This window comes from Callithrix jacchus, chromosome 7, assembly GCF_049354715.1.
Source record: "Callithrix jacchus isolate 240 chromosome 7, calJac240_pri, whole genome shotgun sequence".
NCBI classification, from domain to species: Eukaryota; Metazoa; Chordata; class Mammalia; order Primates; family Cebidae; genus Callithrix; species Callithrix jacchus.
Genome location: NC_133508.1, coordinates 137,806,624 through 137,934,182, shown reverse-complemented (window position 1 = coordinate 137,934,182; position 127,559 = coordinate 137,806,624). Strand labels below are relative to the sequence as shown.

General features: G+C 41.9%; 5 protein-coding genes and 2 pseudogenes across 17 annotated transcripts; 4 read left to right on the top strand and 3 right to left on the bottom strand.

The window, feature by feature from the left end:
* The first annotated feature begins 37,111 nt into the window (after window positions 1-37,111).
* Window positions 37,112-37,887, top strand: LOC100413321 (proteasome subunit beta type-5 pseudogene; annotated as a pseudogene).
* A 2,858-nt stretch (window positions 37,888-40,745) lies between these two features.
* Window positions 40,746-42,638, top strand: LOC100413685 (unconventional prefoldin RPB5 interactor 1 pseudogene; annotated as a pseudogene).
* Window positions 42,639-42,864: 226 nt separating this feature from the next.
* Window positions 42,865-43,488, top strand: LOC108590166 (peptidyl-prolyl cis-trans isomerase FKBP1C-like). Its single transcript, XM_054236596.2, has one exon. It carries the CDS (start codon window positions 42,865-42,867, stop codon window positions 43,102-43,104), a length of 240 nt encoding a protein of 79 aa, XP_054092571.1. The 3' UTR covers window positions 43,105-43,488.
* A 3,914-nt stretch (window positions 43,489-47,402) lies between these two features.
* On the top strand, window positions 47,403-54,070 carry LOC118143049 (NBPF family member NBPF6-like). 6 transcript variants are annotated; one of them, XM_078332617.1, is made up of 8 exons: window positions 47,403-47,513; window positions 47,817-48,728; window positions 49,616-49,717; window positions 50,540-50,750; window positions 50,860-51,105; window positions 52,084-52,458; window positions 52,718-52,898; window positions 53,401-54,070. In XM_078332617.1, the coding sequence occupies exons 6-8, from the start codon at window positions 52,453-52,455 to the stop codon at window positions 53,535-53,537; spliced, it is 324 nt and encodes a 107-aa protein (XP_078188743.1). In that variant the 5' UTR covers window positions 47,403-47,513; window positions 47,817-48,728; window positions 49,616-49,717; window positions 50,540-50,750; window positions 50,860-51,105; window positions 52,084-52,452; the 3' UTR covers window positions 53,538-54,070. The 6 variants fall into 6 exon arrangements, 5 of the variants coding, with proteins under 5 accessions (XP_078188743.1, XP_078188740.1, XP_078188741.1 ...); XM_078332614.1 differs by having other exon boundaries at window positions 49,431-49,717; XM_078332615.1 differs by having other exon boundaries at window positions 47,817-49,717; window positions 52,084-52,152; window positions 52,359-52,458.
* Window positions 54,071-60,129: 6,059 nt separating this feature from the next.
* On the bottom strand, window positions 60,130-75,992 carry LOC144577061 (uncharacterized). The gene is made up of 3 exons (XM_078332609.1): window positions 75,480-75,992; window positions 67,909-68,035; window positions 60,130-62,277 (listed from the first exon to the last, which is right to left on the bottom strand). Exons 1-3 carry the CDS (start codon window positions 75,851-75,853, stop codon window positions 62,104-62,106), a joined length of 675 nt encoding a protein of 224 aa, XP_078188735.1. The 5' UTR covers window positions 75,854-75,992; the 3' UTR covers window positions 60,130-62,103.
* A 976-nt stretch (window positions 75,993-76,968) lies between these two features.
* On the bottom strand, window positions 76,969-90,407 carry LOC144577062 (uncharacterized). Of its 3 annotated transcripts, XM_078332612.1 has the most exons (5): window positions 89,061-90,407; window positions 88,120-88,320; window positions 87,639-87,826; window positions 85,498-85,606; window positions 76,969-80,659 (listed from the first exon to the last, which is right to left on the bottom strand). In XM_078332612.1, the coding sequence occupies exons 1-2, from the start codon at window positions 89,489-89,491 to the stop codon at window positions 88,266-88,268; spliced, it is 486 nt and encodes a 161-aa protein (XP_078188738.1). In that variant the 5' UTR covers window positions 89,492-90,407; the 3' UTR covers window positions 76,969-80,659; window positions 85,498-85,606; window positions 87,639-87,826; window positions 88,120-88,265. The 3 variants fall into 3 exon arrangements, with proteins under 3 accessions (XP_078188738.1, XP_078188737.1, XP_078188736.1); XM_078332611.1 differs by having other exon boundaries at window positions 76,969-85,606; XM_078332610.1 differs by lacking the exon at window positions 88,120-88,320.
* Window positions 90,408-94,133: 3,726 nt separating this feature from the next.
* LOC108592765 (uncharacterized) lies at window positions 94,134-125,474 on the bottom strand. Of its 6 annotated transcripts, XM_078332607.1 has the most exons (10): window positions 119,412-125,474; window positions 117,467-117,647; window positions 116,805-116,871; window positions 116,530-116,599; window positions 110,484-110,681; window positions 108,008-108,110; window positions 106,512-106,726; window positions 104,689-105,494; window positions 99,976-100,098; window positions 96,846-96,981 (listed from the first exon to the last, which is right to left on the bottom strand). In XM_078332607.1, exons 3-7 carry the CDS (start codon window positions 116,847-116,849, stop codon window positions 106,663-106,665), a joined length of 480 nt encoding a protein of 159 aa, XP_078188733.1. In that variant the 5' UTR covers window positions 116,850-116,871; window positions 117,467-117,647; window positions 119,412-125,474; the 3' UTR covers window positions 96,846-96,981; window positions 99,976-100,098; window positions 104,689-105,494; window positions 106,512-106,662. The 6 variants fall into 6 exon arrangements, with proteins under 6 accessions (XP_078188729.1, XP_078188730.1, XP_078188733.1 ...); XM_078332606.1 differs by having other exon boundaries at window positions 116,805-117,647; XM_078332608.1 differs by lacking the exon at window positions 116,805-116,871.
* Window positions 125,475-127,559: the final 2,085 nt, after the last annotated feature.

Here is a 127,559-nt window from a genome sequence, read left to right as displayed (position 1 = left end):
GATATGACACCTAAGTCTATTTTGTGTGTAACTCTACACCGTGGAAGTTTCTCTTACATTTGCTACTGTAAGTTTTCTGGATTTGCAGTTCACTTTAGTTCTATAATCAATTTTGAGTTACTTTTGGTGCAAGTACTGATGTTTAAGTGAATTTTTCCTTTTTTTGTTTATTGCTTTTTACTTCAACTTTGACTTAAGCTCATGAGTCCATGTGCAGGACATGTAGATTTGCTACACAGGTAGATGTGTGCCATGGCGGTTTGCTGCACAGATTATCTGGATCATCTGCTGTACAGAGAATCTGGATCATCGCACTGCCTAGGGATTAAGCCCAGCATCCATTAGCTTCTCTTCCTGAGGCTCTCCCTTTCCCAACTCCCCACCCCCTGACAGGGCCAAGTGTGCATTGTCCCCACCCCCACCCTATCTGTCCATGTGTTCTCATCATCTGGCTCCCACTTATAAGTGAGAATATGCAGTGTTCTGTTTTCTGTTCCTGTGTTAGTTTGCTGAGGATAATGGCTTTCGACTCCAACCATGTTACTTCAAATGACATGATCTCATTTCTTTATATGGCTGCATAGTATTCCATGGTGTATATCTGCCACCTTTTCTCTAGCTAGTCTATTATCATGTTTTCTTGGTGTCTCCATCAAGGATCAACGGATCATAGATGGTGGGTTTATTTCTCGGCTGGGTCAGCTTCCAAAGGCTTACTCATCTCCTCACACAGGCATCTTTCCAGGCCTCAGAATCTCTGATGGTTTCCCAGGTGTTGTGTTCATTATCTTGAATGCTGGATGCCTTTGTGTTCCTGTGTATCTTTAGCTTTCTTCGGGGATGCAGTTAAATCACTTGGAAACAGTCTAATTGTTTCAGTCTGGTTTTTATGATTTGTGAGGTGGTCCAGAGCAGGGCTCATGGCCTGCTACTGAGCAAAAAGCTTTTTGAAACTCCTATCCTTTGTCCTGTGGATGATGAGTTAATTTTAGTTTTAATTATTATTCAGGCACCATTCCAAGCCTTGTGTGTGGACCTGGCACCAGACTCTCCAATCTTTTCAAATGATTTTCCTTTGACTTTGGAATAGTTTCATCAAATGTAGGCTCTGATCCACACTTTTTTTATCAGCCCTGTGCTGATGCCGTAGGGACACCCTCTGTGGTTCTCTGTAATTTACTTTCTGCAGCTCTCTCCTGGCTGGGTCCTATTTATAGGTTTTATGCTACTTTGGGTCTACACTACCCTGGACACTCTGCTTAATGTCCTTAACTCAAAGGTGTGCACTGGGGTCCTTTTGATTTTCTCCTCCCTATACTTGGCTTGGAAGCTCTCGCGTGGCAGTCAGTGGAAGCAATTGAGGGGCTCCGCTCTCTGGGTTACATCTCTCAAGGATGGCTATCCTTTTTTGCTTAATGTTCAGTATCTTGAAGCCCATCTTTTTGTGTAGTTTATGTTCATGGAGACTGTTCTCTCTCACTGCAAGGAGTGGAAAAACATACCTTTGTCTTTCACATACATTCTTTATTTTAATAGCTTTTAGAAAACAAAAAAAGTGGTTTTGATTATGTGAACAAATTGTGTAGGGGTGAAGTCTGAGATTTCAGTGCTCCATTGCCCTAGTAATGTACAGTGTACCCCATATGCAGTAAAAAACCACCTTTAAGTGTGAGGTGTGTTCCTCATGGATTGGGCTTAAAGGCAATGACACCAGCATTCCAGGAATCAGTAACTGTAAAACCCAACCTTAGGAAGAAAGCTTAATATTATTCATGTGAGAACTAGGCTCTGGATCTTCAGAACTTGTTTCATTCTCTTGAACTCCAAACATTCATGTTTCTAAACATATTAAGTATTAAATGTTAATTCTTAACATATAATTATTAAGAAACATATTAAGAATATATTTTAGAAATCAGACAAAACTTTCAAAAGTATTAAAGAGAAGAAAGATCAACTCAAAGGGCACGACTGGGGAACCCAGATATGATAAAAAGAATTTCCAGGAAAAAAAATAAAAAGCTGTTTTAACAGTTGGAGAATTCCAGCTTGTCAGGCGGAAGGAGTTGGTTGGGAGCAGTGTCCAGCAGTTTCCTGAGAAGACGATGAGAGGGAAGGGCTGTGCACCCTCTAGGGGAAGGACAGAGCCTGCCATGTCCTTGATGATTTTGGCCTTTGGTGATATGTGACAAACACCGGGAAGACCGGTGTTTTGCTAAGAGATCTAGAAAAATGGGTTGTAAAACATCACTTGTATCCTCACACCTCTAATCCCAGCACTTTTGGAGGCCGAGGCAGGTGGATCACGAGATCTAGAGATCATCTAGACCATCCTGGTCAACATGGTGAAACCCCACAATAATTAGCTGGACATGGTGGCACGAGCCTGTAGTCTCAGCTACTAGGGAGGCGGAGGCAGCGGAACTGCTTGAACCCAGGAGGCGGAGGTTGTGCTGATCCGAGATCGCGCCATTGCACTCCAAAACTTGGGTAACAAGAGCAAAATGCCATCTCAAAACAAAAAAACAAAACGCGTTTCAGCTGGATGAAATAAAGGCGTCACTTTTATTTTGAGTCTTTTCTTAGATGTGGGCAAAGGAGAGTCCTGTAACTTTGTTGCTAATGGATTCTCTGATTGTTTTGCAGACGCCTAATAGTAGCTGCAGACGGGCTGAATGTTTCCTGGAGCTGGTGCAGTTGCACGAGGCAGAGGAGCCCAGGGTGCTGCAATGTGAAGGCTGGAGAGAATGTGTGTTTCTGCTGCGTGACCTTGAGTTCTTCTGTCTGCTAACTAAAAGGTCGGAGGTCACGCCCAGTTAGGCACTGAGTTTTACATGATCTCAGTTCATTTAAGATAAGCTTCTGATAGGTTTTCTCTTAGCTAGCCTCTCTCCTAACCTTATTGTGGATCCCTCTGGTTAAATCAGATGTGGTAAAATCCTGCTTGAACCCTGGAGGCACAGGTTGAGGTGTGCTGAGATCGCACCATTGCACTCCAGCCTGGGTAACAAGAGCGAAACTCCACCTCAAAAAAAACCCAAAAAACAAAAAACTCATTTCAGTTGGATGAAATAAGGGCGTCACTTTTATTTTGAGTCGTTTCTTCTGCATGTGGGCAAAGGAGAGTCTTGCAACTTTGTTGCCAATAGATTCTCTGATTGGTTTATGGACGCCTAATGGCGTCTACAAAATTCCTAATGGGGTACAAGCAAGATTTTACCACATCTGATTTAACTAGAGGGACTGACAATAAGGTTAGGAGAGAGGCTAGCTAAGAGAAAACCTATCAGAAGCTTATCTTAAATGAACTGAGATCATGTAAAACTCAGTGCCTAACTGGGCGTGACCTCTGACCTTTTAGTTAGCAGACAGAAGAACTCAAGGTCACGCAGCAGAAACACACATTCTCTCCAGCCTTCACGTTGCAGCACCCTGGGCTCCTCTGCCTCGTGCAACTGCACCAGCTCCAGGAAACATTCAGCCCGTCTGCAGCTACCATTAGGCGTCTGCAAAACAATCAGAGAATCCATTAGCAACAAAGTTGCAAGACTCTCCTTTGCCCACATCCAAGAAAAGACTCAAAATAAAAGTGACGCCTTTATTTCATGCAGCGGAAACAGTTGTTTTTTTTTTTTTTTTTGAGATGGAGTTTCGTTCTTGTTACCCACGCTGGAGTGCAATGGTGCTTTTCATAGAAAGACTTTAAATTAGACAAAATTACTTTCTTTAGTAAAAACTTTTTCAGAAGATTATTTTCCTATAAGTTTTTAAAAATTGGAAATGGCCCAGATAGTCACTATTATTTAATTTCATATAACTTTGGATTCTCAATTATATGATGTTTGTTGTAAACATTTATTTCCTTACATGTACTTAATTAATTGTAATAGTTTGCTTAGATTACTTAAGAAAACTATTATATTAATTATTTATTTTCTCATTAAGAATTATTATAGCCTGCAAATTTCAGGTGTTTGCCTGAGTAGGAATCTTAAGGTTAAATAAATGTTTTGGATTTTTTTGTGTATGTGCCAATAACTCAGGATTTAATGTTTTCAGTAAACCAACATCAAAAACATATTTATCAAAAAAATTACAATAAGATCATTCTGTTTTGGGCTGGGTTTATGCCAGAGTTTGATACCTTATAAATAACTTGAAGAAATGTTAATTATAAAATCATTTGTTCAATACATCTAAACAATAAAGCATGCTGACAAATATGAAAACATCTCTAATTTTATTTTACTAGAGATATTAAAGCAAGCTTACTTTTTAAGGATTTATTGAAGCCACATGAACTTGAAAAGCACCTGGGCTTATTTATTTTGATCAATGCTCCTTTAGTTTTAAGCCAGTTTGTTTCTTTGTGACCACCACGCACAACAAAACACACATACACACAAGTAAACACATCTAAGCATGCATACACACCTATGCAAAGAAAGATCCTATAGCTTTTATTTTAGAACTTTAGCTGTGAGATATCAAAACTCACTACTTTACAAAAAAGGGTTGGATGCAAACAGTGGGTTTTGTTTCAGCACAAGTAGAAAAGTCCTCTAAACTTGAAAAAATATATTTTTCTTAGGCAAAAACCATATCTTCGTTTTTTTAATAAAATTCATCCAAAACACATCTTACTCTCCTGCTATTCAAATTCTTAGTAACCCTAGTTCTCAGTTGAAAGCCTAGAATTGTTTGATTTAATTCAACATAACATAGCTTTAAGATTTAAAATTACTGGAGAGAATTTTGAGACTAAATTTATCAAATCAATCTTAGCAAAGATTACTAAAGTCCTGTGAACTAAAACGCCTCTAAGCTAGTTTCTATTAGTTTGATAAATGCTTACTTTTCTTTGATCAAATTAATTACAGTTTTTTCATATAATTTGGCAGCAAAATATCACCTCCACATGACATATATTATCATATAGGCATTACACAGACAGAGGCAGAATTTTTAGATTTATGATTTCTTTACTTACCTGTTTTCAAAATTTTTTTCTTCCCTACTTTATTAATCTCTTGATTATATGTTCCATGTCCTAAGCAACTGTTAACTAGGCAACTGTTGCTTTGCATCTCCAAAGGCATGACTTAGGTGAGACAAGGTAGAAAATGCACATCTCAAACACACAGACAGGCAGATGTGAACAAAGTCAAGGTCTGTCATGTAATCTTCAAATCGTCTTTCCCCTAAAGTTGCTAGTGGTTTGGGGAAGAGACAGAGATGCCCTTTCAAAATGAGATTTCCTTTAAAGATGTAAATGTCCTTTACAAAGTAGTTAAAATGATTTATTTTCATAGGTGATTAAAAAAAATAAACTTGGCTTAATTAGATTACTGGCTTTAGGGTGGAGCATTTTAAGAAATAGAGCCAAGAAAACATGCAGTTTCTAGGGACTGGACTGTAATTTTCTTATTCAAATGTGCAAATAAACAAATAGGCCCCTGTAGTAGTGACCATTTCCAGCAAACTCTTTGCAGTCACCCCCTAACATTGTAGCTCCCATTCACCATTCTGCACACCAAGGTCAGATGGTCTCACAGTACAAAGTATTCTCTGGTACCACCGAAACCCAAATAAATCAGGTAATTTGATATTGATATGACTCTTGAAATTCCACAAAGAAAGTAGAACATCTCCAAGAGAGATGAGTGGTATCTTTATTCTGAGTTCTTTAAGGAGTCTGAATCATTAGAAGTCTTCTCTAGGATTTTTTGTTTCGTTATTCTCCCTCAGTACTGAAGATGGCAAAAGGAGAGGAGAAATAGGGTGGTTGGAAGAAATATGAAAGAACAATTTTTAAGAAAGAAAGTGAACAGAGAAATCAAGTGAATTGTTTTTTCTTACTTTTTGCAGCTGTGGGGGATTTTATTTAGTTCTGAGGCCTTGCTCACCATCACTTTGAATTCTCATTTGGATTTGACAAAGCCGGGTAGAGTGGATCAAATCTGATGGTAGAAAAGCCCAAGAAACAACAATAAAATACAAATAATACAGTTACTAAGCACTCTAATGGTAAAGAGAAATTAAGATAATCTGGTCATTAATCTTAACTTTTAGTTTCTAAGGAAATTTGTAAAACAAAACCCCAGCTTATCTACTTACATAGGAATGGGGCCCAGACTCAAGACTGTTCTCTACCACCTCAGAAGCCAGAGAAAACTCAAAATTTCCTTCCCTGTTGGAAGCCAGCTGAAACTCTGGAATGAAATTGTCTGCCCTCCATCATCACCGGAAAAAACCTGCCTTCCGTGGTGGAAGTCGGGACAACTGCAGAAAGAGTGTTGTACAGCAAAATAAACCTTAGATCTCAACCAAAGTTTAGGAGATTAGGGATTCCCTTGAAGGGAAAGCTCCTAAGCCTCAGCAAATTGTCCTGTTGGTTTGGGCCTTAAAGATAGCCCAGGATGGCACTAAGCTTCCATAGGAGATGTGTCAAAGTCAGGCCATCTCTACTCAGTTTCTTCCATTGGTCACTAGTTTGAAAACCAAAAAGTCTCTGCAAAAGTCTCAATAAATTTAGAAGTTTATTTTGTCAGGGTTAAGCCCTGGCCCAGAAGAAAAAATGTCATGAAGTCACAGAAAGTCTGTGATGTGTGCCTTTCTCCGAAATTGATTTTGAGGGCTTCAATATTTAAAGGGAAAAGGCTGGGTGGAGAGGAAAGGGGGAAAGTATCGTAATCCACATGTTACAAGGGAAACAGAGCAGGAGGGTGGGGATAGTCAAATATGTATTAATGTTGTGCTTAGTAAATCTGCACTTTGTATAAGATAAGGTGAACATAGAGTAGCTACCTGTAGAGATAATTTACCTTCTAACTGTAGCTATCTGCTTAGGAAGACAAAAAGAAAGGTAGTTTCTATGACTCAGCTTTCATTATAACTTTTTATTTTTTCGGCATAGTGAATTGAGGTCCCCAGTTTTTATTTTCCTTTCTCATGAGAAAAAGTCAACCTGAGAAAAATTATTGTATTTCTGTAAGTTAGAAGCAGATACATCTTTACCTTCACAAAATGCAACTCTATTTTCTCTCCAGTATGTGTGTAAAAGTATCTGTTTCTAAATGTAGCTACAAAACAGATATGCATATTTAACTGTAATTAAATTTAATTTATATATAGCATGGAATGTTACTGTGCATGAGCCAAGTATTATTTCATTCAACACTGAAGGCCAGGCACAGTGGCTCATGCCTATAATCCCAACAGTTTGGGAGGCTAAGGCAGGCAGATCACTTGAGATCAGGCACTGGAGGCCAGCCTGGACAATATAGTGAAACTAAAAATACAAAAATTAGCCAGGCGTGATGGTGTACATTTGTAATCCCAGATACTCGGGAGGTTGAGACAGAAGAATCGCTGAAACCCGAGAGGTGGCAGTTGCAGTGAGACAAGATCGCACTACTGCTCTCCGCTGCAGTGTTTGCCTGGGTGACAATGTGAGACTCTGTCTAAAAAACAGAAAAAAACTTAAAAAAAATAGAAAAGAAGCCTTCATTGACTAGCTCTTTTTTTTTCTTCTATTTTTAAAGAAAATAGTTTTACATACTCATAGATCAGAATGGCTGATTCTTGTGGTAGATTTATCTTGTGTGAGTAAAAAATATTAAAAATTTGTGTTCTGATAAATATACCTATAAATAAATAGTAATTTTTACTGTGTCCTAAAATAGATTCTATAGACCAACCCAAAGGAAAATGCAGTAAATAATTTTGAACTATGAGTTTCTGATTAAATGTCATGGCTAACCAACGGAGTTGTACTTGGGGTAGTAGTTAAGGTCTGATTCTGAGAACACTTTTAGTGTACGTTCTTCCGCAATAACAATAACAAGGTCTGAAGTTGAGGCAGCAATTAAGAGCCTACCACTCAAAAAAAGCCCAGGTCTAGATGGTTCGCAGCCGAATTCTACCAGACACACAAAGAGGAGCTGGTACCATTCCTTCTGACATTATTTCAAACAATCCAAAAAGAGGGAATCCTTCCCAAATCATTTTGTGAGACCAACATCATCCTGATACCAAAACCCAACAGAGACTCAGCAAGAAAAGGAAACTTCAGGCCAATGCCCATGATGAACATAGATGCAACAATCTTCAATAAAATACTGTCCAACTGATTGCAACAGCACATCAAAAAGCTTATCCACCATGATCAAGCAGGATTTATCCTGGGGATGCAAGACTGGTTCAACATACGCAAGTGTATAAACATAATTCACCACATAAACAGAAGCAAAGACAAGAACCACATGATTATGTCAGTAGATGCAGAGAAGGCCTTTGACAAAATTCAACAGCCCTTTATGCTAAAAATCCTCAATAAACTAGGTTTTGACAGAACGTATCTCAAAATACTAAAAGCTATTTACGACAAACCAACAGCCAATATCATACTGAATGGGCAAAAAATGGAAACATTGCCTTTGAAATCTGGCACTAGACAAGGATGCCCTCTCTCACCACTCCTATTCAATATAGTACTGGAAGTTCTAGCCAGAACAATCAGTCAAGAAAAAGAAATAAAGGGTATTCAAATAGGAAAGGAGAGGGTCAAATTGTCTCTATTTACAGATGACATGACTGTATATCTAGAAGACCCCATCGTCTTAGTCCAAAATCTCCTGAAACTGATAAGCAACTTCAGCAAAGTTGCAGGATACAAAATCAAAGTGCAAAAATCACAAGCGTTCCTATACACCAGCAGCAGACTGAAAGAGAGCCAAATCAAGAACGAACTGCCATTCACAATGGCTACAAAGAGAATAAAATACCTAGGAATGCAACTAACAAGGAATGTAAAGATTCTCTTCAAGGACATCACCAAACCACTGCTCAGCAAAATAAGAGAAGACACAAACAGATGGAAAAACATTTCATGTTCATGGTGTAGGAAGAATCAATATCATGAAAATGGCCATATTGCCCAAAGTAACTTATAGATTCAATGCTAACCCCATCAAGCTACCAATGACCTTCTTCACAGAACTGGAAAAAACCACCTTAAACTTCATATGGAACCAAAAGAGAGCCCTCATAGCCAAGACAATTCTAAGCAAAAAGAACACAGTGGGAGGCATCACACTACCGGACTTCTAACTATACTATAAGGCTACGGTAATCAAAACAGCATGGTACTGGTACCAAAACAGAGATATAGACCAATGGAACAGAACAGAGGCCTTGGAGGCAACACAACATATCAACAACCATCCGATCTTTGACAAACCTGACAAAAACAAGCAATGGGGAAAGAATTCCTGTTTCATAAATGGTGTTGGGAAAACTGGCTAGCTATGTGCAGAAAGCAGAAACCGGAACCCTTCCTGACATCTTACACTAAAATTAACTACAGATGGATTAAAGACTTAAACATAACACCTAACACCATAAAAACCCTCGAAGAAGGCCGGGTGTGGTGGTTCAAGCCTGTAATACCAGCACTTTGGGAGGCCGAGATGGGTGGATCACGAGGTCAAGAGATCGAGACCATCCTGGTCAAAATGGAGAAACCCCGTCTCTACTAAAGATACAAAAAATTAGCTGGGCATGGTGGTGCGTGCCTGTAATCCCAGCTACTTGGGAGGCTGAGGCAGGAGAATTGCCTGAACCCAGGAGACAGAGGTTGCAGTGAGCCAAGATCACGCCATTGCACTCCAACCTGGGTAACAAGAGCAAAACTCCGTCTCAAAAAAAAAAAAACCCTCGAAGAAAATCTAGGCAAAACCATTCAGGACATAGCCGTAGGCAAGGACTTTATGACCAAAACACCAAAAGCATTGGCAACAAAAGCCAAAATAGACAAATGGGACCTAATCAAATTCCACAGCTTCTGCACGGCAAAAGAAACAGTCACTAGAGTGAATCGGCAACCAACAGAATGGGAAAAAATTTTTGCAGTCTACCCATCTGACAAAGGGCTGATATCCAGAATCTAAAGAACTAAAACAGATTTACAGGGAAAAAACAAACAAGCCTATTCAAAAGTGGGCACAGGATATGAACAGACACTTTACAAAAGAAGATATATATGAGGCCAACAAACATAGGAAAAAATGCTCATCATTATTGGTCATTAGATAATTGGAAATCAAAAGTACATTGAGATACTATCTCACACCAGTTAGAATGGTGATCATTAAAAAATCTGGAGACAACAGATGCTGTAGAGGATGTGGAGAAATAAGAACACTTTTACACTGTTGGTGGGAGTGGAAATTAGTTCAACCATTGTGGAAGACAGTGTGGAGATTCCTCAAGGACCTAGAAATAGAAAGTCCATTTGACCCAGCAATCCCATTACTGGGTATGTATCCAGAGGACTCTAAATCGTTCTACTATAAGGACACATGCATACGAATGTTCATTGCAGCACAGTTTACAATAGCAAAGACCTAGAAACAACCCAAATGCCCACTGATGAGAGCCTGGACAGGGAAAATGTGGCATATATACATCGTGGAATTTTATGGAGCCATCAAAAACGATGAGTTCGTGTCCTTTGTAGGGACATGGATGAACCTGGAGAACATCATTCTAAGCAAACTGACACAAGAACAGAAAATCAAACACTGTATGTTCTCACTCACAGGCAGGTGTTGAACAACGAGAACACATGGACACAGGGAGGGGAGCATCACACACTGGGGTCTGTAGGGGGTTAATAGGGGAGGGACAATGAGGGGTGGGTAGTTTGGGAGAGATAGCATGGGAAAAATGCCAGATATAGGTGATGGGGAGAAGGCAGCAAATCACACTGCCATGTGTGTACCTATGCAACAATCTTGCATGTTCTTCACATGTACCCCAAAACCTAAAATGCAATTTAAAAAACCATATTTTACCACTTTTGATGAAGTGATCCCTTTGATAAGGAAGCAGACAATTGTGAAAATGGCCATAATACCCAAAGTAATTTGTAGATTCAACACTATCTCCATCAAGCTACCTATGACCCTCTTCACAGAATTAGAAGAAAACACCTTAAACTTCATATGGAACCAAAAGAGAGCCCGCATAGCCAAGACATTTCTAAGCAAAAAGAACAAAGCTGGAGGCATCATGCTACTGGACTTCAAACTATACTACAAGGCTACAGTAATCAAAACAGCACGGTACTGGTACCAAAACAGAGATATAGACCAATGGAACAGAACAGAGGCCTTGGAGGCAACGCCACACATCTACAACCACCTGATGTTTGAAAAACCTGACAAAAACAAGCAATCGGGAAAAGATTCCCTGTTTCACAAATGGTGTTGGGAAAACTTACTAGCCATATGCAGAACGCAGAAACTGGACCCCTTCCTGACACCCTACACTAAATTTAACTCCAGATGGATTAAAGACTTAAACATGAGACCTAACACCATAAAAACCCTAGAAGAAAACCTAGGCAAAACCATTCAAGACATAGGCATAGGCAAGGACTCGATGAGTAAAATACCAAAAGCACTGGCAACAAAAGCCAAAATAGACAAATGGGACCTAATTCAACTCCACAGCTTCTGCACAGCAAAAGAAAGAATCATTAGTGTGAACTGGCAACCAATAGAATGGGAAAAATTTTTTGCAGTATTCCCATCTGACAAAGGGCTGATATTCAGAATCTACAAAGAACTAAAACAGATTTACAAGGAAAAAACAAACCCATTCTAAAGTGGGCAAAGGATATGAACAGACACGTTATTTACAAAAGAAGACATACATGAGGCCAACAAGCATATGAAAAAATGCTCATTATCACTGGTCATTAGAGAAATGTAAATCAAAACTGCAATGAGATACCATCTCATGACAGTTAGAATGGCGATCATTGGGTTGGGCACGGTGGCTCACGCCTGTAATCCCAGCATTTTGGGAGGCCGAGGAGGTAGATCATGAGGTCAAGAGATCGAGACCATCCTGGTCAACATGGTGAAACTTCGACTCTATTAAAAATACAAAAATTAGCTGGGCATGGTGGCGCATGCCTGTAATCCCAGCTACTCAGGAGGCTGAGGCAGGAGAATTGCCTGAACCCAGGAGGCGGAAGTTGTGGTGAGCCAAGATAGCGCCATTGTACTCCAGCCTGGGTAATAAGAGTGAAACTCCATCTCAAAAAAAGAGAATGGTGATCATTAAAAAATCTGGACACAACAGATGCTGGAGAGGATGTGGAGAAATAGGAACACTTTTACACTGTTGGTGGGAGTGTAAATTAGTTCAGCCATTGTGGAGGACAGTGTGGTGATTCCTCAGGTATCTTGAAATAGAATTCCATTTGACCCAACAATCCTATTACTGGGTATATATCAAAAGGATTATAAGTCATTCTATTATAAAGACACATGCACATGTATGTTCACTGTGGCACTGTTTACAATAGCAAAGTCCTGAAATCAACCTAAATGCCCATCGATGATAGACTGGACAAGGAAAATTTGGCACATATACACCATGGAATACTATGCAGCCATAAAAAAAATGAGTGCATGTCCTTTGTAGGGACATGGATGAATCTGGAAACCATCATTCTCAGCAAATTGACACAAGAACAGAAACCCCAACACCGCATGTTCTCACTCATAGGCGGGTGTTGAAGAATGAGACACATGGACACAGGGAGGGGAGTATCACACACTGGGGTCTGTTTAGGGGGAATAGGGGAGGGACGGTGTGGGGTAGGGAGGTTGGAGAGGGATAACATAGGAAGAAATGCCAGATATAGGTGACAGGGGGATGGAGGCAGCAAACCACATTGCCATGTATGTACCTATGCAACAATCCCGCATGTTCTGCACATGTACCCAGAACCTAAAGTGCAGTAAAATATATATATATATTTAAAAAAAGAAAGCAGATATTATGAGCTGTTATTTAAAAATGCTGTATGTTATAAATTAAAGAAAAATAACTGATACTTCTCAGTAAAGCACAAATTATTTTCATAGTTATGAATATTTGTCTGTAGATTAAAATATATCCCAAAGAAAATAGTTTCTTCTGTTTGTTTCTATTACATGACTGTGGAATGACCATCATTCTAATAGAAATGTTAGATTTAGGCAGGGTGTCATGATCTGAATGTTGGTATCCCCTGGAACCTAATACCCAATGTGACAGTGTTTAGAGGTGGGGCCTTTGTTAAGAGATTAAGTCATGATGCCTCCACCCTCATGAATGGGATTAGTGCCTTGACGAAAGAGGCTCCAGTAATTTCTCTTGACCCCTTCTGCCATTTGAGAAAAGGTGCCATTTTTGCAGTAGAGAGTGGGACCTTACTAGGCATTAAATTTGCCAGTGCCTTCATCATGGACTTCCCAGCCTCAAGAACTGTGAGCAATAAATTTTTGTTGCTTATACATTAGTACCCTAAGTTGTTTTTTGTTTTTCTTTTTTGAGACGGAGTCCTGCTCTGTCGCCAGGCTGGAGTGCAGTGGTGTGATCTTGGCTCACTGCAACCTCTGCCTCCTGGGTTTCAGCGATTCCCTGCCTCAGCCTCCTGAGTAGCAGTGACTACAGGCACATGGCACCATGCCCAGCTAATTTTTGTATTTTTAGTAAAGACAGGGTTTCACCATGTTGGCCAGGAGGGTCTCCATCTCTTGACCTCGTGATCCGCCTGCCTCAGTGGGATCACCGGCGTGAGCCACCACAGGCAGTCAGGCTTTTTTTTATATTAACAGCAGACTAAATGGATTAATACACAGAGTATGAAATGTAAAAGGCACCAAGAAATAAGCATGACATATTTCATCACAAAAGAGAATACTTGCTCATTTACTATAGAATATTTATATTAAATACAACTTGAGGAAACACTGAAATAAATATTTTACATTTGCAAGCAGTTTCAATGTTTAAATTTCCTACCTCGGCACACTGCCTCACTCTTTTATCATGAAAACCCTAACTTCTCACTCTCCTTTTATCTTCTTTCCTGAAGTCCAGGTAGACGGTGGTACTTCTTTTCCAACTGTTCCAAAATGATCTGCATAAGCCTTCATTTAAACCATTATCTTGCTGACCTATAGCTATTTATACACACATGTCTCTACACAGATGTTAGCTCTGCATCATTTTAACCTTATTTTTTCATAGTCTCACCCAACATATTTGCTCAATAAATACTTGTCAAAGGAGGAAAAAAGATGGATTATTCAGGCCAGGCACAGTGGCTCACGCCTATAATCCCAACACTTTGGGAGGCTGAGGCAGGTCAACCGTTTCTGAGCTCAGGAGTTTGAGACCAGCCTGGGCAACATGGAGAAAACCCATCCCTACACACATACACACACACACACACACACACACACACACACTAAGCAGATGTTGTGACATGCGCCTGTGGTCTCAGGAGGCTGAGACAGGAGGATTACTTGAGCTGGGTGGCGGAGGTTGCAGTGATCTAAGATCATGCTACTGCACTTCAGCCTGGGTGACAGACGGAGATCGTGTCTCACATAATTAAATAAATTAAATAAATAAGATGAATTATTTAATAAATGCTACTAGATAATTGGCTACTTGAAAAAAAAAATTAAGAGTTTACCTCCCTGCATAAGACATATATTTGACAAAGACGTAATAATAAAAAAAAAACTCTTAATAATAAAAAGACAACCCAGCTGACAAACAGGAAAAGGATCTGAATAGGTATTTCTCCAAAGAAGATATACAGATGGCCAATATGCCCATGAAAACATGTTCAACATCATTAGCCATCAGAAAGATATATAGCAGAATCATTATGAGATGCATGCACATGTTCATGGCAACATTAGTCACAATAGCCAAGAGATGGAAGCAAGCCAAATGTCCACTGACAGACACATGAATGAATAAAATATGGCAAACACGCACAATGGAATATTATTCAGCCTTAAAAAGGAAAGAAATCTTGTCACATACTACAATATGGATGAACCCTGAAGACATTATGTTAGGAGAAATAAGCAGTCATTCATTGCATAATTTCATTTAATGAGCTATCTAAAGTAGTCAAATTCACACAGACAAAGTAGAATGGTGCTAGGAAGGAAGGGAAACAAGAAAGCTGTTTAACGGGTATAGAGTTTCAGTTTTGCAAGAAGAAAAAGTTCTGGAAATGTGTTTCATAACAATGCAAATGTACATAACTCTACAAAACCATACCTTAAAAATGGTTAAGATGGCCAATTTTATGTGACAGGCATTTACCACAATTAAAAAAAATGGTTAAGATGGTAAAAAAAACAAACAAAATAAGTTAACATTTTATATGTACTAAGATGGTTATAACACTCCAAGAATAACAAGTAATGCTGAAGATGTAAACAAATTAGAATTCTCATACATTTCTGATGGGAGTGTGGAATGGTGCAGCTGCTTTGGAAAACAATCTGGCATTCCCTTAAAAGGCTGAACATAAAGTTCTCCTTTGACCCAGCAATTCATTTCCAGCTCTATTCCAAAGACAACAAAAACAAAAACAAAAAATCCAAACAGAAACTTGTACATCAGTGTTCACAGCAGTATTATTCATAATAGCCCAAAGGTGGGATCCATCCAGATGTCCATCCAATCATGACTGGATGAACAAAATTTGGACTATACATGCAACAGAATATTATTTGGCAATTAAAAGGAATAAAGTACTGATGCATATTACAACATGGATGAATCCTGAAAACATTTTGCTCAGTGAAAGAAGCCAGTCACACATGACCACCTATTATATGACCCCATTTATATGAAATGTCCAGAATAGGCAAATCGATGAATACATAAAATAGATTAGTGGTTGCCTGGAATGGGTGATAACGGACGACTAAGAGTGACAGACAGTGAGTACTGAGTTTCTTTTTGTGATGATAGCTATATTCTTAAATGACTGCAGTGAGGGATGCAAAACTCTTGAGAATATGCTAAAGTCATTAAATTGTATACTTCAAATGGGTCATGATATGGTATGTAATTACATCTTAATAAAGCTGTTACAAAATCAGAAAGATACGATAACATTTTACAAGACTAGTGACAAAGGGGGTGAACTTTTTGTAATATAACAGTACAAAGAGATACTACTGCTAATTTAAAAAGAACTTCTAGATAACAGAAGATAATCTAAGAGAAAACAAAGGATTTCAAGAAGCAATATCTGGAAGAGAAAATGGAAATAATCAAAAAACACCGAGAAGGGCACTCAGCCACACTAGTTAGGAAAAAAAACAATTTTATTCTTAAGACATAGGTGAAAAATAAAAGCATGATAAAATTGTAAGAAAAACAATAAATATATTATCACAAAGAATTCTTTAATATATACTACAGTATATTTATAAATCAATTAGAAAATAAGAAAGGACAAGGACTATTGATAGAAATAAAGATACAAATGGCTCTTGAATATATGAAAAGATGCTCAACTTCATTCATTATAAGAAAAATATGAAATAAAAATATTTTTCACCTAACTGACAAAGATAAAAAAGTTTAACAACCCCTTGGGTAGGTGAAGGTGTTAGGAAAAGACCGTTTTCAATATATATACTCTAGGTAGAAGTAGAAAATTATACAATTCCTGTGAAGGGACATCCGTTAAAAAATACAATATAAAGTTGAAAACAAGAGAGAATTAATCTGTGGTATTGGAAATTACAATAGTAGTTGCCTTTAGGTGACCTGGGTTAGTAAGTAATAAAAGGGCTGGAGGGAACATTTTAGATGTTGGTAATATTTGTTTCTTGATCTGAGTGTAATTGCATGTGTATGATTACTCTGCTAAAATTTATCGATCTGTGCACTTATGTATACTTCTCTAAATATTTCAATAAAATGTTTATTTAAAAATATATATGTATTCTTTAACAATTCCATTTTTGATAATTTATCATATAGGATTTTCATTATAGACCATTCATAATAAGAGACTGAAAACCACATGGTATATGTGACTAAGAAACTCATTAAATTATGTTGTAACCATACTATATACTATTTGGTAAAGAAGCAATTCTAGATTACACACATATATATTTATATATGCATAAAATATCTTAGAAAGATATGAAGAAGTTGTCTCTGGGAAGAGAACTGAAGCACGGGGAGATGAGTAAAATACTTTCATCATATATGCTTGTAATTTTTAATAGACCATCTGTATGCATTACTTATTTTAAAAACAAATTCATTAGTAAAATAAAAATTTAGAACTCTCAGATGAGTATGTGGTAAACTGGATAGTGTCATATGCTGGCGAAAATATAAATCCCTACAACTTTTAGGGAAGATAATTTGTTATTATTGATTAACGTTAAAAACACAGTCTCTTCAACTCATGTCTATGAAATACTGGAGACCAGATAAATATCCACTAAGAGATAAAAGAGGAAATAAATTCTGGAACATATATAACATTACGGAATGATACGGAGGTAACAGAAAAATGAGGGAGGCCTGTAAGTGCTGACTTGAAAGGGGGCTTATACTTTGTTAAGGTGAAAAAAACAAGATGCAGGCAAACATGTTTAATAAAGTTCTATTTAAAAGTGTGTGTTGGGCTGGGCACGGTGGCTCACACCTGTAATCCCAGCACTTTGGGAGGCCGAGGCAGGCAGATTAGTTCAAAACCAGCCTGGCTAACATGGTGAAACGCCGTTTCCACTAAAAATACAAAAATTAGCCATAGTGGTGGCAGGAGCCTGTAATCCCAGCTACTTGGGAGGCCGAGGCAGGAGAATCACTTGAATCCGGGAGGCAGAGGTTGCAGTGAGCTGAGATCACACCACTGCACTCCAGCCTGGGCGAAAGAGGGAGACTCCATCTCTAAATAGATAAATAAATAAATGAAAGTGTGTGTTGGATGAATCTCAGTGTTGAGCAAACGAAGCCACGTGCCAAGAGCATATCCTGTATGATTTCATTTACATCATGTTCAAAAACAGGAACTTATTCATACCGAGCACCATGCATCTCTTCCATCTGGATGTTTGCCTGTATCCTTTGAGATACGTTTTATAATAAGCAGGCAATTTAAGTAAAGTGTTTCCTTGAGTTCCATGAGCTGCTCTAGCAAATCAAACCAAGGAGGGAGTCATGGAAACCCTGATTCATAGCCAGTTAGTCAGAAGTACAGGTCCCAATGTGAGACGTGTGATTGGCACCTGCAATGCAGGGCAATCTTGTGGGGCTGAGCCGTCAACCTGTGGGATCTGACAGACTGATAGTGTCAGAATTGATTGAGTGGTTGGTGTATGGAGGTGGGAGGCAGAATCCCTACATATTCTGGTGACCAGAGATAAAGTATTCTGTGTTGTAGTGACTTTGTGAGTACAGAACAAAGTCTGGTTTTATCCTGTCTCTTATGTGATGCATAATTATGCATAATTGCATGGTATTCCATTGTGTGTGTGTGTGTGTGTGTGTGTGTGTGTGTGTGTGTGTGTCTGTATTTACCCCTTTTTATGTTATGAACTGAATGAGTACCCCCTCCCTCAAATTCATATGTCGAAGCCCAAACCCCCTGTGTGGCTGTTCTTGGGGCCTCTAAGGAAGTAATTAAAGTTAAACGAAGTCACAGGGAGAGGATCAGTGTCTCCTAATAAAAGACCTTGCTGTTTTTCTCTACCTGCACATGACAAGAACATGTGAGCTCACACTGAGATGGCAGCCACCTAGAAGCCAGGAAGCGAGGCTGCTTAGAGAGAATCTACCTTCCCAGTACTCAGTTTGTGGTATTTTGTTATGGAAGCCTGAGCAGACTAATACACACACATACTTCGTTTTTAAAAAGTTTTTAGGCCAGGTGTGGTGGCTCCTGCCTGTAATCTCAGCACTTTGGGAGGCCAAGGCGGGTGGATCACATAAAGTCAGGACTTTGAGACCAGCCTGGCCAATGTGGTGAAATCCCATCTCTACCAAAAATACAAAAAAATTAGCCAGACTTAGTGGTGCATGCCTGTAATCCCAGCTAGTAGGGAGGCTGAGGCAAGAGAATTGCTTGAACCTGGAAGATGGAGGTTGCAGTGAGCTGAGATTGTGCCATTGCACTCCAGCCGGGGCATAAGAGCAAAATTCCATCTGGAAAAAAAATTATGTAAATAAAATCATACTACATATTATTGTGTAATCCATCCCCCCTCACCTATTACATCAACCACATAATTGCACGGTATTCAATTTGTGTGTGTGTGTGGGTGTGTGTATTTATCCCTTCTTTTTATTAGGATGTTTAAGTTCTTCCCCTCATACCCCAACTTTTTTTCCTCCTAAAAACACCATTGGCAAGATCAGCTTTATGGACCTAGTATATTTATACATAGATCTTTGGCACATCTCTGACAATTTCCTTGGGATAAATTAATAAAACAGAATTTCTGGGTTCAATCTTAAAGCTTTGGATGTACACAATGAAACTACTCTCCAGAAAAGACTATCAAACATCTAAAAAGATCATTTATTGATCTTCTGGTAAGTGCCAAGCTGTGAATTTGCTTTTACAAATGCTCTTCCTTAATCCTCTTATCAAGACTGTGAAATAATTCTAATTGTCACCGCCTCCTCATCTTTTTTTTTAAGAAGAGGAAACTGAAGAACTGAAGTTTGGGCCCATACTCAAGGTCACAGGGTGAATGGAACTCTTTTTGCAAGACTACGTGACCACTGCTTTCAACAAGCAGCAAGAAACTAACTCATGTAAAGAACACATCCTACTATGATAGGAGATGAGAAATGGATGAACCATTGGGTTATTTTCTGTACAAGATAAAATGTCTGTGTCTTGGTTAGCATAGTCAAGAGTATTTACTAACACAACACATAATTACATTAGTATTAATCACCTAATACTAATCCTAATTCAAAAATCATGTAATAGTTTATTTCATTTTGTATATAGTAAGCTAAAAACTTGGTTCCTGCATCTGTTTTTGTTTCTTCACAAGACCTCCTGTCAGTTTTTGAAGTTTCACATTATAACATTAGGATCTCATGATAAGTCTTAAATGTAACCCTAACTTTGCCACGTCTTTTCTCCACTAAGAAATTTTATAAAATAAAGTCAAACTAGGTATTACACATGAAAAAAATATGATACATATTTGCCAGAGATAAGTGTTCTAAAAAGGGATATCTACATAATACAAATTAGAATATGCATTTCCTTGGTTTTTGCAATCACAGATTCAAGGAAAAACAATACTAACCCTTAATTAATTATCATGCTGGTTAATAATATTGTTTAATTAGGAATTCTGAACTCTCAACATAGTATTACAAAGGTTAATCTGCATCCACTCAGAAATTATTATTTTACCTACAGAACAACTTGGTATTTTTCCAGTGACATCTATATGGCTATGCAGCAGGTGAGGCAGCCTCAGTCTGCATGGCTTCTGGGCTCTACTAGCTATGAATGCTTAATGTAAGGTGGGAAAATATATATGTCTTTAGCTATATTCAGTAATGATACTGCTTTTGTTAAGGAGTGCTACAGAAGGAAGGAAAAAATTTGACTTTTACCTTTACCATTCAAATCCTCTGTGACCCAGTCTGTAGTTCTTTTTTCTTTTTTCTTTTTTTGAGATGGAGTCTCACTCTGTCACCCAGGCTGAAGTGCAGTGGCACAATCTCAGCTCACTGCACTTTCTACCTCCCAAGTTCAGGTGATTTTTGTGCCTCAGTCTCCCCAGAAGCTGAGATTACAGGTGCCTGCCACCACACCTGGCTAATTTTTATATTTTCAGTAGAGATGGGGTTTGGCCATGTTGAACAGGCTGGTCTTAAACTTGGGGCCTCAAGTGATTCAACTACCTCGACCTCTGAAAGTGCTGGGATTCCAGGGGTGAGCCACTGTGCCTGGATGAATTTTCTTGTAACAAAAAAAGAAGATATTCACTCTCATACTTATTATCTTCTTCCCCTGTTGAGTTAATGAAATTTGAAAAAAAAGTCTGAAAAACATTAGGTTTCTTGAAATTTACAGACCATATAAAGAAAATTTTTATTCTCATTTTTCTCCTCTTATTGCTCAGATTATCAAAGGGACAGACTCATCAGGAATATGATTTCAATGACAGTTTATTAAAATTAGATATAAATTCTTCATAAAAGGCAGAACTGAATTAAATACTGCTGGAAAACACAAGAGTGTAAATTTTATATGTGTATTAGTAGTTCATCTTCTGTTAATAATTTGCTACTAACAGAAACTAAGTCTCCAGGTTATGAGTGTTGATAAGGGTACACCTCAAAGCGACTGACACCAATGCTAGCTCAAAGCCATAAGTGCCACTCCTTTCTATTCATTCAGCACAGAAAATCTCATTAAGTAGGACCATGTCTTGCTGTGTTAGCTAATGAAAGATGTGATCACGGGCAAAAGACTTCACCTCTCTCTCTTTTATGGTTTTAAAAAAACATTTAAAGTAAGAGAGTTGGATGAAATAATTTATAAGGTTTATAAAAACCTGCAAACTGGAGTTTTTAGAAACCTTATAAATTATTTCATAATTCTTTCATTCCAATACAGATCATTTCATTGATCTATGTTGGGGGTTTCAGGTGCTTAACACTCACGCTAGCTCGGAGGGAAGCAGCCTGGGTTGAAAGGGCTCTTTGTTTGAGTTTGCTCGCGTGATAAAATTATCTAGAACACTGAGAGCCTTGAATAGTCAGGGTCTGAAGGAATGAGACTGGATCATGAATGATGCAACCTCTCAAAGTCAGAAATGCAGAACAGAACCAGAAATGGAACTTGCTATTATGTAAGCTAATTTTCTGTGTTCTCTTTGTCCTTACAGCATATGTAACATTATGCTATCAAGAAAACATACATATTTTCATCTAAAACTTATATATAGGATAGGATTGTATGAAGCAATCATGTAAAGCAGAAGGCACATGATAAACACAAATTGATAGCTATTACTGTTTTGTTTTTAAAACAAATTACAGATTCTATCATTCTGGATTTCAGGCATCAGCTTTCATTGCTGCAGCTTCATTTGGTGTGCCTGAAACTTCAGGAACCAACAGAAGCAGGCAGAGAATGCTCAGTGCCCACGGTGGTTATATATACTAAGTGACAAAGAGCACAGCTTTTCTAAAATACTTTTACAGACTTTCCAAATGTTTTACAATAGGCTCACTTACTTTTGTAATCAGAAAACAAAACTAAATAAATACTAAACCAAAACCTTACCAATAAATAAAAGAAATAATGTTTTAAAGTTCTCTTGCATAATCAAAAAAGTGAAAGGACAGACTGGTGGTGTTTCTACAAATGTCACCCTGAAATTAAAATTTAAAAACTCCATAATGTCAAGCTTAGGAACAAGTAAAAAGCATTTAAATTAGTCTATTAAATGAATGCAAGAATGTAATTTCCCCAGTGATATCTGAATCAAAATTTCATCATCTGTGCTTCAGTTAGGTTAAAAAAAAAACAAAAACACTAGTAAATGTTCCAAGGCTGAATTTACTGATTACAGCAAAAGCCCACTTTTTAAAAGTGGGACCATTATATTATTGATATAAAAATACAGGCTTATGGGTGATGTAAAACTTACTTTTTTAAGTATAATAACCGGGAAAGTATGCTAAAATACATACAGGGTACATTACAAAAAAGGGAAATTTAACAGGACAGATACCTGTATGCAATTCCAGCCTTCTACTATTTGTCTTGTTTGCCTCTGTGAGCTTCTTGAAGGCAAAAACTGGTTTTGTTTGATTTTTAAGTGTCTCTCTGTGTTGCTTAGTTCAAGTGTTACCGAATTTTTTTTTTTTTTTTTTTTTGAGACGGAGTTTCGCTCTCGTTCCCCAGGCTGGAGTGCAATGGCGCGATCTCGGCTCACCGCAACCTCCGCCTCCTGGGTTCAGGCAATTCTCCTGCCTCAGTCTCCTGAGTAGCTGGGATTACAGGCATGCGCCACCATGCCCAGCTAATTTTTTGTATTTTTAGTAGAGACGGGGTTTCACTATGTTGACCAGGATGGTCTCGATCTCTTGACTGCGTGATACACCCGCCTCGGCCTCCCAAAGTGCTGGGATTACAGGCTTGAGCCACCGCGCCCAGCCTGCCGAATGTTTTTTAACTAGCTAATTTTGGCTAATGGTCTACTCTAGAAGTTTAAGAATTTTTAACAATTTCATAAGCTTTTGTAATTACATATTATTTGTAATCATATTACCGGCTTGGTGCAGTGGCTCATGCCTGTAATCCCAGCACTTTGGGAGGCCAAAGTGGGCAGATCACTTGAGGTGAGGAGTTTGAGACCATCCTAGCCAGCACAGTGAAATTCTGTCTCTACTAAAAATACAAAAATTAGCTGAGCATGGTGATGTATTCCTGTAGTCCCAGCTACTGTGGAGGCTGAGGCAGGAGAATTGCTTGAACCCAGGAGGTGGAGGTTGCAGTGAGTCAAGATCATGCCACTGTAATCCAGCCTGAGAGACAAAGTAAAACTATCTCAAAAGAGAAAAAAATTACAAACATCTACACAGGATTCTTAAAACATTGTGTAATAGCCTTTTAAATGAACTGCTCCAAAAAGTAATTTTTAATACTCCTAGGGATATTTAAAACCAAATTTGTTTTTAAAGATTAAAAAATATGGAAATAGCCTATTCACAATTAAACAAAAAGCAAGAATCAAAATACTTGATGAGCTATTTGAAATACTGATTATCAGGAGATTTAATTTGTAGTTTAAAATATGGACAATGGGATGTGCAATTTATTAGTTTCTTTTAACATGACAATGCTTAGGATTTTATCATTTCGTGTTAAACCATATTGTATGTTATGGCCCATGTATTCTTAAAGATAGTTAAAATATAAAAATTTGGCTTCTAGCTTGGATTCAGTTTATATTCGCTTTTCACACAAATGTCAAAACCAAAACCCAAATATGGCAATAATCATGCATAAATACTATAACCCTAAAGCAGCGTGCAGGCTGGGAGGATGAGTTAAACAGAGTCAAAGCTGTAAAGGTCAATACTGTACAATGGTTTCAGTTGTGTTTTAAGTAAAAAGTTCTTGCCTAGATTGTGAGTGACTATTCACATTCCTTCTCTGAAAATGTCTTTAAACTTTTGTTTCTTTAAGATACAGGAACACAAAAACACTATCACCTCTCTAAAAATTACTCAAGCTTTGAGGACATGTGTAAAATTAAGTACCTGCCCCCAGACATTCTTGTCATTTAGATGACATTATTTTAGATATTCTATGAAAGATTTTTTTGGTCTGTTACTGATTACCTATCTTTCATTCATTATTTTACTAAATAGTAAAGTGATATGCTGTCTGTAAAAAAAAATTCAGAAACCTACAAGATGATCTTTGAAGTAATTTTAATCTTGTTCTTTATGTGTACATATTAATATCAAATGTGGGAGTTAGATACTTTATACCTATACAAATATATATACACATATAAACATATAACATAGAAATTTGTTAAAATTTTTGCTATACTCAGGAGCAGTTTGACCTTTAAGAACATATCAAATTAAAAAATGATAAAAATGTGACATGATGGATATGTTAATTGGCCTGATTTAATAATTTCACAAGGTATACATATATTAAAATAACATATTGTACCCCTTATATTAAAAACTGTGAAAAAAGTAGTTAAAAAACAGAAAACATATTGGTTCCAGGTAAGATTGTTTGAAATAACTTTTAGTAGACAATTTCAAAAACAAAACATATATTTACTTCCTTAATTCCCTGTCATTGCAATGTTCAAAAATAATAAAGGGTAGATATCTTGAGAAATTCTTAAAAGGATACTGAATAGATGAATAAGATTGAGAAAGAGCTGATTTAGTGCTGAGCAGGTCAGAGAGCTATTGGGACAATGGGGTGGACCCCCCAGCAGCCCACTGGGAAACCTTTCAGCTCAGGGTTTCGGCTGAGAAGGGAAACATGCCAGGGCTGAGGACAGAGAGGAAACAGAAGGTCTCTGAAAAGCAGGTCTGAGGCTGGTGACAGGAAAAGCTGCATTTGTTACATAGTAGTTCTTGTTACTTGGTAGTTTTTGCTAGCTAAGTAAAAGTGGGGGATTTGCTGGTGCTTCTAGTCAGTGCCCTAAATAACTTCATAGTGTTGCCAAAAACACAAACTTTTTAGCATACAGGATGAAACAACACAAAAAGGTTCAGTAGGCTGTGTGTGGTGGCTCACGCCTGTAATCCCAGAAGTTTGGGAAGCCGAGGTGGGTAGATCACAAGCTCAGGCGTTCAAGACCAGCCTGGCCAAGATCCCATCTCTACTAAACATACAGAAATAAGCCAGGTGTGGTGGTGGGCGCCTTTAGTCCCAGCTACTCAGGATGCTGAGGCAGAGAATTGCTTGAACCTGGGAGGCAGAGGTTGCAGTGAGCTGAGATTGCGCCACTGCACTCCAGCCTGGGCAACCGAGCAAGACTCTGTCACCTAAAAAAAAAAAAATGCTCAGCAAAGCAGAATGCCTCACTGTAACATCCTTTCATTATTTCCCAGTGGAAAGCACAAATGAGGCCACAGGAGTAAGTCAGGGCTCTTGCGTCCCTCGCTAGTGACTTTCATGGAGAAGGCAGGCCATTGGTGTTCAATTGTAAGGCATCACACTGGCTCTGCTGTCTGACAGCCCCCAGGCCACCACTTTGCTCAAATGTAGCTTTTACCCATGGTGGGCTCCCAGCTAGTGAGTCCCAAAGGGGAAAGGAGAAAGGAAGCAGTGGCAATTGTCTGCTGGGTAGTAACCCACTCTGCTTATACTACCCACCAACCCTGATTCTTTTAAGAAATGTAAGCAGAGAAAAATCCTTATGCACAAGAAAAGCAACAGCTTAAGAGCAGGAAGACTAACATGAGCAATCATATAAATGGCCCCCACCTAAACAGAACATGCACAGGAACAGGAGGGTATTTCGAAGACTGGCATATTATGGTAGCCCCCACTTATCCAAGGGGACATGTTCCAAGATCACCAGTGGGGGCCTGACACCATGCAGAGCACTGAATACTAAATATGCTGTTTTTTCCTGTATGTATATACCTATGATAAAGTTTAATTTATAAACTGGGCATAGTAAGCGGCTAACAATAACAATAAAATAGAACAATTATAACAATATACTATAATAAAAGTTATATGAATGTGGTTTTTCACTCTCTCTCAAAATATTTTCTTATAATGTACTCACATCTTTTCAAAATACAGTTGACTGTGGGTAACTGAAACAACAGACACTGAAACTGTGGATAAGGGGGGACTACTCTATATGCAAGAAGAAAGTAGAGCAATGTTTATAAAATTCCATTAGCAAACTTAGTCTTAACAGTAAGGGCAAGAGAAAGATATTTTAAGACATAGCAGTACTCAGAAAATATATTTACCTAAGTACAATTTATTCTGAAACTCACTTTAGAAAATACTTCATTAAAAGAAATGGAGTGGGAATAAAGAAAGGGGAAAATGCTGTATATAAGAAAAAAGGTGGCAAAAAAAGCTGGTAAAATTTAAGTTTAATTACTAATAATATGGTTGGGAATTATTAAGAAAGGATTTATAAAATAGAAGGCAGAAAAAGTAAAGCAAATTAAGCATCCAGAAATCAAACTTTCATATTATTTCAACAAAAACTGGAGGCAGGCAAGGGGAATAAAAGCTTTCCCATCAACTATCTGCTTTTCATGAAAAAAACAAAACAACAACAACAACAAAAAAAAAAACCAACACCGTTCCCAAAGGAAAGGTCTCATCTTGTTTGGTAAGTAAAGGTAAAGATACTGCTACAATTTTAAAAGTGCCAGGGTAAACAGGGTTCATCCAGGTTTGTTAGAAATGAGGTAACTTAGCAAAAAGAACAAAGCTGGAGGCATCACACTACCGGACTTCAAACTATACTACAAGGCTACAGTAATCAAAACAGCATGGTACTGGTACCAAAACAGAGATATAGACCAATGTAACAGAACAGAGGCCTCGGAGGCAATACCACACATATGCAACAAACTGATCTTTGACAAACCTGACAAAAACAAGCAAAGGGGAAAGAATTCCCTGTTTCATAAATGGTGTTGGGAAAACTGACTAGCCATGTGCAGAAAGCAGAAACTGGACTCCTTCCTGACACCTTACACTAAAATTAACTCCAGATGGATTGAAGACTTAAACATAAGACCTAACACCATGAAAACCCTAAAAGAAAATCTAGGCAGAACCATTCAGGACATAGACATAGGCAAGGACTTCAAGACCAAAACACCAAAAGCATTGGCAACAACAGCCAAAATAGACAAATGGGACCTAATCAAACTCCACAGCTTCTGCATGGCAAAAGAAACAGTCATTAGAGTGAGTCGGCAACCAACAGAATGGGAAAAAATTTTTGCAGTCTACCCATCTGACAAAGGGCTGATATCCAGAATCTACAAAGAATTAAAATAGATTCACAAGAAAAAAACAAACAAGCCCATTCAAAAGTGGGCAAAGTATATGAACAGACACTTTACAAAAGAAGACATATATGAGGCCAACAAACATATGGAAAAATGCTCATCATCACTGGTCATCAGAGAAATGCAAATCAAAACTACATTGAGATACCATCTCATGCCAGTTAGAATTATGATCATTAAAAGATCTGGAGACAGCAGATGCTGGAGAGGATCTGGAGAAATAGGAGCACTTTTACACTGCTGGTGGGAGGATAAATTAGTTCAACCATTGTGGAAGACAGTGTGGAGATTCCTCAAGGACCTAGAAATAGAAATTCCATTGACCCAGCAATCCCATTACTGGGTATATATCCAAAGGATTATAAATTGTTCCACTATAAGGACACATGAACACGAATGTTCATTGCAGCACTCTTCACAATAGCAAAGACCTGGAACCAACCCAAATGCCCATTGATGATAGACTAGACAGGGAAAATGTGGCACATATACACCATGGAATATTATGCAGCCATCAAAAACGATGAGTTCGTGTCCTTTGTAGGGACATGGATGAACCTGGAAACCATCATTCTCAGCAAACTGACACAAGAACAGAAAATCAAACACTGCATGTTCTTACACATAGAGGGGTGTTGAACAATGAGAACACATGAACACAGGGAGGGAAGCGTCACACACTGGGGTCTGTCGGGGGTTAATAGGGGAGGGACAGCAGGGGTGGGGAGTTGGGGAGAGATAGCATAGGGAGAAATGCCAGATATAGGTGATGGGGAGGAAGGCAGCAAATCACACTGTCATGTGTGTGCCTATACAACAATCTTACATGTTCTTCACATGTACCCCAAAACCTAAAGTGCAATTAAAAAAAGAAAAAGAAAAAGGTAACTTCTAGACTAGAATTAAGATTCGAACCTTCAGGTGTATCTGACAGGAAAATTAATAAAAGATGAGAGCCAGTAACTAGTCTTAATTCAGGGGATAGGGACCCCACAATTCTGTAATACACAAGGTCCCTGTCTTCATGTAACTGCTGTGGATCTGCCGTGTTGTGTGTAAGAAATGCAAAAGGGCAGTCTGTATTGCCGTGGCCGCAAATAAAAGCTTAAGTATCCCCAATTTCCATAACTGAAAAACAGCGGCATTTAGTATAGGCTGATTTGAGCATTAGAGTAACAGAATAATTTAAGGGCAAAATCAGCTGTGAACATTGCCAATGGCTACAAAGGGTATTACATAATAGTAACTGACTTAAGGCAAACAACTAATAATCAAAGGAAAGAGTGGAAGGGCATCTCAAAACAACTAGAAGGTATTTTTCTTCCAAATGATTGCTTAAATTGGAATCTCAATTCCCATAACCTTTTTGTAAATTACCTTATTAATATTTATGTTAATATCTTTAATGCAAAGTTATCCTGTTTTCTAAAACTAAAACCTCCTGTATCAAATTGGCTATCTCTGGGTCTCAGCTTGAAGATGTGTGGAGAATCCTCTCCTATGTTACCAAGACTGCAGGGCGACGCGCCCTGATTTAAGCTGGGGAGTCGAAGACCAGGGATTCTTAAATTCTCCCGGCTAGAGCTTCTCAAGACTCTCTTAGGTTTTTTTGTTTTAACTTTTTATCGTGGAACATTTCAAACAAAAGTCCAAACATATATAAAACTGAAAAGAATAGTAGAATAAACCTCACACACATTTCTCACAATTTCAAAAAGTATCAACAGCATATGGCCAACTTTGTTTCATCTGTACCCCAGATTCCACATCCCTGGATTACTTTAAAGAAGGGCCGCAGACATGCCATTTTGCTGTCTCACTACTTAGTCATGTAAAGAAGGCTACGTTTTCCTGAGCAGGACCATGTGTTCTGAGTATTTTGTTACTAGGATTCTAAGTTAGGGCAGCATCATGATGTGTTCTGAGTATTTTGTTACTGTGATTATAAGTTAGGGCAGTGGTCCCCAACGTTTCTGGCACCAGGGATGGGTTTTGTGGAAGAAAGACAATTTTTTCATGGATGGGGGTCAGGTGGGAGATGGTTTCAGGATTGTTCTACCTCAGATCACAAGGTATGAAGGTATGTTAGATTCTCAAAAGGAGCATACAACCTAGATCCCTCACATGTGCAGTTTGCAACAGGGGTCGCCCTCCTAAGAGCATCTAATGCTGCTGCTGATCTAACAGGAGACAGAGCTCAGGCGAGCGATGGGGAGCAGCTGTAAATACAAAGGTGAAGCTTTGCTCACTCTCTGGCCATTCACCTCCTGTTGCGTGGCCTGGTTCCTAATAGCCTCAGAATGGTATTGGTCTGAGGCCTGGGGCTTGGGGACTCCTACCTTAGGGTCTGCTTTAACAATAAAAAATATAGCAATTTTATTGAAAAAATTCAACAGACACTAATTAAGGGCCTACTCTATGCCAGACATGAGTATCAATGGACAGAAGTAACTAAATATGCACATTTTGACTTAAGTTTTCTAACAACTAAACTGATTCATAGAAGTCGATGTTGTGTTATGAGGAGGTGAGGTCTCCTTTGGTACAAAGCATTCAAGCAGAAGCTGACTAAGATGTTGCATTAGGTTAGACTTGGGCAAGATGCCTTTTGAGATTTTTTTTTCCTCCCATATCTAAGATCTTGTTTTTATAATTTAAAAAAATGTAAATGAATAAATGCCAAGGAGGAACTTGGGACCCTAAATTATATGTGCACATTTTTCCATGTGGATAATTTCTAAATGATCAGTACAAAAAAAATTCAGACCTTCTTTTGCTTCACCCTTAGAAATGCCTTCTCTCTTTAGAATATTATTATTATTATTACAACTGGGAATTGGACTATCTTATCAATGTTACAAAAACCCTATGCTCTAATTCCCATCCATTCTACCCGGCTGGAAACCTGTGTGAGGAAAGGGCCTGCAGACTTGAGCATGGAAAGCAGTGAAGTCACAGGCCCTCATGCTAGTCAGCAAAACTGCCACAAGTATAAATAGTTCAATCACATTCTATTTTAAGAGTATAAAACAGAACTTTTAGTATAAAAGTGGCTTCAAGGCTTGAACAAAATAACTTGATGAGCAGGGGGAGAACTTGATTTGTTCTAACAATATACAGATGAGTATCTCTTGCACTTGAAATTTTCCTTGGTACTTAATGCCTAACATCTGTTCAAGAAAGAATTAATCTTTAATCTGTCCAAGTAGGCACATGCACATACCACATTCAGATGAACTAAGTAATGAATCTATGTTTTGTTTTGTTTTTTAAGATTCAGACTTGAGAAAATAGTTCCTTTAAGGTACACTGGCTCCAGCCTGGCCAACATGGCGAAACCTTGTTTCTACTAAAAATACAAAAAATTAGCCAGGTATGGCGGCACGTGCCTGTTATCCCAGCCACTTGGGAAGCTGAGGCATGAAAACCACTTGAACCTGGGAGGCAGAGGCTGCAGTGAGCCAAGATCGCTCCACTGCACTACAACCTGGGCAACACAGTGAGACTCTATCTCAAAAAAGTTTACTGAAGTATACTGGCAAAATTCAAATGAAAGAAGGAAAAAGCCTACAGTTATCTCATTAAACAGAAAGAAAATATTTTGAAAGAATTATTAATTCCAATTTATTGTATATTTTTAAAGCAAATCACACATTCTAGGTTGAAGCAAAATGGTGAGTTTTATAGGATCCCATTAAAATAACGAGAGGAAAAACGTACTGTTACTCATCACGTGTTAATCTTTCTGTGAATTTTTGGTGTAAGCCTAAAAAATTATGTAAATTAGAGTTTTCAGTCACAGAGAATCTGCAAAAGATGGGTAGACTTGAGAAGCTAAGCTAGGAAAGGGCATTTCAATCTTTTCAAGAAATGAACAATTGACTAGTTGTGTCCCTAATATCAGCAAACAAGTCAAGATAGAAATCTGACTTTGAATTGGCATTTCACCTATTTTGGTAGAATGCTTCTTAGAGACACAGAAGGGTCAGAGGCATCAACTGTTGCTTAGGTACTAGAGAAGAGGGGAATGTTGTTAATCAAGATAGCCAATCCAGGCCTCAGAAGATAGCTGGCCATTTATTTGAAATAAATTCCTGAACGCCTCCTATGTACCAGGCCCTGTGTTAGGCACATGACAGTCAAAGAGAAATAAGACAGATGCTACTCTTAAATTGCTTGGATCATTATAGTATACTAGGAGTAAGAGAGATGCCAATGCCAAGGACACAAGTAAATAAGCCTAGATTTCAGAGTGCTTGCCAAGTATTCTGAAATGGATGGAGGAAGGAGAGATTAAATTTGATATTTAAACAAATGAAGACTAAAAGTGTGCTGTTCTTCACCAAGAAGGATGATGCTCATGACCAAAGGTAAAATAACAGATTTGATTTTCATTCTTTTTTTTTCTTTCTGTTTTTTCTTTTTTTTTTTTTTTTTGAGACAGAGCCTTGCTCTGTAGTTCAGGCTGGAGTGCAGTGGCATGATCTTGGCTTACTGCAACCTCTGCCTCCTAGGCTCCAGCCTCAGCCTCCAGATTTGCTCCAGATCCACCTGCCTCAGCCTCCCAAAGTCCCGGGAGGACTGATTTATTTTAGTTATTTTTATCCTGTAAATATACGACTTCTGTTTAGTTCACCTGGGAACCAAAATCTGTAGCCGTCAAATGACTGTACTGGATTTAGTAGTTTATCCCTAAGGAATCAAATCCCAAACTCTTATTCCAACATCTCTTTGTTCCAATTAACTGAACTTGGTTATTCTAATTACATACACAATTAGGGTTAGCAAAACTTTTAAGAATTCTCGCTTTCTTATCTAGAGTGTCCAGTTGAAGAAGAACAGAGATAAGAAAATGTATTTCAAACTACAAAATTAATAGCATACCAAATAAACCATATATTTAAATTTTTTTAGCTTAAACATAGCCAAATAGTACTTTCTTGAAAATGGCAAAGGACAGGAAATGGATAATAAAAAGTACAGAAATGATTAGATTCATGTATCAGTATTTTGTGGCTGCAGTAATAAGGAAGACGGTTCAATTAAGACTGAATTTGCCGTTTAGAAAGGAAGAATGCATGTTTTATCAGTTTTATCTCTCAAAACAAATCTCAACACTCATCTGTTATTCTGTTGCTTTTCTGTGTTCAGCTATTTATGCTTATTTCAAAACCATAATAAATATTTCTACAAAGTACATGTATCATTTTGTTGACAAACAAATCAATATGGCTCTCTTGGTGTTGCCTATTACAATAGTAATGCAAAAACAGTCACTTCTCAAACACCAGTTCATGATAGAATCCTCAGCAAACTAGGAATAGGGAGAACCTCTTTAGTATATACAGAGCATCTACCAAAAAACTCTACATAACATTTAAGTATGAAAGATAAAATGTTATCCCCTTAAGACTGGAAACGAGACAAGTATGTCCACGCTCACCACTTATTCAACACAGTAAATGAAAATTCTAGCCAGCACAAGAAAAAAAAAAGGCATATGGATTAGCAAGAAAATTATCTCTCTTTGCAGATGACAAAGTTGTCTGTGTAGAAAATCCCAAGGAATCTACAAAAAAATCCTAGAATCAGCAAGGTCACTGTATACACAAGATTGACACACAAAAATAAATTTCATTTCTATATACTAAAATATGTGGAAGCAAAACTTAAAAACACAATATCCTCTATAGCCATCTTAAAGAAAATAAAATACTTAAGCATGCACTCAACAAAATATGTACAGGGTCTTTATGACAAACACAGGTGTCAAGTGGAGGACACTACTGGCATTGGTTGCAGTGAACAAATAGGTACACGAGAAAAACAGAAGTCACATTTCTCACTGCTGGGAGAGCTATCTACAAAAAGAGACAAGATTAGAAGGGACCCTGAAGTGCTCCTTTAGGATTAAAAATGAAATTATAGTGATGATTCATGGTTTTATAGTTAGTATATGCAAATATAAATAGATGTAAATATAGTTACAAATGTGTACATTTGTATGTGCATATGTCAATCAACACCTGTATTCTGTCTCCATTGAGAGAACCTGGGAGAAATGATAACCCAGTAGCAGCTAGCACACTGGGCAACCATTTCAGAATGTGGTTTTGAAATACTGTTCTCTACTAAAAGGAACCAAGACTCCTTGGAAATGTCTGATCGCAGGCTTGGGGCAAGGGAGATACAAGATGAACAACAGAATGTCAATTGATGGAAACAGAGAATCACTGACAAATGTAGAAGGTTGATTCAGGCAGTTGTCAATGTACTCTAAGGGTGCTAGGGAAAGGTCTCATAAAGAAAAGGCTATTAATGAAATATCAGAATATTGCCCCCCAAAACTAATGAATTACGAAGGGAAAAACAGTGAGTGTAGAGTAGAGAAACTTGCTCACCAATGTGACCAGATGAGCAAGGTTAATGTCATGGTGGTAGGACTGGTCAAGATCATGTGCTTCCTGATACGATACACTAAGAAATGCACAGTCTCAGTTCTACAATTCCTTGCAGTGGAATTTCTGCAGAGAATTCACGACCTAAGTTGGGTAATGAGGAAACAGTGCTGTCTCACAGAATGCAAAGCTTGGATTCTTTAAAACTGATAAAGACACGAAAAATAGGAAAAGACTGGTCCAGATTGAGGAAGTCTGAAAAGATGGGACAATTAAATGCAATAGATATTTCTGGACAGAATCCTGGGCCAGAAAGAAAAAAGAATATTACTGGGACAGCTGGCAAAATCTGAATAGGGTCTATGTATATAGACAGGATGGTGCTGTACTCATGTTGATCTGATCTAGAGGGTTGTACATCGGAGCATGTCCTTGCTCTTTGGAATACGCGGAGTGATGGGGAGACAGAGAAAACAAAATTAAATGTTAATACTTTACTCACCAATGACTTTAACAAAATAAGCATCTGCTTCAAAGTTGTTTTTCAGTGTATGGATGACAAAATCATTTTTTGTATATCCTTTACTTAGGACTACAATGTCCAAGATTCCCTGGAAAAAAAACAAACAAAAATGGTAAAAACAAACTATTAGCCCAAAAAAAGGACTGTTAAAATGCAGGGCATATTGTTTATAAAGTAAATGTAGCCTTATTTATTCATCCTCATGTTTAAAATAAAATCACTATTAAAATATTTGGTATAGACACACAAGTTTCAATAGTAAAATATAAATAAGGTGAAAAACATCTGTATTTAGTCTCTGGAGATAATTATTAGCATTTTGGTGATTTCTTCCGGTCAAATTTGCATGAAGTTTCAAAGGAACTTGCCAGACCCTTTCCAACCATCGGGGAGTACCTTTTCATCTGCCCTTGCCACCGCAGCATTTTACCATTTGCTTTCATAAAGGAGGAAGCTTTGCTAATTTTGTGGAAGGAAAAAAAGTATGGTCATTTAAATTGATATTCCTCTCACTCTTTTCATGAAGCTGATCATTTATCATATTTCTAAATATGTCAGCAACTTGGGTTTTTGTAGTAAACTATGTTCTATTTTTCAAGAGTGTTTTTGGTGATATCACTTTGTATGAGCCCTTTTATATTATGAATGTTAACTATTTAACTCTTTCATAGAAAATTTATCTCCCAGATTTTGAACAATTCTAAATTTCATTATGTTTTTGATGTACAGAAATTAAAAATGGATTTGTAGTCAATTTTCTTGCTTTGTCCCCTTGTGATATTTCTGCCAATTTTATGCTTGGAATCTGCTAATGAAAAGTAAAATAATGCAAGACTTGATTGCAGGAGAAACAGGGGAAAACAAGGACCTGAATAATTCATATAATTGAGAATAAGCCTCTTATAAGAAACAAAACAATAAAATCCAAAATGGGGTAAATGGAGACATAAAGGTCCTATTGGGCATTGAACTTTCAAAAATAAATTATCTTACAAGGATATACTGTGATACATCAATTCTGGAATTTAACATTGCTTTTTTCACAATTTATTATTTTTCGGAGTGGTAAACTGGCATTTCACTTTAGAAAGGGGAAAACTGGGCCAGCAGTGGTGGCTTACGCCTGTAATCCCAGCACTTTGGGAGGCTGAGGCAGGCAGATCATGAGGTCAGGAGATTGAGACCATCTGGGCTAACATGGTGAAATCTCGTCTCTACTAAAAATATAAAAAATTAGCCGAGCGTGGTGGCGGGCGCCTGTAGTCCCAGCTACTTAGGAAGCTAAGTATTTGTGAGCTTAGATTCAGGAGCTAGATTACCTAGGTTCAAATCCTGGCTCTGTTATTTAGCAGCTCTGTGGCCTTGAGTGAGTTACATAACTTCTAAGATTCAGATCCGCATTTGTAAGCTGTGTAATAGGAGTACTTACAACCTAGGTTGTTAAGATGAAATGAAACAGTGCATGAAACAGTTAGAACAACTCTTGGCATTCAGTTAGTACTCAATCAAAGTGTTTATATTATCTTCATATTTACTATGGAGTGCAATACAATGCCATGTAAAAACATTTTCCTTAGATAGAGAAATAACTTTGTAAAGTGTGATTTATGTAATAGCTCTAATTTATATGCATTTTCCCAAAATAAGCATATTCTTTCACTTTTCTCTATGCATATAGAAAATAATAGATGACAGGGCTTAAATTTTATTACTATTCCATTTTTCTCTAATAATAATTATTTTTCATTTATTTTTCTGGAGACAGTCTTACTCTGTCACCTAGGCTGGAGTGCAGTGGTCAATCTTGGCTCACTGCAACCTCTGCTTCCTGTGCTCAAGTGATCCTGCCACCTTAAGCCTCCTAAGTAGCTGGGACTACAGGTGCATGCCATCATGCCCAGTTAATTTTTGTATTTTTTGTAGAGACAGGATTTTGCTGTGTTTCCCAGGCTAGTCTCAAACTCCTGAGCTCAAATAATCTTCCTGCCTTGGCTTCTCAAAGTGCTGGGATTATAGGTCGAGACACCATGTCTGCCCTCTGGTAATTATTTTAAATAAATCTGTAAATAGAGATTTCTTTTGTTCATACAAAAATATCACTGTGGATCTGGGTGAGTTTGATTATAAGAAAGGAAAATTTTTAAGTGCTTAACACAGAATGGAAACCAATGTACCAAATATTCAATTTGCATGATGTCTGGTAAATATTTGGCTTCAAACTATTTTTCCAGATAAAAAATTAAAAAACAAATAGTTTACCAGAACAATTCTTTAACAAATGAAAAAAATCTCTCAGATCATAACATTTACTTAGAAAACTCTCAGGTGACTTCATTCAAGACCTATTACAGAAGAGTATTTGTCCACTAGAAAGGATAAATAATTTCTTCTTTGTCTCCTAACAATGAATTTTAAAATTCTAATTTATAAAAAGTTTTCCACATAACTTACCCATCTCACCCTTTTAGTTAAAGAATTTTTCTAGATATTTTACAGAGAGGCAGCATGCTTTGTTATTAGAAGATTGTATTAAAATATGAGAACAGGTGATAAAAGCAGACTTTCTACAATATTCTATAATCAATGCATCATATGGTCAACATTTGAGTGAGCATGTATTCCTATTTCCCTTTGCAAAACTACTGCACATATTTCATTATTGTAAGTCCAGTCACAATTTCAAATATACAACAACCTACAACACTCTTTTGCAGTCATGCAATTTAAAATGTTATCCCTTCTTTTGCCCACACTAGACATGGCACTGGCCAGCTTGTTGGAGAGGCTGCTACTCATAAACCAGTGCAGGTTTTCTGGACTTATAGTTAATGCAGATCTGCTGGATTTGGGTCCAGGGAGTCCCAATGACGGGCTGAGCCTGGCCATGCCCAGCTGGGAGTCTCAGAAGAGCAGAAAATCAGAATGCTTCATGGAACCACCACCCTGGCCTTCAAGTTCTGCCATGGAGTCATAGTTGCAGCCAACTATAGGGCTAAAGTGAGTGCTTACATTGCCTCCACATGGTTAAGAAGGTGACAGAGATCAACCTCTACCTGAAGCCATCATGGCTAGGGACACAGTAGATTTTAGCTTCTGAGAATGACTGTTGCTCAGCAATGTCAAATGTATGAGCTTTCAAATAAGGAATGCATCTCTGTAGCAGCTGTCTCCAAGCTGCTTGCCAACATGTTGTATCAGTACAAAGGCATGGGGCTGTCCATGATCTGTGGCTAGGATAAGAGAGGCTCTGGACTCTGCTACATGGACACTGAAGGGAACTGGATCTTGGGGGCCACCTTCTCTGTAGGTTTTGGCTCTGTGTATGCTTATGGGGTCATGACTCAGGGCTATTCCTATAACCTGGAAATGTAGCAGGCCTATGATCTGGCTCACGAAGTGAGCTACCAAGCCACCTGCATAGATGCCTTCTCAGGAGGTGCTGCTAACCTCTACCATGTGCAGGATGGCTGGATCCAAGTTTCCAGTGACAGTGCAGCTGATCTTCACAACAAGTATGATGGAACTGCCCCATGAAGGAGAGTGATGAGCCTGTTTGCATTTATTGGGTGACTGTCATTGGTAATATGCATACAGTGCTCCATCTTATCTCTAGTGGAGGGGTCTTCAACTGTATCAGTACTTTTTTTTAAAGCTCTGGAACACTGACATCTATGTGTTACCAGTTGTTAATGAGCTGCTGCAGAGGTGCTGATTTTACTTTCTTGGATATTCACATATACTACTCACTAATTGACCTGAATGAATGGATGAATGAATGGACAAATGAATAAAATGTCATTCTTAATTTTTTATATCAGTTGAAATATCTTAGAGCTTATTAGCTACTGTGGTCCTGTGTTGTGAAACAGGAGGGTTTTAACAGTTCAGTTCTTTAAAATTCTACTGAGTTCTACAACTAGAATCCAGCAACTTGTCTTTAAAAATAAAATTTGATTTAAGCCTAGGGGAGAAGAACCTTGATCCATTTGGTTTAGAAACCCTTGGGGAAAAAGAGTCTTGCTTCTTTTTAGTCAATTTCTCTATGCGTTCTTGGCAATTACAGCTAATATATCTTAAAATTTTTAAAATTCAAAATGATTACAAAAGCTACCATAAAATTTAATAGGGAGATTTAAAAAGTCAAAATCCTTCCTTTCCAGGAATAATCAATGTTAATAATTTGGTGTGCATCTCTCTAAGCCTTCTTCTAGGCACATATTAATATGTAAATACATATATCCTTTAAAAAAAAACCAATTGGGTTCTGACACATATATTTTTCTATAATATTTTTCTTTCCACTACACTATATAGCATACGCAAGGGGGGTGGGACATAGCCCTACTGAAGACTTTTGATTCCTATATTGAAAACTCCCCCAACAAGAAAGTGTACCAATCTAAGTCTCCATTAGTAGCCTATCAAATTGGCTGTTTCTCCAGTCTCATATTTTTCTAGTGGTTATTCCATTATATGGCTAAGCCATCACTCTTTTTATCATTATTGATGGTCAGGTTATCACCAGCTGTTCTCTATCACACATACACACACACACACACACACACACACAGAGAGAGAGAGAGAGAGAGAGAGAGAAAGTTTTTCTTTGGGAACTTGTACAAGAAATTCCAGATGACAGTAATCTGGTCAAAAGATATGCATATTTTAAATGTCAACAGTTAAGGCTAAATGGCCCTCTGAATAGGCATACCAATTTATATTTCCAATAATGTATGAGTGTCTTTTCATATCTTGCCAGTATTAGTAACATTGCTTCTTACTCTTGACAGTTGAAGAGCTTAAAAATGACCTTATTCTTCTGATGACGAGAGCAGGTAAGTATGACATTTATGTTTATAAGTCATTCACATTTTTCCTAAGAATTGCCAATTAAAATTACGTTCTCATTGATTTTTTTGTCTCTTATTATTACAGACATTAGTCACTTATCTGTTAATCTCACATCCATTTTTGTAAAATGGGAGTCATAACAGTCATTATCTTGAAATGATGTTGTAAGGATCGAATGAGAAAATACATGGTAACGTGTTCAGTATAGTGCCTGGTATAGCACAGTACACATTTAATAACTGCTGTTGTTATTATTACACTGTTACATTGTAAATGTTTCTTCCCAGACTTTTTAAAAAAATTTGTTTATGGTACCCTTCACTAAAAGGTTTTTAATATTTATGTAGTCATTTATATCTATATTTTTCTTTATAGCACTATAAGAAATGTTAAAACAAAGTCTATCAGGCAGTTGGAAAATGATACCAGATAACACTCTAGATCTACACAAAACAATGGACACTGAAAATGTAAACATGTAGGCAAACAGAAAAGTTTTTTCTTATTATTTAAATTTAAGGACAATCAACTGTCTAAGCAAAAAACAACATAGTTTGGCATTAATAAGGGAGTAGGTGTAAAATGTGTGATAAAAATAGCACCAAGCCCAGAAGAGGAGAAATAAAAATACACTATCATAAGGCTCTGAAACTATACGTGAAGTGCTGTAATACTGTTTGAAGATAGATTAGAATAAGTTAAAGGTGTATAAACCCTAAAGTATCCATCAAATATAGTTAACTACCCAATTAATTTAAATGAAAGCATAAAGAGGACAAAAACAAGAAAAGATAGATTTTAACTATATCAATACTGACATGAAATATAAAGGGTATAAACACACCAACTATAAGTTTTATGTTGTCAGATTGGATTAAAAATGAAGACTCAACTATATACTGCCTGCAAAAAAACACTACCTTCAATATAAAGATACAAATAGGTAAAGAGGTAAAAGCAATAATAAAAGATAAATCACCCCAAGGAAGGCAAAAAGACAACCCACAAAATGGGAGAACATTTTTGCAAATTATATCTGACAAAGACTCATATCTGGAATATTCAAGAAACTCTCAGAATTTAATAATAAAAGACAACCTAATTAAAAAAAATGAACTAAGTATCTGAATAGACATTTTTTCAAGAAAGATCTACAAAGGACTTCTCATCCAGTAGGACAGCTATAATTTTTCTGTTTTTTTGTTTTTCAGACGGAGTTCAGCTCTCGTTCCCCAGGCTGGAGTGCAATGGCGTGATCTCGGCTCACCTCAACCTCCGCCTCCTGAGTTCAGGCAATTCTCCTGCCTCAGCCTCCTGAGTAGCTGGGATTACAGGCACGCGCCAGCATGCCCAGCTAATTTTTTCTATTTTTAGTAGAGACGGGGTTTCACCATGTTGACCAGGATGGTCCCGATTTCTTGACCTCATGATCCACCCGCCTCAGCCTCCCAAAGTGCTGCGATTACAGGCTTGAGCCCGGCCTGGTTTCTTAAAGATTAGTTGCGGGAGCCCGTGGCGGGGCGGCGGCAGCATGCACGTTTGAGATGCGGCTGCGGCGGCGGCGGCGACGAGCGCGGTCTCTTGGGCGCGGGACGCGCGGCGCCTGAGGGCGGGCGCGTGGGTGCTGGGCAGCCTCTAGCCGCGCCGCCTGCGTAGGCGCTGGTTCAGGACTCATTCACATAGCTGAGACCTGCGGGCCGGTCACGGGGGCGCCCACCGTGGAGATGCTCTCCGATCCTGCGCTCCCCTCGGCCTCAGCCCCAGCCCCGCCCCGGGTTCTGCTGCGCGCCCTGGACGTGGCGCGGCTGCACGAGGAGCAGGAAAAGGAGGAAGGTAGATATAATGTCTATAACGCCCTTCGAGAAAGACTCAACACCTTGCCTGATAAATTGTCTTATAATATAATGACACCATTTGGCCTTTTTGCCTTCATGCCGGAAAAACTTGTCCATACTAATGAAGTCACTGTTTTAATGGGTGACAACTGGTTTGCAAAGTGCTCAGCAAAGCAGGCTGTAGGTTTAGTTGAGCACCGGAAAGAACATGTAAGAAAAACAATAGAGGATTTAAGAAAAGTGATGAAAAATTTTGAATCAAGAGTTGAATTCACAGATTTGCAGAAAATGAGTGATGCTGCAGGTGATATTGTTGATATAAGAGAAGAAATTAAATATGACTTTGAGTTTAAAGCAAAACACCGAATGGCTTGTAAACCACATTCCAAACCAAAAACATCAGATATTTTTGAAGCGGATATTGCAAATGATAGGAAATCCAAGGATTTGCTTGCTGATAAAGACTGTGGGCTCGATTTGAAGAACTAGAGAGACAAGAATTGCTGGGTGAACTTGATAGTAAGCCTGATACTGTGATTGCAAATGGAGAAGACACTACATCTTCTGAAGAAGAAAACGAAGAGCATAACACAAATGTGAATGTGGTGCATCAAGTAACAGACTCTCATACTCCAGATGTCCTAAGGATGTGGCAAGTTCAGAACCATTTAGGGATCAGTTGAATAGTCGGTTGAACTGTTCAGCGAATGGTTCCGGTTCTTACCACAGTGATGATGATGATGATGACGACGATGACGATGACGACGACGTTGATGACGACGATGATGGTGATAATGAGCATGAGGCTTTAGGAGCTGGAGATAATTCTATACCAACAATATATTTTTCTCATACTGTTGAGCCTAAGAGGGTCCGAATACATACTGGAAAGAATACCACTTTAAAATTCAGTGAAAAGAAAGAAGAAGCCAAACGTAAACGAAAGCGAAAGCACAGCACTGGCAGCGGCCACTCTGCCCAGGAGCTGCCGACCATCAGGACACCTGCTGACATTTACAGAGCCTTTGTTGACCTTGTGAATGGAGAATACGTCCCTCGTAAATCCATCCTGAAGTCTCGAAGTAGAGAGAAGAGTGTGTGTAGTGACACCAGTGAAAGCAGCGCTGCTGAATTTGACGATAGGGCGTTTTGAGGAGTATCAGCTGCGAAGCCACTTGCAGTGACACCAGTGAGAACATTTTGGAAGAGGAACCACAAGAAAATCATCAAAAGAAACATTTGCCCTTATCAGGAACACCTGAGGCTTTTTCTGGAACTGTTATAGAAAAAGGATTTGTATCACCTTTCTTAACACCACACCCAGCCATTGCTTATCCTGTGCTACCCACCATTCCAGAACGAAAGGAAGTTCTGTCGGAAGCATCAGAAGAAACTGGAAAGAGGGTTTCAGAGGTTTTTTGTTTTTTTTTTTTGAGACGGAGTTTCGCTCTTGTTACCCAGGCTGGAGTGCAATGGCGCGATCTCGGCTCACCGCAACCTCCGCCTCCTGGGTTCAGGCAATTCTCCTGCCTCAGCCTCCTGAGTAGCTGGGATTACAGGCACGCGCCACCATGCCCAGCTAATTTTTTGTATTTTTAGTAGAGACGGGGTTTCATCATGTTGTCCAGGATGGTCTTGATCTGTTGACGTCGTGATCCACCCGCCTCGGCCTCCCAAAGTGCTGGGATTACAGGCTTGACCCACTGCGCCCGGCCCAGTTTCAAAGTCCGCCGCTGTCATAGGAGTGCAGTTGGACACCATCTCCCCAGGAGACGGGCTCACCTTCCCGGGGCGTGGTCAGACCTGCGTGGTGCACTCCACCAGGATGCTTGAAGATGGAAAGAAACTGGATTCCTCCTGGGACCGAAACAAGCCCTTTAAGTTTATGCTAGGCAAGCAGGAGGTGATCGGAGGCTGGGAAGAAGGGTTTGTCCCGATGGGTGTGGGTCAGAGGGCCAAACTGACTACATCTCCAGATTATGCCTGCGGTGCCACTGGGCACCCAGGCATCATCCCACCACATGCCACTCTTGTCTTCGATGTGGAGCTTCTAAAACTGGAATGACAGGAATGGCCTCCTCCCTTAGCTCCCTGTTCTTGGGTCTGCCATGGAGGGATCTGGTGCCTCCAGATGCGTGCACATGAATCCATATGGAGCTTTTCCTGATGTTCCACTACACTCTGTATGGACATCTGCCCTGACTGAATGTGTTGTCACTCAGCTTTGCTTCCGACGCCTCCATTTCCTCTTCCCCTTTATCCTCGTATGTGTGTTTACCTAAACTAGATGCCATAAACCTCAAGTTATTCATTTTTTTTTTGTTTTCATTTTGGGGTGAAGATTCAGTTTGTCTTTTGGATCGAGGTTTCCAGTTAACTACATGATCAAGTATTAACAGCGCAAGTGATAGGTTAACTTTAGAATAGGAATTGGTGTTGGGGGGGCTTGCAAGAATATTTTATTTTAATTTTTTGGATGAATTTTTATCTATTATATATTAAACATTCTTGCTGCTGCGCTGCAAAGCCATAGCAGATTTGAGGCGCTGTTGAGGGCTGAATTACTCTCCAAGTTGAGAGATGTCCTTGGGTTAAAATAAAAGCCCTACCTAAAACTGAGGTGGGGATGGGGAGAGCCTTTGCCTCCACCAGTCCCACCCACCCTCTCCTTAAACCCTCTGCCTTTCAAAGCAGGTCATTTTCACTGCGATGTTGGACACTACAGGTATCTATCTGTCCCTGAGCCAGCAGGGACCTCTGAAACCTTCTTTGTGGCCTGGCTTACTTTTTTTTCTCCATCCTGTAGTTTTTCTAATGGACTTTCAGGAATTTTGGAATCTCCTAACTTTCCAAGCTCCACCACTTCCTAAATCTTGAGAACTTTGACAGTTTAAATTGAAGGTGCTGTTTGTAGACTTAACACCCAATGAATGCCCAGCCATCATGACAAAATCTTGAATGTTCTCTTAAGAAAATTATGCTGGTCATCAAAGCTTCAGCATCTCCAGTTTTTTGATGCTTGGCTCCCTCTGCTGATCTCAAAGTTTCCTGGCTTTTCCTCCCTCAGCCCCTTCTCATCCCTTTGCTGTCCTGTGTAGTGATTTAGTGAGAGAAATCATTGCTGCCCCCTCCCCCCAGCACCATATATGAATTTGAAGTTTTATTATTGCAATAAAAGTGCTTTATGCCGGCTTTTCTCAAAAAAAAAAAAAAAGAAAGAAAAAGAAAAAAAATATCCACAATCATCTGAAAAAATTAATACTTCCCCCTCCTCCAACTAATATTTTCCTCTGTATGGACTGATTTTCTTGATATACTTCCACCAAAATGCATAGCAATAGAATGAAGGCAGAAGCAAATAGGAGGATCCTACTGTTGTTATTAGAGCTAACTCTTCTCATTACATTTTATTTGTCTTGGAAAATAGAATTATTCCTCATAAATGGCATATTAACATTCAATGCTGGGCTTAATGCTGCTTTTTGTAAGTAGTTTAATACACAAGTTTAAAATGTCTCTCTTTTAATTTTGAATATAATAAACAATTGGCATAATAATATGAATACATGTTCTTTTAAGTACTTGAAAGTTTTAAGACTGTATGGGAGTCCTGAGACCAATGTCTTTGAACCAGTACCACAAAGAAACAACTGAAACACATTGTTTAAGATTATACCACTGTTTAATGCAATTTAGATGGATCCATTTGTTACTTTGGTGTTTTCTTCTTATGACTCATACTTGGTGTTTTCCCCAATATCTATTTTCATTGTTTAGATAAGAAGACGGCCTCCTTAAGCTCCCTGTGGTCTTCTAATTTTGACATTCCCTAGGTCATTGCATTACTCACTGTATTTCATATTATGTTTATATTTCTTTTTGTTCAGAATCGTATTAAGCCAGAAGCTACATGTCATGCTATGTTGGGAAACCCATTCTGCCCCATTTAAAGTGTTTGCTGCCGTCTTTAAGCTGCGATCTAAGCTGCCAATCTGATATAACTGTTGATGGTGTTGGAATTGGGAAGAGCTGTACACAGCCTACTGTCCTAAGTGGTAGTGGCCAGCTCCAACATACCCTGGTCTAGGTCTATATTAATGGCCAATGATATGTGTTTTTTGAGAAAAGATAATTCTTTTTCCTGTTTTCAACTGGAATTTACCTGTGGCAATGATATTGATATCACTAACCAGAAACCAGAGTCAGTCTGTTTTCTGTATTGAATCTCTATCTAACAGTCACCCATTTGGACCCTCAGTGTGTTACAAAGACAAAAGTGTAAAACAAATCAAATATCCTTTGTTTTTGAAGCGTAAGTTCACATTATGCAGTTTACATTTTCAAGTTGGCTCTCTTCTGGATAATATAATTTGCAAGGACTTCAAAGATTAATAGTTTGCCTTGCTAGTGCTCAGACTGTAGTTCTTGGATGACAACTTCCATATCCCATGAGAGCTTGGTAGGAATGCAGACTCTTAGGCCTCACCCTAGATTTAATCCAATCTGCATTTTAACAAGATCCCTAGGTGATTCTTACGGAAACCATGTTTGTGAGCACTGACCTTAGGGTATTTGAGCTCTAATTATTTCAGCTCACTGCCTTATAATTGGAAAATTGTTGCCATATAAATATAGCCCTCATAAGATGTGCTATGTTTAGCCAAAATATGTCATGTTTTGGCTTGTTCCTTAGTTTGTCCTCAATGTTATTTTTCCAGAGTTAGTTGAAGTTGCCTCTTTCCAAATACTGAAATGTCACGATGTATTTTCAGAATCCATTTCCTTTAAAACAGATTTTCTATTCTCTTTTGAAGCATCAGATTAATCACTTCAGTTCCTATTAGATTTTTGTCTCCTTGAAAATATTGATGTGTAAATTCTTTGCTCTGTGGAATGATCAGTCAGAGTTAGTGCATATTTTTTCTTCCCTCTTGATTTGGAGATTCACTTTTATATGTTACTAAATTAGTAAAGTGTTAAAATGCGGTACCTTTGATTTCTGTGAATCATTCCCAGCCCTTGGCTATAAAGGCCAGCATAATTTACTATCATATAGTTCAAGAGCTTAACAGAGAAATTGGACTTTTTGGGGAAGAAGAATGCATATAAAATATATTAACAAATTTATAGGAGTTTAAAGAAGTCCCTCTAAGGCAGCCAGTCTCACCCTGGCTTCACTTCAGAATTATTTGAGAAGATTTTAAGAAGCCCTAGTATTGCTCCCTTCTCTGAGACACACTGGCTTAATTGGTCCGGCGTTGTTTTCATGTGTCTGTATTTTTTTAAAAACTCTCAAAGTGATGCAAACCGTGGATTGAAAGTCACTGCTCTACCAAAGAGCAAAGCCAAAAAATAAACATGACTTGGTCAGGCAGCCTGTAACAGGAGTCTCTTTCATTAAGGGGTCTACTTATCCTTGGTACTAGTATATATAGTAATTAAAGTTGTCAGCTGGGTCCATCAGATTTAGCTACATCTCTGTAAGAATTACTCGAGTGTTTGTTTTTAACCTTCTTTTATGAAAACAGCAAAAATACTGAAGAAAATGAGGTTACACTATGGAATAAGTTATAGAAAGTTTAGTAAAGAGCAAATTATAAGTTAAATCTGCATCCACATTAAAAAGAATGTAAGGGTGGATGCGTATGGCAATTTCCTCAAACCTATTCTCCGACAAGAGGCAGAATACAAATACAGCACTTCCTCAAATAACATTTAGTCAACACTGCTTTCTCATTATAATACTGACAAGAAAAAAAACCATGTCAAAAGCACGTGTTGAAGCAGAGGATCCACATAACAAGACTAAGGCTGAGAGGGTCCTTTGGGAAAATTGAGAAGAGCAGATCTGTCTTGGGAAAGAAAGAAGCAACTGGGGATGATGGCTTAGTGCCTAACTATCACATCACTTCTTATTTTTTTTAAATAAAGATGGGGTCTCACTTTGTTGTCCAAGCTGGTTTCAAATTCTTGGCCTCAATTGCTCCTTCCACCTCTGCCACCCAGAGTACTGGGATTATAGGCATGAGTCACCATGCCCAGGCCCAACTATCACTTCCTAAGCCAGAATTAGGTCTCCAGTAAGGACCTAAAAACATTGAGCTAGTCATGGAGGCTTGTGCTTAGACGTATTAAGAAAGGTGAGTCTGCAGCACTGTCACAAGGGTGAGCAAATACTGAGAGGGACTGCTGAGGAAATGGTCTTCATCAGTGACTCTCAGGTGAGACCAGGGGGCCTTGGGTTTCAGCACAGCCTGGGCAATTGAAATGCAGGGCTCCTGAAAATCCATGACACCCCCACATTCTAATTCCGTTATTGCAACTGCAGACGGTTAACTGGCACAACGGCTGCTAACCTCCCTCACTCTTGTAAAGTCTGAGCTACAGGCAGTGCCTTTGGCTCTGAGCTCAGGCATGCTAAACTCTGTTTCGGCAATTAAGTGCTGTGGGGTGTTGATCAAGTTCTTCTTAACTGTAAGTAAACCATTCCAGCTGTTGTCATCCCTCAGTGCTGACTAAACGTATTTGATTTCACTTGTTTTTGACCCATCATGTGTTTTGGTTTCTTCTCCCTATTCCCTTGTTATACCTCCTCCTGGAGCCCTCAGCTGAGGAATATGGGGACCCCTGTCTTCAGGAGGAGGGAGGGTCACATGAGATAATGAGCACCATTTGGGTGCCTGGAGAGGACACCTGGAAGGCAGTCAGTGGGTGTTGGGAATGTGCAGTTCCTTACATGTGCCGTGTAACTAATTTAAACTGATTTCTTCCCACCAGATTCTCCTTTAAGCTGATTTCTTCCCACAAGATTCTCCTTTGTTCCTCTATGGATCCTTACACCCCCAGCCAAGACCCAGCTCACTGGCTCAGACCCATGCTGTCTTCCCCACATTCCCTGCAGTCCAGAGCCAGAACCAGGCTCCAGAGGACAGGACTTCAAATCTGCATACATCATGAGATATATCATTCTAACCTCTCTCCATTTTATTCTCATTTCCATTTCTACATGTCCAGTTAAGGGTCTATAATGCAACTCAGATGAATCTTGAGGCCAGGGTATATGAGAGAGCATTTTCTGAATTAACTTTGAGAAAAGTGACTCCAGGACCTGCTTTATGCTACACAAGATGACAGACAAGCATCTGTCTACAGGACAGTCTTTGCTTCGGTTCAGCCCAATTGATAACAGAGAGAGATTTCACTGAAGTTGTCAGAGAGAAGACTGAAATCCATGAAACCACAGGAAACAAAGCCGATAATGAGATAAATGGGGAAAGGAAAGAAAATAATGGGAAACTGGGTTGTTCCATTTTGTATCTCTAAATCCCGCTGCCATGTAGTAAACACCTGGTGAGATTTCAGTTTAGATGCATGCCTTGAACTCACACCTTGAGATTCTCACTGACATGATCTGGGATGTGGTTTGGGTGTCTGTAGTTTTAAAATGCTCCCACGTGATTCTGATATGTGGCTGAAGATGAGGAAGACAACTGGTCTTCTACGACCTCAGGTTGCCAACATGGAAGTGTTCCATATGCGTGGCTACTCCGAAGAAGAGGCTGAGCATCCATCAGCATTTGATGGGATCTGTATTCCCCTCGCAATGGTACTGTTCATATAGCACAGAAAAAAATCAGACAGGAAACCAAGAAAATTAAGAGAATAGACCTTTAGCCTCTGCTCCTAATGGTGAGTGTGGCATCTATATGTGAGGGCATCAAGAGCAGGGAGTACCCTGGTGAGAGGAACATCCTGCTTCCTGGGGCACAGGCTCTTACTCTAAAGAGGAAGAACAACGACATATTAGACATTGTGGAGGTCACAGGGTAGCTTGGGGAGAAGGGATCCTGGGCCAGACTCTTGGGCTCCATCCATTGCTGAGCTTCTCTGTGCCTCAGTTTCCTCATCTGTTCTTTGGGTATTATAATAATACCTACCTCTGTAAATTGCTACCTCTGTAAATGACTGTTTCTTCTAAAGCACCTAGAACAATACTTGGCACAGAGTAAACACTATTCATTCTTTATTCTACTATTTCTAACTTAATTCAAACTTTATTAGTATTTGGCCATATTTCTTTTATGATTTCAGGGTCCAATGCCTCATATTTTATGCAATTATATTCAGATACGATTTTTCAAATCTTTGACAAATTTGTGCTTGAAATTCCCAGTTCCAGGGAATCTGTGAGTCCCACAGTCCTAAGGGCATTTCCTACTGTCCAGAATATCAGTACTTCATGCCCTCATTGAGTGTGTTGCCAGAGAGGCTGCAAGACTTGGGAATGTGGCCCAAAACTAAGAGTCAGACCTTGGGGGCTGTGAATTCTGACTCTGTCTCATTCCAGGTGTTACTTGATGTGCCACTGAGTTTCTTTTTCCCCATCTCTAGGTTGGAGAGTGTCAGATGCCAGCGAGTTGGGAGGTTGATAACTAAAAATGAGGAAATCCCTCAGTGGAGCCTGATAGTGCAGATGCTTTGGTCCTTGGGATGGACACTGCCACCTGCCATGTAGGCAGTGACCACAACAGCCTGTCCAGCCTTCCACTGAGGCAGGCATGACTTTCTTTTCTCAGACTGTGATGACTACAAAGAGCACATCAAGTCTCTGCAAAAGACATATTTCAAATCAGAGTGCAGACCATTTATAAGGAGTTCACAGAAATTGAGGAGCTCAGGTGAGCAGACGCTGTGGGGACAGGTGGGGGGCAAAGGTGTGAATCTCTGAAGCGCAGCACTTCCCCTGGGAGAACCAGCAGCTAAGCTGGGCCAGGACCAGGACAGACATTTACGTGGCAGGCACATTTCACAGCAGCACTCATAAAACAGAACAGTCATCTTAGCATGTTACTGGTTGCAGTTGTTTCCTTGAGTTTCGTTTACACTTTTTATAACACTGAAATGTTGATTCAAAATTTGCATATCTAAAATTAATTAAAAGAAAGTGAACCACCCAACAGCATTTAGTACACTCTATTCCATGTTCTCTTAGAGTCACCTCCTGGCTGACTGCAGCAACTCATTTGTTCATCCAATACTGCCTTCTTGACCCGTCATTCTTTTCTTCTTTCATCTTTACAATTCACCCCATCTGCACCGAGCCACACTTCTGTGCATGGCTCTGTTTCCAGTCACTGCCCGATGTACTATGGGAGTTTTCATATAGAAATGTCCATGGCTAAAGTGAGGAGCTGAAAGGACATCCTTCTGAAACCGATTTGGGAAGTTGGAAATTCCTGGGGTTCAATCCCTTGTGGTTTAATCTTTGTCATCTCAAAATATATAGATATAGATATGCTATAGACACACACACACACACACACACACACACACACACACACACACACATTCCTCTGGACCACAGGCATTTCCCCAAACATTTTCTGATGTTCTGCTTGGGGGGCTTCTTGAGGACATTCTCACCTAAACCTCTGTTGCAGTATTAGAACTGATCACTCATCCCTTTACATTATTAAACCTTTTCTGCTACCTCACCATAGGCAATATAAAGCCCTGGCTATCAGGCAGAGCAGCTGACAAAGTTACAGAAGGAGTTACAAAAATGAAGAGATGCCTCCACCACACTGAATAAAAATTTCAAGCCCCCCCCCACTCCTGATTACCTGGACAAGTCCCAGGGTCAGGACCTCCAAGAGCAGCTGGCTAAGGGGCTCAGGCTGACCGAGCATTATGTCAACAAGCTCAGCCCAGGTAAGGTGGGCACAGGCCCTGATGACACACAGCCCCAGGCTTATGAAATTCCCCAGACCACCACACCTCCACAATGACAATTTTATTTCTTTACACTAAAAATTCATAGCCATGACATGACCAGGACTTCCTGGACAGAAACTGAGATGGAAAACCCATGGGGTCGGAGGTCACAGGATGGCAAATGTCTCCTCATTTCTTGCTGGAACGTGGTCTTTGGGGCAAGAGGCAGCATCTGTCCAGTTTTAAAGGACAGGAAGGAGGCTGTGACAGGAGGCAGCTTGTCAGAGTCAAAAGAGTCCTGGACTAAGAATGAGGATTCCAGGCTCTATCTTCAGCAGTGTCTTTGGCAACTGTGAGTAACTGATTAAATCATCCTTCCTGAGTTTCCATCTATAAATCTGTAAAGGCAGACAAATTGTCTCTTGCATTCAAATGTGGGAACACTTATGACAATATTTCATGACTAGATAAAGCCCCTGCTGTGTGGTTTGGAGAAGTCACTTGATGTGGGGGCATTTGGTGGTAGGAAGCCATCTCCATGCACTCCACATGGAGAGTGTGTTCCTGGATGAGACAGCAGAAGCCTCTAGGAGGGCGCACAAAGTCCCCGAAGTGTGGAGTACAGTGGGACAAGTTAGTTTGTCCTGTCATAGAAGAAAGATACAGGTGGCTGGGTGCAGTGGATCAAGCCTGTAATCCTAGCACTTTTGGAGGCTGAGGTGGGTGGATCATGAGGTCAAGAGACTGAGACCATCCTGGTCAACATGGTGAAACCCCGTATCTACTAAAAATACAAAAAATTAACTGGGCATGGTGGTGTGTGCCTATAATCCCAGCTACTCAGGAGGCTGATGCAGGAGAATTGCCTGAACCCAGGAGGTGGAGGTTGCAGTGAGCCGAGATTGTGACTTTGCACTCCAGCCTGGGTAACAAGAGCCAGAGCGAAACTCCGTCTCGTGGGGGAAAAAAAAGAAAGATAAGGTTTCAATGTAAGCTGTAACAGGACACACAGCCTGTGCCTGGGTATCAGAAGTGAGGCAGGATTGGGGAGACAACTGCTGAAGCTTGGAGAGAGGCTGCACAAGCCTGTGGTAAAATGGAGAGCAAGATGTCTTTTGACTATTTGGCCACATCTTGATGGTGACCCTCCAGATCAGAAACATGTTGCCTCATGGATCAGGAAAACCTGTCAGGTTAAAAATAATACATGACAGTGTTCAGCACAATGCAGACCCATAGATGCATGTTCATGTCTCGCTACACATAGGGCTGACTGTGATTTCAGTGGGTAAGGTGGGAAATATCTGAATAGATGCTTCTATAATTCCAGAAAATGATAAATATCATCAAGATAATAAGATGAGGAGGTCGAGAAAGCAGAGAAATCAGCTGCCTCCAGGTAACACTGAATAACCAGGAGCGGGTAATGGGTGGTGAAATCTGGAAAAGGTCTCAGAAAGAACGTAAGTTAGGTGAAAGGTCAGGTGGACTGACCAAACTCAGGGGTTTCCGATCTCACCTGTTGTCTGCCTCTTTGGCATTACCATGTATGCAAGTATTTGCTAGCAGGAAAGTGAATGAAAACAATTCATATCATGCTCACAGTTTTGAGAACAAGCGAGGTTGAGGATACAGGAACTGTTTCTGTGAAGATGCAAGAACCTGCATTCATTTGGCCTCTGATGCTAATTTCAACAAAATGTGTGTAAGTGCTGAATGCACTGTGTCCTGGCAGTCTCCCACAGGGATCCCTCCAGCTCTTCCTCCCCAGCTCATTGTCTGCCCAGTGCACTGAGCACCTGCCACTCTGTCTCCTGCTCCACACAGGGAAGGATGGTTGTGTCTCTCTGAGAGGACCGTACTTGGCTTCCTCTGGCCTCTCCTTTGGTCCTCCCTATAGAACTATCTGGGTGCAGTGGTATGGGTCCTGTCCAGTGTTTATCTTCTGCCTTCTTCACCCCAAGCTGAGCCAGGAGCTATTGGAGGCAAAGGAGCAGGAAGGCCCAGAAGACTCCCTGGATGAAATTTACTCGACTCCTTCTGTTCAGCGTCACCTGTCTGACTGCCACCAGCCTTATAGCAGTGCCTCATCCTCATTGGAGAATCAGCTCACGTGCCCTGCTCTGAATGTAGCCTGTGTAGCCTGTGAGTACTCCAGCCTGAAGGTCACAAAACCATGGTCCTCCAGGCAGCCTCTATATGTTATGTTTCTGCAACTTGTGTCACTGAGTCAGATCATCAATGCAGGCAGGCCCCGTAAACTGAGCCTGCCTCAGTTTTGAATCTGACTATTGGCTCCATTTTCAATCACAGACATCCAGTGGGAGGAAATTCCTCTTTTCCTGTCCCAAGTGACTTCTCAGTCACCTGGTTTCTTCTCACAGGAACAGGCTGTAGGCATGAAAACAGGAAAGAGGTCAGGACTCACAGCAAGTTTTTGGCCATAGTAGCCCATCTGAATATATTTGCAGAAAAGCCTTCTTCTGTAGGATAGGGCATCTCTCTTTTCTCAAATGATGTTGCTAACTGCATCCTTGAACAGTGCCCTTATCTCTTCTCTGGCCCTCCACACATCCAGGCAGTTTTGCGCCATTATTTCAAAGGCCATTTTATAATTCCGGTGTCTGATAAGGGTTCTCTACTCTAGGGATCTCCATCTCAGGGGCCATGGACAGTTGTGGGTTCTGCATATCTGCTGGGGTGCTTCCAACCAGCGGAGAGCCTCAGCCCCACTCAAGTGTTCTCAACCTGGAAGAGGGAGTGTGCAGAAGAAAAGAAAGATAGAAAGTGGGGTCTGGAGGACTGCCAGGCAATGCCGGAGCAGCAAATGCCAAAACAGCAAGTTTATTTTTGCACACCACAGGTTATATACCTTTCAGTGCTTGAGGAGTGACGTACATGCCATTGTATCTTGAAATAAAATCAAGAACATAAATCACAAGAAAAGGGGTACAGAAAGTATGACTCTTAATCATAGGGTGTACAGCAAAAGGACAATAAAGTTTGCAAAAGGGGGTCATAAATCTAAACATATGTTTATCCAAAATCAGTCAAACAAGCAAGATCATTAAAAAGGTACAGCTGGACCTTTCCAAATGTCATTCTAACCTTGCCTATTCATATAGGATTATATGCAAATGATATGATTGAGTTAGCAGAGGTAAACAAAGTCATACAGTTATTGTGCAGAGAAGGAACTAGGAGGCACACAATGTCTAACCACACAATGTCTCGTTAGACCACGAAGCCTGAGCTAAGCCATTCTGTTGCAAATGTCAGAGGCAAAAATAAATGATTAAAGAATCAGTGCAACCAGACTTCCTCTTTTCCCTTAACTCAACAGCCTCCAGGAGAGGAGAAACATATATGGGCTCAAGCTCAAGATGGCAAGGGTCCTGTCAAGGATCCCTTGCAGGAGCGATCCCCACACATCCAGTGGGAGGAACTTCCTTTTTTTCTGTCCCAAGTGACTCCTGGGTCACCTGGCTTCTTTTCACAAGAACAGGCTGTGGGCATGAAAACAGGAAAGAGGTCAGGACTCACAGCAAGTTTTTGGCCACAATAGCCCATCTGGATATATTTGCATAAAAACCTTCTTCTGTAAGATAGGGCATCTCTCTTTTCTCAAATGATGTTGCTAACTGCATGCCTTGAACAGTGCCCTTATCTCTTCTCTGGCCATCCACACATCCAGGCAGTTTTGCACCATTATTTCAGAGCCCATTGTAGAATTCCTGTGTCTGATAAGGATTCTCTACTCTAGGGATCTCCAGCTCAGGGGCCATGGACAGTTGTGGGGCCATGACCTGTTAGGAACTGGGCCACACAGCAGGAGGTCAGCGGTGGGAGAGCATGACTGCCTGAATTTTGCCTCCTGCCAGATCAGCAGTGGCATTCAATTCTCACAGGACTCGAACCCTATTGCAAATTGCACATGTGAGCGATCTAGGTTCTGCACCCCTCATGAGAATTTAATACATGATGATCTGTCACTGTCTCCCAGTGACTGTCACCCCCACGTGGGACCATCTAGTTTCAGGAAAACAAGCTTAGGGCTTCCACTCATTCTACCTTTTGGTGAGTTGCATAATTATTCCATTAGATATTACAATGTAATAATCATAGGAAAAAAGCACACGAAAAATGTAATATGCATGAATCATCCTGAAACCATCCCCCATACCCTGGAGCCAGAAAAATTGTCTTCCATGAAACTGGATGCTGGTGACAAAAAGGTTGGGGAATGCGGCTCTACGTGCTCAGAGGTGACTTCCCTCCACTGACACAGTCCAGCATCCCGCCCTTTACTCAGGCCCAGGCTTGCATTCTCTGCAGAGCTCCAGTGCCTTTTTCCATGTGTGGGCTTGTTGTTTCAATCGTGATTTGGTCTCAGTGCTATATTCTCATGAAAACCATTGAGAATGAGTGTCCCTCATGAGGTACTGGCCTAACTGTTGAGCAAAGCAGAGTGGTTTCTATCCTCATGATGTCCAGAAAACCCTTCCTCTGAGCAAGTGCCCCTTGGTGTAGCAGCTTCACAGGATATGTAGAGAAAAATTCCTCATTTCATTTCATCTTGCTCATTGCATTTTTTTTAACTTCCATTCTGGGAGTTTCATTTGGATTGTTGGGAGTTTCAACCATCAACCTATTTTCTAGTAGAAGCAGGTAACTCTGTGATGTACCCCAGTATATCTGATTATTTTGTAATAAAATTAGCAAGAGTGCCAGGTGCGGTGGCTCATGCCTGTAATTTCAGCACTTTGGGAGGCTGAGGCAGGTAGATTCCTTGAGCTGTGGAGTTTGAGACCAGCGTAGGCAACACTACAAAAACATGTCGCTATGAAAAATTAGCAAGGCAGAGTGACACACACCTGTCATCCGAGCTACATAGGAAGCTGTGGTGGAAGAATCACGTGAGCCTGGGAAATTAAGGCTGCAGTGCATCATCATTGTACCACTGCACTCCAGTCTGAGCAACAAGGTGAGACCTGTGTCACACAGACACACACGTGTGCACACACACACACACACACACACACAGAAAGGAACTAGCAATGAAACTGTTGGCCTCTCTTCTGTTTCAGTGAGCACCTTTCCTGCTGGGACCATCCCCTTTCCCATTTTGCATTTCTCCCTAAGTTTGAGAAAGCAAATACTTTTCTGTGATCACAGTGATTGATGAAACAAATAAAATACACTTGGACCTTGCATCTGCTGTATGCCCTACCACTTGCCAAACAAGCTCTGTACTGCTATAAAACATTCAGAGCTGAAGGAATGCTCCCAAGGGGGCAGTGGCATCTCCATGTTGGAGCTGAGGATGCTGAGGCTCAGAAAGTTTCCTTCACTTGCCCAGGATGTCATGACTAGTCATGGTGAGTACATGGTCCCTTGTCTGCCTGACTTCATGGCCCAGTTTCTGTCATTTCTTTGTGGGGGGACCTGTTAGGGACTGAGACACGATGGGTGCTCACTTTTTTTGCTTTGTAGAAATTATTTTTGAATAAAGTCAAGATGAAAAAGAATAAACTGCTGATCTAGGATAAAGAAATCCTGTAGTCCCTGGCACAGATTTCTCAAGAAGGATTACCTCTGTGCACTCTTGTCCATCAGCAGAATCAGTGGCTCCTCCAGTCCCTCCAGGGGGACCTACAGCTCCAGCAGGCTCTCCCTTGGAAAAGCACACAGAGAATAAATGGTCCTAGTCTCTCCCCACTGTCCCATCCCAGGGTTTCAACTCTCTACTTGGCCATGTTTAGGTCCCTATAAAGCTGTGGAGCTGCATCTCATGAACACCCCAGCCAGGATGGGTCTCCTACAAGAAGGAAGGGAAATGCTCTGACACATGACTCAGAAGTGAGGTGCCTGTGACGTGGCTGGCCCTGCCATCAGGAACATGGGCCAGGAGAGGGCACATTCATCCATGCAGATGGGCCAAGATGAATGAACGGGACCTTCAGGTTACCCAAGGATGCTTCCTGTGTGTGGCTTCTCGACAATAATGTGTGAATAGTGTGCACAGTGCACAGCCCTGACCCCAGCAGAGGTGTCAGTGTGGATCGGCTCTGCACCTGTTCTCCCTGCAGTGAAAGGGTTGGTGGACTTAGGGAGAATACAACCTAAATTATCTCTTGACCTTTCCTTGTGACTTGGTTAAGGAGGAGTCTAGGAGCTCCGTCCCTTGTAAAGACACGTTATTTGTAATTAATTTGAAAAGTGGTTTGAAAAACTCTATACATCTGTATTTTAACCATGTTCCTCTGACCATTTTATCATCAATTAATCACCCCTGTCTGTGGTACTTATTGTATTTATATTTGCACATTGGAAATATTCTCTCTCAAAATTTTACTATGTACTTTTTTTACTGGCATTCTTCACAAAAAAGAATATGCCCCATCCAAATTTTAACTTTCATCCAAAATTAATTTTAATTTATTTTGCTGGCATTCTGTTGTGGAAAAGAATATTCTCTGCCCCAGTTTTAACTTTCACCGAAAATTAATTTTAGTCTATTAGTTCTAATGTTTAAAGTTTAAATTTGTTTAATTAAAAATTTTTTTGCCCATCACTCTTGACTAGTGGATTTTTTTACAAATAATGTTCTAAGTTTTTATTTTTATGATTGGTTTGGCAGATAAACCTAGAGATTAATAAAAACATTCTTATTTTTCTGTGTATATTCTAAACTCTTCCATATTTTAGTCTATATTTATTATATGAGGTAGATTGTGTTTTCTGCATTTCTTTGTTGGTGTTGTTTTGTGTGTGTGTGTGCGTGTGTGTGCGTGTGTGTACGTGTGTGTGTACATGCGTGCACACGTGCCTTCTGTTGTTATTTAGGAAGAGTTGTATAGCTTTTGTTTAACATTGCACTAAGGTGTTAACATCACTAATCCCCTTTTAACTTGAGACACTTCCACTATTTGGTTTATACATTTTTAATTATATCTTTCAACTTCAGATTTTTACCACTATAACAAAGCGTTATTTTCCTCTTCTCTATCCTCTTTACCTGCCATTTCTTATTTGTCATTTAGCCCAAACATAAAGTGACAGCCTGTGTGTCCCACCTGTTCCCATCTTGGTTTCTGGTATAGATCTACAATTAAATATGTTGACACACATGTGCTATTCAAACGTGTGTCCTAAGTGTCCCTTGTTGAGTGGAATTTATCCGTAACAGAGTCCTCCTGAGGGAATCAGGTCTCGCTGACTTTTGCTTAGGGAACTTTTCCCAGTCTTCATGCATGGGTCATATCACCAGATATACAGTACTTGCTAAAAAGGATTTTTCTTATGATTTTAGAATGTACTGTTTGGTGTTGGGAGACAGCACATTTGCTCTCTCTGGGATTCTATTTCGTTCTACCAGGACCTTTAATTTCTGCCAGTTACTTCATTCATTCTCGTCACTACAAGTCTCCATAGGATGCTTCCTTTGTCCAAGCCTCCCGGTCTCCCAGCAATGCTACCCTTGGAAGATTGGTCCCTCTGGTCCTCTGTACTGTGAAGCCCCTGCCAATTCATTCCCCAGTAGCTGGGTTCTGATCCACCAGGTCTCAGGCATGTTCTGTGTTTCTCCACACTGGCTGGCTGAGGATGGTTTTTCTGGGTATTCTGTTGTGGACAGGCCCTCCCTGCTGTGCTGGTTTCTATTTGCATAGTATTTCCTGCTCCCTCTGCTGTTGTGTGGCTCCCAGATCCAGCTAAATAAAATCACCTGAGGGCCACAGTGTTTTCTAGCCCTGGTTGGTGGCAGGATTATGGGTGGCAGTTTTGACTCTGTGTTAATCCCTAGGGCTTTGAAGTGTATGTGAAGAAATTCAGCTTTTATCTCTCATACTTCTTCAAATGCAGAACTTCAGTAGTATAAAAAAGGAGACAGAATCGTATAGTAGAACATCCCCATGTTCATTGGCCAGCTTCAGCAATAGTCATTGAATATCTGAACTTTTAAAAATACAATCCTTCCTACTTACTTACAAAATGAGTGTGTGTGTATATATGTACACAGCATGTGTGTGTGTGTGTGTGTGTGTGTGTGTGTGTGTGTGTGTGTATGTTTGGACATATGATTGTGGAGGCTGCAATTCCCAAGATGGAAAGCTGGACACTCAGGAAAGCATTTTCTTCTCATTGACCTTTTCCTTCTCCTCTGGCCTTTGGCTGATTGGATGAGGCCTGCCCACCACAGAGAGGGCATCTGCTTCACTTAGTTTGTCTAGTTTAGTGTTAATGTCATCCAGAAACCGCCTCCAGCACACACCCAGAAAAATGCTGGAACAAATGTCCTGGCACACCGGGGCTCGCTAAATGTTATACACACAATTAGTCAGTATACAGGACCTTTGACCTATGTGGGGTTTTCATATTCTTCTCCCAATTTGTAGCTTTTTATTCTATTAACAGTGTCTTGAGCTGACCAAAAATTTTTAATTTGTATCAAGTTGAACTTATGAATCTTTTCTTTAGTACTTTGTGTTGATATGATACCTAAGTCTACTTTGTGTGTAACTCTGCACTGTGGAAGTTTCCCTTACATTTGCTACTGTAAGTTTTCTGGATTTGCAGTTCACTTTAGTTCTATAATCAATTTTGAGTTACTCTTAGTGCAAGTACTGATATTTAAGTGGATTTTTCCTTTCTTTGTTTATTGCTTTTTACTTCACCTTTGACTTAAGCTCAGGAGTACATGTGCAGGACATGCAGATTTGCTACACAGGTGGATGTGTGCCATGGCAGTTTGCTGCACAGAGAATCCGGATCATCTGCTGCACAGAGAATCTGGATCATCGCATTGCCTAGGGATTAAGCCCAGCATCCATTAGCTTCTCTTCCTGAGGCTCTCCCTTCCCCAATTCCCCACCCCCTGACAGGGCCAATTGTGCATTGTCCCCACCCCCACCCCATCTGTCCATGTGTTCTCATCATCCGGCTCCCACTTATAAGTGAGAATATGCAGTGTTTTGTTTTCTGTTCCTTTGTTAGTTTGCTGAGGATAATGGCTTTCGACTCCATCCATGTCCCTGCAAATGACATGATCTCATTTCTTTATATGGCTGCATAGTATTCCATGGTGTATATCTGCCACCTTTTCTCTAGCTAGTCTATTATCATGTTTTCTTGGTGTCTCCATCAAAGATCAACGGATCATAGATGGTGGGTTTATTTCTCGGCTGGGTCAGCTTCCAAAGACTTACTCATCTCCTCACACAGGCATCTTTCCAGGCCTCAGAATCTCTGATGGTTTCCCAGATGTTGTGTCTGTTATCTTGAGTGCTGGATGCCTTTGTGTTCCTGTGTATCTTTAGCTTTCTTCAGCGATGCAGTTAAATCACTTGGAAACAGTCTAATCATTTTCAGTCTGGTTTTTATGATTTGTGAGGTGGTCCAGAGCAGGGCTCATGGCCTGCTACTGAGCAAAAAGCTTTTTGAAACTCCTATCCTTTGTCCTGTGGATGATGAGTTAATTTTAGTTTTAATTATTATTCAGGCACCATTCCAAGCCTTGTGTGTGGACCTGGCACCAGACTCTCCAATCTTTTCAAATGATTTTCCTTTGACTTTGGAATATTTTCATCAAATGTAGGCTCTGATCCACACTTTCTTAATCAGCACTGTGCTGATGCAGTAGGGACACCCTCTGTGGTTCACTGTAATTTACTTTCTGCAGCTCTCTCCTGACTGGGTCCTATTTATAGGTTTCATGCTACTTTGGGTCTACACTACCCTGGACACTCTGCTTAGTGTCCTTAACTCAAAGGTGTGCACTGGGGTCCTTTTCACTTTCTCCTCCCTGTACTTAGCTTGGAAGCTCTCTCATGACAGTCAGTGGAAGCAATTGAGGGGCTTGGCTGTCTGGGTTACATCTCTCAAGGATGGCTATCCTTTTTTGCTTAATGTTCAGTATCTTGAAGCCCATCTTTTTGTGTATTTTATGTTCATGCAGAGTCTTCTCTCTCTCTGCAAGGAGAGGAAAAACATACCTTTGTCTTTCACATACGTTCTTTATTTCAATAGCTTTAGGAAAACAAAAAAAGTGTTTTTTGATTACATAAACCAATTGTGCAAAGGTGAAGTCTGAGATTTCAGTGCTCCATCACCCTAGTAGTGTACAGTGTACCCCATAAGCTGTAAAAATCCACCTTTAAGTGTGAGGTGTGTTCCTCAGGATTGGGCTTAAGGGTAATGACATCAGGTTTCCAGGAATCAGTAAGTGTAAAACCCAACGTTAGAAAGAAAACTTAATTATTCATGTGAGAACTAGGCTCTGGATCTTCAGAACTTGTTTCATTCTTGAAAAGAAGTATATATCAGATGTGGTAAAATCCTGCTTGAACCCCAAACATTCATGTTTCTAAACATATTAAGTATTATATGTTAATACTTAACATATAATTATTAAGGAACATATTAAAGATATATTTTAGAAATCAAATGAAACTTTCAAAAGCATAAAAGAGAAGAAAGATCAACTTAAAAGGGCACGAGTGGGAAACCCAGATATGAGTAACAAATTTCCCAGGAAAAATAAAAATGAAAAGCTGTTTTAGCATTTACAGAATTCCAGCTTGTCTGGAGGAAGGAGTTTGTTGGGAGCAGTGTTCAGCAGTTTCATGAGAGGAGGATGAGAGGGAAGGGCTGTGCACCCTCTGGGGGAAGGACAGAGCCTGCCATGTCCTTGATGATTTTGGCCTTTGGTGATATGTGGCAAACACCAGGAAGACCAGGCTTTGCTAAGAGATCTAGACAAATGGGTTGTAAAACATCACTTGTATCTTCATGCCTCTAATCCCAGCACTTTGGGAGGCCGAGGTAGGTCGATCACGAGGTCTAGAGATCATCAAGACCATCCTGGTCAACATGGTGAAACCCCACAATAATTAGCTGGACATGGTGGCACGAGCCTGTAGTCCCAGCTACTAGGGAGGCTGAGGCAGCAGAATTGCTTGAACCCAGGAGGCAGAGGTTGCAGTGAGCCAAGATCGCTCCATTGCACTCCAGCCTGGGTAACGAGGGAAACTCCATCTTAAAAAAAAAAAAAAAGAAAAAGAAAAAAACCTACTGCTTTCAGCTGGATGAAATAAAGGGTCACTTCTATTTTGAGTGTTTTCTTCTGCATGCCGGCAAAGGAGAGTCTTGCAACTTTGTTGCTAATAGATTCTCTGATTACTTTGCAGAAGCCTAATGGCATCTACAAAACACCTAATGGGGTTCAGGCAGGATTTTTACCACATCTGATTTAACTAGAGGGACTGACAATAAGGTTAGGAGAGAGGCTAGCTAAGAGAAAACCTATCAGAAGCTTATCTTAAATGAACTGAGATCATGTAAAACTCAGTGCCTAACTGGGCGTGACCTCCGACCTTTTAGTTAGCAGACAGAAGAACTCAAGGTCACGCAGCAGAAACACACATTCTCTCCAGCCTTCACATTGCAGCACCCTGGGCTCCTCTGCCTCGTGCAACTGCACCAGCTCCAGGAAACATTCAGCCCGTCGGCAGCTACCGTTAGGCGTCTGCAAAACAATCAGAGAATCCATTAGCAACAAAGTTGCAAGACTCTCCTTTGCCCACATCCAAGAAAAGACTCAAAACAGAAGTGACACCTTTATTTCATCCAGCTGAAACGACTATTTTTTTTTTGTTTTTTTTTTGAGATGGAGTTTCGCTCTTGTTACCCAGGCTGGAGTGCAATGGCCCAATCTCAGCTCACCACAACCTCCGCCTCCTGGGTTCAAGCAATTCCACTGCCTCAGCCTCCTGAGTAGCTGGGATTACAGGCTCGCACCACCATGTCCAGCTACTTATTGTATTTTTTATTGTATTTTTAATAGAGACAGGGTTTCACCATGTTGACTGGGATGGTCTTGATGATCTCTAGACCTTGTGATCCACCCACCTCGGCATCCCAAAGTGCTGGGATTATATGCGTGAGGACACAAGTGATGTTTTATAATCCATTTGTCTAGATCTCTTAGCAAAACCTGGTCTTCCTGGTGTTCGCCACATATCACCAAAGGCCAAAATCATCAAGGACATGGCAGGCTCTGTCCTTCCTCCAGAGGGTGCACAGCCCTTCCCTCTCATCCTCTTCTCATGAAATCTACCCAAATCTAGTGTCCCAGTTGGTTGGGACACTGCTCCCAACCAACTCCTTCCTCCAGACAAGCTGGAATTCTGCAACTGTTAAAACAGCTTTTTATTTTTTTTTCCTGGAAATTCTGAGTAATATTTGGGTTTCCAACTCGTGCACTTTTGAGTTGATCTTTCTTCTCTTTTATACTTTTGAAAGTTTCGTCTGATTTCTAAAATATATCCTTAATATGTTCCTGCAAATCTTACTCTCTCTCTTTCCTTATCCCTGATACTGTGATTTTCATTTTCATGAGGTCTGTTTTTACGTTGATCTCTGGATGAAGGAAAATAAAGATGGACCAGGCCACCAATTCCACACACTACCCAAATAGGGAGAGAAAGGGATTTCACTTCCTCAGTCCACAGGCCAGCCATTGACCAGGTAGGCTAATCCAGAAAAAGGAGGAAGAAGGCAGCAATGCTTTGGTTGAAGAAAGGAAACTGCCAATCACTCACATGTGGTTCCCAGTATACTAGGTACTGGCAGGAAATGTGATTTTTTTCTTTAATTGTGCGAAACTTTATGCATAATGGTACACAAAATATAAATGTGCAGGCTAATGAATTGCTACAGATGAACATATCTTCCCCACCTAGATTAACACCCAGAACCCAGGTAGGTTCCAGAAGCTTTCCACCTATCCCTTCCTGATCACACCACTCTCCCTGCCCTGAGCAGTTACTGCACACAGCTGTGATGTTCCTTTTCTTGTTTACATTAAAATTTCTGCTTATGGTGCACTCCTATCAGGTCTCAGTTTATCTGCAATCATACACCGTGTGTTCTCTTGTGGTTGGCTTTTTTCACTAAAGATGATGGATTTAATAGTCATCACTGAGTCTCATCTAGAATGACCTAAAACAGCTGGATGCTGATTCAGCAGACTCTACCCTCCATAAGCCTGGCCTGGCCTGTAGTTCCGTTTCATTCGGGAGATGGCTGTGCCCTAGACTCTGCAGAACCACAGGAAAGGGTTTTGTAAATGAGGCCTGAGGGGGTGGGCAGTGGAGGGCCAGTTCTGCTCCTGTGGTAGAACTTGGGGAGACCCAGTGGAAAAGAAGGGAGTCCCAAGAATCAGAAAAGGGGAGGAGAGATGGGAGGATTTTTTTTTTAATAGAAAAAGGTTGGGGGATGAAAGGCCAGAATGACCTGTGTGTGAGGAACAGGGTCAGGGGATGCTCCCTGCTGGGAGATGTAGCCACTCTGGGGCCAGGAAAGAGAACCAACTTGTTATTCAGCTCACTCTCCTTTTCTTCCTCCTCCTCCTCCTCCTCCTCTCTCCTCCTATATCTCCTTTATCATGTCCACCAGTTCCAATCTCTGCTATTCTCCATCTCAGCAGGGAACACAGGGTGTGCTATGGACTGAACGTTTCTGGCTCCCTCAAATTCTTACATTGAAATCTTAACCCCCAAAGTGCTAGTATTAGGAGGTGAAACCTTTTGGGAGTTAACAGGTCATAAGAATAGAGTGCTTGTAAATGGAATGAGTGCCCTCATGAACAGGCCAGAGAGCTGCCTTGCCTTTCTAGGATGGAGGGACACAGAGAGAGGGGCATCTGTGATTGTGGATAGGAACACTCCCTGGACACTAAATCTGCATGTGCTTGTATTGTGTACTTCCCAGCCTTTGCCTCTAGAACTGACAAAAAATGAATTTCTGTTGTTTATAAGCTACTCAGTTCATGGTGCTTGGCTATATCAGCCTGAATCAGGTAAGACCAGGGGCTGCATAGTAGGTGGCACCTATGGACCACAACAAAACATTTTCATTTATTCTAAAACCAGAAGGAAAACGGGGCTGCATAGTAGGTGGTACCTATGGACCACATCAAAACATTTTCATTTATTCTAAAACCAGAAGAAAAACAATGTTTTTTAGGTCAAAGGAAATATTTCACCATATAATAGTAATACATTATCTTTATATGAACACAGTGGTAAACATATCTTAATATTTCATGGATGCACTGGTCATTAGAGAAATGCAAATCAAAACCACATTGAGACACCATCTCACACCAGTTAGAATGGCCATCATTAAAAAATCTGGAGATAACAGATGCTGGAGAGGATGTGGAAAATTAAGAACACTTTCTCACTGTTGGTGGGAGAGTATTAGTCAACCATTGTGGAAGACAGCGTGGTGATTTCTCAAGGACCTAAAAATAGAAATTCCATTTGACCCAGCAATCCCATTACTGGGTATATATCCAAAGGATTATAAATTGTTCTATTATAGACACATGCACATGTATGTTGACTGCAGCACTGTTTACAATAGCAAAGACTTGGAAGCAACTCAAATGTTCATCAAAGATAGACTAGATAAAGAAATTGTGGAACATATGCATGATGGAACACTATACAGCCATAAAAAAGGATGCATTCATGTCCTTTGCAGGTACATGGATGAATCTGGAAATATCATTCTCCACAAACTGACACATGAACAGAAAAGTAAACACTGCATGTTCTCACTCATAAGTAGGTGTTGAACAATGGGAGCACATGGGCATAGGGAGGGGAACATCACATACTGGGATCTGTTGGGGGGTTGGGGGCTTGGGGAAGGATAGCAGGGGCTGGGGAGATTGAGGAGGGATAGCATTAGGAGAAATACCTAATGTAGGTGATGGGGGGATGGAGGCAGCAAACCACCATTGCATGTGTGTACCTATGTAACAATCCTGCATGATCTACACATGTACCTCAGAACTTAAAGTGCATATGTATATATATGATGGATGAAGGGGCCCAGGAAAGCAACGGTACCAAGGATTTGGGAAAGGCATATTGTGAACTAGATACTTTAGATGTCTCATTTGTAAATTTTACCTGCAAGCCAATGTCGGAACAGCAACCCAAACACAAGAGAATGGGTCAGCCTTCATCACATGAGTCCTCTGCTCTTGGTGCCTGCCAGGAAGCTTCCCTCCTCCGGGAAAGAGGTCTGACCTGGAGGGCCCAGAGTAGAGTTTCTTCAGCTATTGCAGTTCAGCCTGTTTCCCTCTTCTAATTTTAATGCTGGAGGATCTCAGGGCTTGGGGGAAGGATGTTTTCCTGAAGACCAAAGTTACTGCCTTTTGTGTCAGGAGAAATGAGGAAGAATTGCATTACACGTCTTATCAAAACCCAATTTTCTTCCAGTCCACATGGATGTGCTGAATGGTTTAAGGAGGTCAGCTCACCAAAGAGGTTTCAGTGGGACATGGCAGTACTAGGGCAGCTTCTAAGTGAAAAGACCCAGCCCCACACCAGACAACTACTTCCTGAGTCCCATGGGCCCTGGAGACTGTCAGAGTTGAGGAGAAGGAGAGATACAGCCATGAGGGGGAGGTACAGGATCCCAAGAGCATGTGAGAAGCAAAGAAACAAACAATGAATCAATGTCTTGAGAGCAAAGGTGTTTTAAGCTATGCCATGAATGAGGAAGCTGTGATGACCTTTCTGTTGAAACAGAGTCCCTTGAAATGCCTCTCACCTGTCAGGAAGCCTCACAAGACCCCACATCACCATAGTGCTGTTGACCACAAACACAAGGTTCAGCAGGCCAGAGCTCCAAGCCATGCGGCTTTCCCCTGAGAATCACATTGTGATGATTTATGAGGAGTGCTAATGAAATTAAGCTTATCACATACCATATATTGAGCAATTATGTACCAAGCTTATTAAAATTTATCACAGTCGGTCAGGTGCGGTGGCTCATGCCTATAATCCCAGCACTTTGGGAGGCTGAGGCCGGTGGATCACGAGGTCAAGAGATCGAGACCATCCTGGTTAACAAGGTGTAACCCCGTCTCTACTAAAAATGCAAAAATTAGGTGGGCATGGTGGTGCATGCCTGTAGTCCCAGCAACTTGGGAGGCTGAGGCAGGAGAATTGCTTGAACCCAGGAGGCAGAGGTTGTGGTGAGCCGAGATCGTGCCATTGCACTCCAGTCTGGCTAACAACAGTGAAACTCCGCCTAAAAAAAAAAAAAATATATATATATATATATATATATATATATATATATATATATATATATATAATTCATTAAGAACAAAGAGGACGGCTCAACTCCATTGCTCTGCTGAGAAACAAGAGTCTCTTTATGCATGTCAAGAAGCTGTACTGATCTTGACCTCTAAGTCCATGAAATAAAACAGAGACCTTCAATTTATAACTTATGCTGGAGTTCCAAACAAAGACCACAGACAGCACTGAAAACTGGTGTTGTGCTTCTGGAGTTGCAAATGGGCACGTGTAAAATAATATATGGTTTGGGAAGGTGCTTCAGCAAAATACTGAGTTTAATCAGGAACTGAAGGCCACTGAGTAACCCATAAGCTAACCATGGCCCTACACACTGATTATTCTGGTTTGACTTGGCCAACACTCATCATTTTTATAAAATTTATTTTAGGTCCAGGAACATGTGTAGAAGTGTGTTATATAAACTCAGGTTGTATGCATTATTTCATCATGCAGGTACTACACCTGGTACCCAATAGTTATTTTTTCTGCTCCTCTCCCTCTTCCCACCCTTTACCCTCAGGTAAGCCCCAGTGTCTGTTGTTCCCCTCTTTGTGTTGGTGTGTTTTTATTATTTAGCTGCCACCTATAAGTGAGAACCTGCAGTATTCAGTTTTCTGTTCCTGAGCTGGTTTGCTAAGAACACTGGCCTCCAGCTCCATCCATGTTCCTGCAAAGGACATGAGCTCTGTTTTAAGAAACATCAGGGAATTGCATAGGAGAATATTTACCTGAAATGGAGACAACACAGAAGAACGGGCTGCAAATAAACCTATTGAGAATCATAAATCTTACCTAGTATCAAATTTTATTAATTTATATTATTGTACTCCAGAATAAAATCAATTGCGAGGCACACATAAAGCAACAACAAGGCTGAGACCACCACCATCACCACCATCAGTCCCCAAAGAGCCTTCCTTCCATACTAGGAAATGATCTAGCCCAGATGTGACACACAAGCTCTGTAAGTGACACATGAGATTGTAACTTACATAATATGGAGTCATTTTTGGACATCTCCATTTGATAACTCTGACAGTAGCATAGATTATGTGAGGGTTTCCAAGGAACCAGGACATGTAAATCTGCAGATTCCAGGTTAGACCATCATGAAGAGTCCTACAAAGATCAGACACATCTTGGTAAATGCATTCCACATGTAAGAAGGTTTTCCAGAGTAAGCACTATTGATGTATTTACCCAGCAGTCTGTCACTCTCTGTTTACAATGAAAGTTGATGAGGCTACCTTTTTTCCTTGTCCATGCTATCCATCAGTAAAGGGAGATCATAGTAACTGAAAGAAACAGTGCTTTGTGTCTTTTCTCCAAATCGTTTTGTGGAGATTTTAGCCAAATCAGGAGGAGTTCAATTTTCCTTGTCTAAGAAAAGGAACAATGATTCCTTCCAGAATTGGCCATCAGTCAGTGCCAGAGCTCAGAGAGCTAGTTCAGAGTACTGTTCTTAGAAACAGCATAACAGCAAACCTATCTGGAAGCATTACACACTTAAGAACACCCCTGCGGTGTGCTGTCATCTCTCTCTAATGCTTTTTATTATCTCCTAGACACGCATCCTTTTCCCAGTGGTGAAACCAGTTTAAAGGTACTGTTGAACCTGGGATGGGGCCAGGAAGAAGGCTAACCAAGCCAGTAACTGAGTTGTATACAAAGTTTTCTTCCATAAGGCTATATGGTATGATGTTATATTCCACCCTAGAATACTATTAGGAATATGCACACCAAATTTAAATGTATAGATACAATATTTTGTGACAGGTATCAAAGTTCTTGGTACAGCATGTGCTCTCGGAAGTTATATTCCTGGACTCTGTTAAATGCGACCATCCCTGCACCTGCACACTTGCCCATATCCTGTCCAAAGCCCTCTCAGACACCTAGGAGACTCCAGGAACCCTACCTTTGAGGAGCTCTATGCTTTATAGGCCCCAAAATACATGAAGGTACCTGGATTCAACCTTTCAACTTTTGTCCATCACCTGTTTTGATTTCCATGTGTTTCAGTTGAATATCAGGGGTTTCATTTTCAGAAAGGCGGCTGCAGTGAGAGTGATAAGTAATGCGGTGTGACTATGCAACATTACATTCCCTGAATTGTCTCTTCACTTAAACTATCAAATTTCTGGTGCTAGTGTTCCTCTGGCCACACATCGGAAACTCAACAGATCTTAGAAGTGTAGGGTCTGTGAGTTGAGATAGGGCAGTATCAGCTAACCCTTAGGATTCTCGCAGAGTGCACTGGTTCTTAAATGGATGGGACCTTTGGTTCTCAAATTTCTCTATCTTTTCTTTAGGAGATTATAAGTCTAGATGCCTGCTATTTTCATGTTGACAAAAATGTTTACAAACTGGGAAATACCTTCAATCTGCTCCTAACTCCAAAGACACATGTTTACTGAGGTCTTGATATGTGGAAGTTCCCCCTTGCATCCATCTCAGGAGTCTTCCTAGGAGAGTAACTTAGATCATCTGAGATCCCTGTTAGCCCATCTGTACAGTCCGTCCCTGCTTTTGGTGTGTTTTGGCTCCTATGGGTTCTTCTTGTAGGACTATGCTTGGGCTACTGTAATCACTTTGCACCCAGTTCCTCAAAATAGGACATATATGGAAATGTATAATCCATATGTACCATTTATCTGTCTTCCCTCAAGGTATTAGCCAGTCACTGACAGATGCAGGAGGAAACCTCAGTTTCATGGGCTGGGGAAGGATAACTCTTAAACATGACTTATCTCCAAGTGTCTGGATAGCAGCAGAGGAGCTTGGAGATAAGTCATGTTTAAGAGTTTTCCTTCCCCAGCCCATACTCCCCTGCTGCTGTCCAGATAAAGCCCCCTCATGGCGCTTTGCCTGACATAACACATGCACAGCAATTAACTCAAAATGGGTATAGACCTAGTTGTAAAAGCTAAAATGTAAAACTTCAAGAGGAATTCACGGGAGAAAAATCTTTGTGAATTTGGATCAAGCAAAGAGTTCTAAGATAATGTGCCAAAAGCACAAGCCAAATAGAAACCATTAATAAAATGAACTTTACTAAAATTTAAAAAATTTTGCTTCAAAAGAGATCAAGAAGAAAATAGTCATCGGTTAGAAGAAAATATTTGCTAAACATATATCTTACAAAGGACTTGAATTCACAATATATAAAGAACACTTTTTTAATCCAATCAGAAGCAACCTAGGCCAGGCAGGGTGGCTCATGCCTGTAATTCTGGCACTTTGGGAGGCCGAGGCTGGTGGATGATCTGAGGTCGGGAATTCGAGACCAGCCTGACCAACATGGAGAAAACCCCGTCTCTACTAAAAATACAAAATTAGCCAGGTGTGGTGGCACATGCTTGTAATCCCTGCTACTCGGGAGGGTGAGGCAGGAGAATCACTTGAACTGGACGGGGAGGTTGCAGTGAGCCGACTTTGCCTCAGTGCACTCCAGCCTGGACAACAAGAATGAAACTCTGTCTAGAAAAAGAAAAGAAGCAACCTAATTTTAAAAATCAGCAAAGAACATGGATGTTCATGTTGCCAAAGAAGAACTATAGATGGCTAAAAAGCGTGTAACAGGGTCCTCAACGTCATTAGTCTTTAGGTAAATGTAAATTAAAACCACACTAATAAACCACATATGACTAATCTTAAAAAGGCAGAGAATACCCAGTCTTGCTGATTACGTGGGAAAGCTGGAATCCTTAAATATTTCCGTTGGGAATGTAAAATAATAGTCACTTTGGAAACCAGTTTGACAGTTTCTTAAGAAGTTAAACATACTGTTACCATATGATTCAACAAGTCCACCCCTAGAAATCTATCCAAAATAAGTGAAAACTTATGTCTATTCAAGAATTGTTCTGGCATGTTCACAGCAGTATTATTCACAATAGTCAAAAACTGGAAATAATTCAGTGTCCATCAGCTGCTAAATGAATAAACAAAATGTGGTGTACCTGTGCATTGGAATTCGATTCAGCAATGAAATCTTATATATGCTATAACATGGATGAACCTCAATAACATTATGTTAAGTGCAAAGCACTACATATTGTCTTTTTTTTTTGAGAAGGAGTTTTGCTCTCATTACCCAGGCTGGAGTGCAATGGCGCGATCTCGGCTCACTGCAACCTCTGCCTCCTGGGTTCAGGCAATTCTCCTGCCTCAGCCTCCTGAGTAGCTGGGATTACAGGCACACGCCACCATGCCCAGCTAATGTTTTGTATTTTCAGTAGAGACGGGGTTTCACCATGTTGACCAGGATGGTCTCGATCTCTTGACTTCGTGATCACCCGCCTCGGCCTCCCAAAGTGCTGGGATTATAGGCATGAGCCACCACGCCCGGCCCCATATTGTCTTATTCTATTTCTGTGAAACTTCCAGAAAGGACACATTTAGAGAGGCACAGGGCAGATTAATGATTGCTTGGGACTGTCATGGCAGTAGCAGGTGAGGGAGCAGGGACTGACTGCAAAGGAGCTGGAGGGAAATTGAAGAGGTGAAGAAAATGTTCTAAAACTGGTATTGGTGACGGCTGCACAACTCTATGAATCTACTACAATTGTACAGATTTGTCAAAATGCATTAAACCATAAACTTAGGAGATGCATTTTTTTTTTTGAGACAGTCTTGTTCTATCACACAGGCTGGAGTGCTATGGTGCGATCCCAGCTCACTGCAGCCTCCAACTCCTGGCTCAAGCGATCCTCCTGCCTCAGCCTCCACAAGTTGATTGGGAACAATAATATGGTATCAGTATATAAACAAACAAATAAATAGATCAATGAAAGAGTCTAGATAACTCGTTATAGATCGTTGTCTGTCAAAATTTAATACATCATAATGATACATCAAATCAGTGGAGAAAATATATTTTTAAAAATAGTCTATGCTGGCAGAATTTAGTGTCTATCTGGAAGGAAATAATGTTGAACCTCACTGTACTCAAAAAATGGATTTAAGCCTAAAATGTAAAATAAAATTTCAATTTAATTTAAAATCTTTCAAGACAACTTAAGAAAGTATATACATAATATTGGCAATGGGGATACATTTTTCAACCAATACTGGAAACCCAGGAGATGCAAAGTATAAATGACATCTGTGATAACATCAAAATCTTCTCATTCTTTTTTTTTAATCTTCCCATTCTTCTACATGTTACATCTCTTCATTTGTTGAGGCTTTTTAGTTTTTGTTCATTGAATCTTGTGACCGTGCAAAATTCACAGATTAATACAAGTAATTTAAGCATATTTCTTAGGATCTTCTATATACATGTTTGTTGTGAATATGGATTGTTTCACTTCTTGATTTCCACACTTTATTACTTTTTGTCTTTCTTTTCATTGTTGCATTGATGAAGACCTCGAGAATGATAGTGAATAAATGTAGCAAAAGCTGACATTCTTCCCCTATTCTCTGCCTTAGATGAAAAGCCTTCAGCTTTTCACTATTAACCACAATATTAGCTGGATGTTCTTCATAGATGCATTTCTCAAGTTAAAGAAAGTTCCTTCTATTCCTAGTGTGCCACGTGTTTTTTCTTTTAAGAATCATGAATGAGTTTCAATCTTGACAAATACTTTGTCTGCATTAATTTAAATGTTGGTATAATTTTTTCCTTCTGTCAATGGGCTGAATTACATTAATTGATTTACAAATCAACATTTGCAAACTTTATATTCCTGGAATAAACTACACTTGGTCAAGGTTTATTATACCTGCTATATGTTTGGATTTGATTTGTTAATATTTTGTAGGATTTCTTGCATCTATATTTACAAGAAGTAGTGATTTTTTTCTTTTAAAATCTTTTGGTATCAGGGTTATATTTGCTTTGGTTTTCTTATCAGGGTTATGCTTGCCTCAAAAACGTTGAGAGGTTTCTTCTTCTCTGTTCTGAAAAAATTAATTTAATATTTTTATCATGTTATCTGTAGATAAAGGAAAGAATTCAACCTGAAAGCATCTGGGCTTAGATTTTGCTTAGTGTCAGATTTTTAAATCATAAATCCAATTTCTTTTATAGGTAGAGGAATATTATTCTATTTCCTCTTGTGAGTTTAGGTGAATTGTACTTTTCAAGAAACTTGCCCATTTTAGCTACATTATTGCTTTTATGAACATAAAGTTGCTTATCATAATTTTTAAGCAGCCTTTTAATGTTGGAATCTACGCATATCACCTTTCTAGTTCCTGATAAAGATAAATTGCATTTTCTCTCTTTTTTCTTAATTAGTCTTGCTAGGTGTTTATCAGTTTTATTAATTTTTTTAAAAAAGTTTTTAGCTTTAATTTTTAGTTATCTGTTTTATATTTTACTTCTGCTTTTTATGATTTATTTTGTTCTACTTACTTTGGGTTTAATTTCTTGTCTTTTTCTAGAATCTTAAATATAAATTTAAAACAGTGATTTAAAATTTTTTTTATTCTCCAGTATACACATAAAGTTACACATTTTTTCCTACGTATCACTTTAGCTGCATCTCACAGATTTTAATATCTTGTGTTTACATTTTCATTACATTTCAAGTATTTTCCAGTTTTCTCTTCTCTTGGATTCATGTTGTTTAGCAGCATATTACCTAAATTCCAAATATTTCACGATTTAATAGATTTCTTACTGTTATTGATTCTAATATAATTTTGTGGTCAACAAACATAATCTGTAACAGTTTTTGAAAATTTGTTGAGATTTATTTTACGGTTTGGTGTATGTGATTTATCTTGGTGAATTTTTTTTTTTTTTTTTTTTTCCGAGACGGAGTTTCGCTCCTGTTACTCAGACTGGAGTACAACGGCGTGATCTCGGCTCACCGCAACTTCCGCCTCCTGAGTTCAGGCAATTCTCCTGCCTCAGCCTCCTGAGTAGCTGGGATTACAGGCACGCGCCACCATGCGCAGCTAATTTTTTGTATTTTTAGTAGAGATGGGGTTTCACCATGTTGACCAGGATGGTCTCGATCTCTCGACCTCTTGATCCACCCGTCTCGGCCTCCCAAAGTGTTGCTAGCTGTTCTTAAATGTAGTTTGCTTAAATGTCAACTTGGCTAACTTGTCTTATTGATTGTGTGAATTAATTTTGTTCTAGTGGGCAGTAAAATTACTGTCATCACTTTGGACTTATGTGGACTTGGTTTCTGTTTCATTACTATGGATTCATGGAAAGCCCACAGTATTTCCCAAGACCCTGTAACTTGGCATGACTCAGTCACCAATCCATCCCCTGGTGGATTTTGTCAGGATTTAGCTTTAGGCTTTACTAGGACTAGTCTAGAATAAGTCTTATTGTAAAATGTGACACTTATTCCTAAAGCAGTTATTCTAGTGTCTCAGTGGGATACCTGGATGCTAATGAGGTGTGCATGACGTCTTTCCCCCACCACGGATGGCAGGAACTCCATCGTTCATTCATTCCCCAATGCTCCTCCACCTGAAGCACCTCTGGTCCAAACATAATTTTGTAGCAGCCACCCCTCTATTAAATCTGTTAGTCCTTTTTTTGTGCGGGTGGAGTTCAGTCCTTGATAAGTATGCAAATGGGACCCCACGTGGACTTTGGGAGCTGCCCCTCTGCACAGCTGTGTCCTCACTGATGCCCTACCCTGCAGGTTGCATTCAGCAGCCCTGAACTCTGATCTCTGCCTTCTCAGCTCAGTGGGGCTGCCCTGCTCTGAGTGGACTTTAGCCCCCTGTGCAGCTGGTTAGAAATTGTCCCCAGCAAAGCACTAGGAAATCAGGGGACTTCCCCCTTAAGTTTCCTGTTTCTCGGCAAATCAAAGTGTGCTGCTGTTGTCCGCTGTCTGAAAACAATTTTCAGATGTAGGAGGGGCGGCAGCGACGGTGGCGGCCGCAGAGGCGGCGGCGTGTAGGAGGCAGGAGGGGCGGCTAACCACGAATCGGCTACCTCTGGCCACCTCAAAAAGCAGCAGGGACTCCCGGCTGGGCGCGGTGGCTCAAGCCTGTAATCCCAGCACTTTGGGAGGCCGAGGCGGGTGGATCACGAGCTCCAGAGATCGAGACCATCCTGGTCAACATGGTGAAACCCCGTCTCTACTAAAAATACAAAAAATTAGCTGGGCACGGTGGCGCGTGCCTGTAATCCCAGCTACTCAGGAGGCTGAGGCAGGAGAATTGCCTGAACCCAGGAGGCGGAGGTTGCGGTGAGCCGAGATTGCACCATTGCACTCCAGCCTGGGTAACGAGAACGAAACTCCGAATCAAAAAAAAAAAAAAAAAAAAAAAGCAGCAGGGACAAGGACGGCAGCAGGAGCCAGAGCCCTCTCGGGTCACGGTGGGGGTGCACACTCACTGGAGTGGAGAGGAAGGCCACAAGGAAGATCTGGGAGGAAGTTCCCCGGGCATGTTCTGGTGGGGTACGGAAGGGTCACTGCTTAGCTAGGAGGTGTCTCAGCCCACGGCCGGTCCGGGAGCTCCGTTGCGGCCTCCCCCTGCGGCGCCTCACCGGCCGGCCTGTCACAGCGCCGGCCTTACGCAGGGGACCTCGCCCGGCACCGTCGCCTCCCGGGGACTTGCGGGGCCCGGCTCCGCTCACCCCCGCCGCCGCCTCAAACGCTGAGCCCGCCGGAGCCCACCGACCACGGCCGCAGCCTCCAGGTCCGCAGGCCTGGCGTGGAGCGTTGCCGGGAGCCGGAAGCGCGGCGATGCAAGAGGACCGAGCGGCGTGGGGGCAGCGAGCATGGCGCGCGCGCCCGTCGCTGCCGCAGGAGCCTCGGGGCGAGGATGTAGGAGGGGCGGCGGCAGGACAGCTAACCATGGCTGGGCCAGCTCTGGCCACCTCAAACAGCAGCAGGGACAAGGAGTGCAGCAGGAGCCAGAGGCCTCTCGGGTCACGGTGTGGGTGCATAGTGTCACTGGAGTGGGCGAGGAAGGCCACAAGGAAGATCTGGGAGGAAGTCCCCCGGGCATGTTGTGGGGTATGGAAGGGCCACTGCTCGGCCAAGGACTTGTCTCAGCCCTTGGCGGGTCCGGGAGCTCCGTTGCGGCCTCCCACGGGGGCGCCTCACCGGCCGGCCTGTCACTGCGCCCGCCTTACGCAGGGGCCCGCGTACACACAATAATACAGCGCTTAAAAGTACATTACTTCGGGAGGCCGAGGCGGGTGTATCACGAGGTCAGGAGATCGAGACCATCCTGGTCAACATGGTGAGACCCCCGTCTCTACTAAAAATACAAAAAATTGGCTGGGCACGGTGGCGTGTGCCTGTAGTCCCAGCTACTCAGGAGGCTGAGGCAGGAGAATTGCCTGAACCCAGGAGGCGGAGGTTGCGGTGAGCCGAGATTGCGCCATTGCACTCCAGCCTGGGAACAAGAGCGAAACTCCGTCTCAAAAAAAAAAAAAAAAAAAAAAAAAAAAGTACATTACTTCAAATTACAGCTATTAAAAGGGTGTCAAGAGAATACTATAGATAGCTTTATGCTTAAGTATTTATGTAAGTTAGGAATAAAATGATTACTCAAAACCACAAACTGCTAAAACTCAATCAAGATTGAATTGCTAATCCAGTTGCTTCTCTAATCATTAAAAGATTTAAATTTTAATTAGAATATTGTAAAAGGAAATCTAGAGGGTTCTGTTTTATCAGTGCAGGAGTGTAAAAACTTTTAAAACAGTATTAAGACCAATTCTCCATAAGAAATTATACAGAGAGCTCCTAGATACACATCCCATGTATACTGTAGTTGAAAATCACAAGATTATTGACAGTAATAAGATCCACAGATCTTATTCACATTTTCCCAGTTTACCTTACTCATAGTATGTGTCTGTACATTGTATGTGTCTGTTCTGAAGAACAGACTAGATATCCTTCTCTGGGTAAAGGTAAATCTTTTTCAGAACATGTAAGAAAAGGAACACTTCCCAATTTATTTTAGGAGATAAGTATTGTCATGATTCCAAAACCACAGAGAATACCATGAAAATAAAATTTTAAAAAACTGAAGGACAACATATTTCATAAACATAGAAGAAAATATCCTCAAAAGTAATAGAAAACCAAATCAAGCAATGTAAAAAGGAATAATAAAGCATGAACAAGTCTAGTTTATTGCACGAATGACAGGTTAATTCAAAATTCAAAAATCAGTCAGTATAATTGACCATACCAATTGTTTAGAAAAGAAAGGTTGTATGAAAATGTCAATTGATATATGAAAGGCATTTTTAAAAATTCAACATCCATTTTGAACAAACATTCTCTAAGTTAGAATTAGTAGGGAATCATTTCAATTTGATAAGTAACATCTAGAAAATCTATGGCTATTAACATACTTAATGGTAAAAGATTGAGTGTTTCTCCCCAAATCAAGAACAGTGCAAGAATTTTTGCTCTCACCACTATTATTCAAAATAGTGCTTGTACAATATAAAGTGATTACAGTCACGACAATAAGGTAAGAAAAATAATTAGAAACATGTAAAGATTGGAAACAGATAAATAATGCTATAGTTACCATGGTTCCTATATGGAAAATCTGAAGGAATCTACAAAAACCTGATAGAACCAGTGAGTGGGCTCATCAGAGCTGCAGATGGCAAAAGCTGCCAACATTAATTGTATTTTATATAAATGATTATATGAAAACAATTTTTTTTAAATGCCATTCATATTTGAAAAGAAACAAAATATCTCAAGTATATATATATTTTAAAATGAGTACAAGTTCTATATGCTGAATGTTAACAAATAAAGATGAAATAAGTGAGATTTAAATGAAGAGACACTCTGTTCATACATTGGAAGACTCAACAAAGTAAAGATGTCAATTTTTCTCAAAGTGATCTGTAAGCTTAATATTATTTATATCAAAATATCATTTGGTTTATTTTATAAATAGAGAAGCTTATCATAGCCTCTAGCATAGCTGAAACAATCTTGACAAAGAAAAGTAAAGTATATGACACGATTCAATATTAAGTCTTACTACACAGTGACGGTAGCTAAGCCTGGTGATAAATGCATAGAAAGATATGCAGATCAACAGAACAGAGCAGAGTACCTAAGAATAGAACTACATAAATAAGCTCCTCTGATTTTTTACAAATATTCAAAGGAAATTCAATTCATTAAAGGAAGAAAAGTCTTTTCAACTCCAACTAGAGCTGGAGTAATAAGACATCCATAAAAAAAAAAAAACAAGAAAGAAATAGAAAAGAACATCAATCTAAACCTTATTTATATATTATGCAAAAAATAAGTTAATTAAAAGTTGATAATGGACAGTTTCTTAATAAACAAGAAACTTCTATTATTCTCTTTGGCATTTTTCAAAAGAAAATTATGCTTAAAATTTTGTAAATAAATGTTCATACTAGATTAATTTGTTGTGTTCTCACAAATTAATCTAGTATTCTCTCAGTTGTGAGAACAACTGAGAGCAGACCAATACCCTTCATTGAGTAAATGGTTAAACAAACTTTGGTACATACATACCATGAAATATCACTCAGTAATAAAAAAGAAATATATGACTGATATGTGCAACACTTGGATGAAACTGCAGAAAATTATGCTGAGTGATTTTTTTAAAATCCCAATAGTATGTATACTCTATGATTCCATTTATATGGCATTTTGAAATGACATTATTTTTAAAATAGAGAGCACCAGAGTGGTTCTCGGGATGAGGAACAGAGATGGGAGCACCAAAGAGGATGTAGTTATAAAAGAGTCACACAAGAGATCCTTGTAATGTTGCAACTTTTCAGAGTCTTCATAAAAATTGTGGTTGTACAAACATACACAAGTGATCAACTACAAACACATGCAAATAAATAAATAGTAATAAAACTGAGATGGTGTGAATAAGAAGTATGGATTTTATTACTCTTAATATTCTGGTTGTGACTTTGTACTATAGTTTTACAAAGTATTGCCACTGGGGAAAAATGTATATGGGAGCACTTTGTGTTACTTCTTACTACTGCCTGTGAATTTCTACTTATCTCAATAAAAATCCATATTCAGTTAGTTGTGACACTGTATATGTTAGAAAATAATAATAAAAAAGTCCTGATGAGTTAAATCATGAAATAGAAGAAGAGCTAGATACATGAAGAGGTAGTCTACATTTTTAGAGTGTCAATCAATATTAAAATGTCAGTTCTCCACAATTTAATCTAAATAAATCAGTCAAAATCCCAGAAGGGTTTCTTTCAGATATCCACAAATTAATTTTAAACATATATGGAGATCAAAAATTATCTAGAAGAGCAAAAATAATTTTTGAGAAAGTTACAGTTGTCAACACAGTGTGTCCACATAAATACAGTAAATGACTTTTAACAAATACACAAAGGCAGTTCAATAGAGAGTGAAGAGTTTTCAAGAAATGGTAGTGAAATAAAGGATGTCCATATGTAAAACCACATGAACCTTGACACATACCTCACTGCCTAAAGAAAGTAAAAAGTAAAACTCAAAGTGGGTCATAGACTCCAATAGAAAGTATAAAAATATATATTTATAATAGAAATTATAGGAGAAACCCTGTGTGAACTTGAGTTTTTTTTTTAAGTATAACACCAGGAGCACAAATCTGAAAAAAAAAATATTGATATATTCAACTATAGCAAAGTCAAAAATTGTGCTCAGCCAAAGACACTCAATAGAATGAAAAGGCAAGTCACAAACTGTAATATATATATTTCAAAACTACAGCTTTCTGGGATTTATACCAGGAAAATAGAGACTTTTGAAACTCATAAGAAAAAATACTGGCAGAACACTCAAATAGACACTTCATTAAAGATAACATACAGGGCTCAGGTGCTAAGATGGCTGAGAGGAGGCAACACTGGAACAAAGCTCCCAGCGAATGAGACACAGAGGGCTAGAGGACTTTATGATTGCAAAAGAGGTTCTGGGTTCATTTTGGTGGGACTGGTAGGACTCTGAAAATAGCCCTTTCTCTCTGGCTGCCCTTATGATTTTTTTCCTTCATTTCTGCCCTGGTGAATCTGACGATTATGTGCCTTGGGGTGGCTCTTCTTCAGGAATATCTTTGTGGTATTATCTTTATTTCCTGGATTTGAATGTTGGCCTGCCTTGTTAGGTTGGGGAAGTTCTCTTGGATAATATCCTGAAGAATATTTTCCAACTTGGATTCATTCTCCCCATAACATTTAGGCATGCCGATCAAGTGTAGATTATATCTTTTCACATAATCCCGTAGTTCTTGGAAGGTTTGTTCATTTCTTTTCACTCTTTTTTCGCTAATCTTGCCTTCTCATTTTACTTCATTGATTTGATCTTCAGTCTCTGATATCCTTTCTTCTGCTTGACCAATTCAGCTGCTGAAATTTGTGTATGCCTCTTGAAGTTCTCGTGCTGTGTTTTTCAGCTCCATGAAGTCATTTATGTTCTTCTCTAAGATGGTTATTCTAGTTAACATCTTGTCTAAACTTTTTTCAAGGTTCTTAGTTTCTTTGCATTGGTTTAGAAGAGGGTCTTTTAACTCAGAGAAGTTTGTTATTACCCACCTTCTGAAGCCCGCTTCTATCAATTTGTCAAACTCACTTTCTGTCTTGTTTTGTTCCCCTGATGGTGAGGAGTTGCAGTCCCTGGGAGGGGAAGAAGTGTTCTGGTCTTTGATGGTTTCATATTTTTGCACTGGTTTCTTCCCATCTTTGTGGATTTATCTCTCTTTGATCTTTGAAGTTGGCAATTTTGGGAGGAATCTCTGAGTGGACATCCTCTCTTGTGGTTGGAGCTGATAAAGGAAAGATCACCACCGATTCCTCGGAAATACAAACTACCATCAGAGATTACTACAAACAGCTCTATGCACATAAACTTAGTAAATCTGGAAGAAATGGATAAATTTCTGGACAGTTGCACACTCCCAAGACTAAGCCAGGAAGAAGTTGAAACCCTGAATAGACCAATAACAAGGTCTGAAGTTGAGGCAGCAATTAATAGCATACCAATCAACATAAGTCCAGGTCCAGATGGGTTCACCACCAAATTCTACCAGATGTACAAGGAGTTGTACCATTCTGGTTGAAACTATTCCAAACAATACAAAAAGTGGGAATTCTCCCTAACTCATTTTATGAGACCAACATCATCCTAATACGAAAACCTGGCAGAGACACAACTAAACAAAAAAAATTCAGGCCAATATCCATGATGAACATTGATGCAAAAATCTTCAATAAAATCCTGGCAAACTGATCTAACAGCACATCAAAAAGCTTATCCACAACAATCAAATAGGTTTCATCCCAGGGATGCAAGGCTGGTTCATCATACACAAATCTATAAATGTAATCCACCATATAAACATAACCAAAGACAAAAACCACATGATTATCTCATGAGATGCAGAGAATGCCTTCAACAAAATTCAACAGCCCTTTATGCTAAAAACTCTCAATAAACTAGGTATCGAAGGAACACATCTCAAAATAAACAAACCCACAGCCAATATCATATTGAAAAGGCAAAAACTAGAAGCATTCCCTTCAAAAACTGGCACTAGACAAGGATGCCCTCTCACACCACTCCTATTCAATATAGTATTGGTAGTTCTAGCCAGAGCAATTAGGCAAGAAAAAGAAATAAAGAACATTGAATTAGGAAAAGAAGAAGTCAAATTGTCCCTATGTGCAGATGACATGTTTGTATATTTAGAGGACCCCATCATCTCAGCCCAAAACCTCCTTAAGCTGTAAACAACTTCGGCAAAGTCTCAGAATACAAAATCAATGTGCAGAACTCATAAGCATTCCTATACACCAACAACAGACAACAGAGAGCCAAATCATGAGCGAACTCCCATTTACAATTGCTACAAAGAGAATAAAATACCTAGGAATACAACTAACAAAGAATGTAAAAGATCCTTTCAAGGAGAACTACAGACCACTGCTCAAGGAAATAAGAGAGGACACAAACAAATGGAAAAACATACCATGCTCATGGTTAGGAAGAATCAATATTGTGAAAATGGCCATACTGACCAAAGTAATTTATCAATTCAATGCTATCCCCATCAAGCTACCATTGATCTTCTTCACAGAACTGGAAAAATCCACTTTGAACTTCATATGGAACCAAAAGAGAGCCTGCCTAGCCAAGACAATCCTAAGCAAAAGAACAAAGCTGGAGGCATCATGCTACCTGACTTCAAACTATACTACAAGGCTACAGCAATCAAAACAGCATGATACTGGTACCAAAACAGAGATATAGACCAAGGGAACAGAACAGATGCCTTGGAAACAAAGCCACACATCTATCTTTGACAAACCTGACAAAAACAAGCAATGGGAAAAGGATTCCCTGTTTAATAAATGGTGCTGGGAAAACTGGCTAGCCATATGCAGAAAGCTGAAACTGGACCCCTTACTTACACCTTATACAAAAATTAACTACAGATGGATTAAAGACTTAAACATAAGACCTAACACCATAAAAACCCTAGAAGAAAACCTAGGCAACACCATCCAGGACATAGGCACAGGCAAGGACTTCATGACTAAAATACCAAAAGCATTGGCAAAAAAAAAGCTGACCTGTAATCCCAGCACTTTGGGAGGCCAAGGCGGGTGGATCACAAGGTCAAGAGATCAAGACCATCCTGGTCAACATGGTGAAACCCCGTCTCTACTAAAAATACAAAAAATTAGCTGGGCACAGTGGCGCGTGCCTGTAATCCCAGCTACTCAGGAGGCTGAGGCAGGAGAATTGCCTGAACCCAGGAGGCAGAGGTTGCGGTGAGCCGAGATCACGCCATTGCACTTCAGCCTGGGTAACAAGAGCGAAACTCCATCTCAAAAAAAAAAGCTGAAATAGAAAATTGGGATCTCATTAAACTTAAGAGTTTCTGCATAGCAAAAGAAACAATCATTAGAGTGAACTGGCAACCAACAGAATGGGAAAAAATTTTTTGCAATCTACCCTTCTGACAAAGGGCTAATATTCAGAATCTACAAAGAACTAAAGCAGCTTTACAAGAAAAAAGCAAACCCATTCAAAAGTGGGAAAAGGATATGAACAGACACTTTTCAAAAGAAGACATTAATGTGGCCAATAAACACGAAAAAATGCTCATCATCTTTGGTCATTAGAGAAATGCAAATCAAAACCACATTGAGATACCATCTCATGCCAGTTAGAATGGTGATCATTAAAAAATCTGGAGATGACAGATGCTGGAGATGACGTGGAGAAAAAGGAGCACTTTTGCACTGTTGGTGGGAGTGTAAATTCGTTCACCCATTGTGGAAGACAGTGTGGCAATTCCTCAAGGATGTAGAAATAGAATTTCTATGGTATATACCCAAAGGATTAGAAATTGTTCTATTATAAAGACACATGTACATGTATGTTGATTGCAGTGCTGTTTACCATAGCAAAGACCTGTAACCAACCCAAATGTCTATCAATGATAGATTGGACAAAGAAAATGTGGCATATATACATTATGGAATACTATACAGCCGTAAAAATTGATGAGTTAATGTCCTTTGTAGAGACATGGGCGAATCTGGAAACCATCATTCTCAGCAAACTGACACAAAAACAGAAAAATGTCGCATGCTTTCATTCGTAGGCAGGTGATGAACAAAGAGAACACTTGGGCACAGGGAAGAGAACAACACTCACTGAGCCAGGTGGGGGGTGGAGGGGAGAGGAGGTACTATGGCGGTGGGGTGTGGGGAGGATGGGAAGGGATAACACCTGGAGAAATGCCTGATATAGGCAACTGGGGGAGGGGGAGATGGAAACAGCAAACCACCACGGCATGTATGTACCTATGCAACAATCCTGCAGGATGTAGGATGTGCACATATACCCCAGAGCCCAAAGTACAATAAAAAAAAAAAAAAGATAACATACAGAAGATAAGTAATGTAGAACAAGTAGTTCAACACCATTATTCATTGGAGTCATTAAATAAAATCTCAAGAAATTTCTGAATCATTTATTATCTCATCCTGTGTCTCTCCTCTTTCTTTCCTCCCACCTTTCTGTTTTTTTTCTTTTTTAATATTATGAAGAAGCATGAATTATACTTTTAGGCAAATAGTAGTTACAAATCATTAACCAAAAGCAATAAGCACAGGGTTCCTTGCTTGGCAGATTGTTTTTATAACATTTTTTGGTGACTATTTATTCAGGAAGCTGTATGAGAAAACATTGAATTCACATAAACTGGTTCACTTTTTGTTGTGCGTTAGCTTGAAAAACTCACTGATATTGAGAAAATAATAACAAACAAATTATAATTTGCTATAAATTTCTATCAGTAATATTATGAGGATATTTGTGTCATATAAGGCAAAGTGTGAAAATAGTATATATATAGCAAATAGGACCAAATAGAATAGCAAAAAGATTTACTGTGTATATTAAAGTACATATTATATAAATAATGCTTAATTATTATGTACATATATAAATGTATGCCTATATGGAAATAGGAAAATATATCTTTATAAATATGTAGGTGTATATACACACATTTACATAGTTTTGCTATATTAATTGCCTTTAAAATTAATAATTTTTTATACTTTATAATTCCTGTTACTGAATTCCTTGACTATTCAAAACAAATGTATATATGTATAATATATTCAAAAATAATCAAATGCATATTTTGTTTTATGTACTTTTAAACTGCAAAAGATTTTTCACCTTTGTTATATTCTTCTTACATTAACTTCATTTCTTTTTTCACTATCTATTATTTGCAATGTCATACACTGACAATATTTCACACGTGATTTATTTTAGGTGGTTTTGCTATCCAAAATAATTTTAAGTCTTTAATTTTTATTGAGAATAATCTGATATCTGAAGTAAAATGACCTTCCCTGATTCCTCCAGCTCACTGCATCCTACAAACAATATGATCAGTTCTGTTGTGTGATATACCAGCTCATCAATCTTAAGAAAGTATGAGTTATGATGAACTCAGAGTTCTTTAAGTCAAAATATGTAATTATTTTTATATACCAGATAAAACATAAACTAAGGGGTAGAAGAGGAGCTTCACTAGAGACCCTACTCTGCATATATGCTGATTCCACCATCTAAATACTTTTATCTCTTCCCTTAGTTCTTCCTACTCTCTCTCACTTGACACTCAGTGTTGATTTTCAAACACTGATCTTAATAATTCCTTCACTATTAGCCATTTGCTTTCAAATAATGGTGTTCAACTGTGGGAAAGTTAAAAAAATGTGTTTATGATGGTTAATTTTAGGTGTCAACCTGGCTGGATTAAGAAATATCTAGATTATTAGCAAAGCATTATTTTGGTGGGGTGTGTCTGTGAGGGTGTCTCCAGAAGATATTTTGAGTAAGTATGAGTGGATTAAGTAGGGACCATCTGCCCTCAACGTGAGTGGGTAACATTCAATGGCTGGAGAGCCAGAAAGAGCAAAAACAGAGGAAAGGTGAACTGCGTTCTCTCTGTCTTCTGGATGGGCCAGTGCCCCACGGTGATGATCCAGGGCTGGGCTGCCCGGTTGGGAGAAGGGCTCAGAGTGACGGGGAGCCAGCCAGGGAACTAGCGGGGACATCCTCCCAGGTTACCTGGAGGTCGCCCTCCAGCCAGGGAAACTGCCTCTGTACCAGGTGGCATCATAATGGAGAAAGTAATACCTCGGTGGAGAAGATGATGTGGGCAGGACCCAGATTCCACCTGCGGGAGGGAAAGGGCAGGGGTTAGGGCCAGGGCTCCACTGCATCTCCCATCCTTAAGGGCAGAGGGCCAGTCCCCCGGCACCCCCACATTACCTGTACCACAGGCCCTCATTATCCCCCGTCCCCCCGCATGCTGAAGCGAGCCTTGTAGTTAGAGAAGTTGCTAGAATAAAGGAAGTACAAGGGATGGAGGTGAGGGACTGAATTTCATAGCCCTGCTCCTATACCCCACCCTGCCACTGTCAGGCCCTGAGTCTGGCTTCCAGCCCACCCCCACGTCCTCTTGCTACCACAATTGAGATGTTGCAGCATGAGAGACTCAGGGGAGACACTAAGAACAGGACCATTTTTATTGATCCAGCCCTCATCTACTGCCATGGCCCTCGGTCCTCACTAGCGTTCTTCATGATTCCCAGGGCATGTCATGTACAGCAGGCTGGCAGCCACTGGTTCAATGAGCCGCATGAACCTATCCCTGACACGGGCGTTGTCCTGATCCATGTTGTAGGCAAAGGCTCCTGGGGGAGGTGGTGGAAGGATTATGAGGACCCAGACCGGTCTCTGCTTTCATTGGAATTGAAAGAGCCAGGTATGGTGGCTCATGCCTGTTAATCCCAGCACCTTGGAAGGCCGAGACAGGAGTATCACTTGATCCCAAGAATTCGACTCCCAGCCTCCCAAAGGGATTATAGGTGTGAGCCACTGTGCCTGGCCAAGATGTATTGTTTTGTTTTCTTAGACGGAGTCTCCCTCCGCCACCCAGGCTGGAGTGCAGTGGTGTCATCTTGGCTCACTGCAACCTCCAGGGTTCAAGGGATTCTCCTGCCTCAGCTTGCCAAGTAGCTGGGATTATGGACACCGCCTGGCTAATTTTTGTATTTTTAGCCAGGCTGGTCTCAAACTTCTGACCTCAAGTGATCCACCCACCTCGGCCTCCCAAAGTGCTGGAATTACAGGCATGAGCCACCACACCCGACCCAAGATGAGTATTACTATTGTTCCTATTTCAGATGGGGAAAGAGGCCCCAGGTCACACAGCTGGCTAGTGAAGATTCAGAAATGAAAACCTAGGGAACCTGATTCCAGAGTCTGCACTTTGAAGCATACAATCTCCATTACCCATCTTATTCCCTTCCCCCTCTTAAATAAGAACAGCAGCAATAATAACAACCAGCACCCTGCCAGGAAACAGGAACTCATGTGGTCATCACAACGTCCTTTGAACATGGAACCAGCTTTCTGTCTAATCAAAATACATGGGGAAAACCCTGCTCCTGGCAAGAGCGCCAGAGCCGAGATTTTTTTTTTTTTTTGAGACGGAGTTTCGCTCTTGTTACCCAGGCTGGAGTGCAATGGCGCGATCTCGGCTCACTGCAACTTCCGCGTCCTGGGTTCAGGCACTTCTCCTGCCTCAGCCTCCTGAGTAGCTGGGATTACAGGCAGACACCACCATGCCCAGCTAATTTTTTGTATTTTTAATAGAGACGGGCTTTCACCATGTTGACCAGGATGGTCTCGATCTCTTGACCTCGTGATCCACCCGCCTCGGCCTCCCAAAGTGCTGGGATTACAGGCTTGAGCCACCGCGCCCAGCCCCAGAGCCGAGATTTTAACCTGGGCAGCCTGGTTGACCACAGACACCGTCTCCGCGGCCAGTCCCATCCCCTGTTCCTTCAGAGACGCACTGGCCCCAGCCCTGTCCCCTCCATGTTCCTGACTCCACCCCTAATCCAGGCTCCCCTCACCATCCCTCTACGCACCTCCCACCAATCATCCACTATCCTTCCACGCACCCCCCACAAACCCTCCACACGCCCCCCACCATCCCTCTGTGCACCCCCATCAACCCTCCACACACCCCCCACCCTCCCTCCACTCACCCCCTACCAACTCTACACATGACCCCCACCATCCCTCTGTGCACTCCGATCAACCCACCCACACACCCCCCACCTTCCCTCTACTCACCCCCCACCTACCCTCCACGCAGCCCGCACCCTCCCTCTGCAGGCACCTGCGGATGTGGTTACCTCACCCACGTGGAGAACAGTGCTGTATATGCCCTGCTGGGTGTCCCTGTGCAGTCACGGGAAGGCCTTCGGGTTGTCAGCCCCCAGATCCCCAAACACAGCCAGACGGGGGCTCCAGTGGGCCCCATCCTTGAGGGCCCTGAAGTGGAACTGATGGCTTCAGCTCTGGGCATTGCCACAGCAATAAACTGAAGGGAGAGGAAGAGGTTGCAGTCAGTTGGGGCCCCCTAGGACCCTCCCTCCAACCCCCATCCTTCCTCGAGTGGTGGAGGGGAGGAGATGGGGGAACTAATGGGGGCTGGCCCATGCCCCTTCGGTCTGCCTTCCTGGCACCTTCCATTTTCCTCCTGGGATCTCATGCAATGGGCTTGCACATAGGCAGAGCAGTTACCAGCCCAGCCTGAGCCCCCACCCAGTGGTAGCTTCTAGTTTATATCCCACTCCTTTTCCCATCAACAGCTCAGCCTGGGGTCCCTCTCACCATATTGAACCCCCGGCAGCAACTTGCGCAGGGTGACTTGGTGTATGTAGAGTTTTTTCCAGAGAATACCCCCGTCCACAAAGGGGATGCAGGTGCCCTGGGTGCAGAGGGGTAGGGGCCCTGACGGCTGCAACCCGAATTGCATTTCAGAGCAGGTTGGGCCCCATGTGGTCCAGGTGACAGTCATGGAGACTGGCTAATCTGGAGAGAAAGGGACAGAGGGTGGGGGGAGTGAGGCCTGGGGAGGGTGGGAGGGACTTGCAGAAAAAGTGAGGGATGTTGACAGTAACTGCTGTTGAACAGTCAGTAGTCAAGGACACAGGTTCTGGAACTGCCCAAGTTTAATCCCAGCTCTGCCTTTTCTTTTTCCTTCCCTTTCCCTTTCCTTTCCTTCCTTTTCTTTTTTTGAGAGGGAGGGACTGCGGAGGATGTAGGAGGGGCGGCGGCCGCGGAGGCTGCGGCGGGCAGCGACTAGGTTGTAGGAGGGGCGGCGGCGATGGCGAACAGGATGTAGGAGGGGCGGCGGTGGCTGCGGCGGCGGTCTCAAGGATATAGGAGGGGCCGCGGCGGCGAGGATGTAGGAGGGGAGGGTGGCAGGACAGCTAACCACAACTCGGCCAGCTCTAGCCACCTCAAAAAGCAGCAGGGACAAGAACCGCAGCAGGAGCCAGAGACCTCTTGGGTCACGGTGGGGGTGCATAGTGTCACTGGAGTGGGCGAGGAAGGCCACAAGGAAGATCTGGGAGGAAGTCCCCCAGGCATGTTCTGGTGGGGTACGGAAGGGTCACTGCTCGGCGAGGACGTGTAGCTCAGCCCATGGCGGGTCCGGGAGCTCGGTTTCGGCCTCCCCCAGCCTCCCACGGGGGCGCCTCACCGGCCGGCATGTCACTGCCGCCGGCACCGTCGCCTCCCGGGGACTTGATGGGTCCTGCTCCGCTCACCCGCGCAGCCGCCTCAACCGCTGAGCCCGCCGGAGCCCACCGACCATGGCCGCAGCCTCCACGTCCGCACGTCTGGCGTGAGAGTTGCGCGGAGCCGGATGCACAGCGATGCGAGCGGAGGGAGCGGCGTGGGGGCAGCGAGCACGGCGCGCGCACCTGTCGACGCCTTCAGAGCCGCTGGGCGAGGATGTAGGAGGGGACGCGGAGGCGGCGAGGATGTAGGAGGGGACGCGGCGGCGGCGAGGATGTAGGAGGGGCGGAGGCAGGACAGCTAAACACTGCTCCTCCAGCTCTGGCCACCTGAAAAAGCTGCAGGGACAAGGATGGCAGCAGGAGCCAGAGGCCTCTCCGGTCACGGTGGGGGTGCATAGTGTCACTGGAGTGGGCGAGGAAGGCCACAAGGAAGATCTGGGAGGAAGTCCCCCGGGCATGTTCTGGTGGGGTACGGAAGGGTCACTGCTCGGCGAGGACCTGTCAGCCCAGGGCGGGTCTGGGAGCTCCGTTGTGGCCTCCCCCCGCGGCGCCTCACGGGCCGGCCTGTCACTACGGTCGCCTTAAGCAGGCGCCCGCTCCCGGCACCGTCGCCTCCCAGGGACTTGTGGGGCCCGGCTCTGCTCATCAGCGCCGCCGCCTCAACCGCTGAGCCCGCCGCAGCCCACCGACCACCGCCGCAGCCTCCAGGTCCGCAGGTCAGGCGTGGAGCGTTGCAGGGAGCCGGAGGCGCAGCGATGCAAGCGGAGGGAGCGGCGTGGGGGCAGCGAGAACCCCGCACCCGCCCGTCGCCGCAGCCGGAGCCTCGGGGCTAGGATGTAGGAGGGGCGGCGACAAGACAGCTAACCACGGCTTGGCCAGCTCTGGCCACCTCAAACAGCAACATGGACAAGGAGTGCAGCAGGAGCCAGAGGCCTCTCGGGTCACGGTGGGTGTGCATACTGTCACTGGAGTGGGCGAGGAAGGCCACAAGGAAGATCTGGGAGGAAGTTCCCCAGGCATGTTCTGGTGGGGTACGGAAGGGCCACTGTTTAGCGAGGACGTGTCTCAGCCCATGGCGGGTTTGGGAGCTCCATTGGGGCCTCCCCGGGCAGCGCCACGCAGGCCGGCCTGTCACTGCACCCGCCTTACGCAGGGGCCCGCGCCTGCACCGTCGCCTCCCGGGGACTTGCGGGGCCCGGCTCCGCTCACCCCCGCCGCCGCCTCAAACGCTGAGCCCGCCGAAGCCCACCGACCACGGCCGCAGCCTCCAGGTCCGTAGGCCTGGCGTGGAGCGTTGCGGGGAACCGGAGGCGCCGCGATGCAAGCAGAGGGAGCTTCGTGGGGGCTGCGAGTACCGCGCGCGCGCGCGCGCGCCTATCATCCCCGCCGGAGCTTCGGGCGGCGGAGGTATAGGAGGGGCGGCGGAGGCCGAGGAGAGTGAGGGAGGGGCGGCGGCGGCAGCCGCTCACCTTAGCGCTGTACGACCTCAGCCCGGGCGTGCACGGCCGCTGCTGCTGCATTTTTTTTTGTTTTGTTTTAACCAACATGTTTATTAGAAAAGTAAAAAATATTGCATAGGTCTTAATACTTGAACCTCAAGTGTAAGTCTCATCTTCATGTAAACAGTTCTAGATGAAAGACCCAGATGGCACTCCTTCCGGGAAGGGGTTCCAGCCCACACCCTCTTGACCCCTCCCCTCCCAGCTCAGCTCTGCAGTACTCCATAGGGGTACATGTAGGGTTTTAGGGGTACCTAAAAAAACAGGGTAATTGATAGATTCTTTTTATAGATTCAACGCTATCCCCATCAAGCTACCAATGACTTTCTTCACAGAACTGGAAAAAAAACACCTTAAACTTTATATGGAACCAAAAGAGAGCCCGCATAGCCAAGTCAATTCTAAGCAAAAAGAACACAGCAGGAGACATCACACTACCGGACTTCAAACTATTCTACAAGCCTACAGTAATCAAAAGATGGTACTGGTACCAAAACAGAGATTTGGACAAATGGAACAGAACAGAGGCCTCGGAGGCACAACATATCTACAACCATCTGATCTTTGACAAACCTGACAAAAACAAGCAATGGGGAAAGGTTTCCCTGTTTAATAAATAGTGTTGGGAAAAGCTATGTCCAGAAAGCAGAAACTGGACCCCTTCCTGACGTCTTACACTAAAATTAACTCCAGATGGATTAAAGACTTAAACATAAGTCCTAACACTATAAAAATCATAGAAGAAAATCCAGGCAAAACCATTCAGGACATAGGAGTAGGCAAGGACTTCATGACCAAAACACCAAAAGCATTGGCAACAAAAGCCAAAATCGACAAATGGGACCTAATCGAACTCCACAGTTTCTGCATGGCAAACGAAACAGAGTGACTGTTTCCTACATCCTCGCCGCCGCCGCCGCCCCTCCTACATGCTCGCCGCCTCCCAGATCTTCCTTCTGGTCTTCCTCGCCCACTCCAGTGACACTATGCACCCGCACCGTGACCCGAGAGGGCTCTGGCTCCTGCCGCCGTCCTTGTCCCTGCTGCTTTTTGAGGTGGCCAGAGCTGGCGGAGCCGTAGTTAGCTGTCCTGCCGCCGCCGGTTGGACATCAGCTCAGCCAGTCAGGCTCGGTTCCTCCCCAAGCCCTGATGCCAGGCCACAGTGGGATGCGCAGGCCCCCAGAAAGTCAGTCTGGGTTTTGCTTTTTCTCATGAGCATCCCAGTTAAGCACTCGTTGAGCAACTACAGTGCACTTGGCCCTGTGCAAGTGCTGGGCACCTAGAGATAGGAGCAGTCATGGTCCCTGCTCTTAAGGAACTGATGACCTGGTGGGGCCCTGTTATCTTCCAGGAACGCAGAAGCCACTGGGCCCCAAAGGTGGAACTGGAGGACTGGGGGCAGCCTTCTGGCTCTCAGTCTGCCACCTCTGCACTGCCTGTCTTTTAAGAACCCCACCCCACCCCGTGATGCTCCCCCTGCTTCCCTTGTATTTCAGTTATCTGCCAGTGAACTGAGGTTAGGAAGGCACACCTGCCCTTCTGTGTGCTCCCTCCGTTTGCCTTGGAAACGTGAAGGACGACAGATACTGTGAATTCAGCCCTCATGGCCAACTGTGAAGGGGATGGAGAAGGCTGGGAGGGCTTGCGGAGAGCTCTTAGGGGCTGCGGAAGTCCCCACCGGGGGCTGAGAGTGGAGCCCAAGCTTTGGCCCTCCAAGTCACCCCCAGTTTCCAGCCTCGCCTCTGAAGCCCTGCTGCCTTGAACCACCAGAGCTGCAGCCCCCTGGGTTTCTGCCTAACTGAGCTCTTGACTCCTAGCTAGTTTGGGGTTAGTTGTGAGCAGTGTGTAGCAAAGCTGATCTCTCCATGTCGCCACATCAAAACACCCTGTCTCCTTACAGCATTCCCTCTTGACGTCACAGAGGGGAATGGCAAGCCCTGGCAACCTGTGCTATTCTGTGTGGCTTTGGCATGAGGGGAGGGTGGGCATGTAAATGTGAAGCCAGTTGGAGTTTGTGTTATGCAGCAGTGTTAGCCAGGATCTCACCAGTGTGTGCAAACCTAGCATCTTATGTGGCCACAGGCCACGCACTTGCTTTTTTTGAATGTGATGTAAAATTTGTATAGTAAAGTTTTTATATTTTCTATCAACTGCATTTGTCTTCCAGACATGCTATTAATTTAAATTTAAATGGTTAGTATTAAAAAAATGAACTTTTTTATGGCTTAGCATTTTTGGCCTTTATTAATTGATTGATCATACATTAGAAACATTACAAGAATAGAGGAGGGTGTGTGTGTTTCAAACTGCTGGGTTACCATAGTTGCTTTATTCCTTAAGCTTTTGCAATATTTAATGCTCGAATAAATACCTATGAGGATATCACCTGGCACATGTGGAAAGGTTGGTTTCAAGGGCATTGTGTTCAATGCTAATCACATTCCGCGGGCTACTGAGTCACAGTCACATTGAGTTATCAAGTCGAAGAGCAGCCTTTTTGTCTTCCGTATGAAAGACAAGCTGCTCAAATGTTACAGAATTCAGATGCCCGAGTCATTAAGATGTAGTTGTACATAAAAGACGCAGCATTGATAATTCAAAATAGACAGGAAGAATGTGCTCCAGGAATAATTTTTCTTCAAGTCATAATATCCGGCACCAAAATATAAATAAAGCCCTATTTTTCTCCTCCAATGCTCTGCCGGGAAGGAGTCACTGACACAACTTGTTATCTGCCAGTAACACAGGCGTTGCAGGTAGGCCTTCAGCTACGGAGAGACCCTGCTTATTTTCTTTCAACAAGACGTAGACTGAAAACCTAAGAATCCTCCATCAAAAAGCAGCAGTACCATTGACTCAAAAGCTTCTGCAATGAGATTATCCAACATGTTGAAGTATAAGGCCTCATGTTGCTTTTCTGTAGCTAGAAAACATACATGAGAATAAAGTGTTTTTAATATTTGCTCTTTGTTTTTTTAAGCTGGTATTTTGGGGAAAAGATCAATCTCTAATCAAGCTCTACAGATGTAATCATGTATCTTCAACCTTCCATGATGACTTCTTAGCTGTCTCTAGCCTGTTCCTGGCCTTTTTTTTTTTTTTTCGAATTTACATTTTACTTAAAAAAAAGGCGGGGGTAGGGAGTACATACGCAAGGAGGAAAATGGGGTGAGGAACAATAAAGATCTGAAATGGATTTCTATGATTTTCCCCTACAATGATCGATTTTGTCTGCTGAGCAGTATTTTTCTTGCTGGGGTGCAACTGCTTACAGTATTAACAAGGTTGGAGACAAAGGAACTGCCAAAGTTTAGGCTCGATGGAAAACAGAGTAAGTTATCATATGCAATGTAAGTTTACAATCCACAGCATTTTCTTTAAATGATGTAACGCAGTCACGAGAAGAAATTAACAATACTAACATGAGAATAATCAAATTTTTGTTGTTATCCATGAGCAGCAACTAACTGCTTTACAAAAAAGCAAAACAATACAATATATTATCACATGTATTGACAGTGTAGTAAATATACTTTTATGTCAAATTTTACACAAACTATTTACAGATGAATATACTGCATTAAAAAAATTGTGTGGCTGACATTAAGAATGAATTTTTGTCTAAATCCATTGCATAATATTGAGTAAGACATGCCTCATGTCTGGGAGTTGGGGAGGATGTAGAAACAAAACCAAAAAACAAAAAGCCCAAACAAACTGAAAACTCCTAAAACCTACAAACTTGGGAGTGTTGCTGGCTGACACTCTGTCTCCCCAACTAGGACACAGGATAGAAGCTGACTGTTCAGGATGTGTCCTGGGCACCTGGCTCAGTCATGGACAGGTGTTGAGTCAATGGAAGACAGAGCTCTAGCCACTTTGCCCCAAAGCTAGTCAACTGCATCTCCATCTGGGCAACTAAGGGCACACCCCTGGGATGGGAGTACAGGCATAACAGGTAGATCATGCAGGACAAAAACATGACTGAGTTTCCGTTTTCCTCTTTAAAAAGTCAGGGGAAACAACCACAAACTGAAGATGAATTATTTATAATATTCTTAACAGAACTCATGTGAATTGCACAAAAATGGGCAACTTGCTCTAAACTTCAGAATTTCATTTATAGATCACAAAATATGAAGACTAAAAAAGTGCTGCATTTCTCAGGGAACACATAGTGGTAAGAGGTTTATCTCATGTACATTTCAGTTACTTGGAAAGCTAGATTTTCCTCAAAAGTCTTTAAACAAGGTAAATTTTAAACCTTAGTAAGTTTTCAAATTCCTGCTGCACATTAAATGTACCTGGGAGCTGTGGTCAACCTTTCCCCTATGGAGTACCTAATACCCTTCCCCAGAGGCTTAAAACCTAGGGACAATGGAATTTAAAAAAAAAATTATCCATTCTTATTTATTTTTTTGCATCAGGGTCTCGCTCTGTTACCCATGCTGGAGTGCAGTGGCACCATTTCAGCTCACGGCAGCCTGAACCCAGGCTTAAGTGATCCTCCTGCCTCAGCCTCCCCAGTAGCTGGGACTACAGGTGTGTGCCACCACACCTGGTTAAGTTTTTTCTATTTTTATTACAGATTGGGTTTCATCATTTGGCCAGGTTGATCTTGAACTCCTGAGCCAATGTGGAACTTCTGAGCTCAACTGATCCATCCACCTCTGCTTCTCAAAGTGCTGGGATTACAGGTGGGAGCCACTGCGCCCGGCCAATCCATCCTTATCCATATGATGTAGGAATCAAAGTACCCAGTAATGTCCACTGTTATGGATCAACAGCATAATCAGAGTCTTCCCTTGGTCATAACTTCTATTCCAAACTCTTACTTAGCTCCAGGCCCAGTGTGACACCCCAGTGGTAAGAACCAACTATGTGTGTGCTCAGAAACGCACCTGGAGTCTCCTGGCTGCCATGACTGAGTACCAGGGGCCTAGGCAGAGGGAGCATCTGAGAGGAGGAGAAGGCAGGCCCAGGACCAGCCCTTTCATCAGCCCTTGCCAGATGAGTCTCTCTCCAGGGGTCAGGATTCACTGACTTCCGTATTTCTCCCCAAATCTGAAATTTACAAAAGTAGCTGAGCTGCTCTTCAGAGAGACAGAGGACTACTTTCTGCTGTGGAGAACAGAGGTGAAAAGGAGAAGGGATGACCAAGGAAGTCTCTGGGTTTCAGGAGAAGGAAGATAGCCCTAAGGGCAGGAGAAACACTTGTGAAGGGTCCAGTGAAGAGACAGATGAGGGACAGCTCTGGCCTCTCTGCTACCGCTTCCCTCGTTCCATCCATGGTGGCAGGGTTCACACCATGTCCCGCAAGGCTTCCTCTAGATAACCCCCATGTCTACCATTTCTTCAGGAGCTGGAGCTGGTTTCACAATACCTAGCCAAAATCAGGAGGCGGTCTTGGGGACAGTGAATGCCAATGTGACCAGATTACTATAAAGATGGGGGAAATGCGGCTTTAAAAAAGTGGTGAAAGGACCCAATTTTCCAAAATGCAAAATTTTCCTTCTATTGCCCACCATCATAGACCCTATGTAGAGGGGCAATAGGTACATTAATGTAGCGTACTATGTAGATTAATCTACATCATGACAAGGTCCGCAGAGGCAGGCCTGATCAGATTTCTTTTTTTTATTAAAGAACTAGACACTTAGTAATTGTCAAGATTGTAAATTAAATGTTTTATTTATTTATTTATTTTAAAGATGGGGTCTCACCATGTTGGTCAGGCTGGTCTTGAACTCCCGATGTCAAGTAATGAGGAGATGGGGACAGAAAGGGCCTGGCAGAATGGGAGCCCATGGGACACTGGACACCAGACAGAGGTTACAGCAGCTGCTGGGGAGAACAAATGGAAGAGAAAAAGCAGTGGGAGAATGGGCTGTCACCATAGAGAGAAAGAAGAAGTGAGTGCAGCTAAAAGCCATAGATGTGATTACCTCTGCACCCTGAGCATGAAGGCCAACAGATCCAGTTGCTGAACGTGAGTTTTCTTTTTATCTTTTTTTCTTGAGTCGGAGTCTCACTCTTTCGCGCAGGCTGGAGGACAGTGGCATGATCTTGGCTCACTGCAACCTCTGCCTTCTGTGTTCTAAGTGATTCTTCTGTCTCAGCATCCCAGTTAGCTGGGACTACAGACGAGTGCCACAACGCTGGGATAATTTTTGCTTTTTCTAGTAGAGACAGGGTTTTACCATGTTGGCCAGGATGGTCTTGGTCCCTTGACCTCGTGATCTGCCCACCTCGGCCTCCCAAAGTGCTGGGCTTACTGGTGTGAGCCACCGCACCCAGCGTGAATGGGAGTATTCTTTTAATGTTCTTTGGTTTTGAAACACTGGACGCATGAATGTTGCCAGTAACTTGACGCCCTTGGGTGGTGTCTGCTGAGCCTTCGAGTGCATCATCTTCCAGCTGCGGAGCATTCTTCATCCCAACAGATGGGGCTAAAACCACCCAAAAGACATGAAATCAGGAATGTGGCCTTGGACAAGAAAGTCCAAAGGGGGAGGAAAAGCCAACAGAGTGACATTAATATTTTCTTTCTTGTTATCAACAAAAAGTTATGACATTACTCAGTAATGAAGGTCCTGGAGCCACTTTCCTCAAAGCTAACCGAGAAAGTTCTCTCTCATCTACCCTGGCCTCAAGATTCATCTGAGTTGCATTTTAGACCCTTTACAACATGTAGAAATGGAAATGAGAATAAAATGGAGAGAGGTTAGACTGATATATCTCATGATGTATGCAGATTTGAAGTCCTGTCCTCTGCATGTATTTTGAATGTCATAAATGTCATTTAGTTAATGTCAGCACAAATGAGTCCTTGAGGTGAGAATACTGAGTTCCTGGCAATTCCGTCTACATTGTCACAAGGCTGCACATCTGGGGCTGAAGGCAAACCTGGCTCCAGTCTGGTAGGGAATTCCCACTTGTGACCAAGATTTAAGTTTTGTTTTCTAAGTGAAGCTCTCTGTGCTCAGCTTTAACACTTCTCATTCAGAGGAACAAGAGACGAGTAAGGGTGGACTTATCTAGGTTCCTCCAAAGCCAACTCAAGGGAAAAACCTATGTGTAAATGATGTATTAAAGCCATGCTCCCTGCAGAAAGAAACAATAAAGTTGGGGATACAGGGAGGAAAGATAATTTCTGAAGAGAGTGTGCAATTCCCAGCAAAGAACCTTGTGTTCCACAGCTTAACTGTGTACTTGGATGAGGACAAGGTGGCCTGGCTCTTCTGTGGCCACCAGAGGGACCCTCAAGACAGCAGAAGAAGGAATAGAGCAGGGTTCAGAGAGCAATGAGGAGATGAGGACAGAAAGAGCCTGGCAGGATGGAAGCCCATGGGACACTGGGGTTAGACCAGACAGAGGTTACAGCAGCCCCTGGGGAGAACAAATGGAAGAAAAAAAGCAGTGGGAGAATGGGCTGTCACCATAGAGAGAGAGAGAAATAAGAAGTGAGTGCAGCTCAGAGCCATAGAAGTGATTACCTCTGCACCCTGAGCGTAAAGGCCAACAGATCCATTTGCTGAAAGGGAATTTTCTTTTGATGTTCTTGGGTTTTGGGACACTGGAGGCATCAATGTTGCCAGGCACTTGATGCCATTGGATGTTTGATGAGCCTTCGAGTGGATCATCTTCCATCTGCAGAGGGTTCTTCATCGCAATGGAGGGGGCTAAAACCAGCTCTGAAAATAAAACAACAGCCAATGGCATCCAGTGGCATTTATGATCTTACTGTGACTTTCTCTTCCACCCAAAGAACATCAAATCACGAATGGGGCCTTGGACAGGAAAGTCCAAAGGGGGAAAGGAAGCCAACAGAGTAACTTTAGTATTTTTTTTTTGGTTGATTTTTCTTACATTACTCAGTAATGACAAGTGTGCCAGGAGGCAAGGGCACTCTCGATTCACAAAAATATTCAAGAAACTAAAGATTAAGAAACACAAGTAGCTTCAGGGTAGATATGGCCAAAGCAAGGGAATCACACTGTATGTAGGCTGTGCTTTGGGGAGGGAAGAGATTATAAGAGTGAAAGTTAAATCAGAGCTGAGTCCAAACAGGAAGGGGGGGGTGGAAGGGCCTGGCAGGGTGGCAGCCCATGGGACACAGAGGTGAGACAGGCAGAGGTTACAGCAGCTGATGAGAAAAGAACCGGGAAAGACTAAACCTGGAGAATTTACGAAACATGCATCATTATATGATCTATTGCACATATATATACACACTACGTAGCATACACACCAAATGTACATAATATACATAGCAAATGGTGTAAATGCATATATCTGTAGACATTAAATTAATGAAAAATAATATATAGAGATTTGGGAGATATTTAATGTAACAGTACAATTAATATTCTTTTCACTGAAATTAAAAAATAATAGAAACATGAGAAGAATGAGACAGAAGAGGTGTGCAGAGAAACAAATGAGCTGTTAAACATCAGAGAGAAATGACCAAGGAAACCATGAATGAGGCACAAGGCATTCACTCTTTGCTCTTACTGGGATCCTGGTTCTGGCTTTGGACTCCAGGGAAAGTGGGCAAGAGAGCATGTGTCTGAGCCAGTGGGTTGGGTCTTGGCTGTGGGTGTAAGTATCCATAGTGAGACAAAGGAGAATGTGGTGGGAAGAAATCAGTTTAAATTAGTTACACGACACAGGTAAGGGACTGCACATCCCCAACACCCACTGAGCGCCGTCCGGGTGTCCTCTCTACAGACCCAAGTGGTGCTCATTATCTCATGTGACCCTTCCTCCTCCTGAGGACAGGGGTCCCCATATTCCTCAGCCGAGGGCCTTAGGATGAGAAATTGACTGGGACAAAGAGTAAGAATGAACAGGATACAGGGCACTAAGGAAATCTGAGCAGAAGTGGATCCCTGTGAGAAGGAAACTGAGGACATGGCCGAGGACATGAGTGGAGATGACCAACTAAATGGATTTTCATAAGAGACAGATGTGAACACTTTATAAGTGAAAATTGCCCTTTGTTTTCAAAAAGAGCAGAACAAGGAGAAAGAGGAGCTGGACGTGTCATGACACTGACATGTTAGTCCAGGATTTACACTGTTCCTGAATGTGCCTCATAGGTTGTCACTGAAAGTGCCTGACAGTGGAGAATTGGCTTCATGGGGGATGGGGAAGGAGAGGAAGAAAACTGACAGAGGAGTATATGTGAGAAAGGAAGGAAGAGGGGACTCTAGGGAACAGAGAGCTTCACAACTGCTCTACCTCAGAGAAGACAGAGTCTGTGAAGTTACTTTCTAAATGTAAACTTGGCAGAAAGACAAATAGATTAAATAACACGTATTTATAGGTCTGTTGAGTAATTGTTATTGAATCAGGCCCTTTGGAAATTATGATAATTATGGAGGAAAGGCCCCGCCTGGCTGAGCCACTCCCAGAGTGGAAACCTTGATCCAGCTCACCTTGTGGAAAACTCGGCACCAGGGTGCTTGGATCCAGCTGTGTCTGTGAAGCCTGCAACTTTGACAGGCGGGGGCTCAAGTCTCCACTCCAAGTCCCTTGGGGACAGGTGGCCTGGGTGGAAGCTGAAAGGAGAAGAAGCTTCAGTAGGAACAATCTCAGATTTCCCTTTGTTAAGCACCCCCAGAACATGCATCTCTGCTGTCCCTGTTTCTTGGTAAGCCACCTAGTGGCCCAAGCCACACAGAGAGACATCATGTAAATGCAGGTGATGTCACCTTTCCTGTCTGTACCTGGGGACACTGTCATGGCAAGTGCCAGGCTAGAGTGTCCCTGAAGTGAAAAACCCCTCCTTCAGCCAAGAGAACTTTGGATTGGCTATAAAGGTCATGACGATTAGTCTGTCATTATCAATCTCTTTCCTCTACCTACAGGGAAAGTTCTAGAGAGCCCTCAGAGCATAGGAGAGGAAGAACTGTTCTCCACAACACAGGTGTGTAAGAACAGGGCAAGCGCTAGTGCCAGGAGGCTTTGAGAGAGAACCATGAGAAAGACCAAACACTAAGTGAGGCTAACTTTTCGGGGTTCTGAGACATTTTGAATTTCTCATTGCCTGTAATGATTTAACCCCCTGCCCACACATCTTCATCCTAGTGCCATATAATAATGGGTGTCAGCAGCCATACGCAATGTAGTGGAGGGACGAGTCCCTTCACAGAAATTCAGGGACCATAAGAGCTATACATCTGCATGGGTGGTTCTGTAGGAAGGGAACACAGGGCACAGTCCTCACATTACCCACTCTCCAGTGGGGTTCAGGCATACATCCTAAACAAACTATTTCTATTTCCACAGGGAGAGGAATGCACATTCTCAGAGTGGACTAAGGAAAGACTTCCAATGACCTCATTCCTGTGCAGTTCTGGCTCAGGACAGGGACAGGGTGCAGGGCCAGATCCACATTGCTAAGGCTCCTTTCTCTCTTCCCCTCTCCTCATTCTCATTCACTACAAGACTTCCTAAATTTTCTTAAAACTGTGCTCCTTGTGTCTATTCTCTTTTGTCTTGCTGAGAGCACAGTGAATCAGAGTCTCATCAGTGATGCCTGGTTGTATACAGCCTCCCTCTCTGCTTTCTCTGACCCTGGCGTGTCCACTCTAGCAATTGTCTCAGCAGTTTTATCTCCCCAAAGTTCTGTTCTCACCATGTTCCCACTCTGCACCTGAACACTTCCTCTCCACTGCCCCCGTGTGACTGTCCTTCTCATCCTGCCTCTGTGCTCCTTCTCACTTCTGCCCCACAATCCTACCCAGCATCACCTTCCACCACGTGCTCAAACAGACTCTTCCTGAGGTCATGCTGGCCCCTCTGTGGTTCCACCCTGCGCCAGGTGCCATCCAGCTCTGTGGTTTCTGTTTAGAAGCCCTTCTCTAGACTGGGTTTCACCTCCCTAGTGGCTCAAAGCTTTCCTTGTGTCTGTTCTCTTTCATCTTCCTGAGAGCACACTTTATTCATCATTGACCATCAGCCACTTAGGACACTCTCACATTTTAAGATAGCTCATATTGGGCAAATGAGAGAAACATCCTGAAAAAACAAATCTGGCTGATGGAGACGGCAAACACAGCGCTCCTTTTCTGATTCTCTGCACTTGCTGTTTAGAATCAAGCTCTGGGAATGTCTTTAATTGTCACTACTTAATTTTCTCATCTCACTTTATCCCTCTTTTCTAGACTACTGAGTTTTATTAAACTTGTACTTTGAATATTCTTTGCATTTTCAGAAGAAAAAAGAAAACGTTTTCTCAAACTTCTGAAGTACTGTAGTACTGTTAATGGGGCAGGTTGGGAGAAGCCATCAAGGAAAGAACCAGAGATAATTTAGGTTGTATTCTCCCTAAATCTACCAAGTCTTTCTCTGCAGGGAGAGCATGGGCAGAGCCGAACCATGCTGATACCACTGCTGGGGTCAGAGCTGTGCACTGTGCACACTATTCACACATTATTGTCAAGAAGCCACACACAGGAAGCATCCTTGTGTAATATGAAGGACGTGTTCATTCATCTTGGCCCATCTGCATGGATGAATGTGCCCTCTCCTGGCCCATGTTCCAGATGGCAGGGCCGGCCACATCACAGGCATCTCACTTCTAAGACATGTTTCAGAGCATTTCCCTTCCTTCTTGTACAAGACCCATCCAGGCTGGGGTGTTCAAGAGATGCAGCTCTACAGTTTTATAGAAACCTAAACATGGCCAAGTTGAGAGTTGAAACCCTTGGGATGGGGAGGTGGGGAGAGACTAGGATCATTTACTCCCTGAGTGCTTTTCCAAGGGAGAGCCTGCTGGAGCTGTAGGTCCTCCTGGAAAGACTGGAGGAGCCACTGATTCTGCTGACAGACAGAGTGCACAGAGGTAATCCTTGAGAAATCTGTGCCAGGGACTACAGGACTTCTTTATCCTAGACAAGAAACTTATTCTGTTTCAGCCTGACTTTATTGAAAATAATTTCTACAAAGAAAAAAGGGTGAGCACCCATCATGGCTCAGTCCCTGGGAGATGAAATCAGGCAGACAAAAAGACCATGCTCTCACCATGACTAGTCATGCCATCCTGGGCAAGTGAAAGAAACTTTCTGAGCCTCAGCATCCTCAGCTCTACCATGGAGATGCCACTGCCCCCTTGGGAGCATTTCTTCAGCTCTGAATGTTTATAGCAGGACAGAGCTTGTTTGGCAAGGGGCAGGGCATATGCATATGAAAGGTCAAAGAGTATTTTATTTGTTTAATGAATCACTGTGATCACATAAAATTATTTGCTTTTTCAAACTCAGGGAGAAATGCAAAACCGGAAAAGGTATGGTCCTGCTTGGAAAGGCACTCACTCACTGAAACAGAATAGAGATGAACATTTTTGTTGCTAGTTTCTCTCTCTCTCTCTCTCTCTCTCAGTGTGTGTGTGTGTGAATGTGTGTGTGTGTGTGACACAGGTCTCACCTTGTTGCTCAGGCTGGAGTGCAGTGGTGCAATAATGACGCACTGCAGCCTCAATTTCCCAGGCTCAGGTGATTCTTCCACCACAGCTTCCCATAAAGTTGGAAGCACAGGTGTGTGTCATCATGCCTTGCTAATTTTTCATCAAGACATGTTTTTGTAGTGTTGCCCACACTGGTCTCAAACTCCTCAGCTCAAGCAATCTACCCTCCTCAGCCTCCGAAAGTGCTGGAATTACAGGCATGAGCCACCGCACCTGGCACTCTTGCTAATTTTATTACAACGTAATCAGATATACTGGGGTACATCACAGAGTTACCTGCTCTTACTAGAAAATAATAGGTTGATGCTTGAAACTCCCAACAATGCACATGAAACTCCCAGAATGGAAGTTAAAAAAAATACAATGAGCAAGAAGAAATGAAAATCAAATTTTTCTCTACATATCCTGTGAAGCTGCTACACCAAGGGGCACTTGCTCAGCGGAAGGGTTTTCTGGACATCACGAGGATAGAAACCACTCCGCTTTGCTCATCAGTTACGCCAGTACCCCGTGAGGGACACTCATTCTCAATGGTTTTCATGAGAATATAGCACTGAGACCAAATCACGATTCAAACAACAAGCCCACACATGGAAAAAGCCACTGGAGCTCTGCAGAGCATGCAAGCCTGGGCCTGAGTAAAGGAAGGGATGCTGGACTGCGTCAGTGGAGGGAGGTCACCTCCCAGCAGGTAGAGCCGCAGTCCCCAACCTTTTGGGCACCAGCATCTGGTTTCATGGAAGACAATTTTTCTGGGTCCAGGGAAAGGGGGAAGCTTTCCGGATGATTCATGCACATTACATTTTTTGTGCACTGTTTTTCTATGATTATTACATTATAATATCTAATGAAATAATTATACAACTCACCAAATCAGTGCAAGCCCTAAGCTTGTTTTCCTGAGACTAGATGGTCCCACGTAAGGGTGACAGTCACTGGTAGACAGTGACAGATCATCACGCATTAAATTCTCATGAGGGGTGCAGAACCTAGATTGCTCACATGTGCAATTCACAATAGGGTTCGAGTCCTGTGAGAATTGAATGCCACTGCTGATCTGGCAGGAGGTGAAATTCAGGCGATCATGCTCTCCCACCGCTGACCTCCTGCTGTGTGGCCCAGTTCCTAACAGGTCATGGCCCCACAACTGTCCATGGTCCCTGAGCTGAAGATCTCTAGAGTAGAGAGTCCTTATCAGACACAGGAATTCTACAGTGGGCTCTGAAATAATGGTGCAAAACTGGCTGGATGTGTGGATGGCCAGAGAAGAGATAAGGGCACTGTTCAAGGCATGCAGTTAGCAACATCATTTGAGAAAAGACAGATGCCCTATCTTACAGAAGAAGGTTTTTATGCAAATATATCCAGATGGGCTACTGTGGCCAAAAACTTGCTATGAGTCCTGACCTCTTTCCTGTTTTCATGCCCACAGCCTGTTCTTGTGAGAAGAAACCAGGTGACCGAGGAGTCACTTGGGACAGGAAAAGAGGAAGTTCCTCCCACTGGATGTCTGTGATTAAAAATGGAGCCAAGAGTCAGATTCAAAACTGAGGCAGGCTCAGTTTACGGGGCCTGCCTGCATTGATGATCTGACTCAGTGACACAAGTTGCAGAAACATAACATACAGAGGCTGCCTGGGAGGACCATGGGGTTTTGGGACCTTCAGGCTGGAGTACTCACAGGCTACATCCACAGCAGGGCACATAAGCTGATTCTCCAGTGAGGACGAGGCACTGCTATAAGGCTGGTGGTAATCAGACAGGTCACCCTGAACTGGAAGAGCCCAGTAAAGGTCATCCAGGGAGTCTTCTGAGGCTTTCTGCTCCTTTGCCTCCAGTAGCTCCTGGCTCAGCCTGGGGTGAAGAAGACAGAAGATAAACACTGGACAGGACCCATACGACTGCACCCAGATGGTTCTATAGGGAGGACCACAGGAGAGGCCAGAGGAAGCCAAGTATGGTCCTCTCAGAGAGACACAACCATCCTTCCCTGTGTGGAGCAGGAGACAGAGTGGCAGGTGCTCAGTGCACTGGGCAGACAATGAGCTGGGGAGGAAGAGCTGGAGGGATCCCTGTGGGAGACTGCCAGGACACAGTGCATTCAGCACTTTCACACACATTTTGTTGAAATTAGCATCAGAGGCCAAATGAATGCAGGTTCTTGCATCTTCACAGAAAGAGTTCCTGTATCCTCAACCTCGCTTGTTCTCAAAACTGTGAGCATGATATGAATTGTTTTCATTCACTTTCCTGCTAGCAAATACTTGCAAACATGGAAATGCCAAAGAGGCAGACAACAGGTGAGATCGGAAATCCCTGAGTTTAGTCTGTTCACCTGACCTTTCGCCTAACTTACGTTCTTTCTGAGACCTTTTCCAGATTTCACCACCCATTACCCGCTCCTGATTATTCAGTGTTACCTGGGGGCAGCTGATTTCTCTGCTTTCTCACCGTCCTCATCTGTTTCATATCGATGTTTATCATTTTCTGGAATTACAGAAGCATCTATTCAGATATTTCCCACTTTACCCACTGAAATCACAGTCAGCCCTATGTGTACCGAGACATGAGCATGCATCTATGGGTCTGCATTGGGCTGAGCACTGTCATGTTTTATTTTTAACCTGACAGGTTTTCCCAATCCATGAGGCCACATGTTTCTGATCTGGAGGGTCACCATCAAGATGTGGCCAAATAGTGAAAAGACATCTTGCTCCCCATATTACTGCAGGCTTGCCCAGCCTCTCTCCAAGCTTCAGCAGTTGTCTCCCCAGTCATGCCTCACTTCTGATACCCAGGCACAGGCTCTGTGTCCTGTTACAGCTTACATTAAAACCTGTATCTTTCTCTTACGACAGGACAAACTAAGTTGTCCCACTATACTCCACAAATCTAGGACTTCGTGGGCCCTCCAAGAGGCTTCTGCTGTCTTATCCAGGAACACACTCTCCATGTGGAGTGTGTGGAGATAGCTTCCTACCACCAAATGCCCCCACATCAAGTGCCTTCTCCAACACCACACAGCAAGGGGTTTTATCTCGTTGTAAAATATACTTGTAAGTGTGCCCACCTTCGAATGCAAGAGACAATTTGTCTGCTTTTACAGATTTAGAGACAGGACCTCAGGAAGGATGATTTAATCAGTTACCCACAGTTGCTAAAGACACTGCTGAAGATAGAGCCTGGAACCCTCATTCTTAGTCCAGGGCTCTTTTGACTCTAACAAGCTGCCTCCTGTCACAGCCTTTCCTGTCCTTTAAAACTGGACAGATGCTGCCTCCTGCCACAAAGAGCACATTTCAGCAAGAAATGAGGAGACATTTGCCATACTGTGACCTCCGACAACATGGGTTTTCCATCTCAGTTTCTGCCCAGGATGTCCTGGTCATGTCATGGCTATGAAATTTAGTGTAAAGAAATAAAATTGTCACCGTGGAGGTGTGGTGGTCTGGGGACTTTCATAAGCGTGGGGCTGTGTGTCATCAGGGCCTATGCCCACCTTACCTGGGCTGAGCCTGCTGACACATTGCTCAGCCAGCCTGGGCCCCTTAGCCAGCTCCTCTCGGAGGTTCTGACGCTCCCAGTTGTCAGGGTCATCAGGAGGGAGGTGGACCTCAAAATGCTGATCCACTGAGCAGGAGGCATCTCTCACTTTTCATAATTCATACTTTAACTGTGCCAGCTGCTCTGTCTGACGGTAATTCAGGGCTTTATATTTCCTATAATGAGACAGCAGAGAGGTTTAATAATGTAAAGGGATGAGTGACCAGTTCTAATACTGCGATGGAGGTTTAGGTAAAAATGTCCTCAAGGAGCCCCCCATGCAGAACATCACAACATGTTTTAGGAAATGCCTGTGGTCCAGAGGAATGTGTGTTTGTCTGTGTGTGTGTGTGTGTGTGTGTGTGTGTGTGTGTGTCTATAGCATATCTACCTTTATATCTATATATTTTGAGATGACAAAGATTAAACCACAAGGGATTGAACCCCAGGAATTTCCAACTGGTTTTCACAGGAGGCATAAAGTAGTGGTCCCAGAAAGCAAAGGGGAGGTTCCGTTTAACAGGGAACAGGCAATCCTCCTCTCTCTGCAACAGAGCACGGCTGCCATATTATGTATATACAATATAATAATAAATAAATATGCATTTATTTTTTAAAGCAGAGCATGGTAGCTCATACTGGTGATCTGAGCACTTCGAGATTCTGAGGTGGGCAGAACCTGAGATCAGGTGTTTAAAACCAGCCTGGCCAACATGGTGAAACCCTGTCTCTACCAAAAATACAAAAATTAGCCAGGCATGGTGGTGCACACCTGTAGTCCCAGCTACTCGGGAGGCCGAGACGGGAGAATTGCTTGAACCTTGGAGGCTTCCTCTGTATCAGAGGGAGCTCCTGTGAGATCTTGTATGATGTTCCATTCATTTTTGTCTTCTGTAAACAAAAGTCAGTCTTCCCAAATCGGTTTCAAAAGGATGTCCTTTCAGCTTCTCACTTTAGCCGTGGACATTTCTATGTGAAAACTCCCATAGTACATCGGGCAGTGACTGGAAACAGAGCCATGCACAGAAGTGTGGCCTGGTGCAGATGGGGTGAATTGTAAAGATGAAAGAAGAAAAAAATGACAGATAAAGAAGGCAGTATGGATTGAATGAATGAGTTGCAGTGGTCAGCCAGGAGGTGACTTTAAGAGTACATGGGATAGAGTGTACTAAACGCTGCTGGGTGGTTCACTATTTTTTAATTAATTTTGGATATACAAATTTTGACTCAACAATTCATTGTTATAAAAAGTGTAAACAAAGCTCAAGGAAACAACTGCAGCCGGTAACGTGCTAAGATGACTGTTCTGTTTTATGAGTGCTGCTGTGAAATGTGCCTGCCACGTAAATGGCTGTCCTGGTCCTGGCCCAGCTTAGCTGCTGGTTCTCCCAGCTGAAGTGCTGCACTTCAGAGATCCACACCTTTGCCCCCCACCTGTCCCCACAGCGTCTGCTCACCTGAGCTCCTCAATTAATTTCAACTCTTCATATATTGTTTCTTCTCCTATTCGATATAGATCTTTTTCCAGAGACTGGATGTTGAGGTGGTATGCATCACAGTCTGAGAAAAGAAAGTCATGCCAGCCTCAGTGGAAGGCTGGACAGGCTGTTGTGGTCACTGCCTACATGGCAGGTGGCAGCATTTATCCCAAGGACAAAGGCATCTCCACTATCAGGCTCCAGTGAGGGATTTTCTCATTTTTAGTTATAAACCTTCCAACTCACTGGCATCTGATACTCTCCAACTTAGAGATGGGGAAAAAGAAACTCAGTGGCACATCAAGTAACACCTGGAATGAGACAGTCAGAATTCACAGCCCCCAAGGTCTGACTCTAAGTTTTGGGCCACGTTCCCAACCTTGCAGCCTCTCCTGTAAAACACTCTATGGGGGCATGAAGTACTGATATTCTGGACAGGAATGCCCTTAGGACTGTGGGACTCATAGATTCCCTGGAACTGGAAATTTTAAGCACAAATTTGTCAAAAATTTGAAAAATCATATCTGAATATAATTGCATAAAATATGAGGCATTGGACCCTGAAATCATAAAAGAAATGTGGCTAAATACTAATAAATTTTGAATTAAGTTAGAAATAGTAGAATAAAAATGAATAGTGTTTACTCTGTGCCAAGTATTGTTCTAGGAGATTTAAAAGAAACAGGTCATGTAATTCATTGCAGCAATTTACAGAGGTAGGTATTATTATAGTACCCAAAGAACAGATGAGGAAACTGAGGCACCGAAAAGCTCGGCTACTTAGATGGAACCCAGGATTCTGGCCCAGGATTCCTACTCTACACGCTACACTGTGACCTCCACAATGTCTAATGGGCCGTTGTTCTTCCTCTTTAGAATAAAAGCCTGTGACCCAGGATGCAGAACAATCCTCTCACAAGGGTACTTCCTGCTCTTGATGCCCTCACGTATAGATGCCACACTCACCATTGGGAGCAGAGGCTAAAGGTCTTATCTCTTGATTTTGTTGGTTTCCTGTCTGATTTTTTTTCTCTGCTATATGAACCGTACTATTGAGAGGGGAATACAGATAACATCAAATGCTGATGAATGCTCAGCCTTTTCTTCGGAGTAGCCACACATATAAAACACTTTCATGTTGGCAACCTGAGGTCACAGAAGACCAGTTGTCTTCCTCATCTTCAGCCATATATCAGAATCACATGGGAGCATTTTGAAACTACAGACACCCAAACCACTCCCCAGATGATGTCAGTGAGAATCTCAAGATGTGAGTTCAAGGCATGCATCTAAACTGAAATCTCACCAGCTGTTTACTACATGGCAGTAGGATTTAAAGATACAAAATGGAACAACCCAATTACCAATCATTTTCTTTCCTTTCCCTGTTTATCTCATGATTGGCTTTGCTTCCTGTGGTTTCATGGATTTCAGTCTTCTCTCTGACAACTTCAGTGAAATCTCTCTCTTATCAATTGGGCTGAACCGAAGCAAATATTGTCCTGTAGACAGATGCTTGTCTGTCATCTTGTGTAGCATAAAGCAGGTCCTGGAGTCACTTTTCTTAAAGTTAATTCAGAAAATGTTCTCTCATATACCCTGGCCTCAAGATTCATCTGAGTTGCATTATAGACCCTTAACCGGACATGTAGAAATGGAAATGAGAATAAAATGGAGAGAGGTTAGAATGATATATCTCATGACGTATGCAGATTTGAAGTCCTGTCCTCTGCATGTACTTTTGCATGTCATAAATGTCATTCAGTTAATGTCAGCACAAATGAGTCCATTAGGTGAGAATACTGAGTCCCTGGCAATTCCATCTACATTGTCACAAGTCTGCACATCTGGGGCTGAAGGCAAACCTGGCTCCAGTCCAGTAGAGAACTCCCACTTGTGACCCAGATTCAAGTTCAGTTTTATATGTGGGGCTCTCTGTGCTCAGCTTTAACACTTCTCATTCAGAGGAATAAGAGATGAGTAAGGGTGAACTTAGCTGGGTTCCTCCAAAGCCAACTTAAGAGAAAAACCCATGTGTAAATGATGTATTAAAGCCATGCTCCCTGCAGAAAGCAACAATAAAGTTGGGGATAATGGGAGGAAAGGTAAATTTCTGAAGAGAGTGTGTAATTCCAGGCAAGAAACCCTGTGTTCTGTAGCTTAAACTGTGTACTTTAATGAGGACAATGAGGCCCGGCATTCCCGTGGTCATGAGAGAGACCGTCAAGCCAGCAGAAGAAGGAATAGAGCAGAGTTCAGAGAGCAATGAGGAGATGAGACCAGAAAGGGCCTGGCAGCATGGGAGCCCATGGGACACTGGGGTAAGACCAGACAGAGGTTACAGCTGCCCCTGGGGAGAACAAATGGAAAAGAAAAAGCAGTGGGAGAATGGGCTGTCACCATAGACAGAGAGAAATAAGAAGTGAGTGCAGCTCAGAGCCATAGAAGTGATTACCTCTGCACCCGGAGCGTGAAGTCCAGCAGAACCATTTGCTGAAAGGGAGCTTTCGTTTGATCTTCTTGGGTTTTGCAACACTGGAGGCATCAATGTTGCCAGGCACTTGATGCCACTGAGTGGTTGATGAGCCTTCGAGTGGATCATCTTCCATCTGCAGAGGGTTCTTCATCGCAATGGAGGGGGCTAAAACCAGCTCTGAAAATAAAACACAGCCAATGGCATCCACGATCTTACTGTGATTTCCTCTTCCACCCAAAGGACATCAAATCACGAATGGGGCCTTGGACAAGAAAGTCCAAAGGGGGAGGGGAACCCAACAGAGTAACTTTAATATATGTTTTTGTTAATCTTTCTTACATTACTCAGTAATGACAAGTGTGCCAGGAGGCAAGGGCACTCCTGATTTACAAAAATATTCAGGAAACTAAAGATTAAGAAACACAATTAGCTTCAGGGTAGATATGGCCAAAGCAAGGGAATCACACTGCATGTAGGCTGTGCTTTGGGGAGGGAAGAGATTATAAGAGTGAAAGTTAAATCAGAGCTGAGTCCAAACAGGACAGCGGGGTGGAAGGGCCTGGCAGGGTGGCAGACCATGGGACACAGAGGTGAGACCAGACAGACCTTACAGCAGCTGATGGGAAAAGAACCGGGGAAGACTAAACCTGAAGAATTTACAAAATGTGCATCATTATATGATCTATTGCACATATATATATACACACTACGTAGCATACACACCAAATGTACATAATATACATAGCAAATGGTGTAAATGCATATATCTGTAGAAATTAATCTAATGAAAAAATAATATATAGAGATTTGAGAGATATTTAATGTAACAATATAATTAGTATTCTCTTCTATTTAAATTGAAAAAATAATAGAAACATGAGAAGAATGAGAAAGAAGAGGTGTGCAAAGAAACAAATGACCTGTTAGACAGCAGGGAGAAATGACCAAGGAAACCGTGAATGAGGCACAAGGCATTCACTCTTTGCTCTTACTGGGAGCCTTGTTCTGGCTTGGACTCCAGGGAATGTGGGCAAAACAGCATACGTCTGAGCCAGTGAGTTCGGGCTTGGCTGACAGTGTAAGAATCCATAGTGAAAGAAAGGAGAATGTGGTGGGAAAAAATCAGTTTAAGTTAGTTACATGGCACATGTAAGGGACGGCACATTCCTGACACCCACTCAGCGCCTTTCAGGTATCCTTTCCACAGATCCAAATGGGGCTCATTATCTCATGTGACCCTCCCTCCTCCTGAGGACAGGGGTCTCTGTATTCCTCAGCTGAGGGCTCCAGGAGGAGATATTGCCTGGGACAAAGCATGAGAATGAACAGGATCCAGGGCATTAAGGAAATCTGAGCAGAAGTGGATCCCTGTGAGAAGGAAACTGAGGACATGGCCGAGGGCATGAGTGGAGATGACCAACTAAATGGGTTTTCATAAGAGACAGATGTGAACACTTTCCGTGTGAAAATTGCCCTTTGTTTTCAAATCAAGCCCTTCTCTGCAGGGAAAGCTTGGGCAGAGCAGATACACACTGACACCATTGCTGGGGTCAGGGCTGTGCACTGTGCACACTATTCACACATTATTGTCGAGAAGCCACACACAGGAAGCATTCTTGTGTAATCTGAAGGGCGCATTCATTCATCTTGGCCCATCTGCATGGATGAATGTGCTTTCTCCTGGCCCATGTTCCTGATGGCAGGGCTGGCCACATCACAGGTATCTCAGTTCTGAGACATGTGTCAGAGCAGTGTCTCTTTCTTTTTGTAGGAGACCCATTCTGGCTGGTGTGTTCCTGAGATGCAGCTCCACAGCTTTACAGGGACCTAAACATGGCCAAGTTGAGAGTTGAAACCCTGGGGATGGGGAGGTGGGGAGAGACTAGGATCATTTATTCCCTGAGTGCTTTTCCAAGGGAGAGCCTGCTGGAGCTGTAGGTCCCCCTGGAGGGACTGAAGGAGCCACTGATTCTGCTGATGGACAGAGTGCACAGAGGTAATCCTTCTTGAGAAATCTGTGCCAGGGACTACAAGACTTCTTTACCCTAGACCAGCAACTTATTCTGTTTCAGCTTGACTTTATTGGAAAATAATTTCTACAAAGGAAAGAGGATGTGCACGCATCGTGGCTTAGTCCCTGACAGAACCCCCACAGAGAAATGACAGAGACTGGGCCATGAAGTCAGGCAGACAAAAGGACCATGCTCTCACCATGACTAGTCGGGCCATCCTGGGCAAGTGAAGGAAACTTTTATAGCCTCAGAATCCTCAGGTCTAACATGGAGATGCCACTGCCCCCTTGGGAGCATTCCTTCAGCTCTGAATGTTTATAGCAGGGTAGAGCTTGTTTGGCAAGGGGCAGGGCATATGCATATGCAAGATCAAAGAGTATTTTGTTTGTTTAATGAATCACTGTCATCACAGAAAACTATTTGCTTTCTCAAACTCAGGGAGAAATGCAAAAGGGGAAAGCGATGGTCCAGGTAGGAAAGGCACTCACTGACTGAAACAGAATAGAGACCAACATTTTCATTGCTAGTTTCTTTCTTTGTGTGAGTGTGTGTGTGTATGGATGTGTTTGTGTCTGTGTTTGTGTGTGTGTGAGTGTGAGTGTATGTGTGTGACACAGGTCTCACCTTGTTGCTCAGGCTGGAGTGCAGTGGTACAATGATGACACACTGCAGCCTCAATTTCCCAGGCTCAGGTGATTCTTCCACCACAGCCTCCCATAAAGCTGGAAGTACAGGTGTGTGTCACCATGTCTTGCTAATTTTTCATAGGGACATGTTTTTGTAGTGTTGCCCACACTGGTCTCAAACTACTCAGCTCAAGCAATCTACCTGCCTCAGCCTCCTAAAGTGCTGGAATTACAGGCATGAGCCACCGCACCTGGCACTCTTGCTAATTTTATTACAACATTATCAGATATCCTAAGGTACATCACAGAGTTACCTGCTCCTACTAGAAAATAGACTGATGGTTGAAACTCCCACCAATCCACAAGAAACTCCCAGGATGGAAGTTTAAAAAAATACAATGAGCAAGAAGAAATGAAAATTGGAATTTTTCTCTACATAGCCTGTGAAGCTGCTACACCAAGGGGCACTTGCTCAGCGGAAGGGTTTTCTGGACATCACGAGGATAGAAACCACTCTGCTTTGCTCATCAGTTAGGCCAGTACCCCGTGAGGGACACTCATTCTCAATGGTTTTCATGAGAATATAGCACTGAGACCAAATCACGATTCAAACAACAAGCCCACACATGGAAAAAGCCACTGGAGCTCTGCAGAGGATGCAAGCCTGGGCCTGAGTAAAAAGGAAGGGACGCTGGACTGCGTCAGTGGAGGGAGGTCACCTCCCAGCAGGTAGAGCCGCAGTCCCCAACCTTTTGGGCACCAGCATCCGGTTTCATGGAAGACAATTTTTCTGGGTCCAGGGTAGGGGGGATGGTTTTCGAATGATTCAGTCACATTACATATTTTGTGTACTTTATTTCTATGATATTTCCATTACTCCACACACTACACTGTGACCTCCACAATGTCTAATGTGCTGTCTTAATTCCTCTTTAGAATAAGAGTCTGTGCCCCAGGAAGCAGGACTTCCCTCTCACCAGGGTACTTCCTGCTCTTGATGCCCTCATGTATAGATGCCACACTTACCGTTAGGAGCAGTCTCCTCTTTAAGCTCTTTAGAGCAGGTACTCTGTACTGTCACTACATTTCCCCCAGGGTCCCCAGAACAGAGATTTGCCTACTGGGTCTCAAAGAAGCTAAAACCGAATGGCAGTTCTTTGGTCCCAGACATTTACCAACAGACTACAAGTTATTTGTGTGCAGGATCTTACAGGGCACAGAGAGGATTCTCTTAAATGTGATATAGCCTCTTGCTGAGGAAAGTAAGTGCCTCTGTGTCTGTGTGAGAGTCGGTAAGTAGGATTTCAACTCTAGCCCCACCTCACACCGGACTGCTAACGTGGAGGGGTTGCTAAACACATCGTGCCTCCATTTCCCATCCTTAACACAATGAAGTTAAAATACCCATTTCTATTTTCCTAGAACTAAAGAAAGGATGAAATTAATTTAGATGAAGGGACCATTCAGTATCTCAGAGAGAAGCAGGTGCTTAGTCATCACTTTTGTGATGATGAATCTATAGAACTTACTGTATCTCTTCAGTTGCTTGGCCAGAGAGTAGACAGTAGCTTGACTTACAAGAAATTTCTCTTTGAGGTCTTGGAACTGCTGTTGGCTCTGTGCCAGCTGGGAGCACTGTAAGGCCATTTGACTTGCTGGGAGCTCAGACACACTCATCCCTCTCCCTGCCTGAAAATTATGTCACCGGAATACGCCCATTATCTAGCTCCGCCTTGGAGATCCCCTCTGAACTTAGCACTAAGCTCCGCACTGGGCACCTAGCCTGCTCACCAGAAATCCTGCCCGCCTACCAATAGCAGCTTGCTATGTCCATGTCCTGTTTGTCCACAGGCAATCAGAACGCCTTCCCTCCCTGTAAAGCCTCATGCCTAAGAGAGGTCGGGAATAACTTCTCTGGCCTCTTTCCCAGGACCACAGAACCTCACCCAAGAGCCGAATAAATTGGCGTCTAATTGTTCTCATGCAGGCTTCAGTTCCCTCATTTTAAACTTGGCAATAAACCTCACAAGAGAATAACCCTTACAACACAATTCCTGGTTGATTTATAGGATGTTCATTTCTGCCCTCTCCCTGGATAAATGTCCAGCAGATACCACATGCTGACGTTGGTGGCAGAAGAGGTATAACAGGGACTAGGGAGAAGAAACCAAAACACACGATGGGTCAAAAACAAGTGAAATCAAATAGGGTTAGTCAGCACTGAGGGATGACATCAGCTGGAATGGTTGACTTATGGTTAAGAAGAACTCCACCAATACCACAGAGTACTTAATCGCCAAAACAAAGTTTAGAATACCAGAGCTCAGAGCCGAAGGCACTGCCTGTAGCTCAGACTCTACAAGAGTGAGGGAGGTTAGCAGCCGGTATCTTCTGTTATTGCAGTCACAATAACAGAATTAGAAGGTGGGTGTGTCATGAAATCTTAGGAGCCCTGCATTCCAATTGCCCAGGCTGTGCTGAAACCAAGGCCCCCTGATCTCACCTGAGAGTCACAGATGGGGATTATTTCCTCAGCAGTCCCTCTCAGTATTTGCTCACCCTTGTGACAGTGCTGCAGACACACCTCTTTCTTAATATGTCTAAGCGCATTCCTCTGTCCATCTCTTGTGTGTATAAAATCATGGAGACAGTTTCCCAGAGGGTTATATTTTCTTAGTGGTCTTCAGGAAGTCACCCCACCTTCTCTAAGTTAAAACAGATCTTAAGGCTTTTCCACACATGAAAGATGTCAGACTTTTAGACTGCCATGATAGCTTCTGTGTTCTGCATTTTTTATTTCTGTACCTACTGAAAAGTTAATGAATAACTTAAAAATATTTTCTCCCTGACTCAGTGTTCTCCTCGCTGCATCCCATTGTTATGTTGATTTCTTTTCTCGCACTGAGGCAGCATCTTGGCTTTTCATTACACTGATGACCAGTTCACATCCCTAAGTGCAAAGCTCCTCCTCTATCTGTGGGTTCATTTGTTTCTTTGATGTCACTGACACTTTTTTCATACTTGTCACTTATCAATATCATTCTGTCTCACAAGAGCTCTTTTCAAGGTATCAAGTGATCAAAATCATTTGTGTATATCCCCTGAAAACGTGTGTGACCATACACTTTGGGAAGTCTTGTAAACCTGATGCTATTTTGTTGTTTGCATTTAGTTTTCCCATGTATTGAAAGGAAAAGGAACAGAACCACGAACAGTTCTTATGGAATATTATTGGAGATAAAACGCACACACACACAAACTTGCTATAACACCATTGATGTGTTGTTGCCTTCCCCCAGCAGAACCTGGCAAGATCATGGTGATGGTCGGGGTGGTTGATGATGCTCACTGTCTCTCACTGTGACCTGGTCTTGCTCCTCCACTTACCCTCGTGCTGCTGAAGCGTCTCCACACACCGTCCAATTCCGTCAGTAATTGGGGCTCCTCTCAAAGCTCCCTGAAATGAGTCCAGGTCTCAGGATGTCAGACACATTCCAGATACAAAAGCAACCCACACCGCAGAGCCACTGAACTCCAGCCTGGGTGACAGAGCAAGACTCTGACTGGTCAAGGTTTTTTTGTGAATGGGTCGACACTACGGGGGCAGAAATGTTCTGTGGTCTGGACTCACTGCTGCAGGACTTACCCTGGGACCTTCTTACCAAGAGCATCGGTGGAGCCTCCACTTCCAATGTCACTGTCGCCATGACTGCTAAGACGCTAGGCCTGCTGGTGGACAAAGAAGGTGTCCTCGGCAATTTCACCAATGAGAAATATCATGAAATGGCCTCTCACCTTCAGCGTTCCCAGTGCTGACCTCTGCATGGGCTGCGGGACAGGCTAGATGGACAGACACCTCCCCCTACCCATACCCCTCCTGTGTGTGGTTGGAAAACTTTTTTGTTTTGAAGATTTGGGTATTTTTTCCTGAGTAAAAAAGATTCTACTAAAAAAAGTTAAATAACCGCACATATGTGGGCTTATCATTTGAATCTGTATTCTTTGACTTCAATATATTTATGAATACTCACACCGGTCCTATTGTTCTGAAATTACTGTAGCTTTGAAATCAGGTTTAAAATCTAGCAGAGCAAGTCCTCCAACCTATTGCTTCTTCAAGACCAACTTGCCTATTCTAGGTTCTTCGATTTTCAAATACATTTTGAAACAAGCTTTTAAATTTCTCTAAAATCTCCTACTATAAATATTAATCAGAATTGTGTTGCTGTAATATGCTAACCAAATTGAGTCTTTTAGTCAACAAACATGATATGTATTTCTCTTCTTGAATTTCTCTCACCAATTACTTTTAGGGGACTTGTACCTGCTTCATTCAAGTCCAAGGCTCTAGAATGCAAAGTCCGGGCTCCTCCAAAGCACTTCTCTTGCTCTGAGACATTAGGTATGGCCTGTGGTTGCCAGCACCATCTCTGCAGAGAGGCCTCCCCTAGTCCTGGTGACATCACTGGCCTGGTTGGGACCAGGGGTTACCTCCGATCATTTCCCTGTGTGTCATAAAGACATAATAGTATTCAAGCCCAGTATGCCGTGCTCACTGAAATAACCGAAACGCACACCCTGCACAGTATGGTTCCTGTTAAAAACTCTGCTCATATTAGTTCTTGGGATATGTACTGACAAAAACTAATTTTTTTTCAATTGTGTAATACAATATGGAGAAGTTGAATAAAACATAGGTATAAATGCTTCCATCTGTTAACATGTGAGCACTAGCTAGCACTAAATACCAGCTTCCAGAACCTTCCCACATGCCCCTTCCTCACCACAGACCCCTCCTACCCTACGCAACTACCTCTACCTGATTTTCATGATGTTTGGTTCTTTATAATTTTCTGCTTCTCATGCCCCCATAATGGATCTAGGTTTTAACCTGTAATCATACATATATATTTTCTTATGCTTGGCTTTTTTTTTTTTTTTCACTAAATGTTATGGATTTAACAGTCATCACTAATTCATCCACTTTCATTGCCAATGAAATATACCATAATCTGTTTATGCATATACTTGATGACGGGCATCTGGGCTGTTTCCCATTTGTGGCTTACGCACTGCTGTGGTCATTCATGTAAGATGTCCAGGGGCATGGGAGCACCCATGTCCCTGCGTTACACACAAGGAATGGAATTCCAGTCCCTCTGTTTCACTGATCTAAGCCTTTTTGAGGTTAGGAAAAAATTGGGCTGGGTGTAGTGGCACACACCACAGTCCCAGCTACTCAGGAGGCTGAGGTGGGAAGATTGTTTGAGATCTGAAGGTCGAGGCTGCAGTGAGCTATAATCACATCATTGCATGCCAGCCTGGGAGAAAGAGTGAGAGCCCAACCCCCTCAAAAAATAATAAAATGGGAATGTGAAAGTCCCCATAATCAAGGGAAGGGAAAAGGGAGGAAGGGATGAGAAGCTGTAGAAAGAAAGGAGGCTGGGGGTGCTTGACCAGGGCACAGAGTAGGGTCGGGGGCATTCCAGAGAAAGGGTCTGCCATTCTGAGGGTGACAAAAGAACCACCTTGATGGTCAGCTCATCCCCCACCTCCTCCTCCCTGCTCTTCCACATGTGCCTCCTTGGCCCTTTGCTCATCCATCTCCGCCTCCCCCTTCTTGCCATCCTGCTCCATCTTGTCCTATCTGGTTACTGCTTCTCCTCCACTCCCCCAGCTTCATCCCTCTAAAGCACACAGCCACAGGCTCTGGAGCACTGGAAGCTTTGCCCAGTCTGAGAGAAACACGAGGGAATATTTTCCAGCAGCAGCAGAAATGCGAAAGCACCTTTCTCTGGCCAGGATGTTTTTGAGGAAAGCAAGTAAGATTGCTTCACCTGAGGCTCGGAGCCTCCACAGCCAACTCCCGCAGCCTGGGCAGTGCAGGCCTTAGGCCGACCCCTGGGATGGTGTGACCAAAAGTCAGGAACCTCTGGACATGCAGGGCTAACATCTGCCACAATCTTCCCGGAACTGAAACCACCAGGCATCTTGCGACATTACAGAGTTCCAAGGGAAAGCACCATGGCGCCCTTTGTGGCCTCCATGGGGACTGCAAACAGAGAGTCCTAGGGACCCTCCTGGCCCTTGAAACTGTATAGGACAAAAGAGTAGGACCAACTTATTCTTTAAGTACAGTAGGCACACAAGCACATTTTAATTTCTTTTAAAATCAGAGGGAAATGGAAGAAATCAGCAGGTTTAGTGCAAGTCCTTTGTTCTCAGTGGTCTCTAACAAGGAACATCCTCCTCCAGGTAAGGGGTCCTACCTTCAGCTCTAGCAGTTCATCCTCTGTTCATCTTTCCTCTTTTTCATGCTGGAGGATTTCAGAGCTCAGGGCAAGAGTGTTTTTGAAGATCACAGTTGCTGCTTGTGTTAGGAGACATGAGGAAGAATTGCATTATGCATCCCATCAATGGCCCAATTTTCTCCCAGCCTACATGGATGAGCTGAAGTGAAATAACAGTTTAAGGAGGTCAAGTCACCAAAGAGGTTTCTATGGCCAAGGCAGCACTAGCGCAGCTCCTAAGCGAAACTCAGCATCACCACCAGGCAGCTACATCCTCAGCTCCATCGGCGCTGGAGTGTCATGGGTGAGAGGAAGGGAGAGATACAGCCATGAGGGGGAGGTGCAGGAACCCAAGAGTGTGTGAGGAGAAACAGAAAGAAACAGTGAATACAACTATTGAAAACAAAGGTGTTTTAAGTTATGTCATGAATCAGGAAGCTGTGATGACCTCCCTGTTGAAACAGAGTCCCTCGAGATGCCTCTCACCTGTCAGGAAGCCTCACAAGACCCCACATCACCATAGAGCTGTTGACCATGAACACAAGGTTCAGCAGGCCAGAGCTCCAAGCCATGTGACTTCCCCCTGAAAATCACATTGTGATGATTTATGAGGAACACTAATGAAATTAAGCTTATCACATATTATATATTGAGCAATTATGTACCAAGCTTATTAAAATTCATCACAGTCCTAGCCTGTAATTGCTCAGTGGGAATTCATCACAGTCCTAGCCCATAATTGCTCAGTGGGTAAAAGTTAATTTTTAGAGTGATGAATTATCTTTGAGTTACTGGTACAATATGAACTAATTTCTCAATGGGATAAATAGAGGCAGTATAAATAACTCTGTATAAAACTTTTAATAATAAATATAAAAATCATCCACTTCCCAAATAAATATAAAAGATAATTCATTAAGAACAAAGAGGATGGCTCAACTCCATTGCTCCGCAGAGAAACAAGAGTCTCTTTATGTGTGTCAATAAGCTGTACTTATCTTGACCTCTAAGTCCATGTAATAAAACAGAAAGCTTCAATTAATAAGTTAAGGTTTTTGGAGTTCAAAACAAAAACCACAAGCTAGCAGTGAAAACTGGCATCGTGCTTCTGCAGTCATAAATGGGCAGATGCAAAAGATTATATGGTTTGGGAAGGAAATTTGGCAACATATTGAGTTTAATCAGAACCTAAAGGCCACCGAGTATTTAACCTATAAGCTAACCATGACCCTACACGCGGATTATTCTGGTTTGACTTTGGCCAACACTCACTATTTTTTAAAACTTTTAGTTTCAGGAGTATGTGTGTGGGTTTCTTATATAAGCACATGTTGTATAGATTATTTCATTACCGAGGTACCAAAACTAATACCCGATAGTTACTTTTCCGCTCCTCTCTCTCCTCCTACCCTCCACCCTCTGGGGCTTACACCCCAGCCAAGACCCAACTCACTGGCTCAGATGCATGCGCTCTTGCCCACGTTCTTTTGAGTCCAGAGCCGGAACCAGGCTCCCAGTAAGAGTAAAGAGTGAATGCCTTGTGCCTCACTCATAGTTTCCTTGGTCATTTCTCTCTGATGTCTAACAGGTCATTTGTTTCTGAGCACTAGCATTTTTTAGCAGTATTATAAATTAAATTATGTAGATTGTGTTTAAACATGCTGATATTGCACACAATAAACCGCAGTAAAATATAAACATAACTTTTGTATACACTGAAAGACCAAAAATTTTGTGTGACTCCCTTTATTATAATATTTAATTTATTGCGGTGGCCTGGAAATGAATCTGCATTATCTTTAAGGAGTGTGTGTGTCTGTGTGTGTGTGCGTGTGTGTACCTCATCAATAATGTACTCCAGGGGTAAGTTGGTAAATGTGACAATAAAGTCATTACACTTCTCTAGCTCATAGTCCACTAAGTAATACACATCTCATGTTCCACACTAATAAGTTCAGACATAACTTTTTTCAGGTTTCTTCTTTGTGAACCAGTTAAGCTTTAGGTAGATGACAAAGTAGAGGTTATGGGAGTTCGTGTAAGGTGACTGAAATAGGCTGAACAGCCAGATGTGGAGACACAGTCCAGCTGTCCAAGTAATTTTTACATAGAACTTATTGTACATATTTGTATCCATGTAAACAAATACTTATGTAGGTCAGGAGACATGGCAGTCTTCCTTGTTAAAAAAGACACTTCAAGTTCAGAAGAGGCACTTTTCTATTTTAATGCTGCCCTATAAAATTGAGGAGTGCCCTTTGCCATCCTCTTGGAGAAAAAGTGAGGCATCCGGGCGAATAGTTTTCATGACCTCATGCACTGTTCATAATGACTCTTCCAAATGTTACTCATTATTACATAGCATAGTTCCTACACATTTTGTTGATCTAGTTTCTAGTAAAAGATCACTTGCATTTACTTTTTATATCTCTACTAACCCATGTGCATGTACACACATACACAAAAAGCCATGACCAGTATTTTTGTTTTATAAATGTAATCTATAGACTTTGAAATAGCTGTGGAAGAATTGAGAAAATAGCCTACTGGCTTAAGTGAGAAAGAAGAAAGATCAAAACAAATATGAGGCACAATCTTCTCTTGTTTTAAGGAATAAGTGAGCATTCTGCCAGGCCTCTAGCTGCAGGCCTCTGGAAAAAGTCCAGCCAGATCTCTAGGATCTTCTCTTGAGCACAACACACAATTTGGAGAAAGTTTAGAATTCAAACCCAAGGGAGGGTTTGACGCTTTGGACTCTGGAGAGGTTGAGAATTAGGAACTCTGGAGGTGGGCTGGCTTCTCCTAGTAGATCTCCCCGGGTGCGGTCCCTCCTTGCTCCAGCATTCACTCTTTTGTCAACACTCTTGCAGCACCCTGCCTCAGCTTCTGCCTAACAGATGGCTTCTGGCTTGCTCAGGTTAGGAAACTATGACTCTCCATGTGTACTCTAATTTAGGACACCTGAGTGGGGATAACCACGGACCACGCCACACCTGAGTAGCTTGGTTACTCTTGCCTGGGTCTTCTGTGCCTGTCATTTGTCATTGATTTATAATCTTATTACCTACTTAATTAGTCACAAGCAGAGTACCGAATTTTGGGAGATTTCACCCTGTTCAAATGCAGTAAGTCCATAAGGAAGTAAAAAAGAGGGAAGGTACCTAGGTCACCCCTCAGACATACTTTAATCTATGTCTTGAGCCCAGATACTGTAGCAAACTCCATACCAGAGCACATATGCCTGACAATAGCTGAACATGAAGGCTACCCCCAACTATTAAGCCATTCTACATTCTATAGAGCATGTAAGTGTTCTGGGGTTAGTGTCAATATTAGGTGGGGCTAATGCCTCATGACATAGAGTATTGGGAAGGACAATGGTAAAATTAGTGGAGTCATTGCAAGCAGAGTGAACGGTTTTCAGGATGCCTCACAATGTAGGAAAACAGTGATGGTAGGACATGGCCATGCCTAACCTAACGTAACCAAAAGTAGTCCCAATAATACAACAAAAAACAGAATGTGAAAGGATGCAGTTGTTGCCTTTGTACTTACATTGCCTGCCAACTTCTGACCCCTACTACTACATAAAATACAAGAGCAGTCTATTGGGTTTATTTTCTCTAGCAGATCCCTCTCTGCTTGTGGTTCTGTTTGAAGGATAGAAAATATACTCACATGTTCTTGTGAATACAAATTACATCTGATTTGTGAATTATGTGAAGATTTGAGTAAGAAAATAAAGTGATACTAACCTTAATTAAATCCAAATTTCCACCTGCCCCCAAGCATGAACCAGACTTTGTAATTTGTTCTTGCACATTCCTCTCAGATTCCCTTTTTCAAAACCAATATTCTAGATTCTCAATGTGTTAGTTTTGCATCTTTATTCTTTTTAAAATTTTGACATTAAATGCGTAACTCATTGTATTTATTTATTTGTTTATTTATTTTGGAGACAGAGTCTTGTTCTATCACCCAGCCTGGAGTTGGAGTGCAGTGGCACGATCTTGGCTCACTGCAACCTCCACCTGCCAGGTTCAAGTAATTCTCCTGCTTCAGCCTCTTAAGTATCTGAGATTACAGGCATCCACCACCATGCCTGGCTTATATTGTGTATTTTTAATAGACATGGGGTTTCACCATGTTGTTCAGGCTGATCTCAAACTCCTGACCTGAGGCGATCCACTGGTCTTGGCCTCCCAAAGTGCTGGGATTATAGGCATGAACCACTGTGCTTGGCCCTATTTGGGAGATTTTTAAATTTGCCTTTAAAGCTGTTTACTGAAATATAATATAAATACTTGCAAGTAAATCACAGTGTAGGTCAAATCATTTAAACACATTGCATTGTGTAACTAGCACCCTAGATCAAAACCCTCAGAAACCTTTTCATGTTTCCTTTCAGTTTCTATTCTCTTCCAAAATACTGACAAATATAACTGTTTTTAATTTTTTCCCCTCAAATATATGTGTAGTATTGGACCCACTATTAATATGCTTTCCATGGTTAAAAAAACCTTTGTTTTTTTTAGGCCTAAACTGCAGTCCAGTTACATTTAATGCACATCTCTATAGCCTTATTTTGGTGAGTTTAATAGCTATTTTCAGAAGTGTACAGTAATTTGGATCCAAAGATATAAGCAAATGGAAAATTTACTTGTAACATACTCTAGGAGATTTTCCACAAACTACCCTTGACTTTAATGAAATGTAACCCCCGTGTAAATATAACTTAATAGCCAACCTATCAAATGAATTCCTTTAAGTCATGATAGTCTACTGGCATGCCAAATTGATTTAACAGTGTGCATTTTTCACGCTTGTGAAGTAGATAAAATTTCACTGTATATCTTGAAGTTTGGATTTCTCTTATCGCGCCATTGCACTCCAGCCTGGGTAACAAGAGCGAAACTCCATCTCAAAAAAAAAAAAAAAAAAAAAACACAACTCGTTTCAGCCTGATGAAATAAAGGCTCACTTCTTTTTTGAGTCTTTTCTTCTGCAAGCGGGTAAAGGAGAGTCTTGCAAGTTTGTTGCTAGAGTCTCTGTTTTCCAGATGCCTAATGGTAGCTGCGCCTAGCCGAGATCGCGCCATTGCACTCCAGCCTGGGTAACAAGAGCGAAACTCGGTCCAAAAACAACAAAAAAGGCCTTTATTTCACCTAGCTGAAACGAGTTTGTTTTTTTTTTTTTTTTTTTTTTTTGAGATGGAGTTTCGCTCTTGTTACCCAGGCTGACTCGTTTCAGCGGGATGAAATAAAGGCGTCACTTCTATTTTGAGTCTTTTCTTCTGTTTGCGGGCAAAGGAGAGTCTTGCAACTTTGTTGCTAATAGATTCTCTGTCTTACAGATGCGCAATGGTAGCTGCGCCGAGCCGAGATCGCGCCATTGCACTCCAGCCTGGGTAACAAGAGCAAAACTCGGTGTCAAAAAAACAAAAAAACAAAAAAACTCGTTTCAGCTGGATGAAATAAAGGCGTCACTTTTTTTTTTTTTTTGAGATCGAGTTTCGCTCTTGTTACTCAGACTGGAGTGCAATGGCGCGATCTCAGCCTGGCGCAGCTACCGTTAGGCATCTGCAAAACAATCAGAGAATCTACTAGCAATAAAGTTGCAAGACTCTCCTGGGTCCACATGCGGAAGGAAAGACTCAAAATAAAAGTGAGCCTTTTGGAGGTTGATCGCGCCATTGCACTCCAGCCTGGGTAACAAGAGCGAAACTCGGTCCAAAAACAACCACCACCAAAACGCCTTTATTTCATCCAGCTGAAACGAGTTGGGTTTTTTTTTTTTACTTTTTGAAATGGAGTTTCGCTCTTGTTACCCAGGCTGACTCGTTTCAGCTGGATGAAATAAAGGCGTCACTTCTATTTTGAGTCTTTTCTTCTGTATTGCGGGCAAAGGAGAGTCTTGCAACTTTGTTGCTAATAGATTCTCTGTCTTGCAGATGCCTAATGGTAGCTGGGCCAAGCCGAGATAGAGCCATTGCACTCCAGCATGGGTAACAAGAGCGAAACTGGGTCTCAAAAAAAAAAAAAAAAAAAAAAAAAAAAAAAAAAACTCGGTTCAGCCGGATGAAATAAAGGCTCACTTCTTTTTTGAGTCTTTTCTTCTGCATGCGGGTAGAGTCTTGCAACTTTGTTGCTAGAGTCTCTGTTTTCCAGATGCCTAATGGTAGCTGCGCCTAGCCGAGATCGCGCCATTGCACTCCAGCCTGGGTAACAAGAGCGAAACTCGGTCCAAAAACAACAAAAAAGGCCTTTATTTCACCCAGCTGAAACGAGTTTTTTTTTTTTTTTTTTTTTTTTTTTTTTTGAGATGGAGTTTCGCTCTTGTTACCCAGGCTGACTCGTTTCAGCGGGATGAAATAAAGGCGTCACTTCTATTTTGAGTCTTTTCTTCTGCATGCGGTAAAGGAGAGTCTTGCAACTTTGTTGCTAATAGATTCTGTTTTCCAGATGCCTAATGGTAGCTGCGCCTAGCACTAAACAAAAACAAAACAAACAAAAAACTCGTTTCAGCTGGATGAAATAAAGGCGTCACTTTTTTCATTTCTTATTTTTATTTTTTGAGAACGAGTTTCGCTCTTGCTACCCAGGCTGGAGTGCAATGACGCGATCTCCGCCCGGCGCAGCTACCTTTAGGCATCTGCAAAACAGAGAATCTATTAGCAATAAAGTTGCAAGACTCTCCTTGGCCCACATGCAGAAGAAAAGACTCAAAATAAAAGTGAGCCTTTCGGACGTTGCGGTGGGCCGAGATCGCGCCATTGCACTTTAGCCTGGGTAACAAGAGCGAAACTCGGTCCAAAAAAAAAAAAAGACCTTTATTTCACCCAGCTGAAATGAGTTGTTTTTTTTGTTTTTTTTGAGATGGAGTTTCGCTCTTGTTACCGAGGCTGACTCGTTTCAGCCGGATGAAATAAAGGCGTCACTTCAATTTTGAGTCTTTTCTTCTGCATATCGGCAAAGGAGAGTCTTGCAACTTTGTTGCTAATAGATTCTCTGTTTTGCAGATGCCTAATGGTAGCTGGGCCGAGCCGAGATCGAGCCATTGCACTCCAGCCTGGGTAACAAGAGCGAAACTGGGTCTCAAAAAAAAACAAAAAAAAAACCTCGGTTCAGCCGGATGAAATAAAGGCGTCACTTCTATTTTGAGTCTTTTCTTCTGCATACCGGCAAAGGAGAGTTTTGCAACTTTATTGCTAATAGATTCTCTGTTTTACAGATGCCTAATGGTAGCTGCGCCTAGCGGAGATCGCGCCATTGCACTCCAGCCTGGGTAACGAGCGAAACTCAAGTCTAAAAAAAAAAAAAAACAACTCGTTTCAGCTGGATGAAATAAAGGCGTCACTTTTTTCATTTCTTATTTTTTTTTGAGACCGAGTTTCGCTCTTGTTACCCAGGCTGGAGTGCAATGGCGCGATCTCAGCTCGGCGCAGCTACCCTTAGGCATCTGCAAAACAATCAGAGAATCTGTTAACAATAAAGTTGTAAGACTCTCCTTGGCCCACATGCGGAAGAAAAGACTCAAAATGAAAGTGAGCCTTTCGGACGTTGCGGTGAGCCGAGATCGCGCCGTTGCACTCCAGCCTGGGTAACAAGAGCGAAACTCGGTCCAAAAACAACAACAAAAACAAAAAAGGCCGTTATTTCACCCAGCTGAAACGAGTTGGTTTTTTTTGTTTTTGTTTTTGTTTTTGAGACGGAGTTTCGCTCTTGTTACCCAGGCTGACTCGTTTCAGCCGGATGAAATAAAGGCGTCACTTCTGAGTCTTTTCTTCTGTATGCGGGCAAAGGAGAGTCTTGCAACTTTGTTGCTAATAGATTCTCTGTCTTGCAGATGCCTAATGGTAGCTGGGCCGAGCCGAGATCGCGCCATTGCACTCCAGCATGGGTAACAAGAGCAAAACTCGGTCTCAAAAAAAAAAAAAAAAGTGACGCCTTTATTAAATCCAGCTGAAAGGAGTCAGCTTGGTCATATCCTTGGCCCACTTTTGAATGGGTTCTTTTTTTTCTTGTAAATCTATTTTAGTTCTTTGTAGATTCTGGATATTAGCCCTTTTTCAGATGGGTAGATTGCAGTTTTTTTTCCCATTCTATTGGTTACCAGTTCACTCTAATG

Bases quoted from the DNA above. Each gene is read 5' to 3' on its own strand.
- LOC144577061 (XM_078332609.1), bottom strand. From the start codon at position 75,853: ATGCCCGGGGGACTTCCTCCCAGATCTTCCTTGTGGCCTTCCTCGCCC. The intron at 68,036-75,479 runs GTGAGCGGAGCC...TGATCTTTGTAG, and splicing joins CGTTTGAGGCGGCGGCGGGG to GACTCTTCATGATGGTCTAA. The intron at 62,278-67,908 runs GTAAGTTACAAT...ATTGTTTTGCAG, and splicing joins CAAAAATGACTCCATATTAT to ACGCCTAACGGTAGCTGCCG.
- LOC108590166 (XM_054236596.2), top strand. From the start codon at position 42,865: ATGCTTGAAGATGGAAAGAAACTGGATTCCTCCTGGGACCGAAACAAG.
- LOC144577062 (XM_078332610.1), bottom strand. From the start codon at position 89,491: ATGCCCGGGGGACTTCCTCCCAGATCTTCCTTGTGGCCTTCCTCGCCC. The intron at 87,827-89,060 runs GTGAGCGGAGCA...CTCTCCCTTCAG, and splicing joins CGGTTGAGGCGGCTGCGCGG to TTTATTGCTGTGGCAATGCC.
- LOC118143049 (XM_078332618.1), top strand. The intron at 52,899-53,400 runs GTGAGTACTCCA...TCTCTACTCTAG, and splicing joins GAATGTAGCCTGTGTAGCCT to GGATCTCCATCTCAGGGGCC.
- LOC108592765 (XM_078332603.1), bottom strand. From the start codon at position 105,127: ATGTGTGTGAAAGTGCTGAATGCACTGTGTCCTGGCAGTCTCCCACAG. The intron at 100,099-104,688 runs GTGAGTACTCCA...TTCTCCTTTCAG, and splicing joins CCCTGCTGTGGATGTAGCCT to CTTCCACCCAGGCCACCTGT. The intron at 98,227-99,975 runs GTGAGCTGGATC...TTTTATTTTCAG, and splicing joins GGTGCCGAGTTTTCCACAAG to AGCTGGTTTTAGCCCCCTCC.